The 123812-nt window shown below is 39.2% G+C and overlaps 2 protein-coding genes across 3 annotated transcripts in view; one reads left to right on the top strand and one right to left on the bottom strand.

Moving 5' to 3' along the window:
- The first annotated feature begins 2473 nt into the window (after positions 1 to 2473).
- LOC111546581 (dnaJ homolog subfamily C member 3) lies at positions 2474 to 110321 on the top strand. 2 transcript variants are annotated; one of them, XM_023218049.2, is made up of 12 exons: positions 2474 to 2690; positions 33080 to 33190; positions 46806 to 46930; positions 48710 to 48784; positions 75043 to 75195; positions 77425 to 77606; positions 78078 to 78197; positions 81060 to 81165; positions 81249 to 81369; positions 101545 to 101677; positions 102554 to 102702; positions 106258 to 110321. In XM_023218049.2, exons 1-12 carry the CDS (start codon positions 2609 to 2611, stop codon positions 106413 to 106415), a joined length of 1515 nt encoding a protein of 504 aa, XP_023073817.1. In that variant the 5' UTR covers positions 2474 to 2608; the 3' UTR covers positions 106416 to 110321. The 2 variants fall into 2 exon arrangements, with proteins under 2 accessions (XP_023073817.1, XP_023073819.1); XM_023218051.2 differs by lacking the exon at positions 2474 to 2690 and adding an exon at positions 32126 to 32422.
- A 6270-nt stretch (positions 110322 to 116591) lies between these two features.
- Positions 116592 to 123812, bottom strand: part of UGGT2 (UDP-glucose glycoprotein glucosyltransferase 2) — a 586709-nt gene continuing 579488 nt past the window's right edge. Inside the window, exon 39 of the mRNA XM_031934986.1 lies at positions 116592 to 116824. Coding sequence (XP_031790846.1) covers positions 116802 to 116824 — 23 coding nt within the window. The 3' untranslated portion in view covers positions 116592 to 116801. The remainder of the gene's footprint in view (positions 116825 to 123812) is intronic.

Here is a 123812-nt window from a genome sequence, read left to right as displayed (position 1 = left end):
AAAAAAAAAAAAAAAAAAAAAGAAATAAAAGCACAAGTTTGTAAAAATAAATGTGGAAGGATGTATATGGTGGCATTAACTTAATGTTTTCTTTTTTTTAATTTGGCACAAAAAGGTGCTTATAAGTGCTCTACTTGTTTCTGAACATTTATTTCTCTTCATATTTAATTCCTAAGCAAATCTTATCTCCTTTACCTCCAAAACATGTTCTAGATCTGTTCAGTCCTCTCTACCAACATTGTTTTTCCTAGTCAATAAACATAGATCAACCTAAGAAAAATTGTGTAATACTCTTAATTTTGGATATATCATAAATATGCTACAATTTTAAAAAATATTTTACTATAATTAACAAATAGTATGAATTACAGTAGAGATTTAATGTTTAATTTCAAAAAGATTCCACATATTCTGACAAATGTAAACATATTTACAGTAACTTTTCTTACAATCACTGGATTACTTTGGTTTTTGGTTTTATTGGCAAGAGTGATTTGTGAAAACTATGACTAGATGAACATTGGAGGAAGCATTCCCAAGCATTATACAGATAATTTTAGTTTTGCACATTTTTTTCTGTCTAATGTTACCTTCTTTGTTATAAAATTATCTTTTTTTCAAGGAATGCTTCGTAAAGCTTAGTTCTAATATTACAGAATTCATAGTTATGTAATTAATCTCAAAATCACTAACCATTGAAGACCCTTGCTACTTTTGCTTCCTATAACACGAAGTCTATCATCTCCTTGATAATTTCTAATTTCCATCCTTAGAACTTCTTCAGCTCTGCTACTTTTTCCTTAAGACCAGGGTCATAGGCAGCACACTGGTGATAACTCACAGTCTAGACATATTGCATTTTGTTTACAATTTTGTGTAAATAGTTGTTATTTTCTATGTTCAGCATCTTGCTGGCTGTCTTGGGTACAGCACCTCAATTGAATGTCTTCACCTGCATATTTGTGGACATTGAAATCATCTACCATTTTTCAGAGACACTACCTTGTGATATAAAAAAACACAAGTCAAAAAAAAATCGAAAGGAATTTCTGAAGGAGCCTCTCTTCACTATTCCGCTGTTGTTAGAATAATGAGTAACACTGGTATGACATTCTACAATTTACAAGAACATTTATCTGCTTCACGAAAACTCAAAACAAAGCTTTGAGACTACCTGGATCCTAACCACTTTACAGATGAAGATAACTTACATAAAAGTTATGGGGTTTCCTGGATCTGAATCCTTTACTCTTCACATTATTTTGCCTTCCCCAAAACTAATCAAGGACTCCGTTTTTTTTTTTTCTTTCTCGAAATTATTTCCTCCATATTAGTTTTCTTTGGAATAGACGACTTTTAAAAAGTCCTCCTTAGTATATCTTCAGGGAATCACAAATTCACTCTGCTATTTATAATTCATGAGTTTCTCTAATGGTAGCAAGGCAGCATATACAGGTGAAGTATTAAGTATGTACTTGATATTACTTAACACACATACCCCGTGTAAAAATACTGCTGGTGTACAGTGTGTGTGTTGGTGACTCCGGAGGAAGTGGCCGTGAACAGGCTTAATGCCGCATTGAGTAACTTCAACCTCATCTTGCTCAGGTTCGTATCTCTCTTGAATTTCCCATGGTAAGCGCAAGATGCAGGATCCGTCCTCACAGTTTTTTGCTTACCAGTTGACGTTGGCTGCATTCAGGAAAGCCTCCCTCTCTTAAGCCACCGTGCCTTCCTGGTCTTTTCTTCACAGAGTTTTCCACAATCGCTCTTTTTCTGGACACGCTGGTTTGCTGAAAGTCGGGGTGGCGAGGCCCAAGTTTCCAGGCCAATTACCTACCTGCCTTAGAGCAATTACGCACTTCTCTCTGGTTGTCCCTGAAATGGTCTAATCATCAGACCGCCCTAATGAACGCCCAGCTTCTCCTGATCTTTTCTTGCTTATGGCTCAGTTCAGACAGTATTTGTTCCGGGACTCTCAGCGGGAGGCGGTGTTTACCGGCTCACTTGAGACCTCAATTCCAGGCGCTCTGCAGTTGCCCTCAGACGCCCTGGGACCGTGTTTGGCCTTCCCATTCGGACGCTGCGGCTGCGCTTTCCTCTCCTAACATCACGCTGGCGAACCTCGGAAGGATCAAATTGTCCCACTCGCCAACCTAGCGCGCCGGTCCCGGCCCAAAAGGGCCTTTGCAGCCTGCGCATGCGGACTCGGCGACCGCCACAGACTCCCCGTCTGCTTCCCTCCGAGCGGCCGCGGCGGTTTGGAGCTTGCTGACAGCTCTGCGACCGGCAGACGCAGCCTCGTCTCGTGCTTCCACGTTATCCTATCAGAGACGGGGCGGGGCGGCGGCCTCCGCAGCCTATCAGCGCGAACCACGACCCCGGCGAGCCCGGGAGGAAAGCCGCCAGAAAGAAGGCGATTGGACAGCGGCGGCGCTCCGGGGCGTAGCGTCGCCCGGGCCCCGCCCACCGCTGCCTTCCTCTGCTGGGCTCCAGAGCCACTGAGGCCTGAACGAGAGCCGACCGGGGCGGGCGCAACTGCTGCCAGAGCGCCGGCGCGTGCTGGTGGGCCACACTCTTCCTTCTCTTCACTTGCGAGCCCTTGGACATGGTGGCCCCCGGCTCCGTGACCAGCCGGCTGGGCTCGGTGTTCCCCTTCCTGCTAGTCCTGGTGGATCTGCAGTATGAAGGTGAGTCCTGCCCTGCCCCGGCCGGGAAGTGGGCTCCCGGACCAGGCCCCCCGCGCTTTCCCGTTTGCGCCCGGGCGCGTGTCCCGGGGCGGCTCGGGAGGTGGGGTGAGCCCTGGGGGAGCCCGCGGCCTGGCTTGGGCCTGAGCCCACGCCCGGTTCCGGGTTTGCCTGGGGTAGAGTCGAGGGGACCGGAGGCCGCGGGGCCGGGACAGCGGGTTTGGACTAAGGAAAGGGGCCGCAGCAGTCGGAGGAGGCGGGGTGCGCCCCGTGGCGGGGAGCGGGGGCACGGGGCTGCGACTTCAGGACGTCCTGGGACGCGAAGACTTGGGCAGCCTTCGGGTCCCGGCCTCGCTTGGGACCCTTGCTGGGCGCCTGGGGACACTGTCAGTCATTGGTGCTAGGAGGAGGCACCAAGGTGGCCAAAAGACTTCCTTCGCCCTGGAGTTCTTGGGTGGGGTAGGAGTGTCATGTCCGGCTGGGAGTTGGAGGGGACAGTGTTGACTATTTAAGAAGTGAGTAACCATCCCCATTAAGATGCACTGTCGTGTGGAGAAATTGTTAGTTTGGTGCAGTGAGGAGCGCTGTTGGAATTCCACCTCCCGGACGGCCAGGCACTGAGTTTGTGGTTTTACAACTCCCAGCATGGTGTCATTCAACGTATAGCTGGCATTACTTTTCCAAGTTCGCTGTAAAAGGTTCCCTTAAAAAGATATGGGCGATTAAATTCCTCTTCAGTCCTGCAGACTGGAATGTTGGCTACTCCAGAATAGCGAAAATAGAGGACTGTCCTGTCTTAGATGGCAGCGGGGAGGAGTAAGAATTAAAGCTGATAGTGCCGATTTAACGAATGCTTCTGACGCGGTTACTGTGCGAAATATTCGAGTGTAATGACACATCACGTGCACTGATGTATTTTCATCCCCGTAAAAAGGGCTAGTTGTCAAGGAGGTCAAATTAAACCTTTGAGTATTCCGTTCAAAGGGAGCGAGGAACTAAAAGTTGGGAATTGTTTATAGTGAATTCTTCTGAAGGTTCTCAACCTTTTTCTTTTCTTTTTTTTTTAAAGTAGTACTCCCCAGTTTTTAGGTCTCACCCACAGCAATGGGCTTTTGCTTTTGCTTCCCCCGGTAACCATATTTTTTGAACCCCAAATCAGGACACGTAGTGTGGCAACATTGGGACAAAGAATTTGACAGTGAGGCTGCCCCCAGAAAATCTAGGGGATTGGATTGTACCACTTTAATATGGGTCACATAATATATGTTCTTTTGCATTTTCAAAAGCTTCATTCGTCCTGCCCCCGCACCTCCCACCCGTCATCTCTATTATTTATCTCCAGTTATCATTTATGATTTATTTTGGACACTTAAGAGAAAGTTGCCTATGTGCTGTTTAATGGTGATTTTTTTTTTTTTTAAGTTACAGAGGTGCACAATTTTGAATGATTGCTTTTCCCACTACTTTGTGAACCATCTTTTTAGAATTGCTGTTCTGTATATGAGTCTGTAAGGACTCTTAACTCTTCATTTCCCTCCTGTGGTATTTTCCATAAGAAAACCTCATTAGAGAGCTTTTCTGTGTAGGAGGCACTGGTGACATTTTTCAGAGGAGTGCCAGAGTGTCTTCTTTAGAACTATTGTCTTTGTAAAGTAGCAGGGACTTGGTACAGGTAACAGAAAAGGAAGGAAAGAAAGGAGCCTTTCTGTAAGCTATCTCTTATTTATGAAAGCGTGTGGTATTATTCCTGCTTTACAGACCAGGGAACTGAGGCTCCAAAGGTTTTACTAACGTTCACTTTGTGTGCATGCTGGAGACAAAAGTTAAGTAGTTGACAACATCATGTGTGTCCGAGCATTTTTAAGTGATGGCAGCTGAGAAAAAAACCCCAGCACTTTTTTGTAATTAACAAGAAGGTTATTTCCTGGGAGGTTTAATACAATGGTTCTCAAACTTGAGTGTGCATCAGAATCGCACATGGAGGGGTTTTAAAACAGAGCGCTGTACCCCACTTACAGAGCTTGATTCATTAGATCTTGATGGTACCTGAAATTTTGCTTTTCTGTAAAGACCCCGGATGACCACACCTGAGTTACTGGTGTAATAAATTATATAGAGGAGTTAAATTAGGTGTCTGCTATGTATTTGACACTGGATTTGGTGATGGGGATATAAAGGTAAGAACTCTGTCTTGAATTAGCAAACTGTTAGCCCCTGTTTTCCCAAAGAAATTCTGTCTGGATTCACTAATCTCATAGTTCTCTGGGAGGCAAATGGTGCTACTGCTAGGCCTGAGGCTTAATAAAATTGTGTTGCATTAAGGATTTTTGTTAAATAGGTAGATTTTAGCTGCTCTTGTCACACAAAAAGTAATTACGTGAGACGATAGATATATTAATCTGCTTCACTCTTGTTAATCTGCTTCACTATTGTAACCATTTTATCTGTGTATATCTCATAATACGATGTTGTAAACATCGAATGTATACAATACAATTCACTTTTAAAAAAAGAAATGAAGGAGAATGGTTATGAGAGAAGTGAATGTGGAACTAAGAGTGGCACAGGATGGAGAAGAGATGACCTAGTTTTTTTCTGATTTTGAAATATTTGTCTGTTTTCTTCTAGATTTTTCTGTTAGTTGTCATCCAGAGACAGAAAGTATATATCATGAATTGAAAATTTGAGTCTTTTAGCACCCGCCCTTCTCAAAGGCCTTTGAAAGAGTGAAGTCAGAAGCACTAGATGAAATCGAATTTTTGGAATAGAAAGAAAACTTTAGTAGTATCTGCTTTAGTATTCTCATATTACAGATAAGGAAGTTATTTCATTTCTTTGCTAATGGTTTGTCCTGTTGGTGACTTGAGTAGCAACACAGCCTGGGAACCAAACCTTTTTTCTGTTATCATAGTTTTATCTCTTTTTCGTCCTTAACATGCTATCTGGACTCAATTTTTCTTTTTTTTTTTTTTTGAGGCGGAGTCTCGCTCTGTTGCTCGGACTGGAGTGCAGTGGCCGGATCTCAGCTCACTGCAAGCTCCGCCTCCCGGGTTTACGCCATTCTCCTGCCTCAGCCTCCGGAGTAGCTGGGACTACAGGTGCTCGCCACCTCGCCCGGCTAGTTTTTGTATTTTTAGTAGAGATGGGGTTTCACCGTGTTAGCCAGGATGGTCTCGATCTCCTGACCTGGTGATCCGCCCGTCTCGGCCTCCCAAAGTTCAATTTTTCTTTATTTCACTGAGCTGTTTAAACCATATATTTTGGCCATAGGGAAAAGAATAGTTAAAAATATACAGTTGAAAATCTATATGTATAAAATATTGTGATAATTTTTATTTGAACCTAAGCTATTAGAGGTATGTTTTGTCTTTTCTAGGATTTTCTTGACATTATCTAAATAGGGAAAGAATAAAGTAGCAAAAATGAGAGACTTTAAGTAATTTATATAAATTAAGTATCATAAAAGGTGGTCACATGTTTTCTAGAATTATTTTAAATTCTTCAATAAGATAGGCTATAGGTAGCAGTGGTATCAAAGTTCCAGGTCTCTTGACTAGTTAGTATTTGCTGAGAGACTGCCTGGAAATGCAGTGGTTTTCATTCTGTGGAGCAGGGGCCATTGTTCTGGGAGGGAATGCACTGTATTAATTAGGTTTTATTTTTCCGTATGAAGTTAATTAATTGTTGTTAAGTTTAATTTCTACTGCTGTGGTCTGTTTTGATTAATGTCCTACAGTTAATCTTTGTTTATATGGAAATATCATGGGAACCCATTCACCTGCTCTTCAGAACTCAACCATAGATTTATTTTTCTTTCCATATCTTTAGAAAGCTACTTAAAAAAATTAAATCTGATGAGTTTGTATCATTTGGAGTTCTGGAATATGGAGAAGATTCATTTAATCAGTCAGCAAAGGCTTTTACTAACTACATTACTCTTTGGTGAGATATATATACATAGCATAAAACTCATGGTTTTTGCTCTTGAGTTTACAGACCACTTGGGGTTTAAGACATGCATTTGTGAAGCATTCATGTCCTCTTTTTCTCCTTTCTCACTTTAGAGTGAGTGGTCCATTATTGTAGTTAGTGCACTGCAAATGCCCATTTATTTTCTGGCCCCTGTAATCTTCTGTTTTACTCACCTGCCAAAACCCAACACTGGTTAAATTCAACTTGGCCAACTCTTTTTATACCTTATAGGTAAACACGGATGGAGGAAAATGAAGACAACTTGGCTGATTAGTCTCATTTATCTTTATTTTTATTTTCAACTTTTTTTTTTGAGACAAGATCTTGCCCTGTCACCCAGGCTGAAATGCAGTGACATGATCCTAGGTCAATATAGGCTTGACCTCCTGGGCTCAAGCAGTCCTCCCACCTCAGCCTCCTGAATAGCTGGGACCACAGGTGTGCACCACCACATCCCCTACTAAGTTTTTAAAATTTTTTGTAGGGACAGGGTCTTCTATGTTTGCCCACGCTGGTCTTGAACTCCTCGGCTCAAGCAATCCTCATGCCTTGGCCTCCCAAAGTGTTGAGATTACAGGCGCGAACCTATGCGCCTGGCCCTGATTAGTCTCATTTTAAAGAAATAATCTCAGTTGGAAATGCACATTAAATACTGCTAACACTCTTACAATTCTTCACTATGTCTATTCTTGAAAATCAGTATTTCAAACATTTTCCTCCCTCCTTAAGCCTCTAATTTAAACTCTCCTTTCCTCTCTCCCCTAACTCATTCTTTTAGACCTTATCTTTATTGAGAAAATGAAAGCCATCACAAGGCAAGTTCTTCTTTCTACCTCAAAATTCAGTAGCTTATCTACATTTGTACCTATTCTGCTACTTTTTCTCGTATTAAATAACATACATTAGATGTCTCTATCCCCAGATAAATCTAATCTGTGTAATTACACCCTCGATTCCATTTCTTGTCGCCTTCTGAAAATGTTGCTCCTACAATTGTATCTTTGCGCTGCTATAAGAAAATACCACAGACTGAGTAATTTATAAAAAGATTTCTATCTGAATTTTGGAGGGAACGTTCAAACAGTAGTAGATGCTGAACTTCCTGCTCTATCTTTCTTTGGCTAGATTCCAGTGTCTTCTGTGTTTCTGCTACAAGACTTCTTTTAGACTCTCCCCCACCTTGCTAGAGTCTTGGCTTAGCCTTCTGTTTTTTTTAAAAAAAGAATCTTAGGGCTTTCCTCATTCCTCACATTCTAAGTGTTCCAACCTGAATAACCGTCTCTATCTCTGGGATTGCTATCTGGTCTGGGTCTGCCACCGCCTTTGCTTGAACTTTAGTATCTTTGACTATGAGTTCTTGCCTCCTTTAGTCTGGTTTTTCCAGTCTTGATTGTAACTCACATCATACCTTTAACCCCCCACCTTTAAGTTTAAAAAAATCCTTATTTTCTGCTCTCCAAAATATAAGGTATTCTAATACTAATTTCAGTGAAAGACATAGTTGACTACCTTTTTCCCTGCCCTTGCTGCTTATTTTGCTGACTTAGGATCACTGCTTGTCTAAGGAGAAACCTATTGTCTGATGCTGATTAGGAAATGGCATGATGTTTGGTTGTCTTACCTCTCTGAAAATAATTTTTACAGACCATGTGGCAAAGGAATAAAAATTACCTGTGGCTCAAAAGAGAGTTGATTGCAAAAACAGCCAATAATTTGCAAATAATTTGATTTTTCAGATATATGTCTTTATGAATCATTGATCATATGTTTGACTTGATAATTGTTATGTATTTTAGATTTTATTCTGATGAATTATAATACATTTAAATAAAAAGACAAATAGTTAAATTCACTCAACAAATATTGCATACACACTATGTGTGGGATACTGAATTAGGTGATACAAAGAAGAATAGATAGCTCCTCCTCTCAAACTTCTTTTGATGAGTTTTGTGGGGTTGGGACTTTGAGAAGCAGGCAAATTGTGAAAAGCAATGTATAGAGACAGTGACATTGCAAAGTGAAGTCATGTACCTGTGAGTGTGGAAATGCAAAATAAATAGGAAGATTGAAGGAGCTTTTTTTACCTCTCTCAAAACAATACAGTGTGAGGGATGGTTTCACAAAGGAGCCAGCATTTGAGGGCAGAATCTTTTTTTTTTTGTTTATTTTATTTTAGATTCAAGATACACATGTGCAGATTACATGGGTAAATTGTGTAATGGTGGAGTGATGTGGTTTAGATCTGTGCCCCACCCAAATCTCATGTTCAGTTGTAATCCCCAGTGTTGGATCTGGGGCCTGATGGGAAGTGATTGGATCATGGGCTTGGTTTCTAATGGTTTAGCACCATCCCCTGGAGCTGTTATTGTGATAGAATTCTCACAGGATCTGGTTGTTTAAAAGTGTGTAGTATCTCCCCGCGCCTCTTCCTCTGGCTCTGGCCATGTGAAGATGTGCCTACTTCTCCTTTACCTTCTGCCATGATCATAAGTTTCCTAAGGCTTCCTCAGCCATGCTTCATGTAAAACCTATAGAAACGTCAGCCAATTAAACCTCTTTTCTTTATAAATTACCCAGTTCTGGCCACGCCTGTAATCCCAGCACTTTCGGAGGCCGAGGCGGGTAGATCATGAGGTCAGGAGTTCAAGATCAACCTGGCCAAGATGGTGAAACCCCATCTCTACCAAAACTACAAAAAAAAAAAAAAAAAAAATTAGCCAGGTGTGATGGTGGGCACCTGTAATCCCAGCTACTAGGGAGGCTGAGGCAGATAATTGCTTAAACCCAGGAGGCGGAGGATGCAGTGAGCTGAGATTGCGCCACTACACTTGAGCCTGGATGACAGAACGAAACTCCATCTCAAAAAAAAAAAAAAAAAATTACCCAGTTCCAGGTATTTCTTCATAGCAATGTGAGAATGGACTAATACAGAGAATTGGTGGTACTGGGAGTGGGGCATTGCTATAGAGATACCTGAAAATGTAGAAGGAAGCAACTTTGGAATGGGCTAATGGGCAGAGATTGGGACAGTTTGGAGGACTCAGAAGAAGACAGGAAGAGGAGGGAAAGTTTGAAACTATCTAGAGACTTGCTGAATGGTTGTGACCAAAATGCTGATAGTGATATAGACAGTGAAGTCCAGGCTGAGCAGGGCTCAGAATGACTGCAGATGAGTAACTTATTGGGAACTGGAGTAAAGGCCACTCTTGCTATGCTTTAGCAAAGAGACTGGTGGCATTGTACCCCTGGTCTATGGATCTGTGGAACTTTGAACTTGAGAGAGATGATTTAGGGTATCTGGTGGAAGAAATTTCTAAGCAGCAAAGTGTTCAAGATGTGACTTGACTGCCTCTTGCAGCCAGTGCTCATATTCATGAGCAAAGAAATGATGTAAAATTTGAATTTATATTTAAAAGGGAAACAGAGCATAAGAGTTGGAAAATTTTCAGCCTGTCCATGTGGTAGAAAAGAAAAACCCATTTTCAGGGGAGTAATTCAAGCAGACTGCATAAATTTGTTTAAGTAAAGAGGAGCCAAGTGCTGATAGCCAAGACAATGGGAAAAGGGCTCCAAGGCATCTCAGCGACCTTTAAGTCAGCTCCTTTCGTCATAGGCCCAGAAACCTAGGTTTCCTGGGTGATTCTCAGGACCCTGCCACCCTGCACAGCCTTAGGACACTGCTGCCTGCATCCTAGCTACTCCAGCTCCAGCCATGGCTGAAAGGGGCCCAGATATAGCTCAGGCCTTCAGAGGGTGCCAGCCCAAACCCTTGGCAGATTCCACATGGTGTTAAGCCTGCCGGTGCTGAATGCAAGAGTTGAAGCTTGGGAGCCTCAGCCTAGATTTCAGATGTATGGAAAAGCCTGGATGTTCAGGCAGAAGGCTGCTGCAGGGGCAGAGCCCTCATGGAAAAATCTCTACTAGGGCATTGCAGAGGGGCAATGTGGGGTTTGAGCCCCCACACAGAGTCTCCACTGGGGCATTGCCTAGTGGAGCTGTGAGAATGACCACCATCTTTCAGACCCCAGAATGGTAGATCCACCAACAGCTTGCACCATGCAACTGGAAAAGCTGCAGCCACTCAACACCAGCCCTTGACAGCAGCTGCGCAGGCTGAGCCCTGCAAAGTCACAGGAGTGGCACTGCCCAAGGCCTTGGGAGATCACCCCTTGTTGCAGTATGCCCTGGATGTGAGACATGGAGTCAAAGGAGATTATTTTTGAGCTTTAAGATTTAATAACTGCCCTGCTGGGTTTTAGCACGTACATGGGGCCCGTAGCCTTTTTTTTTTAGCTGGTTTTACCCGTTTGGAAAGGGACTATTTACCCAATGCCTATAGTCCCATTGTATCTGGGATGTAATTAACTTGTTTTTGATTTTGTAGGCTCACAGGTGGAAGGGACTTGGCTTGTCCCAGCTGAGACTTTGGACTTTTGAGTTAACGCTGGAATGAGTTAAGACTTTGAGGGCTGTTGAGAAGGGATCATTATATTCTGCAATGTGAGAACATGAGATTTTGGAGGGGCTGGGGCAGAGTGGTATGGTCTGGATCTGTGCCCCATCCTCATCTCATGTTGAATTGTAATCCCTAATGTTGGAGGTGGGGCCTGGTGGTAGGTATTTGGATCATGGGGGTAGTTTCTAATGGTTTAGCTCTATCTCCCTATTGCTCTTCTCATAATAGAGTTCTCATGATATCTAGTTATTTAAAAGTATGTAGCACTTTCCCTCTGTCTCTTTTCCTCCTGCTCTGGCATGTGAAGAGGTGCCTGCTTCTCCTTCCTCTGTGATTGTGAGTGTCCTGAGGCCTCCCCAGCCATGGTTCCCATACAGCCTGCAGAACAGTGAGCCAATTAACCTTCTTTCCTTTATACATTATCCAGTTTCAGGTATTTCTTTATAGCAATGTGAGAATGGACTACATGGGGTGTGGGCTTCTAGTGTACGTATTACCCTAGTAATGAACATTGTATGCAGTGGGTAATTTTTTAACCCTCTTCCCTCTTCTCTTCCATCTTCTCTTTTGGAATCCCTAGTAACTTATTTACATCTTTATGTCCATGTGTACCCATTGTTTAGATCCCACTTGTAATTGTGAACACATGGTATTTCATTTTCTGTTTCTGAGTTATTTCACTTAGACTGATGGCCTCCAATTCCATCCATGTTGCTGCAAAGGACATCATTTTCTTTTTTATGGTTACGTAGTATTCCATGTTGTCCATATGCCACATTTTCTTTATTCAGTCAACCGTCAATGGACACTTAGGTTGATTCCATTGACTTTGCCATTGTGAATAGTGCTGCGATAAACATATGGGTGCAGGTGCCTTTTCTTTAATATAAGGATTTGGTTTCCTTTGGGGAGATACCCAGTAGTGGGATTGTTGGGTCAAATGGTAGTTCTGTTTTTTTTTGTTTTTGTTTTTGTTTTTAGAAATCTCCACATTGTTTTCCATAGTGGTTGAACTAATTTACATTGCTGCCAGCCGTATATAAGTGTTACAGTTTCTTCACCTCCGTACCAACATCTATTATTTTTTTTAAACTTTTTAGTAATAACCACTCAGACTGGTATAAGATGATTGATATTTCATTGTGGTTTTAATTTGCAGTTCTCTCATAATTAGTGATGTTGAACATTTTTTCATGTTTGTTGGCTGCTTGTATGTCTTCTTTTGAGAAATGTCTCTTAATGTCCTTTGCCCACTTTTTTTGAGACAGAGTCTTGCTCTGTCACCCAGGCTGGAGTGCAGTGGCGTGATCTCGGCTCACTGCAAGCTCTGCCTCCCAGGTTCACACCATTCTCCTGCCTCAGCCTCCCGAGCAGCTGGGACTACAGGCGCCCGCTACCATGCCTGGCTAATTTTTTGTATTTTTAGTTGAGACAGGGTTTCACTGTGCTAGCCAGGATGGTCTTGATCTCCCGACCTCGTGAACGGCTGCCTTGGCCTCCCAAAGTGCTGGGATTACAGGCATCAGCCACCGCGCCTGGCCCTTTGCCCACTTTTTAATGGGGTTGTTTGTTTTCTTCTTGTTGAGTTGTTTGAGTGTCTTGTAGATTCTGGATGTTAGTCCTTTGTCAGAGACATAATTTGCAAATGTTTTCTCTCATTCTGTAGTTTGTCTCTTTGCCCTGTTGATAATCTTTTGATGTGCAGAAGCTTTTTAGTTAAGTCCCATTTGTTTATTTTTGGTTTTGTTGCATTTGTGTTTGGGGTCTTCATCATAAATTGTTTGCCTAGGCCAATGTCCAGAATGTTTAATCTATCTTGAGGTACTTTTTGTATATGCTGGGAGATAGAGATCCAGTTTCTTCTGCATATGGCTAGCCAATTTTCCCAGCACCATTTATTGAATTAGGGTGTCATTTCCCTGTTGTTTATTTTTGTCAGCTTTGTCAAAGATCAATCAGTTGGATGTAGGTATGTGGTTTTATTTCTGGGTTCTCTATTGTAGTCCATTGTTCTGTATGCCTATTTTTGTACCAGTACCATGCTATTTTAGTTACTACAGCTTTGCAGTATAATTTGAAGTCAAGTAATATGATGCTTCTGGATTTGTTCTTTTTGGTTAGGATTACTTTGGCTATTCATGCTGTTTTTTGGTGCTGTATGAACTTTAGAATTGTTTTTCCTAATTCTCTGAAAAGTGACGTTGGTAATTTGATAGAAATTGTGTTGAATCTACAGATTACTATGGGCAGTGTAGTTATTTTAATGATAGTCTCTAAATTCATGAGCATGGGATGTTTTTCTGTTTATGCCATATATGATTTGTTTCATAAGTGCTTTGTAGTTCTCATGGAGATCTTTCACCTCCTTGGTCAATGTATTCCTAGGTATTTTATTTTTTTTGCATATGGCTATCGTTAATGGGATTGAATTCTTGATGTGGTTTTCGGCTCAATGTTGTTGGTGTATAGAAATGCTACAGATTTTTATACGATGGTTTTGTATACTGAGACTTTACTGAAGTTGTTTATCAGGTCTTGGAGTCGTTTAGTAGAATCTTTAGGGTTTTCTAGGTAAAAAAAATAATATTTGTGAAGAGACATAATTTGACCTTCTCTTCTCCCATTTGAGTGTCTTTTATTTCTTTTTCTTGCCTGATAACTTTAGCCAGGACTTCCAGTACTATGTTGAATTGGAATAGTAACAGTGAACATCATTGTCCTGTTCCAGTTCTTAGGGTGAATGCTTTCAGCTTTTCCCCATTCAGTATATTGGCTGTGGGTTTGTCATATGTGGCCTTTATTATGCTGAGGTATGTTTCCTCTATGCCTAGTTAATCTAGTTAGCAGTCTATCAATTTTGCTCATGGATTTGAAGAATATAATATTGTTAAAATGACAACACTACCTAAAGCAATCCACATACCACCCACAGCATACTGTCTTGGTTATTGTGGCCTTATAGTGTGAAGTTGGGTAATATAATGCCTCCAGCTTAGTTCTTTTTGCTAAGAATTGCTTTGGCTATTTAGGTTGCTTTTGGTTTTATACGAATTTTAGAATATTTTTAATTCTGTGAAAAATGACATTGGCAGTTTGGTAGGAATAGTGTTGAATCTGTAGATTGCTTTGGGCAGTATGGCCATTTTAATGATATTGATTCTTCCAGCCCATGAGCATGGAATGTTTTCCCATTTGTTTGTGTCATGTATGACTACTTTGAGCAGTGTTTAATAGTTCTCCCTTTAGCAATGTTTCACCTCCTTGGTTAGCTGTATTCCTAGGTATGTTACTTTTTGTGTGTGGCTATTAAAAATGGGATTGTGTCATTGATTTGGTCCTCAGCTTGACTGTTGTCAGTATATATAAATGTTACTGCCACTTGTACGTTAATTTTGTATGCTGAAACTTTACTGAAGTTGCTTATCAGTTCCAGAAGCCTTTTGGTGGAGTCTTTAGAGTTTTTTAAGTGTAGAATCATATAATCACTGAAGAGAGGTATTTGACTCCTTTTCCTATTTAGATGCCTCTTATTTCTTTCTCTTGCCTGATTGCTCTGGTTAAGACTTCCAGTACCGTGGCAAATAGGAGTGGTGAGAATGGGCATCCTTGTCTTGTTCCAGTTTTCAAGGGAAATGCTTTCAGCTGCTGCCTGTTTAGTATGGTGTTGGCTGTGGGTTTGTTATAGATGACTTTTATTATTTTCAGGTATGCTTCTTCGATGTCTAGTTTCTTGAGGAATTTTTATACAAGGGTGTTGGATTTCATAGATTGCTTTTTCTACAGTTTTTTTTTTTGAGGCAGAGCCTTACACTGTCCCCCAGGCTAGAGTGTAGTGGCTCTATCTTGGCTCACTGCAACCTATGCCTCCCACTTCAGGTGATTCTTGTACCTCAGCCTCCTGAGTAGCTGGGGTTACAGGCATGCACCACCATGCCTGGCTAATTTTTTGTAGAGATGGGGTTTTGCCATGTTGGCCGGGCTGGTCTTGAACTCCTGGCCTCAAGTGATCCTCCCGCCTCAGCCTCCCAAAGTGCTGGGATTACAGGTGTGAGCCACTGTGCTCACCCTTTCTGTATCTATTAAGATGATCATTTGGGTTTTGTTTTTAATTGTGTTTATGTGGTGGACCACATATGTTTGCGTATTTTGAACCATGCTTGCATCCCAGAGACAAAGCTCACTTGATTATGATGGGTTTGTGTGTGCGTGCGTGCGTGTGTGTGTGTGTGCTATTGGATTTAGTTTGCTAGTATTTTGTTGCATATATTTACTTCTATTTTCATGAGGGATATTGGTCTGTGGTTTCCTTTTTTCGGTTGTCTTGCCTCATTTCGGTATCAGGTTGATACTGGTTTCATAGAATGAGTTAGGGAGGAATCCTTCCTCCTGGATTTTTTTTTTTTTTTTTGGAATACTTTCAGTAAGATTGGTAACCAGCTCTTCTTCGTATGACTGGTAAAATTTGGCTGTAAATATGTCCTGGGCTTTTTGTTTGTTTGTTTGTTTTCCTGGAAGATTTTGTTAGGACTAATTTGATTTTATTGCTCATTATTGGTCTATTCAGGATTTCTATTTCTTCTTAGTTAAATCTTGGGAGGTTGTATGTTTCTGGGAATTTATCCATTTCCTGTAAGTTTTCTAGTTTGCTTAAAGATGTTCATAGTAGTCTCTGATGATCTTTTGTATTTCCGTGGTATCAGTTGTCACCTTTCTTATTTCTGGTTGTGCTTATTTGAATCTTCTCTCTTTTTTTCTTGGTGAGTCTAGCTAGTGGTCTATCAATTTTGTTTATCCTTTCAAAGAAGTTTTTGTTTTGTTGATGTTTTTACTTTTTTTATGTTTATTTTTTGGTCACCATCTCATTTAGTTCATTTCTGATCTTTTTATTTCTTTTCTCCCAGCTAGTTTTGGGTTTGTGTTGTTCTTATTTTTCTGGTTCCTTGAGGTGTGGTGTGTGGTTGTTCATTTGAGATCTTTCTGTCTTTTTGATGTAGGCATTTAATGCTGTAAACTTGCTTCTCAGCACAGCTTTTGTTGTATCCCAGAGGTTTTGGTATGCTATGTTTCTGTTTTCATTTGTTTCAAAAATTATTTTGATTTCTGCTTTAATTTCATTGCTCGCCCAAAAGTAATTCAGGTGGTTTAGTTTTCATGTACTTGTGTTGTTTTCAGAGTTCCTTTTGATATCGACTTCTAATTTTATTCCATTGTGGTTGAAGAAAATACTTGATATGACTTTGACTTTTTTTTGAGTTTATTGAAACTTTTCATGGCCAAGCATATGGTTGATTTTAAGAGTGTTCCACACGCAGATGAGAAAAATGTAGATTTTGCAGTTGTTGGATAGAGTGTTCTGTAAATGTCTACTAGGTCCGTTTGGTTTAGAGTTTAGTCTAAGTCTGGAGTTCCGTTGTTCACTTTCTGCCTTGATGGTCTGTCTTGTGTTATCAGTGGGGGGTTGAAGTCTCATTATTATTGTGTGGCTGTTGATCTGTTTTCTTAGGTCTAGTAGGAGTAGTTTTATGAATCTTGGTGTTCCAGGGTTGAGTGTGTATATATTTAGCATAATTAAATCTCCTTGTTATATTGAACCTTTTATTATTATATAAATAATAATAACCCCAGGGCCCAACCCCAGTCTCAGCCCTACTCTGCTCTAGCACTATAGTTGTAGCAGGAGTTTTTCTGCTCATCTGCTTCTACCCCCTAATAGAAAATAGTGTATTAATCCAAACCTTTACACTATGTTTAGGGGCTATTACCACCTTATTTACAGCAATCTGTGTTCTAACACAACATGATATCAAAAAAATAACACTCTTCACCTCAACTAGACCGTATAATATTCACAATTGGCATTAATCAACCACACCTAGCATTCCTACACATCTGCACCCATGCCTTTTTTAAAGCTATATTATTTATGTTTCAGGATCCATCATCCACAACCTCAACGATGAACAAGATATTTAAAAAATAGGAGGACATTTAAGACCTTACCCCTTACCTGTTCTTCCGTTATTATTGGCAGCCTAGCACTTACAGGTATGCCTTTCCTAATAGGCTTTTACTCTAAATACCTTGTTATCAAAACTGCAAACATGTCATATATTAACACCTGAGCCTTTTCTATTACTCTTATTGCCACCTCCTTAGCAGCTGTCTGTAGTATCAGAATTATTTTCTTCGCTCTAATAGGACAACCCCACTTCATGACTCTAATTATTATTAACGAAAGTATTCCCTTCCTAACTAATTCAATTAAATACCTAATAATAGGCAGTATCTTCACTGTATTTCTCATCACCATTAGTGTTATCCCTACCTCTTCCCCCCAAACAACAGTACCACCTCTGTGTGTGTGTGTGTGTGCATGCTGTTGGATTTAGTTTGCTAGGATTTTGTTGCATATGTTTACTTCTATTTTCATCAGGGGTATTGACCTGTGGTTTCCTTTTTTTGGTTGTCTTGCCTCAAGTTTTTTGGTTGTCTTGCCTGTAAGTTACACTTAGAGCCCTAATTGTAACTACCCTAGGGATTTTGCTAGCAGTGGAGCTCAGTCTTATAACTAATAATCTTAAGCTAAAATATCCATTACAGACATTCAAATTCTCCGATATGCTAGGATTTTACTCAACCACAGTCCATTGTACAACCCCTTGCTCAAGCCTACTTACAAGCCAAAATCTGGCTTCACTTCTACTAGACTTAGTTTGATTAGAAAAGTCCCTACCAAAGATAATTTCACAGACCCACATTACAGCCTCAATTACCATATCCACTCAAAAGGCCTAATTAAATTTTATTTCCGTTCCTTGTTTATCCCCTCCTTTCTAACTCTACTCTTAATTATCTAATCTATTACCCTAAGTAATTTCAATTACAACATAATCGCCAACAAACAATGCTCAACCAGCAACCACCACCAATCAACACCCATAATTATATAAAGCACCTGCACCCACAGAATCCTCATGAATCAACCCCGGCCCCTCACCCTCAAAAATTATTCAACTTCCTACACTACTAAAATTAATTGTAATCACCGCCCCATCATATTCAACCATTCATCAAATCAACACCAATTCTATTAGTAACTCTAATAATAAAGTTCGTCAAATATCAATACTTGATCCTTGTGTCTCAGGGTATTCCTCAATAGCTATTGCTGCAGTATAACCAAAACAACCATCATCCCACCTAAATGAATTAAAAAGACTGTTAACCCTATAAAAGCCCCACCATAATTCAACACAATACCACAACCCACAGCACCACTAGTAATTAACCCTAAACCTCCATAAATAGGAGAAAGTTTTGAAGACAAACCTACAAATCCTATAACCAAAATAATACCCAATAAGAATAAAGCATATGTCATTCCCACGTGGCTTGTAACTATGACTAATGATATGAAAAATCACCATTGTACTTCAACTGTAAGAACACTAATGATCAATGTGTGTAAAATACACCCACTAATTAAAATTATAAGTTATTCGTTTATTGATCTCCCACACCATCCAACATCTCTATGTGATGAAATTTTGGCTCACTTCTTGGCACTTGCTTTATTCTCCAGACCATCACAGGATTATTTCTGGCCATACACTACACACTGGACACTTAACTGCTTTCTCTTCGGTTACCCATATCAACCGAGATGTAAACCATGGCAGAATAGTCCACTATTTTCACGCTAATGGCGCTTTAGTATTCATCTACCTCTTCCTGCACGTTGGCCGAGGTTTATATTACAGGTCATTCATGCTCCTAGAAACCTAAACTATTGGTATTATCCTCCTACTCACAACTGTAGCAACAGCATTTATAGGCTATGTACTCCCATGAGGCCAAATATAATTCTGAGGCGCTACAGTAATTACAAATCTATTATCAGCCATTCCGTATATTGGAATGGACCTTGTTCAATGAATCTGAGGTGGGTTCTCAGTTGATAAAGCCACCCTTACATGACTTTTCACCTTCCATTTTATCCTATCCTTCATCATTATAGCCATAGCAATTCTCCACCTTTTATTCTTGCATGAAACAGGATCCAATAACCCTTCAGGAATTTCATTAGATTCCAACAAAATCACCTTCTACCCTTACTATACAACCAAAGATATCCTAGGTCTAATTTTTCTCCTCTTCCTTCTAATAACTCTAGTATTATTTTCACCTGACCTCCCGAGAGATCCAGACAATTACACTTTAGCCAACCCCCTCAGTATCCTACCCCACATTAAGCCACAGTGATACTTTTTGTTCGCATACACAATCTAACGATCCATCCCTAATAAATTAGGAGGTGTACTGGCCCTTCTATTCTCTATTCTCATTCTAGCAGTTATTCTTATACTACATACGTTCAAACAACCAAGCATAATATTCTGCCCACTAAGTCAATGCCTGTTCTGAATTTTAGTGGCCGACCTGCTTATACTCACATGAATCAGAGGATAGCCAGTCGAACATCCTTTTGTTACCATTGGACAGACAGCGTCTATCATGTAATTCCCCATTATCCTTGCCCTTATACCACTCACTGCCCTAATTTAAAATAAGCTACTTAAATGAAACTGCCTTTGTAGTATATAACTCAATACTCTGGTCTTGTAAAATAGAAATGGAGAGTCTCTCTCCAGGACAACTCGGAGAAAAAGCATTCCCACTTCACCATCAACACCCAAAGCTGAAGTTGTAATTAAACTATTCTCTGTATTCCTTTCGGCACACATTTTAACTAATATGTCAGTATTGACTGCCAACACTAATATATTAGTACTCCTATATACTTTGTGCATTACTGTTAATCCCCATGAATAATATATAATGTTATAAATGCTTGATCGCACATAGTACATACACACATAACCTTATATTAAAGATCCATTCCACATGTATATAAGTATGTACTAACAATCTGCTAATCAACTATCACACATTCAGACATTATACTCACATGATAAAACTTGATCCACATGAATATCGACCACTATTGGAAACCCTTGATATTACATAGTGCATACATTCATTCACTGACATAGTGCATTTCAGTCAAGATTAACCTCACCAACATGGATATCCCCTACCAAGCTTTGGTCTCTTAATCTACCCACCTCCGAGAAATCATCATCCCTCTTGGGCGTGTTACTGTCCTCGCTCTGGGCGCTTAACACTTGGGGGTGACTATACTGAAACTATACCTGGCATGTAGTTCTTACCTTAGGGCCATGAAACTAAGATCGCCCACACATTTCCCTTAAATAAGACATCTCGATGGACTAGTGAACTACCACCCTATTAACCAGTCACGGGAGTACTGTCATGCATTTGGTATTTTTAACTTTTGGAGATGCTATCACTCACCATTGTGGAAGGCTTCTTTGCCTTTTTAAAATTTTATTTTAAATTATTGTTGGTTTAAAGTCTGTTTTATCTGATATAAGAATGTTTGCTTCAGCTTGCTTTCTTTCCCATTTGCGTGATACATCTTTTGTCACCCCTTTGAGTCTATAGGTGTCTTTAGTCATTAGGCAAGGCTCATGTAGGCTACAGATGGTTGTGTCTTTTTTTATCCAGTTTGCCGCCGTATCTGTTAGGTGGAGCATTTAGGCCATTTACTTGCAAGGTTAATATTGATATGTGAAAGTTTGTTCCTGTGTTGTTAGCTAGTTGCCTTGGAGTCACAATTGTATAATAGCTTTATAGGATCTGTGAGCTTTGTATTTACATGTGCTTTTATCATGGCAAATATCCTTTTGTTTCCACATTTAGAACTCTTTGCACTTTTCTTATACGTCTAGTCTAGTAGTGATGAATTCCTTTAGTGTTTGCTTGTCTGTAAAAGACTTTGTTTCTCTTTCATTTATGAAGCTTAGTTTGGCAGGATATAAAGTTCTTGGTTAGAGTTTTTGTTTGTTTGTTTTTGGAGTCTAAAACGTGGCCCCAGACTCTTCTGTCATGTAAGGTAAAGCTGAGAATTTCACTCTTAATCTGATGGGATTCCCTTTGTAAATGATTTGACACTTCTGTCTAACTGCTTTTAAGATTTGCTGATAGTCTGATGACTATATTCCTTGGTTATGTTCGTCTTGTATGGTATCTTCCAGGTGCCCTGTGAATTCCTGATATCTGGATGTCTACATCTCTAGCAATATCAGGGGATTTTTCCTGTTTTATTTCCTCAAATATGTTTTTTTAAATTTCTTTTTCTTCTTCTTCAGAATGCCTGTAAGTTGTAGGTTTGGTTGTTTTACATAATCCCGTATTTCTCAAAGGCTTTGTCTGATTTTAAAAATTCTTTTGAAATTTTAAAACAAATTCTTTTTTTTGTCTGACTGGGTAATTTAAAAAACCATCCTTCAAGCTCTGAAATTTTTCCTCTTCTTGGTCCAGTTTATTGTTAAGCTTTGGACTGTTCTGACTTTTTTTTTTGAAATTCCTTAAATGAATTTTTCACTTCTAGAAGTTTTTTTTTTTTTTTTTTAAGACATCTGTCTCTTCCTTCATTTCCTAGATTGCTTTTTTGGCTATTTTTGTGTTGGTTTTCAACCTTCTGTTGGATCTCATTGAGCTTCTTTACAATTCCCACTTTGAATTCTTTTCTCTCATTTCTGAATTTTCATTTTGGTTATAGTCCATTGCCAGAAAGCCAGTGCAGTCTTTTTGGTGGTGTCACAACATTCAGATTTTTCTTGGTACCCAAATTCTTAATGCTGATTCTTTCTCATCTAGAGAAGCTGATACTTGTTGTTGTTTGAATTTACTTCATTTAGATGGATTTTTTTTTCTCTCTCCCCCAACCTGCCTTGTGCCTATAGAGTATGCTCTACGGTAGTCTTTTGCTTTGCTTTTATACCCTTATGTATTTTTGTTGGCAGGTTTTATATTTGTTGTGCAATTCAACCTACAGGCCTGTAGGTGATACTTACTGGTATGAGCCAGCAGCAGCAAAAGCAGACAGATGTGTACCTGATCTTTGTTTACACTTGAGATTCACTGTGTTGTTTCAGGTGATCAGCTAGACAGTGGAATTCCCTCATTCCCTGAGCTTCTGTTTAGCAGTGGGTCAGGGCGAGATAGCTGGGTAGAGCTGGACCACCTAGCTTGCCCACGAATACTCCAGTGATGAGCATAGGCACTAGTCCTGGTAGGTGTGGTTGAGGTCTCTGCTGCATGTTAGGGGGCTGCACTGGCTTCATGTCCTGGACAGACAGGAATGTGATGTGTCCCTGTCACACCCTTGTTCTGGGGCTTGTGACTCTCAGTGCAGATGCACAGTGTTGTCTGTCTCCGGGCCACAGTGTAGCTGAGAGTCAGAGTAAATGCCTTTTGTGCACTTTTCCATGGGAGTGGTTTCAAGACATGAGGGCAGAGTCTTGATGGATGAGTAGGAATTTCTTTGGTGGGCAAGTGTGGAAGACCATTTTATGTAATAGCAAATGCAAAGGGATGAAGCATGAGAATGTGGTATATTCAGAGAAGTATAATAGGTTTAGTTTTTTATAGGAGTATGAAGTAAGAGCTGGAGGATTAATGGATGATAAGGCTGGACCCACGTCATGAGACCTGACTCTGAAAGGTGTTGTTTGCCTTTATATCTGAAGGGATTTAGTTTTAATCTAGCCAATGATGTGAAAATTCTGCAGAATTTTTAGTATAAGTGCATTTTGAAGGATTGCCCGGGCAGCAGCATAGGGGCTGGATTTGGAAGAAGGTAAGATGAGAACTGGGAACATCTCAGGGAGGAGGCACAATGCCTCTTATGGGGAAAGAAGGGTCTATACCACCAGCTCTTACACTGTGGCAAGTTCTGTTATGGAAATGTGACCAAAGCGCACCAACAGAATAATAATTCATTCTCTCTGAATGATTAGAGTGTGCTGTGGAAATTTTTGTAGAGGAAGTTATATTATCATATAATTAGATGGAAATGATGTTGGGTAAAATTGTAATGTAATAAATATCTCAGTTTTATTCTGAAAAGAAGAAATGCTGGATACTCTTTTTATCCTAGAAGGCAAGAGAAATTTAGTTTGCAGAGTAACTCACCCTCTAGGGTGAGAGCATGTCATGGCTTGACATAGCAGTTCAAAGAGTTTTTTACATGTGTTCTTAGCTCCCTTTAGATTTCCGGTTCATCCTGTGAGGTTGGAAACGATTGTAGCTAAAATGTTAAGTAAAATGATGGGTTGAGTGAATGAAGCGTGAAAAGCCTAGTAACTGTGGAAAGGTTAGGCTGGTTTACATGGGGAAAAGGATTGTTCACTGTGCTGAAAAGAAAACTGGTCTTTGGAAGTGGATCTTGTTTTGACAGTTGTTGTGAGTCCTTGGGCGGAATGGTTAACTTCCTTGAGCCTAAGTTTTAAAACTATGAAAGACGTTTACTTCCTGGGGTTGTTTTGATGATTTAGTGAAATGAAGATACAGAAGTTTCCAGCACGTCGTAGCTTCTTAATTCTGTTTGTAATACATTTCTCCTCATAAAGTTTCTTTTTTCTTTTTCTTTAAAAAAAAAATTTTTTTTTTTTTTTGAGACAGGATCATGCTCTGTTGCCCAGGCTGGAGTGCAGTGGCATAATTGTAGCACCTGGCCTCAAGTGATTCTCCTGCTTCAGCCTCCTGAGTAGTTGGGACTACAGGTGTGTGCCACCACACCTGGCTCATTTTTAAAACTTTTGGAGAGATGGTGTTTTTCTTGTCCAGACTGGTCTTGAACTCCTGGCCTCAAGTGATCTTCCTGTGTTGGCCTCCCAAAGTGCTGGGATAATAGATGTGAGCCATTGCAACTGGCCTCCTTTTATTGTTTATGTAAGATATGGGGTCTCACTGTATTGTCCGGGCCAGTCTCAAACTCCTGGGCTCAAGCAATCCTCCCACTTCAGCCACCTGAATAGCTGGGATTACAGGTCTGTATCACTGAGCTCACCTACCAGACACTTCTACTTATGAAAATTTTCTTTATATACACATTATTTTCACAAAATAAGTGTTCAGAACTGTTTTTATGTCTGTAGTTTCTCAGAATAACCAGCTTCAAATAATATGCCAAGAAAGTATGTTTTGGGATGGCAAATTCTGGTCTCCTGCAGTCTTATTTTGGGAGGGTATGTTCTGAGCCCTAAAATCTCTCTTCCTTTCTTTCCATTCCTTATACCAAGGGGTCCAACAGGCAACCAAGGGATTCAGTTACTTTTGTGCCAACCTACTAAGACACTATGAAGAAACTACAGAGCAGGAATATAAAAGGCTGAGAAAGCTACTATGTTTAGAAGGAGAAAGAGCAAGGTAAAGTGAATTCCAATCAGCTTTTTGCTGTATTAGATGAAATAGGGAGTTCAGTGCTTTTGGTGACTAAAATGTTAGGTAGTTGCTCAGTACATTGCTTTGGGTATCCCGGACCCTGCTTTTTCTGTACTTGACCTCCATATCTAGCCTGTTAATATAAGTCATGTGTGTCTTCTTTCTTATTTTTTCTGTGTTCACTGCTACTACTCCATGGTCGTGTCATCATCATGTCACCTGGATTATCATGTAGATAATGAATTGGTTTCCCTCTTCCTCTGTGGATGTTTATTAGAGTCACCTAGCACTTAAAGTGTTCCACTCCAGAATAATTACGTCATGATGGCAAGGAGAGCTAGCCGAAATACTAGACTTTTTTTTTTTTTGAAAGCCTTATTAATCATGTGACATCTAGGCATTTAAATGTCATGTCCTTTGTTTTTGGATGGTTGGTTTCCCTATTCCAGCCTTTTCGACAAAGGTAGCATCCTTCCTACTTTTCCTTCAGGTTTCAGGTGAGCCTTCAGGGGAATCCCCCAGGGCTGTCCAGTGGAACTTTCCGCATTGATGGGAGATATTTGGTATCATTTGCATTGTCCCAGGCAGTGGTATTGGAGCTCAGGTCACACTACCCCAAAATATGACTTTAGGAACCCACAATATGCTACTCCAAAATATGTCTCTTTGTCATATTAGTTATTTAGAGTTGGTTATTTTGAGAAACTGTAGACCCAAGAATAGCTCTGAAAAGTTGCCCTTTTGTCAGAGAAATTTACATCTATAAGGGAAATATTTTTCCCTGCTCTGCACTAGCAGGAGAGGTGCCACTAAATGGAAAAGGCATTGACTTAAAACTGTACAACAAATCTTACTTTTGTTTTCAGTGTTTTTCCTGGCCATCCCCCTGTAACAGATTTCCCCATCACCCTCCACTTCCTTTATTATAGCAAATGATGGTATTCTGCTGAAGTTTAAACTCTTTATTTGAAATCTACTCTGGAGATTTACCCGATTCTCTTGAGTTTTCTTCCATGTATGTTTGAGGTATACATAAGAAACAACTCTTGTTAATCTGTCTTTTGTTATAGGGAGTCCCAGTTTATGAAGACAGAAAATTATTTTTTCTCTCCTATACTAGCCACTAGTTATTGAGCACTTAAACTCTTACTAATATGACTGTGAAACAAGTTTAAATTTTATTTAATTTTAACTGTGTTAGGTGCCTGAACTTGTGCCCTCACAGTACTCTGTGTACATTCTCCCATTATAACACCATAGTGTATATATTCCCAACATTTTATTATTAAACATATCGCAAAGTTGAAAGAATTTTACAGTGTTCGTCCCTATACCCATCATCTAGATTCTACCACTAATATTTTAATATGTTTGTTTTAACACATACGCATCTGGGCATTTCTGTATCCAACCATTCATCCTTGAAAAAAATGCATTTCAAAATAACACCAGTATACATGGCCCTAAATACTTTAACAGGCATATAACCAACTTTTGTTTGCATGTAAAATTAATGTACAATGAAATGTCCATATTTTTAAGTGTATATTTGCTCAGTTTTGATAATTGCATATAACTGTGTAACCCACACCTCTAAGCAAGATGAGAACATTACCAACAGTTCCCTCCTGCCTCTTCCCAGTCTGTCTTTTCTCTTACCCTCCCAAGCAACCATTGTTTTGATTTTCTTTCTGTAATGTCCTTCAGCACCCCAAAAAGCTTAACATCATGCTCACCATAAATGAGAAATGCTTTGGCTACTTAGTTTCTGTACATGCCTTTTTGCACATATTGGAATACTAGTACAACAAAGCAACTTTATTTTTGCTATGGTCTGAATATTTGTGTTCCCCCCATACCCCCAGTTCATATGTTGAAACCTAATCCGATGTGACAGTATTAAGAGGCAGGGCCTTAAGGAGAAGGTGATTAGATTATGCCCTCATGATTGGGATTATTGGCCCTATAAAAGAGGCCTGACGGAGCTTGTTTTCCCCTTTCACCACATAGGGACTCAACAAGAAAATGCAGTCTAGGAGGAATGGGCCCTCATCAGACACTGAATCTGCTGGCACCTTGATCTTGGACTTGCTAGCCTCTAGAACTGTGAGAAGTAAATGTTGTTCATAAGCCATCCAGTTTATGGTATTTTTGTTATAGCAGCCTGAATAGAAGACCTGAGACAATTTTCTAACTAAAAAGATAAGCTGTCCTTGCAGTGAGGAAGTTCTTACCCATACCCTAATGGAGAAGACTCCTGGTTCTATCAGTCACGTATCCATCACTGGCTACATAAATTACCACTCTTAACTCCATCACCGTCCCACTCAATATTCAGTTATATAAAGACTAAATTGTAAAGTTAACTTCAACAATTTGTGTATAAAATAAAATTGGGAATTAGGGAGAAAAATATGGTTAGTACGGTAATTCTTGTTATTCATGGTGGTTATGTTATGTAGAGTCATCGTGAACACTGCTTTAGCAAATATTGAACCATTTCTCTTAGGGGAAATACAGGTTAAGTTTCTGTAAGCCTCAAATCACAACTTATGTCAACAGATCAAGACATAGCCTTGTTTTCTGTGTGTTTCTATTTGAAGACACCTTACTATAGATTGTTGATCTATTAACATTGAACTTACAGCTAATGGCACTATCTTTCATGCTTGAAGAAAGCTTAACTAACACACGACTTTTTTCAGTAAGGCACAGCCCAGCTTTCCTGAGCGTAGGAACACCTGACAGTACTTCAGTACTATGCTTGGGAGTCACTTGAAATGGTGAAATCAGTGACAGGAAGCATACACAAAAAAGTGGCACCAAATGTACAGTGGAAAGGACACTTGTTTATAATATGAAAGCTGACACAGGAAGATGGAGTGTTACCTTGTTCAGCCTCAACTGGAACATATGCTTGGAGTGATTTCAGTATTTTGCTGCTCTGAACATGCATGTGTTCTTGAATGACTGTGAAAATTCTGTGAATATGAGTTTGGGGATTACAAATGAATATTAGTGCATAGGCAAATTCACAAATACAGAATCTGAATTATGAAAGTTGACTGTATATACAAATAAACATGTATATAATCAAAGAGAAAATATGCAAAGCTACAACATAGCTTGTGTCTGTAACTGGTCTGAGATGGTAGCTGATATATGTGGCTTCCTTCGTCTACTCCCTGTCCTATACCTCTCTTGCCTTCTGCCAGAATTTCAGCTACTCTGGCTTTTTTTTTTTTTTTTTTTAACCTGATTGAGTGACTCATAAACTTTGCTTCTTGAAGGGACTGTGTCTTATTTGCTCTGTTTTTTGGTTGCTGTAACGTTTCATTAACTTTGTATTGGGCATAGAAGTAGTATGACACGCCCTAGAGAATCTTCTGGGTTCCACTTACCTACTTTGCCTCCATTGCAAAATAGCACACTTGTTTGCCCTTGGTGATTCGGATTCATTTTTCCAACTAGTAGATTAACCAATGTTTTGGCTTGTTGGTTTCAGTAACATAAGAAGTACAAAATGACCATGTGGCAGTCTCATCTTCCAATTAATCGGAAACATTGTTGTGTCCCCTTTGGAAGCATTTCTCCTTTAAGGACTAAGATCTCCAAACCATCCGAGCTCAAAGTTGCCAGGACTAGAAGCAGAAATTTTGCAAGTGGGTTATGTGGGTATAATAACGAGAGGAGCCATGCCTGCTTCTACTTCTTGATTCCTGGATTGACATCTTCTGACTGTGGGCAAGATAGCATCATATAATGGTCTGTGATTGAAATAATAAACTAACTGCAGCTTGTAAAACAGAGCCCCATCCATTCAGGTTTTTGTCTCCTAACTAGTACTGCTACTTAACTCTTTAGTAAGCCATTCTAGGTGATGGAGCAATGCTAAAACCAATTAATCTTAGTGTCGTGAGCACACTATCCACCTCTTTCGCTATGAAGTGAATTCCTTAATGAGAGACAGTGCTGTGTAGAATGCTGTGACGGTAGGTAATACATTCTGTGAGTTTATGAATGGTGGAGTGACTCACAGAATGGCAGAAGCATTGCAGGCAAATTCATATGTGGAATATGAGAAATGGATGTGTTATGGAAGAGAACCAAATTAAATCAATCTGCCACTAGGTGGCCAGCTGTCTCTTTCCCACCCATGGTGCCATACTGGGAATTCAGTGTTGGTCTCCAGCGCTGGCATATCAGATGCTCTGCAATAGCTTTAGCCAGATCACTTTTTTCAGTTTTAGAAAGGACTCATCTGTGTGGCTTTTTTTTTGTTTGTTTGTTTTTGTTTTTGTTTTTTGAGACAGAGTCTTGCATTGTTGCCCAGGCTGGAGTGCAGTGGCATGATCTCGGCTCACCACAGCCTCCACCTCGTAGGTTCAAGCGATTCTCCTGCCTCAGCCTCCCCAGTAGCTGGGATTACAGGCATGCACCGCCACACCCGGCTAATCTCTTTATTTTTAGTAGAGATGGGGTTTTGCCATGTTGGCCAGGCTGGTCTCGAATTCCTGACCTTAGGTGATCTGCCTGCCTTGGCCTCCTGAAGTGCTGGGATTACAGGCCTGAGCCACCGCACCTGGCCTAATCTTTGTTTTTGAACCCATTCATAATCTCCATCCCTGTCACCATGGCCACTTTGTTCATGGGTCCATTGCACAAGCTTAGATATGATGGAGAAGGAAGTTGAGTGACATCCATAGAGTATGTCATTTTATCTACCTGATTATTAAGAGCCTCTGCGTTGATGTGCCCACCTTGTCTCTGATGGTTCAGTGCTGCTGCTTAAGTTTCTGTGCAACTCTAAAATCCCATCATCCCCACTGAATTCAACTTATCTCAATATTGACTTGCTCCTGTAGTCATACCTGTCCTACAAAGGGGAGTGACAAGAATTTTGAAAACCTTGTAGGTGGTCCCTCACTAATACATTTCTCCCTCTCTTTAAAAAAAAATTTTTTTGTTTTAGAGACAAGGTTTGCTCTGTCTCCTAGACTGGAATACAGTGGCACGATCATAGCTCACTGCAAACGTGAACTCCTGGGCTCAAAGGATCCATCCTCCTGCCTCAGCCCCCCAAGTATTAAATACGTGGGACTACAGGTGTGTGCCACCATACCTGGTTAATTATTTTATATTTTTGTAGAGATGAGGTCTCATTATGTTGCTCAGGCTGCTCTTGAACTCTGGCCTGAAGCGGTTTTCCTGCCTTGGCCTCACAAAGTGTTGGGATTACAGGCGTGAGCTACTGCGCCTGGCCACTAATAGGTTTCTCAATGCCTTAGTAAAAGGAGTGTTTTCTAGGCCCTCTCATGGACATAAGTGGCAGTTTAGTGTGTAGGTAACACATGATAAATCCAGTCCAACCTTCTTGTCTCTCGGAGCCTTTGGATTCCTCTCTCTTATTATGCTAGGGAAACTTTGGAACCTCAGCCTTATTAAATGTTAAATTAATATAATTAATGTTTAACTAATTAAATTAAACTTCACGTTTCAGTCAGCCAATCAAGTAAGCTGTTAAAGCTGCTTCCAGTTTTGTGAGTTAACACATTAAATGTGGCATCTCTAGTATAGAAGTAGTCAAACCTTTTCTGTAAAGGGTCAGATTGTAAATATTTTAGGTTTTAGAGGCCATCTGGGTTTTGTCACAACAACTCTGTTCTGCTGCTACAGTGTGAAAGCAGCGATAGACAGTATGGCCCATCCATTAATGGGCATGGCCCCGTTCTCGTAAAACTTTATTTACAAAAACGGTTTGTTGACCTCTGCTTTATAAGTGTGCACATATAAATGAATTAGAGCCAATGTAGTGTTATATTTCACCCTCCTGGTCTAGCACCTTTAGAATCTATTGCCGTGTATGTTCTGTGGGATTCTGCTCGTTTATCAGCAGATCTTTTGGTATGTTCACCTACTTCCTTTGGGTCATAGTATATACCTGTTCCTCTGGAGCCTGCCAAGATTAGACATGGGTTAGTGACAATGGCAGTGGTTAGGGTGTGTCTTGAGGATGAGCATCCTCTTTTAAGGCCTCCACCGTAGGTAAAGCTGTCCTCAGGTTTTTAAGCAGTGGAAGACTCATCTCCTCAGACAAGGGGGGGAAACTACTTCTGGTAAGGGAGACTCAGAAGGACTTCGGGGTTCAAGTTGGTCAGTTTCATTTGGGTCCAAATAAATATTCCCATTCCAAATTTAAGGATTCTGTTCTTTACTAATCTGTGCCCTAACTTTCACAGGAGGAACTTGGTGAGACCATGAATTCAGCTATTGTTTTAATTCAGCAACCCTCATAATCAAATTAAATTTTATATTTGATTTTCAGCTGAATCTGACCATGACTTGAGCTGAAAGTTGGATCTGAGCTGGTTATTTTCTCCCTGTAGGTGCCCCAGGGCAGCAATTCCCAAACCTTTTGGGCACCAGAGATTGGTTTTGTGGAAGACACTTTTTCCACGGACTGGGTTGGGTGGGGGGAGGATGGTTTCAGGATGAATCTGTTTCACCTTAGATCATCAGGCATTAGTTAGAGTCTCATAAGGAATGCACAACCTAGACCCCTTGCATGCGCAATTGGTGATAGGGTTTGTGCTCCTGTGAGAATCTAATGTCTCCACTGATCTGACAGGAGGCAGAGCCCAGGTGGTAATGTCGCTGGCTTGCTGATCACTTCCTGCTGTGTGGCCTAGTTCCTAACAGGCCATGGACTGGTACTGGTCCATGGCTGGGGGCTTGGGGACCCTGCTCTAGTGCTCTCAAAAGAACCCACCCCACATCACAGTACTTATTTTCATAATTTCTGCCATGGTGGTCAGTTGCAGCAGCCACTTGGGCTTCTAAGACAGGTGCCTCAGTTAGTACTTCATTACAGTCAACCAAAGTGATAGCTTAGTTAATTGTGACTCCAATACCTACTGTGGATTACTAGCATTTCATCTCCCATTGGCGATGAACTTAGCACTGCATTGAAGCCCAAGATCATGACCAAACCAGTCCTCAAATTGCATCTCTGTGGGTCTGTCACCTAGGACTGCTCCCAATACCAGTCGTGTGTCACTCATGGTCCATTGAGGAGAGACAGAAATCATGTAGTTACTTAGAAAGGGGAAGTTTAATCTCAGAACCATTAAGTTATGATAGAAGAGTAACTAGTAAAGAGAACTCTGACGGATATTCTAGGACTAAGAGACAGCCTCAAGGAAGGACCAACCTGCAAGAGGGGTCCCCTCTACCAGGCTGGGGTTTAGATCTTACTGGAGAAGGTACAGCTGTAGCCCAGGTTTGCTGATGAAGAAGATTACTGGGTGGCTGGTCCATAGTAACTGGGTAAGCAGAAAACAATCCTTTCACATATAGGTGAGCCAAGGCTGGTCAGCCTGTCTATGAAGGGAGTCCAGGTGCTTCTGTGGGTGTGAAATCTGGAGTGTGTGGGCTGATGTTGCCAGATCACTGAGGAACTGGACCCCTGGGCATACAGCTATGGCTAAGTACCCCGGATGTCCTCCTCATCCATACCAAGCACCAGGAAGTCCACTCCATGACAGACCATGCAGCAGGAGCCAGAAGACAGTAACATACAGCAAGCAGAACTAGGAAGTGTGCTTTCTGCGGTGTTGCTTCAGTGCCCTATACTGACAAAGCGTAACATTATACTCACTGTAAAGAGGAAATGCTTGCAAACTCCAGGCCTTTATTGCAGTGCAAGTACCGAAGGATGAATTCAGAGCCAGAGGCAATACATTGATAATTGGCCTAGTCCATCAGATCATGTTATTGATTCTGCAGTAGTTCCCTGTTTTAAGACAAGTAAATATTCAAAGCCATAGTCAGGTCCTCTAGTTCTTTGACCTCATACCACTATCTTCCTCTTGGCTCTGCTGCAGCCATCCAGGCCTCTCTGCTGTTTCTGGAACATATCTGCATGCTCCCGACTTAGGACCCTTGCACTAGCTGGTCCCTCTTCCTGGAAGCTCTTTTCCTAGCTGTCTGCATGGTGAGTTCCTCACTTTTTTCAAGTCTTGCTCAGATGTCAGCTTCTCAAGAAGTCCTGCCCTTTACCCCCTTGTCTACTACTCTAAGTACCCTGAACTCCTTACCTCTTTACATGGTTTGACTTTTTCCACAGTACTTTTCACGTAACATACTATGTAATTTACTTATTTATCATGTCTGTCTCCTCCCACGATAACATCAGGTGCCAGGAGGGTATGAGGGGCAGGAGTTTTTGAATGTTGCTCACTTATGCCAGATACCTAGAATAGTGCCTAGTGCATTGTAGGTGCTTAATAAATACTTAAATGTTATAACAGTCTATATGATATTCATTAAAGGTGAGATTCTAACTTCAAACAATTTTCATTTTATTGTTCAAAATATTTTTACTACTTCTGCATTACACAACTTTATTTTCTAGACTGGTTACATTCTTTTGACTAATTAGGTCAAGATGGGTATATTTTTTGTCATGTACTCCATAAAATGAAATAGGGTTTGTATTTTATGTTATGTTCTTTACATCATTTTTCAGCTTCTGTGAGTTTTCTCATCTGAGTAGATGACTGAGACAGATAACTATTTTTAATATTATATTTTTTAGAATTAAATCTTGGTTCGTGGAAAGTTAACTGATTGTTTTTAATTTTATTTTTAGGTGCCGAATGTGGAGTAAATGCAGATGTTGAGAAACATCTTGAATTGGGCAAGAAATTACTTGCAGCTGGACAGCTAGCTGATGCTTTATCTCAGTTTCATGCTGCCGTAGGTTTGTATCATGGGACCAAATCACTCACTGTCTTAGTGAATTCTAGTAATAGCTCTTCTTTTTAAATAACATTTAAAATAAACATTATTTCATGTTTAAATAAAACATTTAAATATATTTGTGGGATTCTGAGCAAAATGGATTGATAAAATAAATGTTTAACATTTAAATGTATGTGCATCTAACATGAGAAAATTTTGAAGGTTAGTGAGGCCTGCTACTACCAAGGATAATTCAAGATAATTGTGACAAGCAGCTTTTCTCAGTGTATTATTTGGCTTCTGACTTTTTTTTTTTTTTTGAGACGGAGTCTTGCTCTGCCACTGTTGCCCAGGCTGGAGTGCAGTGGTGCGATCTTGCCTCACTGCAAGCTCCACCTCCCGGGTTCATGTCATTCTCCTGCCTCAGCCTCCCGAGTAGCTGGGACTACAGGCGCCCGCCACCATGCCGGCTAATTTTTTGTATTTTTAATAGAGATGGGGTTTCACCATGTTAGCCAGGATGATCTTGATCTGACCTCATGATCCACCCGCCTAGGCCTCCCAAAGTGCTGGGATTACAGGCATGAGCCACCGCGCCTGGCTGGCTTTTTACTTTTTGAACAGATTTTACTGAATGCAGTTTAATTTTCTTGATGACTTGGGTTTTCAATATGTTTACTTGATACCCTTGGGAGATACTGCAGTTCATTGCCTCTTCAGTGTTGGTCAGACCCCAGCTGCTCTTTATTTACACTGTTGCTTATTTCTTATTCGTGTCTGTCTGTAGAATCAACTGTTGTTGAAGCTGTTCATCTGTTAGGACTGTAAGAAGTGAGATGACCAGAATAAATAGGTTCTTAATGAAGGCTTAATGGATTTTCTCTCTTTTGTTTTTTTCTTTCCTTTTCTTTTTTTTTTTTTTTTTTTTTTGAGACAGGGTCTTGCTCTGTCACCCAGGCTGTAGTGCATTGGTGTGATTATGGCTTACTGCAACCTCAGTCTCCTGAATAATTGGGATTATAGGTGTGTGCTGCTATATCCAGCTACTTTTTACAACTTTCATTTTTTATATATTGTTGTCCAGGCTGGTCTCAAACTTGTGGGCTCAAGCAGTCCTCCTGCCTTGGCCTCCCAGAGTGTTGAGATTGTATGCATGAGCCACCATACCTGGCCTGGATTTCCTTATGAGTCACTGCTAAACTTTTGTGCTGGGACTTTTTGACATTAACTTTCCTCAGAGTCTTTTTTATTTACTTATGTATTTTTACCTTGATTTGAATGGTTGAGTGTGTCTAGTTAACAACCTGACAGGTAGGGAGGGTGGTTTTTTTTTTTTTTTTTTTTTTTTGAGACAGGATCTTGCTCTGTCATCCAGGCTGGAGTGCAGTGGTGTGATGTTGGCTCACTGCAACCTCTGCCTCCTGGGCTCAGGTGATCCTCCCACCTCAGCCTCCCGAGTAGCTGGGACTACAGGTGCATGCCACCATGCCCAGCTAATTTTTGTATTTTTTAATAGAAACTGAGTTTTGCCATGTTGCCTAGCCAAACTCTTGTTTTCAAGCCATCTGCATCAGCCTCCCAAAGTGCTTGGATTATAGATGTGAGCTACCATGCCCAGCTGGTATGTTTTTTCATAAGATACAGCTGTGCTCTCAGAAAAACTATCATCCTATTGTTGTAATTTATTATATAAACTCAATGTAGTTAGGTTTTGGTTTGTCATACTTTTCTTTATGCATTTTTCTTAAACTCAGATTTTTATTACAGATGTTATTAGCTCTCTGAACTCATAGGAAACAGATTTTTTTGATTAGAAACCTCTATTCACGGCTGGGCATGGTGGCCCACACCTGTAATCCCAGAACTTTGGTAGGCTGAGGTGGGCGGATCACTTGAGATCAGGAGTTTGGGACCAGCCTGGACAACATGGTGAAACCCGTCTCTACTAAAAATATAAAAATTAGCCAGGCATGGTGGTGGCCACCTATAATCTTAGCTACATGGGAAGCTGAGACTGGAGAATCGCTTAGACCTGGGAGCGGAGGTTGCAGTGAGCCAAGATCGCTCCATTGCACTCTAGCCTGGGCGACAGAGTGAGACTCCATCTCCAAATTAAAAAAACAAAAAACCAAAACTCTACTCAAGAGACATGGCATAATTATAAGAACATAGAAAAGTTGAAAAATGAGGGGAAAAGTGAAAAAAAGATACCTTTGTGAGTAGTAGAGAAAGCCATTCCACACAATTAAAGGGTTCACTCTACCAGAAAATATCAATTTTAAATGGATGTGAGTCTAATAATATAACCTCTAAATACATAAAGCAAGAATTGACAGAACTAAAAGGAGAAATGAATAAATTCATGATTATAGTGGAAGGCTTTAGCCTCTTTCAGTAGTATATAGGAAAACAAACAGTAAAGATGTTAACTTGACCCAATTGAAATACACATAACACCTGCACACAGCTACAGAATACACGTTCTTCCAAGTGTAAGAACATTACAATAAAAATATTATAGGAAAGTCTCATGAACATAACTACACAAATTCTGAAAAACCTAATGGCAAATGAATCTAAATTTTAAAGAAGTCCAAATATTATGTTTGTACACACAAACACATACACACACCACTGGTTTCTATTACAAGGATGTAAATTCGGTTTGGCATTCAAAAGTCTGTTTAAGTCATCACATTAAAAGACTACAGGAGAAAAATATTATTTCAAAGGTGCAGAAGAAGTATTTGATAAATATTTAACACCATTTGTGAAAGAAAAAATACCTTTTAAACAGTTTGGGAATCTATATTGATGAGTACACCAAAAATCCTATGGCTACCATCATACTTTATGGTGAATATTCATAGCTCTCCCCATACCCCACCACTGCTGAGTGGAGAATGAGACAAGGATACCCACTGTTACTACTTGTAATCAACATTCTGCTAGAGGTCCTAGCTAATGCAGTTTTTTTGTTTTTTGTTTTTTTGTTTTTTTCTTTCTTGAGGCAGAGTCTCACTCTGTCATCCAGGAGGCTGGAGTGTAGTAGTGCAGTCTTGGCTCACTGCAACTTCTGTCTCCCAGGTTTAAGCGATTCTCCTGCCTCAGCCTCCCAAGTAGCGGGGATTACAGTCATGCACCACCACATCCAGCTAATTTTTGTATTTTTAGTAGAGATGGTTTCACCATGTTGGCCAGGCTGGTCTTGAGCTTCCTGACCTCAAGTCATCCACCCGCCTCCCAAAGAGCTGAGATTACAGGCATAAGCCACTGTGCCTGGCCTAGCCAGTGCAATTTTTATACCAATTTTCTGTCTTGCAACCTTGCTGAACTTGTTTATTAGCTCTAATAATTTCTGTGTTTGTGTTGTTTCTTTAGGATTTTCCATATACAACATTATGTTATGGGAAAATATAGTTTTACTTATTTTTGTCATGGGAGGGACCCGGTGGGAGTTAATTTAATCGTGGCAGTGGTTATCCTCATGCTGTTCTCATGATAGTGAGTTCTCACGAGGTCTGATGGTTTTGTAAGGGACTTTTCCCCCCTTTTGCTTGGCACTTCTCCTTCCTGCCATCATGTGAAGAAGATGTGTTTGCTTCCCCTTCTGCCATGATTGTAAATTTCCTGAGTCCTCCCCAGTCATGCTGAACTGTGAGTCAGTTAAGCCTCTTTCCTTTACAAATTGCCCAGTCTTGGGTGTGTCTTTATTAGCAGTGTGAGAACAAACTAATACAATTGCCCAGCCACTATAATTTGGCAAGAAATAGGGCATAAAGGGCATAAAGAGTTTGAGAAAGGAAGAAATAAAACTGTCATAGAGAACTTGATGATACACAAATAATCTGCAAACTATCATAATTGAAATGAATTTAGCAAGGCCACTCACTAGATAACAAATTCAACATACTTTTGTAGCAACAGAGTCTATATATTAGCAATAAGCAAATACAAAAAGAACCCTGAGAATAAACCTAATGAAAGATGTACAAGAACACTTTGCTGAAAACCCCAAAAATAGTTATAAGAAACTTACAAAACACTTAAAATTAAGAGATATACCATGTTTGTGAATAGGAAGATTCAATATTGTAAAGATGTCAAGTGGCCCGCAGATTGGTCTACAGATTCAATTAAATCTAATCAAATTCTAGCACTTTATTTCATTGAAATTGACTAGCTGATTCTAAAACGTCTTATGGAAATGCAAAGGACTTCTCGAGTCGCCTTGTGGATGAGATTCAAGACAACCCAAGCCAGCTCTCTTTGGTCTGTGAGAAGCATACATGTATTCTTTGCCTTGACCATGTCTGTAGACAGAGGACGGTCCAAATAGCAACCCCTTCTTCCTTCTTATGAGAGCAGAGAGCCTGCTAGTCTCTTGCCATTTAGATTTTTCGGGGATGAGTCAGATACGCCGGTCAGTCTACTCTGCCCTGCAAAGAGGACACTTATAAACTTTTCACGTGGCCCTAGAAATCTCACCTTGGAATGTAGGGGTAGCTCACACCTGTTGGGATGTCAGGTGAAACATAAATAGTTCCACTGCAGTAGCCTGCTCTATAAATATACAGAGAACTTCTATCGTGTACTTTATGAAGCTATTAGAAAGTATAGCTTTGTGGATTACCTTGAAAAGGGAAACAGATTTTAATCTTGGCCTTGCCACTGGATAATCCTGTGACATTGGTCCAGTTATGTAAGAAAATGCACACTTTAAAAAGTTACCTGCAAGTTCCCAGCAGTTTTCACTGTGTCACCCATGAGAATTTTTGTGAAAATCAGATGGTAATAATGAATATAAATATTTCTTTGAAAATAGTATACACTCAGGAGGCTGAGGCAGGAGGGCTGCTTGAGCTCAGGAGTTGGAGATTGCAGTGAGCTGTGATTGTGCCACCACACTCCAGCCTGGGCGATGGAGTGAGACTCTGTCTCTCTCCTTCTCCGTCTTGTTTTTTTTCTTTAAAAAAAAAAAAAAAAATGTGCAATAGGATATATAAAGAATGTAGAAATACAATTTTTGTGTCTCCGAAAATTAAGACTTTTCTAAAAACAGGTTTGCTATAATAAAGGGTTTCTTAACTATGTGACATTTCTGTTAGGAAGTTTGCATTTCAATGACTAACTCATCTTAAGAAATAGTGGTTACTTTGCACAATAATTTGCACAAGTTTTTTCACTAAGGGCTATTTACTGTGTGACCACATCGTTACTAAGTCCACACTTTTTCTGGTGATTCAAACTGTCTTCAGTGCTGCAGCATGGCAATTTAAAATTTTTTCACTTACTGTCTTAGAAAAAGTGTGTCTTAAAGTATTTATTCTTACCTACTACCATTAGAATATTTGCAGAAATGTATATACCTTCTACCTATTTTATACTTTATTGTTTTCTTAGTCTCACGTGTATTAGAAACATCAAGGGCTATGGCATATAATTAAAGTAGTTTTAAATGACTGCTCCTTTTTTTGTAGCTTTATCACTGCAATACAAGGCTTTTTGAGACAACTCTTTCCCAAAATTCCCAGTAAAATGTTACCATGTTCACCAAGAGGTATAAATCTGTGATGCTGAAACATGGCAATTTATTGGTGTGATTTAGTAAAGGGAGAATGTAAGTCATTGCTAGTGCATTCTGAATCTGAATAACAGGCCAGTGTGGTGGCTTACAACTGTAATTCTAGCACTTTGAGCACTTTGGAAGGCTGAGACAGGAGGATTGTTTGAAGCCAGGAGTTTGAGACCAACCTGGGCAACATTGCAAGAGCTCGTCTCCACAAAAGTAAAATAAAAAAAAAAAAGTCAACCAGGCATGGCAGTGCCCACCTGTAGTCCTAGCTACTTGGGAGGCTGAGGTGGAAGGATTGCCTGAGTCCAGGAGTTTGAGGAGGCATTGAGCTGATGGTGCCAGTGTGCTCTGGCTTGGACGACAGAGTGAAACTGTCTCCCAAATAAAGTGTCATTTTGTTCAACATTATCTGGCAAGTAGCAGTGACTCTCAAATGGGATACACATCATAATTCTTTTTTTTTTTTGTTTTTTTGAGACGGAGTCTTGCTGTCGCCAGGCTGGAGTGCAGTGGCACGATCTCAGCTCACTGCAACCTCTGCCTCCCAGGTTGAAGCGATTCTGCCTTGGCCTCCCGAGCAGCCTGAGCAGCTAGGAGTACAGGCATGTGCCACCACGCCCAGCTAATTTTCATATTTTTAGTAGAGACAGGGTTTCACCATGTTGGCCTGGATGGTCTCGATTTCTTGACCTGGTGATCCGCCCCGCGTTGGCCTCCCAAAGCGTTGGGATTACAGGCATGAGTCACTGTGCCTGGCCACACATCTTGATTTCTAGGAAGACCATTTATCATTTTAGTTCATGTAGGACACATTGTTCATAACAAACTATAGAAAATAAAGTTTAAGGCTGGGCGTGGTGGCTCACGCCTGTAATCCCAGCACTTTGGGAGGCTGATGTGGGTGGATCACCTGAGGTCAGGAGTTCGAGACCAGCCTGGCCAACATGGTGAAACCGTGTCTCTACTAAAAATACAAACAGTTAACCGGGCATGGTGACAGTAGCCTATAATCCCAGCTACTCGGGAGGCTGAGGCACGAGAACTGCTTGAACCCGGGAGGCGGAGGTTGCAGTGAGCCGAGATCATGCCATTGTACTCCAGCCTGGGCGACAGAGTGACACTCTGCCTCAAAAACAAAAAAACAAAAACAAAAACAAAAAACCCAGAAAATATATTTTAAATTTTCTATTATAGTGAAATGGGAGAGTTCTCATATCTGCCTTGCAGGGCGTGCGACAGAGTTGTGGCTTCCGTCTTCGGGGCCCTGCTGCTCAAACCCTTACCGGGAACACACAGATGGGCAGGTGAAGAGGCCGTGGGGAGCGCTTTTGGGCTCCGGCCCCATGGCAATGTCTAGGATTCCTGAAGCCCAAGTGGGCGTGTGTTACAGTGTGCTCTTTCAGCTATGCCATCTGCAGATGGCTTGTGTTAGTCAGCTCAGTAGACCCTCTGCCTTATTGCAAGGATGGGGCCAGTGTCACAGCCTGAGTTCTTACTCAGTGTACTGGAAGAATCAGATCATATGTGGGCTGGAAGGTTGAATGCAAGGTTTACTGAGTGATGGAGGTGGCTCTCAGCAAGATGGATAGGGAGCCGAAAGTGGGGGATCCCCCCAGAGTGGGAAGGTGGTCTTCCTCTGGAGTCAGGCTGCCCAGCGGCCAGACTCTTCTATGGCCGCTCCTGGCTGAACTCCCCTTGGCATCCATGTCGCTGTGCCATCTCTGCTCTGCCAGTGTCTTATGGTATGTTCTTCTCCTGTAGACATCCAGTCGTTTGTGTCTGTGTCTGCTTAAGGTCTTGGATTTATATGGATACAGTATGGGGTACGTGGCTGGCCAGTGTGATCTTGGAAAATGCAACATTTGGGCATGGAAACAGGAGTGCCCGTTCTCACTTAGGTCCGTGGGCACAGGCCCAAGGGTCCAGCCCTCACCAGGGACCCCACCCTTCTCTACCCAGCACTTCCCTGCTCCCCTCCCATATCAATAGGATTATGCAGTAGATGATGATGGGGTGTTGTGGCCTTTTTAAACTCTTATGAGATGTGTGTTTATCAAAAAAGAACTGTGGGGATAATGAATCCTGGGATCTGAAACCCTAAATTTAATAGACTTTACAGAGGGTCTTAGGTATATCTGGCATGAACGAATGTCTTAAGTGGAAGATTAAATGGTGGGCAGTGTGAAATGATCGATTTCTTCATTTACTTCGTAAGAACGCTTACGTAGTTTTGCTGAATCAAAAAACAAAATCCATTTCTACATTTTTATATCACTTAAACTTGTTATGGTGCTCTCTCATCACATTTCAGCCTCACTTCTGAAATGAGGACAAATATTACTGTTTACATGTACACAAAAGGAAACAAAAAGTGCTCTAGCAACTTTCTGAAGGTCATATTCCAGTTCAAAAGGTTCTGAGCTATGCTACTATTTTAATGTCTGGTAAGTTTAGTAAATTGTTGAATGAAGGAGTTTAGTTGGGTGAGCTGGGCGCAAAAATAAAACCTTTTCCGTATCCAGATGATATGGTTTGGCTGTGTCCCCACCCAAATCTCATCTTGAATTATAGCTCCCATAATTCCCACATGTCGGAGGGACCTGGTGGGAGATAATTGAATCATGGGGGTGGTTCCCCCCATACTGTTCTCACAGTAGTGAATAAGTCTCACGAGTTCTGAAGATTTTATAAATTCGCTTGGCTCTCATTCTCTCTTGTCTGCTGCCATGTAAGATGTGCCTTTTGCTGTCTGCCATGATTGTGAGACTTCCCCAGCCACATGGAACTGTGAGTCCATTAAACTTCTTCTTTTTTTTTTTTTTTTTAAGTACTCAGTCTTGGGTGTGTCTTTATCAGCAGCATGAAAACGGACTAATACACCAGGCTAGTGTGTTTTTCCTGTGCCTCTCACTACCACCAATTACAGCATCACTTGTAATTCGCTTTCTGATGTGTTTTCTCCAGATAGTAGTTGTATTGTTTTATTCTGGATAATTTTCTCATAATTGAATTGTTTGATAGTTTTAGGATTCTGGGTAGAGGTTAAATCCATCTCCCATAATAATAAGCTAGTATAAGGATTTGAATTATGTGGTTTAAAATGAAATATAGTATTTCCATATGTAGGCTTGCAAATAACTTACATAATGAACAATATTATATATTGGATGGATAATAGGAAAAGTAGTTATTTCCAAGGTTATCAAATCTTGTGTTGGTAAAAACTAAGCATGCATTTCTAAACCGAGTCTTGTTTCAGTTGCTACTTCATGCACAGTGATGTAGGAATGGACTCTACTTCCAGGAACTGTTGGTATTTTAAGATGAAGAACCAGGGAAGGCTATTTTGATTTACCATGCAAGTGACCCGATGCCTCTAAGAAAACCGAGATGGAGTCTCGCAGTGTCACCCAGGCTGGAGTGCAGTGGTGTGATCTCAGCTCACTGCAACCTCCACCTTTTGGGTTCAAGCGTTTCTCCTCCCTCAGCCTCTGGAGTAGCTGGGATTATAGGTGTGCACCACCATGCCTGGCTAATTTTAATATTTTTAGTAGAGACGCCGTTTCACCATATTGGCCAGGCTGGTCTTGAACTACTGGCCTCAAGTGATACACCCGCCTTGGTCTCCCAAAGTGCTGGTATTACAGGCATGAACCACTGTGCCTCGCCAGAAAATTGATTCTTGATTCATGTATGAAACTATTGTCATTTGATTCTCGGAGTACAAAGAAATTCAGTTTCTCCTGTTATATTCTCACAGTGCAGAATACGTCTGTGACCTCTGTTCATCAAAATGTGTGGGAATTTCTCTCCACCAAGTAATCCTACAGAGTCTTCAGCAGACAGCAGCTGGATATCATCTAATTCTGTTCAGTTCTGACCCTGTCTACCTGGAGGTAGCCTAAGATCCCACAGATTGAGAGCTCAGCGCCACAAGACCGCTCCTGACTTCAGAAGCCATTCCTAAGGCCCTGGTTGTTTTACCTATGCTTCTGACTGACTGGCTGTAAATGAGGATTCCCATGATCCCTTCCTTGGGTTCAGTTAATTGCTAGAGCAGCTCACAGAACTCAGAGAAACACTTACGTTTACTGGTTTATTATGGGATATTACAAAGGATACAGATGAACAACCAAATAGATGGAAGAGATGCATAGGGCCAGGCATATGGGAAGGGATATGGTGTTTCTTTGCCCTCTCTGGGTGTACCATCCTCCAGGAGCCTCCATGTTTTTGGCTGCATGGAAGTTCTTCCAGACTCTGTCATTTTAGATTTTTGTGGAAGTTTTATCACTTAGTTATGATTTATTATATCATTGGCTATTGGTAACCAACTCAACCTTCAACAACCCTAGGAGGGTAGAGGGTACTCAAAGTTCCGACGTTTTCACCTGGTAGGTTCCCCTGGCAACTAGCTCCCATCCTGAAACTATCTAGGGGTGCCCAGCTACCAACCATTTCATTAGTATACAAAAAAGTAATCACTCCAGAGATCCCATGGGTTGTAGGAGCTGTATGTCAGGAAACTGGAAGAAGACCAAATATATATCTTACAGTACAACAGATTCTTTATTTTTGTAGGTTTGGTGTTATAATTGCAGTTCTAATTCCATTTCCTATCTTAAAATGCCTAAAAACTGAACAGTAAAATCAGTGAAAGTGAACACTCCAGAAATACTATATGTAGACAATTTTTGTATATGATGGGATCCTTAATACAAAAGTCATACGCAGTCCTCTCTGGAGATTTTTTCTTCTTGGATTGGAATGGTCAGGTTTTTCCAAATACAAATCTAATGCAGTTTACTGTATGCCACGTAAATGCTGTGTAAATAATAGTTTACTGTGCTTTTTAGGGAATAATGAAAAAAGTCTGTACATGTTCAATACAGACACAGTTTTTTTTCCCCTAAATATTTTCAGTCTGAGGGTGGTTGAATCCACAGATGCGGAACCCATGAATAAAGAGGGCCAAATGTGTATAAATAATGAATAATCATTGCTTAGTGTTAGGTGCAGTAACGGAATTATAGAATGTTATGGAATTTGAGAGAAGGAAAGGTTTATTTTTCCATGTATAGTCAAATAAGTCATTTGAGCTGTGCCTCAAAGATTGAGTAGGATTTGGACATATGAAATTGATGGGGTTGTGTTCTTCAGGCCTTAAATCATGGTATTTACGGTATTATTCTTTGCTTACTGTGAATAACCCTGGATAACTTAAGTTTTTTAAAAAAATTAATGAATATAAAATTAATCCATATGCATTGTGAAACATTTTGGAATACATGGACTGCAGAAAGAAGAAACCCCATCTCTCTGCATGGATAGCCACTGTTGACATGCAGTGAACTGCCTTCTGCTCTCTGGTGCGTCACTTAAATGTTAGTAATTCTTAGGTATGAAATCATTCTATGGCCAGTTCACAAACCAAACCCATAAAATTTTAATTTATTGTACCATACAAATAAAATATAAACGGAACTGAAAAATACTGTATATCAAGCATGTTCTAAATGTAGTTACTCTGTTTCCTACTCTTTGCTCAAGTTAATTACAGTATTTTTAAGAAATATCCTGTATTCAGGCTACTGATTTTGCTCTCCTGTCCTTGCCTTCTAAGGGAAGTTGTTTAGTAAAGAAATTTTAGTGATGATTAGCTGGGATCATATATTTTCATTTTTAGACTTAAGAAAAAGAAGGTTTTTTTATTGTTAAAATACCCAATTCCTTTTTAAAAAAATACATTTTTTTTTCTGACTGGTTCATACTTTTACTTTTTTATTGTGGTAAAGTGCATGAAAATTTACCATTTTAACCATTTGTAAGTGTACAATTCAGTGGCATTAAGTGTATTCAAATTGTTGGGGAGTCATCACTATCCATCTCCAGAACTTTTTCATTATCCCAAACTGAAACTCTGTATCCATTAAACAATAGGGCCCTGTTCCTAACCCTCTACACCAGCCACTGGCAACCACTATTCTACCTTCTGTCTCTATTATTTGAGTATGTTAGGTACCTCATATGCAATATTTTCCTTTTGTGTCTTGGCTTATTTCACTTAGCATAATGTTTTTAAGGTTCATCCATGTTGTAGCATGCCTGGGAGTTTCATTTCTCTCTAAGGCTGAATGAATAACCTGTTGTATGTATAGTATATCCCACCTGTTTATCCAGTCATCCACTGACGGACTTTGGGCTTGTTTCTGTCTTTGTCCTATTGTGAATAATACTGCTATGAACATGTGTGTTTGAATACATATTTGACCCTTGCTTTTATTTCTTTGGTGTATATACACAGTAGCAGAATTACTGGACCACATGGTAATTTTACATTTAATTTTTTGAGAAATCATCTTACTGTTTTCCACAGTGGCCATACCATTTTACATCCCACCAACAGTGCACAGGTGCTCCAATTTCTCCACACCTTGCGAACACTTGTTATTTTATCTTTTTATTTTTCATAATGGCCATCCTAATGGATGTGAACTGGTATCTCAGTGTGGTTTTTTTTTTTTTGGTTTTTGCTTTTTTAGTTTTTATTAGTTTAGTTTTTATTGCTTTTTGTTCCCCCATGCAGATCAGTATGGTTTTGATTTGCATTTTCCTAATGATTTGTGATTTGTGATGGAGAGCATCTTTTCATGTGCTCATTGGCCATTTGTATGTCTACTTTCATGTTTGTTTGTATAGCCTATTCTCTTTTTCTGACCCACCTTCCCCTGGCATTTTCAATGCCGTTAACAACTGTTTACAACCATAATTTTGAATGATTATGGACTGTCCTGCCATATAGATTCTCCTATTGTAATTTTTCCAAATGACAAAAGCTTTAGGAGTATAACTTTTGGGGAGTTTAATTGTGTATCTTATGATGATGAACACCTGAGTAGGTAAATCTTTTATTTTTAAAAGATTGATGGCCGGCTTTTGTCAAGGTTAGTTTTAGAATTCTTTATATACTTATATTTCCAAATTGCGTTTTAGAAGGATTGTTCTGCAAAAGATTTGCTTCTGATTGAATCCACTCTTTTCTCTACTTTGTAGGTGCTAATAAGCAGAGTAAAATTAGCTCAGAAACCTAATTCATCTTTCTGCTTTCCTTACAAATCTTAACTTTTCTAGTCCCTTTCTCTAGTCTCTCTCATTTCTGTTCTCCTCCTTTGTCCTTGTACCTTGATTTCTTCACCTCCATTCTAGTTGGAGTTTGTGAGGGAGCAGAGATTATACATTCAATATATCAATTTAGTTAGAGGTTTATACATTTCTAAAACCCTGTACACTAATGTGCGTAGTCCACATTCTTAGTATTTCACTTAGGAAAATCTCCACAGAGACAAACTGAATTGCATACTTATAAAAGTTATGAGTTGAGGCTGGGTGCAGTGGCTCATGCCTGTAATCCCAGCACTTTGAGTAGCTGAGGTAGGAGGGTTGCTGGAGCCAGGAGTTCAAGACCAGCTTGGGCAACATGGTGAGACTCTCTACAAAAAATAAAAAAAAAAAAAAAATTAGCTGGCTGTGGTGGAATACACCTGTTGTCCCAGTCTCTCAGAAGGCTGAGGTGGCAGGATTGCTTGAGCGTGGGAGGTCAAGGCTGCAGAGGGCCATGATCATGCCACTGCACTCCAGCCTGGGTGACAGAGACCTTGTCCCCCACACCCCCAATAAAAAGGTTATAAGTTGAATATAGTTAATATTCTAGACCAGGGGTTTGTGAACTGTTTTTCTAAAGGGCTAGACAAGTTATTTTCAGCTTTGCAGCCACAGTCTTATATTTTTCTTTTGTTCTTTCTTTTTTTGGGCAACTTTTAAGAACTGTAAAAAACATTCTTAACTGAGGTCTGCGGGTTGGATGTGACTCGGGCTATAGTTGGCTGACCCCTATTCTAGGTCTATTTGTACTGATCTTGCTCGGCAACATGACTCCTTTTTGATGATGAGATTCTTAATGTCCGTATTAGTAGAGTTGTGAGTGCTGATACTGTCCAGGTGATTTTTTTTTTTTTTAATTTTTGAATAAATGACTAAGAGGTAATATTTTAATTTTCAGATGGTGACCCTGATAACTATATTGCTTATTATCGGAGGGCTACTGTCTTTTTAGCTATGGGTAAATCAAAAGCTGCACTTCCTGATTTAACTAAAGTGATTCAATTGAAGATGGACTTCACTGCAGTAAGTATATCTAAACTTTCTTTAAAGGGGAACTTAACAGAACTTGGGGAGAGTTAATTTGTTTCATAAGGTGAGGACTGGCATGCTAGACATAGCTGGAAGAGATCAAAGCTACAGTGATATAGCAGACTGAGAAACGAGAAATTCAAAGTCCCTAGAATCAAACATCAGTGTGAAAGAGAACAGCGGGTACATTAGATGTTTTTTTTCGGAAGTCTGGCAGTGATGTCAGCTTTGTGGTTTAGAAAGACAAATCTGTATGGAGGATGGAGTGTGAGGCAAGATGTGAGGCTGAGACATGAGATTATGAAGAGGCTGAATTAAGAGGCTATCAGGTGACTGATGGCAGTTCTACTTAAGGCTGTACCAGGAAGAGTAAAGTGGGGATTACTTAATTGGGCTATGATTTGTGGTGACAATAAAATGCTAAATTAGCAGAGACATCCCCTGGAACCAATCCGCAAGCTTCAGGCATGGAGAAACTTGTAGCCTAGTAGGAAATTCTGATGATTGGCAGGTCACCATAAAGGTTGTGATAGACATGTGAACAGGGAGGGACTCATGAGGTAGAACTCAGGTGGGGCTTTCAGAGGCAGAATTGACAACCACTGACCAATTAGATGATTTCAGAATTAATTTGATAACCATTTATTATTTATTTCCTACTGTATTTCGAGAAGGATTTGAGATAACTGATTAGATATGGGGTGAATGTTTGATTTGAGATATTACTAATATTTAAGATGGAATTCCAAATATTTTTCAGATTTATCTTACACAGCTAAGCAAGCACAACCTTTCACAAAGGTTAAATGGCTCATTTTCTTAGTATTATGATAGCTGAAATGGCTTTTTATGATAGTTTAATCTTGCTTTTTATTGTATTGATAAATTTAACAGGGTTAGGAAAATTTTATGTACTGTAAAAGTAATGTATATAGGGTTAAGTGGAATATTGATGTGGCTTCATTGGTCATACAGAGTTGGTATTCTTGAAAGAAATGGGATTATACAGATTAGAAGAAGAGGAATATCAGATGAAGGGGGAGAAACTGATGCATGTTAAAAGGGAAGAGGCTTTGGTAAAGTCCCAACATACACAACTTTTATTGTAGGGCAAAAAGTATTTTTACAAATTGAGATATAATTTATATGCCATCAGACTTACCTTTAAAAGTATTCAGTGGTTTTTAGTATATTCACAAGTTGTGCAGTGGTCACCACTAGCTACTTGTAAGATCTTTTATCAACCCCCAAAGAAACCCTGTACCTATTAGCGGTCACTCCCCATTGCTCCCCTAGCTCCTGGCAACCACTTAAACGTTTGTTTCATATAATATAACATCGTATACTGTTTGGCCTTTTGTGTCTGACTTCTTTCACTTAGCGTAATGTTTTCAAGGTTCGTTCATTTAGCACATGTCAGTATGTCATTCCTTTTTATGGCTGAATACTATTGTATGGATATATTTGTATATTGATTTAGTTGATGGGAATTTGGTTATTTCCACTTTTTGGCTATCATTGTGATCATACATGTACAACGTTTTGTGTGGACATGTTTTCGGTTTTCTTGGCTAGAAAGTATTTTTAAGGAAGCATACTTTAAGAAAAATTATACAAATTCATTGGTTCCAGGAATTATTCTTGGTGTCAAGTCAGATGTGCAGTTGGAAAAATAAATATTAATAATTTGTTTATTTAGCTTTATTCTTAGTGTTTAAAAAGATTTAGAAATCTATAATATTCAAGATAATTCCCCGCCCCCTTTTTTTCTAGGCAAGATTACAGAGAGGTCACTTATTACTCAAACAAGGAAAACTTGATGAAGCAGAAGATGATTTTAAAAAAGTGGTAAGTTCAATTTGTATTTGACTGTAGGAAGATGTTATTTTGAGAGAACATATTGGACCTTTTTTATATTATGACAGTTAATAGTAATTTTATAGCTAAGAGTCAATAGTCTTAGACAGTAAGTAAATAGAGAATATAGAGAATAGCCTGATTTATGTATTTAAGAATCGCAAATCCTGAATTACTATTTGATGGCAGACATCAAAGAATCCTGTTAACAGTTGGAAGGTAAAGCGTACCCAGTAGATACATAATCTTTGGTTTTTTTTTTTTTTTTTTGAGACGGAGTCTCACTGTGTCACCCAGGCTGGGGTGTAGTGGCGCGATCTTGGCTTACTGCAACCTCCGCCTCCTGGGTTCAAGCAATTCTCCTGCCTCAGCCTCCCGATTAGCTGGGATTACAGGCATGCGCCACCAAGCCTGGCTAACTTTTATTGTATTTTTAGTAGACACGGGGGTTTCACCATATTGGCCAGGCTGGTCTCGAACTCCTGACCTTGTGCTCCACCCACCTCAACCTCCCAAAGTGCTGGGATTACAGGCGTGAGCCACCGCGCCCGGCCCTAGATGCATAATCTTAACTCAGTTTACACAGCTTGCTTGTTCTCTGCTTTGTCCACTATGAGAATCTAAAGATGTCAGCTGAGCTGCTTTTAAAGCCCTTGTTAATCCTTACTGGGCTTTGGATCTATCCTTTTGGAGACCTTCATTTGATTTGAGAGGAGTAATGAAACAGATTCTTAAGGAATTTTGCAGTCATCCATTATGGCTGCTTTACAAAGTGTAAAGTGCTTTGGATTTGTTAGGAATGTTACAGATGTTGTGTCATTGAAGGGGGTATATACTAAAAAATGATTTGGTTAGAGACAGCTGGTCTTTTTATGCCCTCATTTGGCTTGTTCTAAAGACTAGCATTTTTGTTTTACATGGGTTTGTTCCTGGAGTGGTCTAGAAAGGGTATAAAGCCACTGTTTATTACTTGCATTTTTTATAGTTTATATTGCATTTTTATAGTTACTGTGATGATAACCGCTATGAAAAGAAAACTAAAATTTCTAACATTATCATAACCCTTGTTACCACACTCTGTCATCTGTGGATAAATCAAAAAACATTTAATTGTATTGGATCAGAAACTGCCTTGTGGTCGCAATAAAATTAGCTATCATTTTCTTTTTATCTGATCTCTCCTCCTATTTGGGAAGACGCTTGAGAGCAGGCTCAAGGCCGGGTGGTGGGAGGTGATAGTGCCGGAGTAACCTTTCCCTAGCCCAGGACTTTGTTCAAAGAAGGTGTTGCATAAACATTTGTCAAGTGGATGAATGAATTATAAAACATGAGAATGTGTTTCGGCTTCTAGCAGATGCTTAAATCTGTTACTTTGATTTTTTTTTCCCAATTAAACTGTAGAGTAGTCTTAGCAATAATTTAGGATATAGTTTTAGCACAAATTAATCCTTATTAAGCATTGGATGTATGCTTCTGGATAACTGAGATCTTGGTACCTTGGATAGGCCTTGGGTTAATGTCTTTTCGGTGATCAATATTAAAACTTCTAAGAAATAAGAAGGTGGACTCTCACAAACTTTCTGCTTTTTGGATTGCTCTTTGGCAGTCATACTTCTGCTAGTGTGTTCTTAAAACTGCTCTTACTATTGTTACAGGGATTCTTCCATGAGAATGTATATCTGTATTGAATAATCTTTTAGTTTTAATTGGAATTTTTATTGAGATAATTGTAGATTTTCATGCAGTGGTAAGAAATAATACAAAGAGATTACAGGTACCATTTACCCAGTTTCCTCCAATAACAAAGTTGTTTTTATATCTATGAATTTATCTATAGTGTAAAACTATAGCACTGTATCACAACCAGGATATTGACACTGATACAATTTATCAATCTATTCAGATTTCTTCAGTTTTAGTAGTATTCATTTCTTCGTTGCATGTATTCCATATACTTTATCATATGTGTTGGTTCATGTACCTACCACCATAGTCAAGACACTGACTTGGTGTTCTCTTACCCTGGGATCCTTCCTGTTACCCTTTATAACCATGCCAGTTTCCATCCCACGCTGCTCTGGCCCCCTAGTCATACTTTCTGGCATCCACTAATTTGATATTCATTTCTTAAATTTTGACATTTCTAAAATCTTACATAACTGGAATCAAATGTTATACAGCCTTTTAGAATTGACTCTTTTTACTCAGCATAGTTTTCTGGAGATTTATCTAGGTTTTTACATATCCCACTTAGTTTGTTCCTTTTAGCTGCTGATGGACATTTGGGTTGTTTCCATTTCTTGACTATTGCAAATAAAGCTGCCATGAACATTCTTGTACAGATGTTTGTGTGAACATGAATTTTTGTTATCCCTGGGATAAATGTCCAGGAGTGCAGTTACTGGGTTGTATGGTTATTGCATGTTTATTTTGTAAGAAAGCACCAAATTGCTTTCCAGAGTGACTGTACCATTTTACATTCCTCTGCGTTCTTGCTGGCATTTGGTATTGTCATTATTTTTTATTTGGGCCATTCTGGTAGGTGTGTTGCTATATTGTGGTTTTAATTTGGATTTCCCTGATTACTAATGATGTTGAACATTGTTTCCTGTGCTTATTTGCCATCTGTAAGTCCTTTTCAGTGAAATGTCTGTTCATGTTTTCTGCCCATGTTCTAATTGGCTTGTTTGCTTTTTTATTGTTGTGTTTTAAATGTCCTTTATATATTTTAGATACTTTGTTGGATATGTGGTTTGCAAATATTTTCCCTCAGTTTGAAGCTTTTCCTTTCATCCTTTTCACAGGGTGTTTTGTAGAAGAAAATGTCTAATTTTTAAATTAATACATAATATTTGTGTATATTTATGTATTTATGAGGAATATGTGATGCTTTATTATATGCATAGACTGTGTGATGATCAGGTCAGGGTGTTCAGAATATCCATCACTGAATATTTTTCATTTCTGTGTGTTGGGAACATTTCATGTCCTCTCTTCCAGCTATTTTGAAATAGTATATTGTTAACTACCCTACTTTGCTATTAAGCATTACCTCTTATTCCTCTTCGCTGTGTTTGTACCCATTAACCTGTCTTCATCCCCGCATCCCACTGACACACCCTTTCCAGTCTCTAATGTCTATCGTGTCTATCATCCTACTCTCTAACTCTATGAAATTAACTTTTTTTTTTCTCCCACATATATATGAGGACATGCAATGTTTGTCTTTCTGTGCCTGGCTTATATTTCACTAATAACCTCCAGTTTCATCCATGTGGCTGCATATGAACATGATTTTAGTTCTTTTTTATGGCCAGGTAGTATCCCATTCTCGTTCATTCATTCTCTCACTCTCTCTCTCTTTCTCTCTCTCCCCTTCTCCCCCTCTCCCTCCCCTCCCCTCCCCGTCGTCCTCCCCCTCCCTCTCTCTCTCGCTCTCTCCCCATCCTTCTCCCTCCCCCTCCCCCTCTCTCCACACACACCCCCCATACTTACTTTATTAATTCATCTGTAGATGGGCACATGTGGTATGATTCCATATCTTTACGATTGTGAACAGCGCTGCAATAAACATGAGGGTACAGGTATCCCGTTGATGTACTGATTTTGACTGTGTGGTAGCTCTGTTTTTAGTTTTCTGATAAATCTCCATGCTGTTTCACACAGTGGCTGTACTGATTTACATTCCTGCCAACAGTGTATGAGAGTTCCTTTTCTCTGCATTCTTGCCAGCATCCCTTATGTTTTGTCTTTTTATGGTAGCCGTTCTCACTGGGTGAGGTGTTCTCATTATTGCTTTGATTTGCATTTCCCTGATGATTAGTGATGTTGAACATTTTTTTCATATAGCTGTTGGCTATTTGTATGCCTTTTGAGAAATGTCTGTTTATGTCCTTTGCCCATTTTTAAATGGGATTTTTTGTTTTCTTACTGTTGACTTCTTTCAGTTCCTTGTATATTCTGTATATTAGCCGCTTGTTGGATGAATAGTTTGTATGTATTTTCTCTAGTCAACAACTTGTCTGTCCACTCTGTTGATTATGTCTTTTGCTATGCAGAGGCTTATTATTTTTACATTTTGAGTTGGGGTCTCTGTCACCTATGCTGGAATACAGTGGCATGATCATGGCTTACTGCAGCCTCAGATTCCTGGGCTCAAGTGATCCCTCTGCCTCAGCCCCCCGAGTAACTGAGACTACAGGTGTGCATCACTAGGCCTGGCTAATTTTAAAACATTTTTTGTAGAGACGGGATCGTGCTATGTTACCCAGGCTAGTCTTAAACTCCTGGCCTCAAGTGATCCTCCCACTTTGGCCTCCCACAGTGGTAGGTTTACAGGTGTGAGCCACCATTCCCAGCCCAGAAGCTTTTTAGTTTAATATAATACCATTTGTTTATTTTTTTCTCGCTTGTGCATTTGAGATCTTGGCCATAAAAACTTTGCCTAGACCAATGTCTTAAAGCGTTTTCCCCATGTGTTCTTCTAGTAGCTTTATCATTTTAGGTCTTACGTTTTAAGTCTTTAAGGCATTTGTGTTGATTTTTGTACTTAGAGACAGGGATCCAGTTTCAATCTGCCGCATATAGATATCCAGTTTTCACAGCACCATTTATTGAAGAGGGTGTCTGTCCTCTCCCCAATATATGTTCTCAGCCCCTTTGTTAAAAATCAGTTGCTGTAAGTACATGGATTTATTTCTGGGTTCTCTAATCTGTTCCATTGATGTATGTGTCTGGTTTTATACCAGTACCATGCTGTTTTGGTCACTATAGCCTTGTAATATACTTTGAAGTCAGGTAGCCTGATGCCTCCTTGTTCTTTTTGCTCAGGATTGCTTTGGCTATTCAGGCTCTGTTTTGGTTTCATATGAATTGTATGATTTTTTTTTCTATTTCTGTGAAAAAATCCTTCACAGAAGGATATCACAGATATCCTTGAATCTGTAGATTGCTTTGGGTAGTATGGTCATTTTAACAATGTTAATTCTGATTTGTGAGCATAGGATGTCTTACCATTTGTTTTTGTCTTTTTACATTTCTTTCATTAGTATTTTGTAGTTTTCTTTGTAGAAGTCTTCAAATTCCTTGGTTAAATTTTCTCCTGGGAATTGTATTTTTATTATTGCTATTGTGAATGGGATTGCCTTCTTAATTTCTTTTTAACTGATTTCATTATTGGTGTATAGAGATGCTATTGATTTTTGTATGTTGATTTTGTATCCTGAAACTTTACTGAATGAAAAAAAAAATAATTCTGAGAGTTTATTTTGGAGTCTTGTTTTTTCTAAATATAAGATCATGCCATCTGCAAAGAGGGACAATTTGGCTTCATGTTTTTGAATTTGGATGCCTTTTATTTCTCCCTCTTGCGTGACTGGTCTGCCTAGGAATCCTAGTACTACACTGAGTAGGAGTGGTGAAGGTGTGCATCTTTGTCTTGTTTCAGTTCTTAGAGGAAAGGCTTTCAATTTTTCCCCATTTGCTATGATGTTAACTTTGGATTTGTCATAATGGTCTTTATTTTGCTGAGATATGTTCCTTCTATGCCTAGTTTGTTTAGAGTTTTTGTCCTGAGGGGGGCTTTGAATTTTATCAGATGCTTTTACTGTATCTTTTGAGATAATTGTATGGTTTTTACCCTTTGTTTTGTCCGTATATTGTATCACATATTGATTTCTAAATGTTGAACCATTCTTATGTCTCTGGGATAGATCCCACTTGATCATGGTGTCTTATGTTTTCTGGTTTCGTTTTTGTTTGAGACAGGGTCTTCCTGTGTTGCCCAGGCTGGAGTGCAGTGGTACAGACATGACTCACTGCAGCCTCAACCTACTGGGCTCAAGTGATCCTCTGGCCTGAGCCTCCTGATTAGCTGGGACCACAGGTGTGCACCGCCATGCCTGGCTAATTTTTTTTTTGAGACTGGGTCGCACTTTGTTGCACAGGCTGGTCTCAAACTCCTGGGCTTAAGAGATCCTTCCACCTTGGCCTCCCAAAGTGCCAAGATTATAGGCATCAGCCACTGCACCCAGCCGGTGTCTTACCTTTTTGTCATGCTATTGGATTCAGTTTGCTAGTATTTCATTGAGGATGTTTCCATCTGTGTTCATCAAAGACATTGGCCTGTAGTTTTCTTTCTTTCTTTCTTGTGTCCTTGTCTGGTTTTGGTTTCAAGGTAATTCTGGCCTCATAGAATGAGTTCGGGAGAATTGCCACCACTTCAGTTTTTGTAATAATTTGAGGAGAGTTGGTATTATTTCTCCTTTATACGTTTGGAAGAATTTGGCAATAATCCATCCAGTCCTGGGCTTCTCTTTGTTGGGAGACTTTTTAATTACTGATTTAATCTTGTTACTGGTCTGTTCAGGTTTTCTGTTTCTTCCTGGTTCAGCCTTGGTAGGTTGTAGGTTTCCAGGAATTTATCATTTCCTCTAGATTTTCCAGTTTGTTATTAGATAGCTGCTAATAATAGTCTTTGGGGGATTTTTTATATTTCTTGGGTATGAGTTACAATATTTCCTTTTTGTTTCTGATTTTGATTATTTGGGCCTTTTCTCGTTTTTTCTTGGTTAATCTAGCCTGTGGTTTATCAATTTGTTTATCTTCTCATAAAACCAACTCTTTGTTTCTTTGATCCCTTGCATTGTTTTTTTAGTCTCAATTTCATTTAGTTCTGCTGTGATCTTTATTATTTTTTTCTTCTACTAATTTTGGGTTTGTTCTTCCTTTTCTGGTTCCTTGTGATGCATGTTAGATTGTTTATTTGAAATCTTTTTTTTTTTTTTTGATACATGTGTTTATTGCTACAAAGTTTTCTCTTAGCACTGCTTTGGCTGTATTCCATAGGTTTTGGTATGTTGTATTTCCATTTTCGTTTGTTTCAAAAAATTTTTTTTATTTCCGTCTTGATTTCTTGACCCAGTTTTCATGTATTTGTATAGTTTCCAAAGTTCCTCTTGGTATTAATTTCTAGTTTTATTCCAATGTGGTCTGAGAAAGTACTTACATGATTTTGATATTTAAAAATTTGTTGATACTTGTTTTATGGCCTAATATACATCTGTCCTTGAGAATGTTGCATATGCTAATGAGCAGAATGTATATTCTACTGTTTTAGGGTAAAATGTTCTGTGAATGTCTGTTAAGTCTGTTTACTCTAAAGTTCAGTTATAGCCAACTTTTTTTGTTGATTTTCTGTCTATATGATCTATGTAATGCTGAGAGTGGGGTATTAAAGTCCCCCACTATCATTATCTTGGAAACTGTCTTTCCTTTTATATCTAGTAATATTTGCCTTAACATATGTGGGTGCTCCAGTGTTGGGTACATATATATTTAGAATTGTTATATCCTCTTGCTGAACTGATCTGTTTATTATTATGTAATGACTTTTGTCTTTTTGTTTTTTGTGAGACAGTCTTGCTCTGTCACCTAGGCTGGAGTGCAGTGGTGCAATCTCAGCTCACTGCAACCTCCACCTCCTGGGTTCAAGCAATTCTCCTGCTTCAGCCTGCCGGGTAGCTGGGACTGCAGGCACATACCACCACACCCAGCTAATTTTTGTGTTTTTAGTAGAAATGGGGTCTTGCCATTTTGGCCAGGCTGATCTCGAACTTATTACCTCAGGTGATCCGCAAAGTGCTGGGATTACATGTGTGAGCCACCATGCCTGGCCTGTCTTTTTTTTTTTTTTTTTTTAACGGTTCTTTCTTAAACCATTAAATACGTTTTATCTAAATATAGCTATTCCTGTTTGCTTCAGGTTTCCATTTGCATGGAAGGTCTTCTGTCCCTTTACTTTCAGTCTTCATGTGTCTTTACAGGTGAAGTGAGTTTCTTGTAAGCACCATATAGTTAGATCCATTTTCAAAAAATCCATTCAATCAATCTTTTAAGAAGAAAATTTAATCTGTTTAACCTTGAAAAGTTATTACTGATAGGTGAGATTTCATTCTGGTCATATTGTTTAGTGTTTTCTGGATGTTTTGTATATCCTTTGTTCATTTGTTTTTCTCTTACTGTTTTTATCTTTTTGGTTTGGTGGTTTTCTGTAGTGGTAACATTGGAGTCCTTTCTCATTTGTGTGTTTGCTCTACCAGTGAGTTTTATACAGAGTGTTTTCATGATGGTAGATATTGTCCTTTTGCATCTAGGTTTAGGACTCCCTTAAGCATTTCTTTTTTTTTTTTTTTTGAGAGGGAGTCTCGCTCTGTCGCCCAGGCTGGAGTGCAGTGGCCGGATCTCAGCTCACTGCAAGCTCCGCCTCCCGGGTTCTCGCCATTCTCCTGCCTCAGCCTCCCGAGTAGCTGGGACTACAGGCGCCCGCCACCTCGCCCAGCTAGTTTTTTGTATTTTTTAGTAGAGACGGGGTTTCACCGTGTTAGCCAGGATGGTCTCGATCTCCTGACCTCGTGATCCGCCCGTCTCGGCCTCCCAAAGTGCTGGGATTACAGGCTTGAGCCACCGCACCCGGCCAAGCATTTCTTATAGAATTGAAATGCTATAAGGTAATGAATCTGTCTGGGAAAGACTTTATTTTTCTCCTTCATTTATGAAGTATAACTTTGCTGGGTGTAATATTCTTGGTTGACAGTTTTCTCTTAGCACTTTGAGTATATCATTCCATTCCCTGCAGGCCAGTAAGGTTTCTACTGAGAAATAATCCCCTGTTAGTCCAATGCAGTTTCCCTTATAAGTGACTAGATGTTTTTATCTTCTGTTTTCAGAACTTTCTCCTTGTTTTTGACTTTTGACAGTTTGACTATTATGTGCCATGGAGAAGTCCTTTTTGAACTGAGTCTATTTTGGGTTATCTGAGCTTTCTGTCTATCGATACCTAAATCTTTTGCTAGACTTGGGATGTTTTCAGCTATCGTTTTGTTACGTAAGTTTTTTATTACTGTGGTTTTCTCTTCACCTTCTGTGACAACAAAAATTCAAATATTTGGTTACTTTATGGTGTTCTGTATGTCATATAAGCTTGTTTATTCTTTTTCATTCTTTTTTGTTTTTTTTTCTGTTTGGCTTATTTCAAAGGACCTGTCTTCAAGTTCTGAAATTGTTTGTTCTGCTTGCTGTAGTCTATTGTTGAAGCTCTTAAATGTATTTTAAAATTTCATTAAGTGAATTCTTTAGTTCCAGTATTTCTGTTTGATTCTTTTTAAAAATGATATGTATCTCTTTTATACATTTTTCATTCATATGCTGGATTGTTTTTCTAATTTCTTTGTATTGTCTATCTCTGTTCTCATATATCTCACTGAACTTTTTTACTGTCATATTGAATCCCTTTTCTGGCATTTCACGCATTTCTTTTTCGTTGGAATCTGTTGCTGGAGAGTTATTGTTTTCTTTTGGAGGTGTCGTATTTCATTGCTTTTTCATATTTAAGTTCTCATGTTGATATTTGTGCATCTCTTAATAATGTAACTGTCATTTCTTCAAATTTTTTGGATTTGCTCTTGTAGGAGAGGACTTTCTCCTTAAGATGTATTTATGGTTTTGGTTGGGTAGGGCACTTCGGCTTTGATTCTTGGTGTGTGTAGTAGTATAGTATCCATATAATTTGCCTGACTGTAATCAGTGTCAGTGGTGTCTGTGATTTCTTAAGTGGCTTAAGATACAATTGTTACTGGAAGCTGTTTTGTAGTTTTGCAGGGGATGGGGATGCCAGATAGGCCAGTTCTTGGGCCCCAGTGAGGGCAGTGGCAGGCCAAACATGCGTAACTTAGTACTCTAAGGTGGCATATACTGGCATTTATGTTAGTGGGTCCAACCAAGAATTAGTGGACCAATTCTTGGGCCTCCAGGTGGCCTACTTTGGTACAGGGAATGGCAGCAGTGGACTGGACAGGTGGGCGGGTCCTTGGGTCCCTGGGCAGCAGTTGTGGTCTGGGCAATGACAGTAGCAGTGGTGGGACAACCCTTTGGATCGTAGCTGGTCTGAGGTGGTCTTGGCGATGGCTACACTGTGCTGAGTGGGCAGTCCCAGGCCACAGGTGGTGTGTCCTGGTGTGTGCCACTGTGGTGGTATGGCAGGCTGGGTGGGCTCACCCTCAAGCTCCAGGAAGGAGTGCATCAGGCACCAATGGGGATAGACTGGGCAGATAAATTCCCAGGCCCCAGGATAGGGTGCTTGGGCACTTGGGCAGAGGCAGAGGTAGTGAACCATGCCAGGCAGAACTATCCTCAGCCCCCCACCCGGTGATGTGTACAGGTTCTGGCTGTGGTGGGTAAGGGAGGGGTGACCCCCAGACTTTCAGTGAAGTGCTTGGGTGGGGGCAGCAGTGGCTGTGCTGCAGTCCTGCTACTGGGTAAGGCGGGGATTTTTTCAGTGCCAGCAGCTGTAGGCAGGTGGCTGGGGAGCACACACTTTGTCCCTAGGTGGCAGCTGCTGGCAAGAGAGCCTGTGCTCAGTACATTTTAAAATGTGTAGCAATCTTGCTCCTGGGGTGGGGGGCTTGCTGCTAATGGCTTGTGCTTGGCTGTGCTGGGAGCAGCCAGCTGCAGTGACATCTGCAGGTGGGGGGATGTCAGTGGGGCACAATGGATGTGGAGATGCAGAAACTGTTGGGTGGGCCCCAGGGCCGGATGCGGCCTGGTAAGGGCTGTATTCTCACAGGGGCACCATGTTGTAGGTGCATAGGACTTGGAAGGTGTGTAGGATCCAGTGTGATCTCCTTTGCAGCAATGCCATCATGCAGTCTTCACGCAACAGGTTACTTTCAGGGCCCACAAGGGTTGACAGGCGCTCCAGCTAGGATTGGAGGAGTCCACAGTGGGAATGTGGACTGCTGGAGATCACTTACTTACTCTTTACCCGCATTTGGAGCCTCTTTGGGCTCTTATCCCAGCCAAGCAGGCTGCCTTACTTCTCCCTTCTTCCTCTTCTTAGGTGTTTCCTGTCACTTCTCTGTTGGGACTCCAGTGTTCTCTCCTAGATGATCTATACTTGCTATTTTGTTTCTTCCTGGTGAAGAAGGTGGCTTTCAGATACCTCTTATCAGCCATCTTTGAATGCATTCCTCAGTCTTTAAATTTGATGAAGTTCAATTTGTTGATTTTTGTTTTTACTTCTGTAGACTGTGCTTTTGGTGTCATGTCTAAGAAGTATTCACTAAGCCCTAGGATCTAAAACTTTTCTCATATCTTCTAAAAGTTGTATGGTTTTATGTTTTACTTTTAAGCCCATAGTCTATTTGAGTTAATTGTTGTATGACGGTATGAGGTTTAGGTCGAAATACATTTGTTTTGCCTTTAGGTATCAGATTCCTTCAGCACCATATTTTGAAAAGGCTTTCTTTCTTTCATTGAATTGCTTTTGCACCTTATTCAAAAATCAGTTGACTGTACTTTTATGGGACTATTTCTAGGATATTTATTCCAATCCTTTAATGTATGTGTCTGTCCCTTTGTCATTCCTGCACTCTGTTATTACTATAGCTAGATAGTATTAAAATAAAAATTTTTGAGAATTTAAACTTAGCAGAGTTTATTTGAGCAAAGAATAATCAATGAAGTCATCACTCCTCACAACCAGAAAAGAGTCAGAGAGCTGGGCTCTGCAATGTGGGCAGTGAGTACTTATAGACAGAAAACGGAAGTGAGGTACAGAAATCGTTTGATTGGTTACAGCTAGGCCTTTGCCTTATTTGGATATGGTCTGGTCAGTTACCTGCCTGTGATTCGTAGCAGCTTGGCTGCTTATGATTGGCCGAGACACCACTGTTATTACCTTCTTAAGTTAGATTTTCAGTTTAAGTTAGGTTGTAGTTCATTAAGTGGAAACTGAAAGTATGGAGACGGCCTCAGGCCAGTGGCCTCCTGCTTATTGATTAATTGACTGATTGAGATAGAATCTTGCCTTCTCACCCAGGCTGGAGTGCAGTGGCGTGATCTCAGCTCACTGCAGCCTCTGCCTCCTGGGTTCAAGCTATTCTCCTGTCTCAGTCTCCCTAGTGACTGGGATCATAGGCACCCGCTACCACGCCTGGCTAATTTTTTGTGTTTTTAGTGGAAATGGGGTTTTGTCATGTTGGCCAGGCTAGTGTTGAACTCCTGACCTCAAACAATCCACCCACCTTGGCCTCCCAAAGTGCTGGGATTACAGACATGAGCCACTGCGCCCAGCCGCCTCCTGCTTATTTAATAGTAGTTATCCTTAATATTGGGTAAAGTGGTTCTTCTCTCCTTTGTTCTTTGTCAAAATTGTTTTAGATATTTTAAGGTTGGTGTCTTTCCATATACATTTTAGAATAAACTTGTCTGTGTTTATAAAAAGTCTTGAGATATCTGAATAGGAGTTGTAATAAATTTATAGATTAATTTGGGGAGAATTGACACCTTTATTTTGTTGAGTCCTCCAATGCATGAACATAGTAGGGATGTCTCCATTTATTGAGGTCTCCTTTGATATCTTATATCAGCAATTTTTAATTTAATGTACAGATACTGTATGTATTTTTTACATTTTTTAAAAAAGTGTATACCTAAGTATTTTGTATTTTTAGTGTGATTGTAAATGGTATGTTTTAAATTCCAACTTTTGCATGGAATCATATTTTTGTGATTATTTCATAGGAAAGTACTCAACTTGTACTTAATTCTATGAGAGAAATCTTAATGGGCATTAAGATGGGAGAACAAGTTAAATTTCAAAACTACAAGTCATTTTTAAAAGTTATATTAAAACAATTTTGTATGTATGTAAGAATAATTATAATTAGATTGGATTTGGTTTAGAGAAAAATACAAGCACAGGATTCATATATTTCAGAATCATTTTATGTTAAGCTTTGTTTGAAGTAAATTTAGGTTACTTGGAATAGTTTGTCCAAACTCATTGTAGGACTTAAAATTCAGATTAATAATTGGCAAATTCATATGTGTGTACTTTGATCAATATGTATATTCCTGCTGAAGAATGGTAGAGAGGGAGACACAGAGTCTTGGAGTTGGAATGCTGAGAAAAATTTATTTAACATACTAAAAAATTGATTAAATTTTAAGCATTTGGAACTCCGATTCCACATGACAGATGATAAAGATTATTAACAGGTGGTAACACAAGAAGTCAGTGCATACAGTGCCCAGTCTTCCACATGAAGAGATGAATATTAAAACTATTCAGAGGCCACTGGCCATTAAGTGGAGGAAAAATCAATACAGATTTTACAGCCTAATATTGATAGGTCTTAAAGGAAATGTTTCCAGTCATATAATATGTTGACATTGCAAACATAAGCAGAGCTTTTGCGGTACAGTCTGGCATTAAGTATTACGAAAGAAAAACATTTGCCCAGAGACAGTTATTGGGGCTCTGTTTGCTCTGGAAACTATTAGAGAATGTTGTATCTATATAATAGAATAATATTCATTAATAAGAATTATTTAAGGTTTGGTTTATAAACTTGAGCATACATAATAACATCAATTAAATGGCAATATAAGAATTGTAAATGTTGATAACTACATAAAACCTTTATGTGTTAAATTGATATGACATGAATGACAATTATTTAAAGTTTCTAGCTCTTTTCCCTTGTGAGAGCTGTCAGAATCAAAATGAAGTCACTTGTATTAAACACTAACAAAAAATAAATAAAGCCAGGAGGTTAAGAAGGGAGCTGTCACACACGTCTATCATAAGAACTGCTATAAAGCAGTTCTGAAGGGCTCTTCTGCACATATGCCTGTAATAAGAAATTTTGCCAGCAGTCTCTGCATCTCTACATCCATGGAGCCTCATTGACATTCCCCACCTGCAGCGGCCACTGCAGCTCAGACTGCAGCTTGCTACATGCGTCACAAGGATAGCTAGCTGGATGCACAGGAACATTTGATTGACACAGTCTCCCCTGTATCCAATGTTCTCTTTGTTTCCAAACAAATTCCCTATGCTTTTCCCTTTTGCCTTTAAAAGCTTCTCCTGGCTTCAACCTGTTTGGATATGCCTGTGGTCCCTATAGCCCTGGATTTGCAAATCCCCTGCACACCCCAGAATAAACTCAGTTCAATAAACTCTTTGGAGAATGGTTGACACTCTTGTAAAGTTGTATTCAATACACTTTGAAGAAAAAAGAAAAGCTTTGGAACAAGAGGTAGAAACCTTGAGTTTTAGATTTGACTTTGTACTTCAGTCATGGTTTGTGCAGCACTCACAATATACTGGGTGTGTTGCTGAGTGGTTTCCATGGATTATTCTACCTCTAGGGGCAGAGGACTGCTATATTCATAGTCTCAGTTTATAGCAGAGGAAATTGAGGCTTAGAGCAGTTTAGTAACTTGTTCAAGGCTACACTAATAGTTGGCAAGTAGGTTTTAGATTCCAGGACCTGCACTCTGAAGCACTGTGCTGTTCCGCCCTCTGTTATAATTAGTACTTGTCCGTATGCATCCTTTGAAGACTACTTCTGTGTAATATGGGCACAGGTCTCAACTGTATGGACAGTTTTACAAAGTGCAGAATAGAATAGTTGCTACCATCTGCATAAAAGTAAGAACTTACATATTTGCTTGAACGTGGATAAAATACCCCTGGAAAGATATGCAAGAAACTGATAATATGGATTATCTTCTGGAGGAAAATTATACTGTGTGACCATGTTGCCTTCTCAAAAAAAGTGTAAAATGTATACTTTATACATTTTGTGTAGGTGGCCTTGAAAGTTCTTGCCTTCTGAGGACCTCATTTTCCTCATTGTGAAGTGTAGAAGTTGAATAGATGACAAATTCGTATCTTTATTGTTGATACCATATAATGGATGATTTCTGAGTCTAGTTTGAAAAGATGAAATTTATGTTATGACTATTTTATATTTACCAATTACAGAATTTTTATACTTTAATTTTTAAAGATTTGTGAGTATAAATGATATATAATAGTTTGATTATTTTATACGTTCTTGGTTAAATGAGCTTTTTGTGTAATGATCACTTACCAGCCTGTAAAATGTACTAAGCATTTCATCTTACTAACGTAGTGCTGGATACAACCAGGTGGATATGTTTAGCTACATTTTATATAATAGAACAAAAGTTTGAATAGGCGTTCTTTCTTTCTGGGCTCCAGTGAGAAGCTCATTCTTTATTATTATGTACTGTATACCGATTACTCAGCTGGGGTAAGGGTTGCCTGCATAAAAGTATCTCCTCAGGTTCATAATTGCTGTCTTAGTGTTAAATTGGATCTTAGATCATTTGATTTGTCTTTGAGCTGTCAGTGACTCTTAATCAGTGCATACAATCATTTGTTAGTTCAGTGAGCATTGGAGTGTATGTTCTTTGCAAGGAAGCTAGTCTCTGCCTTCCAAGAAATGATACTAGAGTAAGAATTAATCAGGCAAATATGATATATGACAAGTACATGATTGAGTCCTCTGGAAACATGTGGAAGGATCACCTAACTGAACTGTGATTGGGGGAGGAGGGGTCTGGATTCAAGAAGGGCATTCCTAAAGGAGGTTACTTGCTTGAAATCTGAAAGGATGCATCAGTGTAAGCAAGGTGGGTAGGAGGACCCAGGGCAATGGTGAGAGCCTATGTAAGAATCGGAGGCAAGCACGTACCTATCATTTAGGAAGTGGCCAGTAAGCTGGAGTATGAGAATATTGACAGGCAAGTGGAGGGTCTTGATTGTAAGGAGGACAATATAAAGTGCCAGGAATTGGCTCTTTATGGCCATTGAAGGTTTATGTTGGGAAGTATTATGAACAGTTTTTTTGCTTAGCATGATCGACTGCTCTGAAGAATAGATTGGAAGACGACAAGGGGAGAAGCAGAGAGTCTGCTAAATGAGACTGTTGCAGTAAATAAGTAATCCAAGTGTAACCTTACAGTGGTCAAAGAGTAGGCTAATGTAGGTGGGGTAGAAATTTAGGAGGTTGGCTCCAGGGAGATGCATTGACTGGGGTGACAGAAAAAAAGGAATTACGATATCCAGGTTTCCGGATCGTTCAAATTGTCCGTGCTATTCCTTGAGATAGTCCCAGAGAGAAATCATGTAGGGAAGAGGGACAGGTAGAGAAAATATGACTGTCTTATTTCTATAAAAACTTCCTGATTCTCACTAACTTGTTTTATTTATTAATTTGTAATCTGTGAATTCTTCTCTTTTATCTCAAATCCAACATACTTTCCTAAATGCAGTTTAAACTCATTTATTCTTGGTCTTCATTGTTTACTGTATCTTTGCTATTCATGCTTTGGGCTTATGTGGATAATATTTCAATTTAGGCAGTGTTCCATGAGATCCAAATACAAAAAAGCAATGATCAATTTAAATAGTCATTTCATATAACTGTATTTTTTATTTTGACAAAGCTAGAAACTTGCATTTTGATATTGAGAAAGCATGTATTAGGTAAATAATGGTGCCAGTTGCAATTTAATTTTTAAATCAAGTATAAACCTTTGGTAAGACATTTGATAAACTCCCCATTGTTGGTCTGTGGATCTGTGTCAGTTGTAAACAATTCAAACTAACATAAATCTATTATATATCAAAATAACTATCATCATTGTTTTTTTCCATCTTTAATTCTTTAATGCATAAAGGACCATTATATTGTTTCAGGATAACTAAGAATAACCAAAGTTTTGGCTGGGCAAGGCGGCTTATGCCTGTAATCCCAGCACTTTGGGATGCCAAGGTGGGCAGATCACCTGAGATCAGGAGTTTGAGACCAGCCTGGCCAACATGGCGAAACCCTGTCTCCACTAAAAACAAAAAAATTAGCTGGGCGTAGTGGCATATGCCTGTAATCCTAGCTACTCAGGAGGCTGAGGCAGGAGAGTTGCTTGAACCCAGGAGGCAGGGGTTGCAGTGAGCCGAGACTGCATTACTGCACTCCAGCCTGGGTGACAGAGTCAGACTCCATCTCCAAAAAAAAAAAAAAAGAACCAAAGTTTTAAAAGAATACTCAAAGTATTGTGAACCAAGAATAAAGGAGAATAATACTTTAAAGTCATAAAGTCAGTTTGGTTATAATTTAAAGATAGCGCTTTATGCTGTGACTCAGTTCTGGTTTTTATTGATTCAGATTTACTACTGGATCACATACTGTAATTCACCAACTGTAAGGAGCTATCAATTATAAGAAATTATTTTATGTACTACTAGAAGAATAAATGCTGCCAATTAAATAATGCCATCTTATAACTTAATATGTTAAATTTATGCTTATGGAAAGAACTATTTGAGACTTAGATATGCATTTTTGTTACATCATACTGCTCTATTCACTGCCTTCCTGCATACATTAATTTCTTGAAGATTTTAAGTGGAATTTAAACTCAGTATGTGTAGTAAGTACCAAAAATGCCCCATAACACAAATGAAGTGTGCTGGACCATTCTTGTGTATGTGTGATCATGCTGACTGGCTGATGGGTAAGACTCCATCCATTTTCAGATTCATCCCTCTTTAAGAGAGATTCAAATGTGTTTTCTTACCAGCTTGCTGAGATGTGGGCCAAAGGGAAAGAGGAAGGGGTGAGGATTAAAAGATGCCAACAGTAAAATGGAGTAAGACTCTATCACATCAGGAAAAGAGGGATCTACTATGACTGTTAGGATATATGGCTTAAATAATAAAGTAGAGCCATTTATTGAAGAGATTGATGGGGGAGGGGTAGCAATGGGTTGAAGATGGGAAATGGAATTCCACTTTGTCCCTGTTACAGAGATGCCATTTAGGTGTTCGATTGGAGACATGTAAGTGTCAAGTAGGCAGCTGCCTGCCTGATATTGGATGTGTACATGAGAGGGCTCTGGAAACAGCTATCTGAGTCACAGCATAAAGTGTTATCTTTAAAACCCACAGTTTCGGCTGGGCGCGGTGGCTCACGCCTGTAATCCCCGTGAGGCCGGTGAGGCCGAGGTGGGCGGATGATGAGGTCAGGAGATCGAGACCATCCTGGCCAACAAGGTGAAACCCTGGCTCTACTAAAAATACAAAAAAAAAAAAAAAAAAAAAATAGCTGTGTGTGGTGGTGCACGCCTGTAGTCCTAGCTACTCGGGAGGCTGAGGCACAAGAATCCCTTGAGCCCGGGAGGCAGAGGTTGCAGTGAACCTTTAGTGTTTTAAAGATGGCACTTTATGCTGCAACTCAGATAGCTGTTTCCAGAGCTCTCTTATGTACACATCCAGTATCAGGCAGTCAGCTGCCTACTTGACATTTAGATGTCTCCAATCAAACACCTAAATGGCAGCTCAGTAACAGGCACGATGTGGAATTCTGTTTCCCATCTTCAACCCGTTTTTCCCCCTCTCCCATCAATCTCTTCAATAAATGGCTGCACTCCAGCCTGATGACAGTGGGAGACCCTGTCTCAAAACAAAATAAAACAAAACAGAACAAAAAAACCAAAAAAGCCCACAGTTTCCTCCTGTATAAAATGGAGATAATCCGATCTGCCCTTTAAGGTTTTAGGTTTAGCTTAGAGTAGTGCCTGGAGCATAGAAAGCTCTCAATAAGTGTTTTCTGCTATCATGATTGATCTCCATCATCTATAGCATGGGCTTTAGAGATAGAGACCTTAGTTTGAGTTTAAGCAAGACTTACAGCAAGTTATATAATAATTCAATTTTTTTTTTTTTTTTTTTTGAGATGGAGTTTTGGTCTGTTGCCCAGGCTGCAATGCAGTGGTGTGATCTCTGCTTACTGCAACCTCTGCCTCCTGGGTTCAAGCAGTTCTCCTGCCTCAGCCTCCTGAGTAGCTGGGATTAGAGGCCTGCGCCACCACTCCCAGCTCATGTTTGTATTTTTTAGTAGAAATGGTGTTTCTCCATGTTGGCCAGGCTAGTCTCAAACTCTTGGCCTCCAGTGGTCCACCCACCTCAGCCTCCCAAAGTGCTGGGATTATAGGCGTGAGCCCCTACACCTGGCCCAATTATTCAATTTGTCTGTAAACTGGAAATAGTGAAACCGAGTTCATGGGTAGTATTCTTAGTACTAACTGAAAAAGAAAAGCAAGGAAGCATCTCTAGGTATGCAAAATAGACTTAGGACATATATCCTAGGGCTAGGCGAGGAGGCTCACACCTGTAATCCCAGCACTTTGGGAGGCCAAGGCAGGAGGATTGCAGCTTGAGACTAACCTAGGCAACATAGTGAGGCCATGTCTCTACAGAAAATAAAATAATTAACTGGGTATGGTGACACATACCAGTAGTCCTAGCTACTTGGGAGGTGGAGGCAGGAGGATCACTTGAACCCAGGGCTCTGAGGTTACAGTGAGCTCTGATCATGCTACTGCACTCCAGCCAGAGTGACAGAGGGAGACCCTGTCTCTAATTTAAAAGAAAGAAAAAGACATATATTCTGCTTTTTAGCAGTTTACACTTTAGTTTCTGGAAATAAGTCCTAAACATATATGTGCAAGATTAACAATACAGAGAAACTTGTGAGAAGTTGACATATGAGCTCTCTAGGTAACAAGACAAGATTGAGAACCACATAGTCAGGAGACCCACTTCAGTTTTTCTCTTGATTAACTGTGTGATGTTTACTGTCTGAGACTCAGGATTTTCACTTATAATGTGAGAGTTAATTGGGCAAGATGATTTCTTAGGATACCTCTGTTTTGAAGGGTTTCTTAAAGCGATTTAAATATTTAGAGGAAGGGCGATTACTCCAGAAAGCTTGGAGGAGATGGGACTTGAGAAAACAGAGTGGTTTGATTAAAAACTACAAATGGCACAAGAGTCTTTTGGAATTTTTGAAGGTCTCTGTTTTGTGTGTTACAATTAGGAGACATTAGCTGTATTAATCTGTTCTCATGCTGCTAATAAAGACATACCCAAGACTGGGTGATTTATAAAGGAAAGAGGTTTAATGGACTCACAGTTTTACATGGCTGGGGAGGCCTTACAATCATGGTGGAAGGTGAAGGAAGAGCAAAGGGACTTCTTAAATGGCAGCAGGCAAGAGAGTGTGTGCAGGTGAACTGCCCATTATAAAACTGTCAGATCTCATGAAACTCACTATCATGAGAACAGCATGGGAGGGACCCACCCCCGTGATTCAGTTGCCTCCCACTGGGTCCCTCCCATGACACATGGGAATCATGAGAGCTACAATTCAAGATGAGATTTGGGTGGGGACACAGCCAACCACATCAATTAGCTATATTCTTACATTTTCCTGCTTCATTAGTTATATATTAAACAACTATTCGAACTCATCCTCTGTGTCCGTTTTCCTTGTGCAGGGTGTGTCTAGGACGGTGGTTCTTGGGTTTGGCCTCAGGATCTCATTATAGTGTTCAATATTGAGGTCGCCAAAGAGCTTTATTTTTCAGTATTTACTATATTAGAAATAAATTTGAGAAATTAAAATAACTTAATGAAAAGTTACTACATGTTAATATTTTTTGTGTAAAAATAACTGTTTACAAAAGCCAAATTTTAGTATTAAGAGTAGTATTTGTTTCACATATTTGCAAATTTTATTAATATCTGCCTTAATTGAAGATAACAATTCTCATATCTGCTTCTGTATTCAATCTGTTGTGATTTATGCTTTTGTTGAAGTATATTGAAGATACTATGGCCTCACAGATAGGCAGTTAGAAAAAGAATATTTTTGTATTATTTTCAGATAATTACGAGAATTCTTTGATGTTCCACAAAACTCCACTCGCGATTATATAGGTTAGTTGCACATGGACTCTGAATCCTTATTAATGAACTTATAGCACTCTCTGTTATAATAAAATGCGTTGGTTTATCTTGTCCTTTGAATGGGTTCTTTATCTTTTATCCATAGATGCTTTTGTTCTCACAGTCCCCTGAAAGGGCATTAAGGAATCCCAGGGATTCCTAGGTCACACTTTGAGAATCACTGCTACAGTGTTATCTGCCTCAGAGAGTGGTTGCTACTTTAAGGTTATGGATATTTTTAGCCTGGCAGATAAATTTGTCCTGTCCTGTTAAGTGGTTATGTGGATTTATATTCCTACTAGCAGTATAGGGGAGTTCTAGGTATGCAACCTCTTCAACACTTCATGTGAACAGATAGTGTGAATTTTGCTAACCTGTTAGTGTGAGAAAGGCCCTTTGAGGTTTTTTGTGTATATTTCTATTGGGTTCTAGTTATCCAACTATTTCCTTTTTTCTTTTTCTTCTTCTTATTTTTTGAGACGGGGTCTCTCTCTGTCGCCCAGGCTGGAGTGCAGTGGCACGATCTCCACTCACAGCAAGCTCTGCCTCCCAGGTTCACGCCATTCTCCTGCCTCAGCCTCCCGAGTTAGCTGGGACTACAGGCTCCTGCCACCACGCCCGGCTAATTTTTTGGTATTTTTAGTAGAGACAGGGTTTCACTGTGTGAGCCAGGATGGTCTCGATCTCCTGACCTTCTGATCCACCCGCCTCGGCCTCCCAAAGTGCTATCCAACTATTTCTTTTCCATCCGTCCACCCTCCTTCTTCTTCCCTCCTGCTTTCTCCCCACCCTCAATGGATTTAGCTGATTCTTCCTTAGTCTGTTCTTTCCATATAGTTATACACGCTGTGTCTTTTTCTCATAGTCATTACCTCAGGAATTTTAATATGCATGCTTAACAAGGTAATCAAAACACAAGGATTTTAGAACACTTTAATTCAGTCACTCACCGCCTGACTTGTATACTGTTGTTTCCAAAAACATTAGTTCTTTATGTTTTTTCTTTTTCTTTTTTTTTTTGGACATTCAAATTAGTGTTATTTTTGTATAGTTCTTTTAACAAGAAACATATGTGCAGAAAGAATATGTGAGGGCAAATTCTAGAAGTCACTGCAGAATGTAATGTTGCATATACCTCAAGTGTTACATATTTTTCTATATGCTATAAAATAATATCAAATGAAAATTTAAATTTTTGCTGCTTACCCCAAAACATTAAATAGAATTAGAAATATTAATTTCTTGAGGCATAAGCAATTCATTGAATATATTTTATGCCAAAGTCTGATTTTATTTCAACTTAAGAGAAGTCAAAGGTTCTATTATTCTAGGACCTTAATCACTGTAGCTTTAATACAGGGGACCCAGTTTAAGTGGGCTAATATCTAATACCAGGGGAAATAAATTGAGCATCTTTCTAAAGTGTGTGTTAGCACTTTTCAGAGTACTTGCTATGTGTTACATAGAGATCTTCTTAATCTCTCAGTCACTGCCCTACAGGGTGTTGGTACATTATCCCTCTGTTATTGGTAAAGAAAATGCAGAAAAGACATAGCTAATTACTGGTTGCCAGGATTGGGGTTTAATTAATTCATTCATCTAGACTTTATTTTAAAGCAATATCTGTTTGGAAATATTCACAGCCCAGTCACTGAGAAATGATAAAATTTCCATACAGTGTTCCTACTGTATTGGTTATCTGCTGCTAGATAACAAATTATCCAATGTTAGCAGCTTGAAGTAACACACATATATATGATTTCACAGTTTATGGGGTTAGGAATCTGGGCATGGTGTAGCAGGGTCTGCTACTAACTTCAGGGTCATGGGCTACAGTGAAGGTGTGAGATAGGGCTGCAGTAGTATTTGAAGGCTTGGCCAGTAAACGATCTGCCCCTAAACTTACTCAGTTGGCAGTGTTTAGTTCCTCTTGAGGTGTTAGATTCTTGGCCAAAGTCTTCCCTTGGTTGTTTCTCACATGGCCCTCTCATATCTCACAACATGGCAGCTTGCTTTCTCAGAGCCAGCAAGTGAGAAGGTGAGAGGGAGTGCTAGCACAATGCAAGTCAGTTTTTTGTGACCTAATCAAGGATGTGACAGCTTATCACTTTGGTCATACTCTGTTTTTTAACAGACTTTTATACTGAAAAACAATAGGCCTAGGTTCATACCTCTCTTACCTTATACTAGGATAAATTCAAAATGCATCAAAGATTTAAGTGTTAAAAAAAAGGCCGGGCATGGGCTGGGTGTGGTGGCTCACGCCTGTAATTCCAGCACTTTGGGAGGCCGAGGTGGGTGGATCACTTCAGGTCAGGAGTTCAAGGCCAGCCTGGCCAACATAGTGAAACCCCATCTCTAAAAAAGTACAAAAATTAGCCGGGCATGGTGGCACGCACCTGTAATCCCAGCTACTTGGGAGGCCGAGGCAGGAGAATCACTTGAACCCGGGAGGCGGAGGTTGCAGTGAACTGAGATTGCGCCACTGTGCTCCAGCCTGGGCGACAGAGTGAGCCTCCATCTCAAAAAAAAGGCTGTGGCTGTGGCTGAGTGCAATGGCTCATGCCTGTAATATCAGCACATTGGGAGGTAACACGGGAGGATCACATGAGTCCAGGAGGGCAACATAGTGAGAACCTGTCTCTACTGAAAACAGACAAACTTAGCTGGGTTATTCTGTTTGTTAAAAGGAGTTATCAGCTCCACCTCATGCTCCAGAAAAGCATGAATACCAGGAGGCAAGGATCACTGGGGGCCATCTTAGAAGGCTGCTTACCACAACTGCCAACCCAGTGTTTTTATTTGAGGTGCCAGAAGTAGAGGTGCAGTCATACAGAAGGCTGCTCATCTCTTTGAACAAGCCCCCAGCCCATAGCTATTCTGGATTATTTTTCCAGAAGCTCAGTGACCAGGATACATAGTGAGAAGTAAAAAATACAAAATATTGTCATAGGAAGGGATTTGGCTGAAAGAGTCAGAAATGTGAAAGCCCTAATGAAGAGAAAGGATGTCAAGAAACGTGAAAAAGGGAGGAATGAGGGAATTGTCAGCAAGGACCATTCTCTACATGCAGGTGTAGAGAAAACGAGGAGGTGATTGAGAGGAGTCAACAGCCTCGTGGTAATAATAAAAATCTTCATCTCAGACGGGCACAGTGGCTCACATGTGTAATCCCAGTGCTTTGGAAGGCTGAGACAGGAGGATCATCTGAGGCCAGGAGTTGGAGAACAACCTGGGCAACATAGTGAGATGACCCTGTCTCTACAAATAAAAAATAAAAAAATTAGCTGGCTGTAGTGGTGTGCACCTGTAGTTGCAGCTACTTGGGAGCTGGGGCTTGAGGATTGCTTGAACTGAGGAGCTGGAGATTGCAGTGAGCTAAGAACATGCCACTACACTCCAGCCTGAGAGACAGAGCAAGACCCTGTCCCCTGTCTCTTTAAAGAATAAAAAAATTGGCTGGGCTTAGTGGCTCACGCCTGTAATCCCAGCACTTTGGGAGGCTGAGGCAGGTGGATAACAAGGTCAGGAGTTCAAGACCAGCCTGGCCAATATGGTGAAACCCCATCTCTACTAAAAATACAAAAACTAGCCGGGCGAGGTGGCGGGTGCCTGTAGTCCCAGCTACTCAGGAGGCTGAGGCAGGAGAATTGCTTGAACCCGGGAGACGGAGGTTGCAGTGACCCAAGATCGTACCACTGCACTCCAGCCTGGGTGACAGAGCGAGACTCCGTCTCAAAAAAAATAAAAAAAAAAGAATTAAAAAATCCCCCCCAAACCCAAACTTCATCTCACTTGACTCTTTTTGAAACTCTCAGGTTTCTAAGGAAGCCCTTTGTTTCTCTAACTCCTTTCTTACCTCCTTGGAAGAATCCTCTCTCCGTCTTCCCCACCTCTCTTCTGGCCTCACAGAGGCCTCGATGACCTGAGCTCACTCCCTCTTTCCTGTTCCCGTTACCTGAGCCCTCCAGCTTCTGTCCTGAGATTTAGGGCTTCTCCTCTCGCCTTCCAACAAGAAAAATTGTGTGGAGGAAATTAGACTCCAATGTTTCAGAGGAAAAAAGGTACAAATTTGATCCTGAAGAGGCCGTCAGTGTTTGATACATTCTATCAAAAAGGGTCGGAGTGTACTCATAGGAAACCAGTTAATAAACTTTTACCCAGAGCAAAGTGACAGTGCACACACATTCAGACTCTCTCTGATGGCTTTTATCCGAAGTATTCAAGACCACCCAAAGGATAAGAAAATAGAGACAAGCATGTCCGGCTCCAAACAACACCCTTAAACTGGATGATGCAATCATTCGGGGAAACCCTCCCCCAGAGTGAGTGGAGGTTACCAATTCCTAGTTACCTGAAGTCAAGGGTTAAAACAGACAAAATGGCATAGCTAATATATCCTAACACACAAAATGGACAAGTATAAAACCCTTACCAATAAACAATATTGATAAAGTTTCTCATTTGGAGTGTTCTCTCCCACCAGGTTGGTAGTGAGATATACTTTAAAAATTAATCCACTGAAAGGAGGAGGAGTGTGATTGACTCATTGAGGAGGCAGATTTCTAGAATTAGCTTTCCTTTGTCCGTACCTCATCCAGAATTGGAGCCCTTCAGTTATAGTTTCCATCTTAATAAGAATACTAAGATTTCAAAAACTGGTACATGTAAACTACGATCTTAACCTCCCCTCAGGTTAAAAAATGTAGCTATCTGGTTTTCTGAGACATTATTTTTTTGTCTGGAGGAAGAAATTGTTAAGAGTCCATGTGCACAGAGCTGGGGTTGGGAGTGGGGTGAACTGTAAGTAAAAACAAGGGATCTTACTGGGGTGATGGAAATGGTCTAACACTGTGCTGATGGTTGTACAGCTTGGTAAATTTATTTAAAAAAATCAAAGAATTGTACATTCAAAATGAGCAATTTTATGTTATATAAATGATGTCATTATAAAGTTATTTTAAAAAGAGGCAGTGGGCAGATCTCTTAAAACCACATCATGCACCTTTTAGTAAGGTGTTACTCTTACTTCCTTCTAAATTCTTTCTTGTACTTTAACCCTTTTGGTATCAGATCTTTTTTAAAGTCTTATAGCCTCTAAAAAAGCTGGTCCCTTCTTTCAGTTTCCCTACGTGTTTCATTATTTTGGTTATTTTATACTTAAAAAAATACTTAGGAACTATAACTAGAAGGCAAAATAAATAAAACTCAGGTTAATTTATTCTTCAGAATAAATTGTAAGGCACATTTATATACACTCTGCAGCTCCATGTAACAAGGTGAGAAACGTGCTCTCCTTCCTCCGTTCTTCTCTGTCCTTTCACATGCCTACGTGTATTTGCTTCCCGGTAAGTTTGTGGGACCCAGGTCTTCTGAGTCTAGATCTGTTCATGCTCGTGGACCGTATTGGTAGAAATCAGGGGCCCTCCCTGCTGCATCCAGTCATCAGACAAGCCAGTTTTTCCAGCATCTCTTTACCTTTTTACCCCATGAACTTAAGTATTTGGAATGGTTGACCCTTGTGTATATTATAGGTATCAGACTTAAGAGATTAAAAACTCTGCTTAATTTTTCATTTTCTGTATAGCTGAAATCTAATCCAAGTGAAAATGAAGAAAATGAAGCACAGTCTCAACTTATAAAATCTGATGAAATGCAGCGTTTGCGTTCACAAGCACTTGATGCTTTTGAAAGTGGAGATTATGCTGCTGCTATAGCCTTCCTTGATAAGATTTTAGAGGTAAGTTTCTTAGATACTGCAGTTGACCAGCCTAACACTTATTGTAAGGCACATTTATATACTTTGACATGTCACATATCACAAAAACCTAGACAGGAGAAAATCAGGTTGGTCCTTGGGCTTTTAGCTCTTAAGTATAAAATAATGTTTATATAAAAAAAAATTTGGACTGAAGTTTTCAGTAAATGTACTGAATGTGCTATGGCATGAGAGTTAAATATGTTTATATATTGCTTGCTTTGCTATTTTAGTTGATTTTGTATTTTTTTGGGAAGAAAACTAGCAGTTAGATAATGGGATAAAAGATGAAAGAGATGGTTGGAATAAAAGAAAAAATGATGTTCGGGAGGAAAGAGGAATGTTTAGAGAAAAATTTTTAGAAAATAAGGCAGATAAAGAGTTGATAGTATGTGCCTGTAGTCCTAGCTACTTGGGAACTGAGGGAGGATCACTTGAGCCCAGGAATTCGTGGCTGCAGTGAGCTGTGATCGCTCCACTGTCCCCCAGCCTGGGCAACAGAATGGGACCCTGCCTTTAAAAATATTAATAATTGACTGAGTACGGTGGCTTATGCCTGTAATCCCAGCACTTTGGGAGGTCGAGGTGGGTGGATCACTTGAGGCCAGGAGTTTGAGACCAGCTTGGCCAACATGGCAAAACCCTGTGTCTTAAAAAGAAAAAAAAAAAAAAATGGTGTGGTGGTGCATGCATGCTTGTGATCCCAGCTGAGGCTCTGAGAAGCAGAGGTTGCAGTGAGCCGAGATCATGCCAAAAAAAAAAAAAAAAAAAAAAAAAAAAAAAAATAATAATAATGGTTGATAGAATCTAGAGAGTTCTAGCTAGGGAAACCTAAGTCTAGGTTTCCTTGCCTCTGAAGGATTTAATGACAACTGATTTCCGAAGGAAGTCTACTGAAATATTCAAATGGAAGCAGTCGTAATTCACATTTATTTAAGATTTCTACAGTATTTTGATATACAGTTTCATTTAATTTTGGCTCTAAACTTATAATATATGTAGAATGGACATTTTGTTGATAATTTTACGGAAGATATTGTGATATGGTCCAGTAGAATTCATGTTTTACTGGGTTATTTTGTTTATGCTTTTTAAAGGAAATATAGTTTACATTTTTACTTTCCCATAGACCATTTTGACTTAGCTCATTGTTCATGATATTTATGTATAATGTTGATTTTGATATTTTCATATATGTGAAAAGTCAATACGAGTTTAGAACAGCTCTAAGAAATATGCAAAGATACTTCCACCAGCCTTATTGATGAGCTCTTGGGTTTATGATTTGAAGAATACTATTGTGTTTACTAAACCCTTATGAACTTTTTGATAAAATAGGGATGGTGAAGCCTCAACCTCCTGCTTTCTCACGGTATTTTTTTCTTTTCTTTTCTCTTCTCTTCTTTCTTTCTTTTTTTAAATTTTTTTCTTGATATGAGGATTTACTTTTAAGGAGGTGACAGTTTACAGAAGATAATTTCTTAAAACATTTTTTTGTTTAGAGACTTGGTCTGTCTCTCTCTGTTACCTAGACTGGAGTGCAGTGGTACGATTATAGCTCACTGTAACCTCAACCTCCTGGGCTCAAGTGATCCTCCCACCTCAGCCTCCTGAGTAGCTGGGACCACCGGTGTGTTCCACTGCACCCAGTTAATAATTTTAAATTTTTTGTGGAGATGAGATCTTGCTATGCTGCCTAAGCTGGTCTGGAATTATAGGCATGAGCCACTGTGCCCAGCTAAGAATTTAATGTGGTTATTAGCAGAAAAAAGTAGTTTGTCAATTTAGAACCTAGATTTTATTTTTTGACTACAAATTAGAATTGTTGATTAAGTATAAAAATCTGATAACAGAATATTCTCTTCAAATATGCTTCACTAGGAACAACCCTCCAATAGTAAATGCTATGTTTTCTTATTTTCAGTGTCTTAGAATTATATAATCAAAGAAGGTAAGAAAAGGGCCTTGTTATTATATATATCCCTTCCCCCATTAGAATTCATTTACAACATTTTTGGAGAAACTATTTTGTCACATCAGTTTTGTCACATTTAAATTGTATCAGATTTTAAAATAATATTTGCAGTCTGTAAGTCATCACATTAATTGAGAATGTTTTATGTTGATAAATACGTAGATAAAAACATGGAATGCAACAATGAATGTGCATAGTTTTTTCTTCCTTAAAGTCTAGTTCTTTTGTTCCTCAAGGTTTGTGTTTGGGATGCAGAACTACGGGAACTTCGAGCTGAATGTTTTATAAAAGAAGGAGAACCTAGGAAAGCTATAAGTGACTTAAAAGCTGCATCAAAGTTGAAGAATGATAATACTGAGGCGTTTTATAAAATAAGCACACTGTACTACCAGCTAGGAGACCATGAACTATCCCTCAGGTCAGTCCTAGTGACACACATGTCTGATCTTCTTTAATTGTTGGCAGTAAGATAACCTCATCTTGTTTTAACATTTTAATATTAAATTAATAAGATGATGGTGGTTAAGGCTGTTTTTATATTGTATATCCATTTATATATTTTGTGTTATTCCCATGTTACTTTAATTCCACATAGTTTGTTTTCATGAAGCTGCTTATTAAAATAAACAGGAAGGCTCTTATATTTCTAGAAACAAAATTGAGTGTTTACTATGTAATGGTAGTGAGTCATTTTAATTTGAATTAACAAATGTATGCATGGTACAATGCCATATATAAATGTGTACAGTAAATTATAAGTCTCAGTATGTTTTTGTTTAATTGTTGCAAACAAAAAATATTTTTATTGTGATTTCTGTATTTAGCGTGGAAAACTACTCATTGATTGTTTTGACATGGAGTATTTTCCTTTTTTTAAATACATGAACAGTGAAGTTCGGGAATGTCTTAAACTTGACCAGGATCATAAAAGGTGTTTTGCACACTATAAACAAGTAAAGAAACTTAATAAGCTGATTGAGTCAGCTGAAGAGCTCATCAGAGACGGCAGGTGAGAATACGGGTTGTTCCAGCTGTCCAGCTATTCCTTATATGTGGGCACAAGTGAATTACAGAACTGCTTTTACTTCTCAGCCATTGAGGGTGGGGTATTCTAGTCAGCCCTGGGCCTTAGCAAAACTACCAGAACTGGACGTTTTTGGAATAGGGAAGAATATAAATAATAGTAACTGTGTAGTATTCTTACCAGCAGACTTACTTGTATTATACCAAATATTTATTATCTCCTATATCAGGCATTGAGCTATGTCCTGAGGGTGCAGAAATGAACCTGATGGTAGTTTGTGTTCTTAAGAAGTTTATAGCATTGCGTGGGAGACACATACATGAACAGATTATTAAAAGACAATATGATACCAAAGTGATAGAATGTGCATAGGATAATTAGAGTACCAAAGAGGAGTATTTACTCTAAATCAGGATGGTGAAGGCAAGGAGTAAAAGAGAAGCTTTTTTTTAGAGAAGACGATAGATTTTTAAATCCTAATCCTAAAGAGTAAGTAAGAGTGGGCAGAAGTAAGAGGCTGTGTCTGTGTGAGTGTTATTTGTAGAGGGTTTGTAGGCTGGGCAGGAGGACTGAAAAGAGTACAGGGCACTGCAGACAAAACTTCCTAATAGAAAATAGGCTCTAATTCCTCTACTTTTAGTAGCTTTGTAAGTTACCATCATGAGAATGCTTTACTCAGTTTTCCCCCAACATTATGCAAACTATAACGCCTTGAAAAACCATAGTACCTTGTCACAATGGGGATATTGATGTGGGTGCAGTCAAGATACAGAATAATTCCATCCCAACAAGGACCCCTTGTGTCGCCCTTATAGCCACACCTACTTCCCTGTTGTTCCTATCCCTTCCTTAGCTAATCTAGTCACTTCTAGAATTTTGTCATTTTAAGAATGTTACATAAATAGAATCATACAATGTATAAACTTTTGGGATTGGCTTTTTTTTTTTTCTTTTGAGACAATCTCACTGTGTTGCCCACCTGTTCACAGGTGCAGTCATAGTACATTGCAGCCTTGAACTCTTGGCCTCCAGTGATCCTTCTGCTTCAGCCTCCTGAGTAGCTGGGACTTCAGACGCATGCTACCACAGCTGGCAGCATGGGCTTTTTTCCCCCTCATTCGAATTCTCTGGAGATTTATCCATATTGTATCAATAATTCCTCGTTTACTGTTGAGTGGTTTCCATGGTGTGGATTTACTGCACTTTGTTTAACCATTTATCCATTGAAGGACCTGAGGTTGGGAGTTCGAGACCAGCCTGACCAACACAGAGAAACCCTGTCTCTACTAAAAATACAAAATTAGCTGGGCATGGTGGCACATGCCTGTAATCCCAGCTACTGCAGAGACTGAGGTGGGAGAATCACTTGAACCCAGGAAGCGGAGGTTGCGGTGAGCCGAGATTGCACCATTGCGCTCCAGCCTGGGCAACAAGAGCGAAACTCCGTCTCAAAAAAAAAAAAAAAAAAAAGTTTTCTGTTTGCAAGTCTGCCCTTTTCAGGTCCTCTGGCTAGAGAGAGCAGACTTCTGCAGGTTTTTGTTATTGTCGTTCTGTACCTGTTGGCCTGTTGGCATTTCTGCATTGCTGGAATCTTCAGCTCCAAGTCTGGGATATATGAAATGAAAAAAGGAACCCAGGGAACTTCTTACCATATTTTTCCTCAGGTCCTGAGTCACTAGGTAGTCTGTCTTCTCTCCTCCTTTGAAAGTTTTGTATTTTAAAAAATATACATTTAATTTCTAGGGTTTTTAGTTGTGCTTAGCTGGAGGAATTGGGAAAAATACATCTATTCCACTTTCCCAGAAGCTGGCTTTTTTGCTTTTTTCTTTTACTTTAAGTTCCAGGATGTATGTGCAGAACATGGAGGTTTGTTACATAGGTAAACGTGTGCCAAGGTGGTTTGCTGCACCTACCAACCCATTACCTAGGTATTAAGCCCCGCATTCATTAGCTATTTGTCCTGATGCTCTCTCTCCCCTTGCTGCCTGCCCCGCACAGGCCCCCTGTGTGATGTTCCCCTCCCTGTGTCCATGTGTTCTCATTGTTCACCTCCCACTTATGAGTGAGAATATGCAGTGTTTGGTTTTCTGTTCCTGTGTTAGTTTGTTGAGGATGATAGAGAAGCTGGCTTTTATTTTAAATGTTTTAGTTAAGCCTGTGTTTTAATACATCAGCATATTTACATATGAAGATTGTAGCACTTTGGGAATAATGTGCCACCATGGCATAGAAACATATTTTTTAGTTTACTATTGTTGAGGAAAATAACTGAGTATATATAACAGGATTAGTACTTTTTACTGGTTTAAAGAAAATGCGGAAATAGCTTTTAATCTTAGAAAGCTTATACAGTTGGGAATTTAATCAGGTACCTTCTGTATGAACTACATTGTACTTTGTTGTGAATACTGACATTAATTATATAAAATGGCATGTAATGGGTTCCGTTATTTTCATGGAAGTGTTTACTGACCAAGAAATAAAACTTGACCTCTGTATTGTTCAGTGTGCTCAGTGTAAGTCAGACTTCAACAGGGTGTTTTACTCAGGTTCGGAATTCTGAGCTTGTTTCTGTAAGGAAATTCTTCTGGTTTGATTGGTACTTACAGGTATGCTTTGTTCTGTCCATCTGCATCTCCTATGGTCATATGTTTTTATTTCCTAACTCTTGATTATGGAGTGTACCTTCTATGGGACTCTAGATTAATAAGGGAAAAGCCAAATCTGAAGCTGGGGCCTCATCCGATTGGATTGATTAAGCAACACATGGTGAAGAGGGGAGGAGCCTTTCTACAGCTCTGGAAATCGAATGTCATCGTTTCTTATCATGATTTGCTCATTTCTTAGATACACAGATGCTACCAGCAAATATGAATCTGTCATGAAAACAGAGCCAAGCATTGCTGAATATACAATTCGTTCAAAGGAGAGGATTTGCCATTGCTTTTCTAAGGTAACAGTTGACTTGTTCCCAGAAATGTGAGAACTCATCATGTGGAATACCAACCATAATCCCTTTCTCACATTTCCTTTTAGGACGAGAAGCCTGTTGAAGCTATTAGGGTTTGTTCTGAAGTTTTACAGATGGAACCTGACAATGTGAATGCCCTGAAAGATCGAGCAGAGGCCTATTTGATAGAGGAAATGTATGATGAAGGTAAATCTTTAAGGAATTTGATTTGCAGTACCGAAGTGTTGATTATGAAATTATCACATTTTAAGCTTCCTTTTCCTTAAAACAAGTTTACCAGAGTACCTGGAAATGTTGACGATTTAGAAAAATGGCAGAGAACTTGAAAATTACTCTTCCATAGTGGAACCTGAAAGGTATACCATGTGAGGAAAGAGTTCTGCCATTGAAACCAGTTCAGTACAATAGAAAAATAAATATTTTAGCTTTTTGTTGTAGAAAGTTAGGAAAAAAAATAAAATAGAAAATTTAAATTGTAGTTCTCATGTCATCCAGAGGTAATCACTGTTCATTTTGCATTTGTCTTTTCCAACTTTCGTCTATGCACATATATTACTCTATATTTTATGCACATATACATATTCTTTCTCTGTCTCTATATATACACACACATATATATACACACATACTCGGTGTGTATGAAATATCTATACAGAAAGCATACATATATGTCAGATATCCCTAATATAAAATGATCCTCTGTGACCCCAAGCTGTTTAGTAAAATAGGACAGCTGCTGCCCTATTTTGTTCAAGCCGAATGAAGTAACAAGAGATTCCTGCTAGATGTTGTGAGGACCTTGGATAAAAGCAGTGTCCTGTTTTTGGAAGATAACTATGGCGTTTACAGTAATACATAGTTTTTGAAAAATAGAATCCATATATATATGGATATATATATATAGTTTTATACCTTTTTTCATGTGACACTAAGTTATGAACATTTAAATGAGAGTTAAAAAAAAAAAAAAGCCTTATAAGCCCTTAATGCAAATATTTTGTTTCAAATTCAGGTAAAGCATTTTAAATCAAAAGCAGTAATTTTCTCTTATAGTTAAATGAAGGGTTTGAATAGTAAAATTTGGTTTGTGATACTCTTTTTAAGGCAAAACTGGTCAATCTCTTTTTCCCTGCTTTCCTCAATTAGAAAAGAATCTTGCTCCTAAGCAAGTTTCTGATTTCCAGGGAATGATGACAACCTGGTCACTACTATTCATGTGACATCTTGTGGGGGATTCAGACCTTGAGGTCTCTGAATGAGGCTTGAAATGAATGCAGTCAAAATGATGTTTTAATATTCATAAGCATGCTTCAATAAGGCATGTAGTCCACATAGAAAATCCCTTTAGCATACTCGTTCTCTTTCCTTTTGAGCTACCATGTCTACTGGGTGAGATGGCTTTACTCTAGGATTTTGCATTCCAGTTAGTTTTTGGAACTCTTTATCAAGGATACTTTTGTCATTTGTATGTAAACCCTTAGCTCTCACTGTGAAATTAGAGAAGCTACAGAAGAATATAAAGAGCTTAGCTGTTAAAAAAAAAAAAAAAAAGGCTAAATCTTGTAGAATGCTAAATATAATTTGAAAGATGCTTTTGGAAGTTGAATGTTAAACTGACTTGCTTTTTGGGGAAACCTGATGGCCTAATTCTGGAAGAAAAAGATGCTTAGTGCTAATTTGATATAATTGATCTGGTTTCTTTTCTTTTTTTTGGAAATGGAGTTTTGTTCTCTTACCCAGGCTGGAGTGCAATGGTGCGATCTTGGCTCACTGCAACCTCCACCTCCTAATTGCAACCAGTTCTTCTGCCTTAGCCTCCCGAGTAGCTGGGATTACAGGTGTGCACCACCACGTCTGGCTAATTTTTGTACTTTTAGTAGTGATGGCGTTTCACCATATTGGCCAGGCTGTTCCCGAACTCCTGACCTCAAGTGATCTGCCTGCCTTGGCCTCCCAAAGTGCTGGGATCAATTGGCCCAGCCCAGTTGATCTGTCTTTGAAGCCTGTTGTTTCCTTGAAAAACTTCTTTTGTATAGGAATTTATTAAAGAGAGAGAGAGAATGGTTGCCAGCTCTCTAAATTTGCAAAAGAAAGAAAGGAAAAGAGCCTGTATAACTGAAACTGACAAGTATTACCTGACTTGTTTGGATTGGAATCAGGGGTTTAGTAAATGATGTAAATAAATAATAATCTTACTTAACTAAGCTAAATAACAGTATGTCTTCAGTTTACTTGAGTTAGAAATATGCTTTCCATATTCTTCTTCCTGGTTTTACCTTTTTAAAATAAGCAATTAAAAATGATGGCAGGTACATAATAAAGAATGAATAGGTGTAGGTTAGTGAATAATGGAACATGGACATTTATTAATTTGGGGCTTAGAATTATCAGGAAACATATTGGGATATCACTCAATAGAAAGCAAGTAAAGTAAGACTGTTATTTGAGGATGCCTCTGAGATCTTGAAAAATCAAGGGAAATTCTTCAGATCTCTGCATGTCTCTGTTTTAATAGCTTTTGAGAGGAAGAAACTGACATTGAAGCAATACTAAAATATTGGCAAATTCCTTTGAATATAGGGGTAACACAAGTGTCCTTAGGAAATGATCAGTTATATTTTGCTAGAACTTTAGCGATGTGAGGGCAGAGACTTGTGGCTGTTGTATTAACTGATGCATTCCTGGTGCTTGTGCTGGCACTCATGTTTGCTGAATGAATGAAGGTAATTTATTTATTATGCAATGAAGTCATAGTGGAGAGTAGGGAATTTAGAATTAGTCCTGCCTTTGAGGCTGGCTTTGTGCAGTTATTCTATTTTTTTTTTTTTTTTTTTGAGATGGACTCTCACTTTGTAGCCCAGGTTGGGGTGCAGTGGCATGATCTCGGCTTACTGCAACTTCTGCTTTCCGGGTCCCAGTTCAAGCAATTCTCCTGCCTCAGCCTTCCGAGTAGCTGGGATTACAGGAACTGTGCCACCATGCCCAGCTAATTTTTGTATTTTTAGTAGAAACAGGGTTTCACCATGTTGGCCAGGCTGGTCTTGAACTCCTGACCTCGTGATCCACCTGCCTCGGCCTCCCAAAGTGCTGGTATTACAGGTGTGAGCCACCGCGCCTGGCCAGTTATTCTATTTTTTGTTTTTAATTCTGGTAAAAGATACAATATAAAATTTACCATCTTAACCATTTTTACATATATAATTTAGTAGAGTTAAATATGCTCACATTGCTGTGAAAAAGATCTTCAGAACTTTTTCATCTTTCTAATCTGATCTCTGTACCCATTAAACAGCTGCTCCTTTTTACCTCTCCCTTAACCCTTGGGAACTACCATTCTGCTTTCTGTCACTGTGAATTTGACTATTCTAGATCCTCATATAATTGGAATCATATACTATTTGTCTTATTGTGCCTGGTATGTTTCACTGAGCAGCATAGTATCCTCCAGGTTCATCCATGTTGTGACATGTGACAGGATTTCTTTTTCTTTTAAGGCTGAATAGTATTCCATTGTATGGACATCCCACATTTTGTTTATTAATTCATCCACTGATGAACATTTGTGTTGTTTCTGCCTTCTGGCTATTGGAATGGTGTTGCTATGGATATGGGTGTGCAGATATCTCTTTGAGACCTTGGTTTCAATTCTTTTGGATGTCTACCTAGAAGTGGGATTGCAAAATCATATGCTAGTTCTTTTTTAATTTTTTGAGGAACCTCCATACTGGTTTCTGTTATGGTTACACCATTTTAAAATTTTACTAGCAGTGTATAAAGATTCTGATTCTTTCACATCCTCATCAACACTTTTTTTTTTTTTTTTTTTTTGAGACAGAGTCTTGCTCTGTCGGCCATGCTGGAGTGCAGTGGTGCAATATGAGCTCACTGCAATCTCCACCTCCTGGGTTCAGGTGATCCTCCTGCCTCAGCCTCTTGAGTAGCTGGGATTACAGGTGTGTGCCACCACACCTGGCTTTTTATTTTTATTTTTATTTTTTTTTAGTGGAGACAGGGTTTTCACCATGTTGACCAAGCTGGTCTCAAACTCCTGACCTCAAGTGATCCACCCGCCTCAGACCTCAAGTGATCCACCCGCCTCAGACCTCAAGTGATCCACCCGCCTCAGCCTCCCAAAGTGGTGGGATTATAGGTGTGAGCTACCGTGCTCAGCTGGTCAACATTTTATATTTTCTCTTTTTTTTTTTTTGATAGTAGCCATCTTAATGGGCTTGAAGGTGGTACCTGGTTTTGGTTTTGATTTGTATTTCTGTAATGATTAGTGATGTTGAGCATCTTTTCATATGCTTGGTGGCCATTTGTATATTTTCTTTGGAGTATGCCATTTTTTTTTGCTATATGGTTTCAATCAAGTCATTTAATTTGTTACTTTTTACTCTACTTGTCTGTAAAATAGGAATAAGAACAGTACTTATCTGTTAGAATTGTGGTGGCTATTAAACAAGATGATGCTCAGAAAATGTTCAGCCGCATCTAAATCAGTGGTTTCCACTGTACTCATTTTCAGGTTGTTTGGAACTTGCATTGACTTTTCTGTACAAACAGTATTGTGTGGGATGCCTAGCTAGCTAGGACTAACCTGTGACTGCTGCCTGAACTCTCTTTGACACAGCAGTTATTATAGTGTTACTAGTAATATCAATAATTCTGTGAATAGGGCCAAGTAGAGTGCATTCTCTGGATGAAGGCTGGCCTGGGCAAAATTGTGGAAGAGGTAAAGTTTATCTTTTGATTCCCTAGGGTGTTGTCCTATTCGCAGATTCTTGTGCCCTCTTGCTTATCCTGGGACTCCACCCTGTCATACTACCTAGGCCCGCCCTATCCCACAGAAGTATTCTGTGTTCAAAATTTATACTGGCTGGGCATGGTGGCTCACACCTGTAATCCCAGAATTTGGGAGGCTGAGGCAGGTGGATCACCTGAGATCAGGAGTTCGAGACCATCTTGGTCAACATGGTGAAACCCTGTCTCTACTAAAAATACAAAAATTAGCTGGGCATGGTGGTGTGCACCTGTAATCCCAGCTACTCGGGAGGCTGAGGCAGGAGAATTACTTAAACCCGGGAGTTGGAAGTTGCAGTGAGCCGAGATCAGGCCATTGCATTCCAGCCTGGGCAACATGAGCAAAACTCAGTCTCAAAAAAAAAAAAAAATACATATATATATACACATGCACCACCTCTGTGCATCAGCAGTTTCAGCCTCCAGCACAGCTGCGTTTTAGTAAGAGTGGTCAAATTTAAGATATTTGTTAAAAACGCTGCTTGGTTTCTATTCCTTATGAGATAAACATTTTTAACCCAAAGGAGTCTGAATAGTGGAACTTCAGGCAAGTGCTTGTGCCATCAGGTCAGGCAGCCTACGAGAGAGGTACTGGGGCCACAGGCCTGCCTCCTGGGCATGAAGGAGACCATTCCCTCTAGCAGATCGGATTTCTCTTGGCTGATGCTTTTTTGCAAGGTTGTTAACCAGGGGTTCCTGGCTTCTGTTTATGTGGAGGAGAAGGGGAAGAGATTGGTCTTTGTTGGAAGATGCTGATTGTATTTAAGATCATAACTAAATGTGACTTTGTAAGTTGGAGGCTGCTTATATTATTGCCATTCTTTATACAACATTATAATAACTATGGACACATGTAATCAGAATCTAGAAAGCAGATGCTCCTGAAACTTCCACCTCTTGAAATAAGTTCATCTACTGTAGCTCAGCTAATTAGTTGGAAGCAGGTGGTTAGAATAAATGGCTAGTCCTTTGCAAAAACAGTTAGTGGGGTATGGCATGTAGGTTGATGAAGTCCTTTGGCTGTACATTTCCTGAACTGTTAAGTCGTGCTTGCAGTTTTTATTCACACTCAGGCCTCTTAGCCACAGCTGCAGACTTCTCATTTCTTTTGAAAAGTGTGTGGTTACAAGGAACACTACATAGCTACCTGCTAGTTTGGGATTAGCACATTTGCTGACCATATCAGTTGGGTAAAACATTGTACTCCCTCTGGTGCCAACTCTGTGAACCCATGAGCGTAATATGGAGGTGAGGAAGTAGGAAACTATTACAATAGTCAAACAATATTATTCAGAAAAAGACATAAGATGAATTTCCAAATTATGAAAAGCTTAAAGTGTTGGAAGTAAAAAGTGCTAAGGAAAAAACGATCAAAAAGGTCACTGCAGGTGCAGAGCTGGGACAGATGCTTAGAAAGATGTGGAGGGGTCCTTTGCCCTCTCCCAACAGTGACAAGACACATTTGATTTAGGGCAGAGGGTAGGTTTGAATAGAGAAACCTATATGAAACAGTCATAGATATGTTATCATTTTGGCTTTTTGTTAATTGACAAGACTGTAATTTCCTATGACTAATGAGTGTGATCTCAAGTATGCTTCTTTAAGAAAGGAAAAAAAAAAAAAAAACCCAAGATTTTTCATCATCTTAAATAGAAACAGACTAAGTATATGAACGAAGGCCTATATTTGTATCTGCCTACTCCAGTGCTTTGAATAGAGTTGGTGATATTTCTTAACTGTTAATAAAGTACAGCATAAGATTTAAAATCTCATAATTCAACAGAACTGCAATTATTTTATTTGTGTTTTACTGTTAGCACTTTTATCTCTTTTCCCCTATAAAAATGTTAACAGTCCCTCATGTATAATAGATGCTAAAAATAAAGTCAACAAAACAGATGTATAGAGCATGTTAGTGTATCGGATTCAGTTAGTGTGCAGAACAAATTTTGGCCCCTGTGTATAGAATTAAACATAGTATCTCTCTTCATTGTTTAAATTGGCCTAAAATATAATGGCTAGACTTGCCCTCAGATTTGATGTTAGAATGTGATCCACTGTAGGAAGTAGTTACCTCAGTGGGAGAAGCTGACTTTAAATTGTTCAGCCCTCTTCACTGAGCTCACAGCTCTCATACACTTCTGGGCTCATCATGAGGCTGTACCCTAAGGTTCTTAGGTATAAGATCTTTCCCTTTGATGTCTTAAGGATGAATATGCATAAAACATAGTGGTGGGAAACTTTTTATTTTCATTGTTTATATTATGAGAGTCTCACAGCAGGTAAACACTCCACCCAACATTTTATTATGAGAAATTTCAAATAAAGAGAAAAGTTGAAAGAATTTCACAATGAACACCCATGTCCTCACCATACAGATACTGACATTAACAGTTTACAATGCCTTATCACATGTATCTGTCTCTCTAGCCCTCCATTTATCCATCAGTTCATCTTTTTATGATGCATTTAAAAAAAGGTATTTGGTTTACTTTTCCCCCAAATACTTCAACTTGTGTATCATTAACTTGAATTTGTTTACTGTCCTCCATTTTTTTCTTTCTTTAGCGATAATTTTAGATACAGTAAAATGCACAAGTCTTAGGGATACCATTCCTAAGGTCTGATACCCATGCGACATGTTAAAGCAAGAAATCATTCATGATACTTGTTAAAGACAGTAAGTCAGACTTTATTCAAGGGGACTATGGTGCAGGTAGAGGGGCCACTGCAATGGGGTCTTGCACTGGAGAGACAGATTGGGTTTGACTCTGACTCCAGCTAGGACAAATGGGGATTTATAGCCAAGGAGCAGAGTTGGGGGTCAGTGGGTGGGATTCTTGCTAGTTAAGGTCAACAGACTATGTGTTGAAGGCAGGCCAGGGTCATATGGAGAGTGGAGGGTGAGAAGTGTGACAGATACTGGTGGGGAGGGGTTTCCCTACACTGATGTAGCAGGATTTTAGCTCAAGCTGGATACCACAGGAACAGAGAGGGAAGTCTAGGGTCTGGATCTGGTCAGAAAGAGGACTCAGAGGAGCTGACCAAATTTCTGGTCAGAGGAGACAATCTTTGTTTAACCCAACTCCTGTCAAGATATAGGACATTATATTACCCTCTTGTCTCTTACCAATCAGTCCCCATCCCATCCCCCACAGGCAACTCTGTTCTGATTTTCTCCATCATGGATTAGCTTGGCCAATTCTAGATCTTTATATAAATACAGCCATGTATAGTATATCCTCTTTTGTATAAAGCTTCATTCCTTCAGCATATTTTTGAGATTTATTTATGTTATTACATGCTTTGGTAGTTTATTCTTTTTTATTGATCAAGAGCAGAAGTTGGCAAACTTTTCCTATAAAGAGCCAAATAGTAGAGACCCTGCGCACCATGTGGTGTCTGTTGCAACTACTCAGCTCTGCCATTGCAGTGCAAATGTGACCATAGATAATATGCAAATGTGACCATAGATAATATGCAAATGAATAGGCATGGTTGTGTTCCAGTAAAACTTCATTTTGAAAAACAGGTGGTGGGCTGGTAGCACTCTTATCACTTTTCCACTATAAAAAAGCAAAAAAGTATTCAGTATTTCACCAATAATCCTATCCTTGATGAAGGATATTTCATTTCATGCATATATAACACTTTACGTACTGTCATATTACCAGACACTTCAGCTGACTGTTTTAGTTATTAAAAAAAAGCTGCTACGAACATTATTCTTCGGGCTTTTTTTAGACGTATGTTTTTGTTTATCTGCAAGCGGAGTTGCTGTCATAGTGTAAGGTGCTTGCTCAGTTTTAAAAGAAATTGCCAGACTCTTTCTAAGGTAATGTATAATTTATACTCCTACAATAAAGTACAAGAGTTCCAGTTGCTCCACATCCTTGCAAAGATTTTGTGTTGTCACTCTTTTTAGTTTTATCCATTTCGGTGTGTGTATCGATTGTGGTTTTAATGTGTGTTTCCTGGTTGACTAGGGTTGTTGAATAATTTCATGTGTTGTTTCTGTGTTTAAATATCTTACTTTGTGAAGCAAGCATTCTCTACATGCTTACCCACTTAAAAATATTTGCTGTTTCGTTTTGTTACAGAATTGAACTTATTTATATATTTATGTTTTCCCCTTTATTCCATTAATGTGGTAAATTAAACTGACATTTCTAAAGTTAAGTCAACCTTTAATTATTGGGACAAACTCTTCTTGGACAGGGATTTAGATATTGCTGGATTTGATTTGCTGACATTTTAAGAAGTGTGCATCTGTGTTCATGAGGGATAATTGTTCTGTAAGGTTTTTTGGTAATGTCTTTGTCAGAGTTTAGTGTTAAGGGTATACTGGACTCAACCAGTTCAAAATTGTTCCTTCCTCCTCTGTTTTCTGAAAGTCATATAAGATTGGTATCATCTTTTCTTTAAGGTTTGAGAGAATTCACCAGTAAAACCATCTTGGTCTTGGAAGTCGTTTTTGATTTTTTTTTTTTTTTGGTAGGATGGTTTTTGATGACAAATTTAGCTTTCTTAAATTTTGTTTTTGCTTTTTTTGAGACAAGGTCTTGCTGTGTCACCCAGGCTGGAATGTAGTGGCACAGTTATGACTCACTGCAGCCTTGACCTCCCAGGCTCAAGTGATCCTCCCACCTCAGCCTCCCGAGTAGCTGGGACTATAGGTGCATCCCACCACACCTGGCTAGTTTTTGTATTTTTTGTAGAGATGGTGTTTTGCCATGCTGCTCAGGCTAGTCTCAAACTCCTGGGATCAAGTGATCTGCCCACCTTGGCCTCCCAAAGTGCTGGGACTACAGGCGTTAGTCACTGCAACTGGCCTTACTTAGTATTATTCAGTATAAGGTTATTAATATTTTCTGTTTCATCTGTGTTAGTTTTTATAAGTTACATCTTCTAAGGAATGTTTCCATTTCTTGACACTGCTGAATTTGTTGGCATGAAGTTCATAATATCTTATTATTTAATGTCTATAAGATCTGTAAGATGATTCCTGCTTTGTTTGTAATATTAATAATTTGTATTTTCTTTTTTCCTGTTGATCATTGTAGACACAGTTTGGTCAATTTTGTTGATCTTTTTAGGGAACCAACTTCGGGATTTCTTAATGGTTTCTATGGTTTTTCTTTATTACTTTATTGATTTCTGCTCTTTAGTTCCTTAGACTGACTTTGGTTGTACTTTGTGCTTTTGCTAGAACGTTCATTGATATTAGGCCTTTCTTTCTTTTTACATACAAGCATTTAAAGTTGCACCTTTCACATTTTGTTTTACTTTCATTATAACTTGGCTTGAAGTGTATTGTAATTTCCCTTCTGACTTCTGTGATGCATGGATTATGTATAGGTGTTCTAATTTTCAAATGCTTGATGGTTTCTTAGGTACTTTATTATTTATTTTGAATTTAATTCCATTGTGGTCAGAGAACATGCTAGGTGTGATTTCCTTCCTTTTAAATTCATTTAGGCTTGTTTTGTGGTCCAGCATGGTATCTACCTTGATATATTCTATGTACACTTGAAAATAAGGTGTCTTCTGCAATTGCTGGGTGTAATATTTGTTAGTTTTTCCATCAGGTATGAGGTGAGAGTTGTTAAGATCTTTATCTGTTGTGGAAACTGTGAACTTTCCTGTTTCTCTTTAATATTGTCAATATTTCCTTCATGCATTTTGAAGCTCTGCTATTAGCCTACATATTTATGACTGTTGAGTGTTCTCCTGATGAATTTTTACTTTTATTCTTACCCAGTGTTCCTGTCTATCACTGGCAATACTCTTTTTCTTGAATGATTTTATATGATATTAATAGAATCACCTCTGTCTTGATCTTATTGCTTGCATGGTGTATCTGTCTTCATCCATTTACTTTCAATGTCTTTATGCCTTTATAAGTGTGTCTCTTATAGACATCATGTAGTTGGAACTTGCTTTGTTTCTATCAGTTTTGATAATTATAATCTCCTTTGTTTGAAGTGTTTACTTGATCAGTATTAATGTAATTATTGATATGGTTGTATGTAGGTCCACAATTTTACTATTGTTTTCTTTTTGTCCTTTTGTTTTTGAGTTTTTGTTCCTCTGTTTCTGTTGTCATTTAGATGATTTGAATATTTCTAGTATCCCCTCTGGAGCGCAGCAGTTTTTCACAGGCGTGATTATATTGCATTGTAGCCTTAAACTCCTGACCTCACGCCGTCCTCCTGCCTCAGCCTCCCAAGTAGCTGGGACTATAGGTGCATGTCCTGCACCTGACTGTAACCACTTTTTAAATAAATTTCTAATATTAGTTTAATAGTTTCTAATTATTAGCTACCACTATAACTGAAATTAAAATGTCTTCCTCTAGCTCTTGATTTATCAATTTTAGGCAGTATCCCTTGTCTGCCTGTTACAGAAGAGGAAGAACTGAGTAGACCTCACTAGTTCCTTCTGTTCTTTCTCAACTTCAATTTTAGTTGAGTATTTGATCTTTTGGTTATATTTACAGCTTTAATGTAATATAAATAAATTTTAATATACCCAAGTTTCTTTCTTGCTCTGTCACCTTTAGATAGCATTTCAGTTGTATACTTCTGATAATAAGGAAATTAGTATATTTCCATCTTATCTTTCAACTACATTTTAAGTATGTGTTAGTCTATTTTTATAATGTTTGTAGTATTTAGATTATTTCCTCTAATTGTGGATAGTAAGGAAATGAAAGCCATTTAGTAGACTAATGTATTGTATAACTGCAGTCTCAAGTCATGCGTTTGAATCCTTAGAGAAGGAGATGTAATCGTTTCACCAACCAGTGTCAGATACATGGAGTCACCTGATCACACACGGCCACACTTTTAGTATGCTTCTCATTTGGCGCGGGAGTTTTTGGTAAGCTTCACCCCGAGTTAGAGTTACTGTTTCTCTGCCAGAAGAAACCTATGTCTCTGTCTTACTAAGAACATCTTGAGATTTTTAATGACACAGTTTGTATGAATGAGATCTGCTCTCTGTGAAGATACTTTTTTTTTTACATTTTTTTTCTTTTCACTCTGAAGATATTCTTTAGCCCTATAACTCCTGGCTGTGCCTGGCCTGCCGCATATCTGTTGCCCCAGAACTCCTTTCACTGCCTTTCTGGGTTTTTCTGTCTTCTTTTTAAAAATTTAATCATGTCTTCATCTTTCTTGGATTCTTTTTATATTTTGCTTAAAGTGCATCCTCAGAAAGTGATATGAATGTGTCTGATGCCAGAAGGGAATATTGCAGCTTCTCAGAAATTCAGAGGAAAAATGATTTTTAACACAGACTTCTATGTATAGTAAACTATTAATTAGGGTAAGAATTCAGTGCAATTGTTTAGAAGTTTTCTTTTTTCAGTGTTCTGGAGACACTGGAATCACCTGTGGTGTAAAAGTTTGGAACAATCTCTGTCTGGAAAGACTGCTGCTTTACTGGGAGGTGACTTAGTGACAGCTTTCTCTGTGAAAATGTTTTGTTTGGGCTTTGCTTTTTGAGTCAATGAAATTCTTTTAAATAGGTTAAGCAAATATGCATTTATCGATATGACAGATTTACTTAATTCAAAATTCACAAGAGACAAAGTAGGACATTAAATTATAATAAAAGGGTTCATTCATTGAGAATCTATGAATGTATCTGACATCAGTTTTCCCAAAAACAAAAAGCAAATATTGACAGAATTGAAGCAAAAAATAGACAGCAGCATAATAGTGGCAGGATACTTCAGTATCCCACTTTGAGTAATGAATAATAAAACAAGATAGAATATTAATAAGGGAACAAAAAACTAGAACACACCATAAAACAATTACACCTAACAAATGTAACAAATGTATACAGGCAGCAGAGTACACATGCTTTTCAGTAGCTCATGAAACATTTTCCTACATAGACCATGTGTGACACCACAAGTCTTAACACATTTTTTAAAAGTGAAATTTTACAGACTATGATTGATGGCCCAAATGGAATAAAACTAGAAATCAGTAACAGAAGAAAAACTGAAAAATTCACAAAATATGAAAATCAGACACCACACTCTCGAGCATGCTCTTGTTGAAGGGTCGGAAGACATAATATTGTGAAGATGGCCGTGCTGCCCACAGTGACCCACACCTGCAGCGTGCCTTTCAATTCCCAATTTAACTTTTCTGAAAATAGAAAAAAACCCACAAAATTACATGAAATCTCAAGGGACCACGAAAAGTCTGACAATCTTAAAAGAAGAAAAATATTGGAGGCATTACACTTAATAATGTCTGAACACCAAACAAAGCTACAGTAACCAAAGCACTTTGGCATGGGTATAAAGGCAGGACATCAAAGCAATGAAGCAGAATGCAGCACAGATCTCGTCTCTTGCATACATGCTCAAGTGAGTTATTTGCACACCATTTATTGAAGCATTATCCACAAAAGCCAATAGGTGAAAGCAATTTAAACTTCCTTTACCAAATGAGTGGATACATATACCTTGGAATACAAAAAAATGGAATATTACTCAGCTTTTAAAAAGCAGGAAGTTTTCTAATATCTACCATAAAGACAAATTTTGAGGACATTATGCTAAATTTAATAACCCAGCCACACACAGAAAAATACTGTATGAATCTACTTACATGGAATATCTAAAGTAGTTAACACCCTTAAAAAGAGAAAACAGAATGTTTGTACAGTAAAAACGTTGAATTGAAAAACACCAAAATGTGTGCCCTTTATGAATGTGTAGTCATAGTTGAGAATTGTAGCTATCTAGAATTATTTTTTAGTAATACACTGCGTGTGTTCAGTATTTTTTTGTGAAATTTTTTCTGCCAGTGTATATTCCTGTGTCTCATGTTTTACGATAGGCTATGTCACATTGTGTTGTTTTTATTTATGTATTATAATTTTGTATGCCAATATTCGACTCTGTAAACATCAAGACAGTGTTTGGACAGAAGTCAGATATGGATCAGTCGTACATCTGTTGCCAATATAATTATTTCCGTTTTTGTTTTCCTGTATAACTATTACCCCTATTTTATGACTTGTATATTTGTTTTTTTTTTTGGTTGGTGGTCAATGGTTTTATTTTTAATTGTAAAAAATACATAATGAAATTTATAATCTTTAATATTTTCAATTATATAGTTAAGTATATTGAAACTGTTAGCAACATAGCTCTAGAACATTTTTATTTTTATAAAAGTAATATGCAATATACATGAATCTCAGGCTTTTAAAACTCTCTATTTCATTTTGTTAGATCCTTCATTTTTCTCTTCCCCCTTGTCCTCCTCCTCGTTTTGTCTTCATGTCTACGATAGTTTTGATTTGTTCTTATTTTTCTTGAGTCCTGATTGCTCACATTTTTACCTCCTCGTCATCTTCTGGTCTCTTTCCTGAGTTCTGATTCTGCTTTGTGATTGCCCTTAATGGAAGTAATGAGATTAAGTTACATAATTCGTCTATGATGCTTGCCCAGAATTTTCTTTGGTTTTGTTTTTCTGAGGCTATTCAGAAACTAGTATTCTTTGGCTATGTTTTTTCTGATGCGTGTTCATTAGATAAGTTTTACATGTTCTTTTCCTGATTTGATTTTTAAATATCTTTTAAGTGATACTATGCCAGTTAAAAAAAAAATTATTACTCATCATAAAATGAGTTGGAGTTCACTGTCCTAGCTGTCTGTGGTGCTAGTCCTCTGGATGTCAGTTTTGTTTCTTTGTTTTCTGCATGTAAGGCGTGCTGGGGCCAGGGCAGCCTTCTTAGTTAACAATCGCAGTACTCTCTGCTTTCCTGTTTCCACAGACATTCTGCTTCCTGCTAAAATGATTTTGCTGTCTAGCCCTGCCCTCTCTACTTGTTTGCACCAAACCATGGCCAGGAGGTCATCTGCCGCCAGCCCCACTCGCCCCTCTACCCTCTTCCTTTGCTGCACCAAAGGGTGTTTGTTTTGCATTTCAGGATGAGCCCGTCACCTTCAGGGAGCATAGAGTTGCTGTTTTCTGGGATGCGCCGCACAGGCTGTTTCGCTGTTCCCTCTCATTTTATTCTCTTCTTTACCTCTGTCTTGCCCAGTAAGGCCTCTGCTTTATCTCCCCTATGTGCACTCTAGATTTCCTGGTTCTTGTAATATGCAAGGGATACAGTTTGTCACTTCAGGGTAAGCCCATACTCCTAGAAGGTATATTTTGTCAGCATTTCTGGGATCTTTTACCATTTGGCTTTCTCACTATTTGCTTCCCCCCTCGTCTTAGGTTCACGGCTGATATTAGCACCTTTTAGCAGCCCTTGTCCAGTTTCTTTGTATTGTTTTGCTGAAAATGGAGTTTGGAGCTGCCCTGTTTCTTTTGTGTACGATGCAGCAGGAGAATGTTGGTGTTCCATGGGGCTTGTTTATATTGGAGGTCGGATGTACTATATTCTTTCAAAGGATCTCTTTGCATTGAGAGTAGACTTTTAGGGGAATCGGGTGGAAGCTGGGAACACCTGTTGGGAAACTGTTTTAATGATTCAGGTGAATGGTGGCCCGTGTCACAGTGCTAACTAAGGAAATGCTGAGAAGTGGTTAAACTATGGCTATATTGTGAAGGAAAGCTGATTTGGAACTTGCTAATGGATTGGCAGTGTGAGAGAGGGAATCACTTGTAGCCGTGTGCACCTGTCTTTCAAACGCTGGTCTGTGCTGGGGAGCTCAGGGCAGGCCGTAAGTGAATAGGACCTGTTCACTGGAGAACGTCCCTGGTGGCACTTGCCCAGCTGCCCTGGTGAGCCCTGCTTCACTCATTTAACTGATCAGAGAGGGTCAGTAAAATGATCTATTTAACTTTGGTTTCCTGGGTGGGACCACTGTTTGTTCCAGGTTTGTTGTAGAGGTGTGTGTGCCCTACAGGGGCCCTCCACAGGCACACCTTTCACTCTGCTTATAGTAGGGGTTAATGCTGCAGCTCCATATACAGGGGCCGGAGCCGGCCCAGCCATCCCATAGTCATCTCACGGACTATCCTGACAGTTGCCTTATAGCTACTTCTGCTTGCCAAACTGAGGGTCCTTGGCCAAAGATAATGGCTTCCAGATCTGCCAGGGCCTGTTACAGTGTGCGCTTACATTATGGTTCTCTCTACTTAGGTTTATTACTAATGTGCTCCCACTTCCTATCTTCCAGAAATTTATCAAAGTTGCTGGTCTGCTGTTGTATTCAGTGCTGCTATGGTTATATCACTTTTCGTCATTTCGGTGGCAAGGAGGGTAGGCAAACGTGTGTGCTTACGTCTCCCATCCTAAGCTAGTGATTTGCATTGCTCCTTAGGAATGTGAAGGGAATATAGAAGAAAAGTAATTTGGGATAGATAAGATTTTTTAGATTCAGAGGTTAGAGAATGAATTGGCTAATATGTAACATGGTATTCTTTATCTAGGGCTGACATATGTCTGGCTTATTCTACTTTTCATAGCTGTTCAGTTATGGTGATGGAATAAACATTGGATGGGGGTGTGTGTGTGTGTTTTTATACTTTAAGTGCTGGGATACATGTGCAGAATGTACAGGTTTCTTACATAGGTATACACATGGCATGCTGATTTGCTGTACCCATCAACCCGTCATCTACATTAGGTATTTCTCCTAATGTTATCCCTCCCCCAGGCCCCCACGTCCCCACAGGCCCCAGTGTGTGATGTTCCCGTCCCTGTGTCCACATGTTCTCATTGTTCAACTCCCACTTATGAGTGAGAACATGCGGTGTTTGGTTTTCTGTTCTTGTGTTAGGTTCCAGCTTCATCCATGTCCCAGCGAAGAACATGAACTCATCCTTTTTTATGGCTGCATAGTATTCCATGGTAGATATGTGCCACGTTTTCTTTATCCAGTCTATCATTGATGGACATTTGGGTTGGTTCCAAGTCTTTGCTATTGTGAACAGCGCTGCAATAAACATACGTGTGCATGTGTCTTTATACCAGAATGATTTATAATCCTTTGGGTAGGTACCCAGTCATGAGATTGCAGGGTCAAATGGTAATTCTAGTTCTAGATCCTTGATGAATCACCACACTGTCTTCCACAATGGTTGAACTAATTGACTCTCCCACCAACAGTGTAAAAGTGTTCCTATTTCTCCACATCCTCTCCAGCATCTGTTGTTTCCTGACTTTTTAATGATCACCATTCTAACTGGTGTGAGATAGGATCCCATTGTGGTTTTGATTTGCATTTCTCTAATGACCAGTGATGATGAGTTTTCTTTCATATGTCTGTTGGCTGCATAAATGTCTTCTTTTGAGAAATGTCTGTTCATATTCTTTGCCCACTTCTTGATAGGGTTGTTTTCTTATAAATTCGTTTAAGTTCCTTATAGATTCTGGATGTTAGCCCTTTGTCAGATGGTTGCCTTTTCACTCTGATGATAGTTTATTTTGCTGTGCAGAAGCTCTTTAGTTTAATTAGATCCCATTTGTCAATTCTGGCTTTTGTTGCCATTGTTTTTGGTGTTTTAGTCATGAAGTCTTTGCCCATGCCTATGTCCTGAATGGTATTGCCTAGGTTTTCTTCTAGGGTTTTTATGGTTTTATGTCTTACATTTAAGTCTTTAATCCACCTTGAGTTAATTTTTGTATAATGTGTAGGGGTCCAGTTTCAGTTTTCCGCATATGACTAGCCAGTTTTCCCAACACCATTTATTAAATAGGGAGTCCTTTCCCCATTGCTTGTTTTTGTCTGTTGGTTTTTTTTTCTTTCTTAGATTGTCTCTTAGATTGTGGAGTCTGAGAAAGTGTAATTTAAAATGGTGTATCTAGTTATATCTGTGGGAAGTCTTACATCATCCATACTTAGGTTTCTAATTAGTTATCTGCAATTATGTGAATATAGGAAACAACCTAAATTTTACATTTTTGTCTTATATTGGGAAGATGTGTTCACCTTATATTCTAACACAAATACGTACAAAAGACTGCTTTAGGGAGATACCCTGAACATGTAAGAATGAAAACATGTTTTAAATGTAGAGTCTGCACAAGTAGGAAAATTGTGTGTATACTGAAACATTTTCCTGTTGTATTCCTTCAAGGTCTGTTTCCTTACTAAGCTGTGTGTTGTGCTATGGGTGTTAATTGTAAAGTTAAACCTTACTACGATTTATGATGGTTTTGTTTTTATACTAAATTGGGAGAAGTTTTTTACGTCCCGTGGGTTGGGCCGTAGTAACATTTAGTTGAATGATGCACTGATGCGAGAATTCACTTTAGGATAAAAGATGGAAGGGTCCCCTTCCCCAGTGCCACAGGGCCAAAGGTGGTGGCGGTTCGTTTTTCTATGCAGTGTGTAGCCTGTCAAAATTTGTTAGTCGTGTTGTAGGACTCTTTCCTTAGTTCAGCTAAAGACAAGGGGGTCCCTTGTCACACAGCCACGAAAAATTCGGCTCACAGACAATTTGAAGAGGGCAAGATTTATTGGGTGAAAAGGAAACAGGGACTGTCTACAAGGCCAGAGTCCTAGCTAGTGTGCTTCCCACCTTACAGATTGAATCCCAGGTTCCACCCAGGAAGAGGAGGGAGGGGCCAGGCTCCTCCCCGCTGCAAAAGGTGCAAACTTCCCGAGGCTCCACCCCAGTGCAAGTGGGCACTTCTCCCTGCGTGCAGGCCAGATGGAGTTTTTCCGGGAACCCCTTTGCATTTGGCTGTCTCAGTCTTACCCCAATATCTTTCTCACTTTAATCTGTCCAAGGTGCCTTACATTCCCTCTGTGTTCAGCTATTGCCAAGATGAGTGTTCAGATGTCTTTTCTCCTAGTGAAATGCATTTTCATAAAAACAAGAATTTGAACCCAGCAATCTATTATCGGAATTATCTATCCAGGGAGAATATTGAGAAAAATTTGAGTGGGGGCTTCCCTAGACCATCTCGATTTGGTGATCTGGTAAGAAGATACACAGGACTCAGCATATAGTTGTACTCAGGGCTTTCATTCCAGTGAAAAAGCAAAGTCAGCAAAGGGAAAAGGTGTAAGGGGGAAAATCTGGAGGAAACCAGACAGAAGATTCCAGGACTTCTCTCCCTGTGATGTCACAAAGGACAAGCTTAATTTTTCCAGCAATGAGAAATTCTACAATGTGTGAAATGTTGTCTACCAGGGAAGCTCGTTAGAGACACTGCACCCAGAGTTTTTGTTGGGGACTAGTCACTAGACACCTTCTGCCTGGCCTGCACCAAAATCCCAGACTCCCAGAAGGAAAGATGTTTGGCATAAACTATATTTTTCATACAAACAGTTCAGCCATGAGTCATTCCTACCATGGAATGTTGGGAACACTCCTGAAATCTGGCTTCCCACACATCAGCAGTAAGCCAACCTTGTCAGCAGACTTTTCTAAGGATAGTAGTCTCAGGACTGCTGTGTTGACTCTCTTCTGCATGATACTAGATACCCAGGTGCCTTGTATTTTCTAAGCATTTAAAATACTGTGTGTTAGCTGGGCGTGGTGGTGCATGCCTGTAGTCCCAGCTACTTCATGGGCCTGAGGCAGGAGGATGGCTTGTGCCTGGGAGGTCGAAGTTGCAGTGAGCCAAAGTGAGAGAGACCCCGTCTCTTAAATTTTTTTTTTTTTTAAATACTGTGTAATAAAACAAAAGATGTAATGTGGATAGTCACCAGACTCCCTGTACTGGGACTGTATGTGTTTTGTATTTTGATTGACACTTAGGTTTGTAATAGTGTTAGAGCCTGTGGGTTACTGAGTCATTCAGATTGTGGACAGCTCCTTCTGCTCCCTTTCTTTCTGTAATTTTTTTTTTCTAGCTTCCTATTGACCAAACACACCTCCTGATCCCTTTCTAAACATCTAATTCTTCTGTACTGTTGTCAATCCATAACTGACCAGGCAGATTTGCTTTATCACTGTCTTTGTTACACAGGAAAGAATCACTTCAGTCTTAATGGTGGTAAGATTGCTCTGGATAAAGTGCTGACATTAACGTATTTACCCAGAGGGTATGGAGAGATCTTGCGGGAGGGTGGACAAGTAAACAGCAGTACATTTTGTTGAATGAGAATAATAAACTACCTAAACTCAGTTTTAATTATGATGCCTTTTAAACCTTTTTTTTTTGAGATGGAATCTCGCTTTGTCACCCAGGCTGGAGTGCAGTGGCGCGATGTCATCCACTGCAACCTCCACCTCCCAGGTTCAAGCGATTCTCCTGCCTCAGCCTCCCGAGTAGCTGGGACTACAGGCGTGTGCCACCATGCCTGGCTAATTTTTTTTTTTTTTAAGTAAAGACGGGGTTTCACTATGTTGGCCAGGCTGGTTTTGAACTCTTGACTTAGTGATCCACCCCCTTCGGCCTCCCAAAGCGAGGAGATTACAGGCATGAGCCCCGTGCCCGGCCTCTTTTAAATATTCTTGATCAGAGTTACTAATGGGGTATCACGTAAGGTTTTTGGCAATAATGACCAAAGAGTGAAGGGGTTGGGGGATGATGACTTCAGCATCAATTTTACAGGATAAGAAAAGGCAACAAATTATAATTTGCCTTAACAATATTATCTTAAACATATTTTGACAGCGATTCAGGATTATGAAACTGCTCAGGAACACAATGAAAATGATCAGCAGATTCGAGAAGGTCTAGAGAAAGCACAAAGATTATTGAAACAGTCGCAGAAACGAGATTATTATAAAATCTTGGGAGTAAAAAGGTGAATTATTAATTTAAAATTTACTTTGCTATTTTTAATCAACTCTGTTTCAAAGCTAATCATTGCTCTTTTTCCTCTCTGATTCATTTTCTTTACTTATGTAATTTCAGTCATATGGATTAAACCCTAACAATCTTTAACATTAGAAAGCTACTTTGAGTATTTTATAGGCAAGTTTCTTTGATAGAGACCAATAATGCAGCCACAGAGAATTAGTAGTTGGCAACAAAGATGACACTGTAGCATGAATGGGTCCTAGGCCTAGATTTTTTAAGAAGGGTAAAGGGGTAGGAGTGAGCTTTCTTTTGGTGGGGATGGAGGAGGAGATGGAAAAGGAAGAAAAAGCCTTCTCTAGGCCTAAAAATAAAGTAGTGCTTTCAGAATTAAGTCTGAAATTAAGATCTACCTTTATATAAAAGTACATACTAAGTAAATGATACACCCCCCAGTGGTTCGCTAAGTAAACCATCATCTTTCAAAATTTGGAATCTTTGTGCTTACTATTAAGTAAGCTAATGCAGAAGCATAATTGAAAGTGGCGGTCAGAGTCATATCTTTTTAATGCCAAGAATTGAATTTTGGTAACTCGGAAATTCAGAAAGTTCAAAAATTCGTTGATGTACCTTTTTTAAAAAAGGGAAAATTCTAAAGATCAGGAGTGCTTTATTCTCAGTAATCTTAGTGAGTATCCAGGGAAGCCTGATGTCAGCTTTAATGATCATCCAGAACTGTATGCAGATCTATGGTCTGTGATACCATTGGAACTATTTATAGCACCAGTTTGTTAATTGCCAGTGGGATCTTAATCAGCTCTTCTGATTTTTATGATAGTATGTTAGACATTTCTCCACTAATTATTATTTTACCACACCTCAGAAATGCCAAAAAGCAAGAAATCATTAAAGCATACCGAAAATTAGCACTGCAGTGGCACCCAGATAACTTCCAGAACGAAGAAGAAAAGAAAAAAGCTGAGAAAAAGTTCATTGACATAGCAGCTGCTAAAGAAGTCCTCTCTGATCCAGGTATTATTCACTTTTATTCCTTTGACTCATCCTAGAGGTGGTGTTAGAAGCGAGGGTGGAACGCGTGGTGGGTTCTGCATGTGGGGCTGTATAGGCAGTGACGGGTCCTGAGCCCGGTTCCAGAGGTCCAGTTGTATGCCTGCCCTCCTCACTCAGCCCTCTTATGCTCCTGTTGCAGGGTACAGTGGAAAGACCATCACATGTGGAATCAGAGGGCCTGAGTTTGAATCTTTTTCCTACTCAAACAAGTTATCAGAACTTTTTGGTCTCAGTTTTTTTCAATACTGAGCATAAGAGGATCTCTCAGGTTCCCTCTAACCTCAAAGGTCAATGATGAATTTTCTCCACCAAGCTCACAGGAGCTTGATGAGGAAACCAGCTTGCCAGGCTGGATTGCACTGAGTGGGAGAACAGCAGATGTCTGGCCTAGGGCCTGCTTTGCCCCATATCTGTTCACCAGGAATCTTGCCCTGAATCATATGATCATTAGATCAACAGGCTTATATGGGTGTTCTTTTTTAAAATTTTTATTTTTTGTAGAAATGGGGTGATACTGTGTTGCCCAGGCTGGTCGTTAACTCCTGGGCTAAAGTGATCTTTCCAACTCAGCTTCCCAAAGTTCTGAGATTACAGGTGTGAGCCTCTGCACCTGGCCACGTGTGTGCTTTTGCCGTACACTAATATGGCCTGGAAATTTAATAAGAGGGAGACAGGCTAAGCATTGAGGTAATATTGGACAATGCTTTGCTGTTGCCAGAGAATTTCATGTTAAGCTGACACTGCTTTTTTGTGGCCTTCCATGTCAGTGGGAGCCAAAGCTATGATCTGAGCTAGACAAACAAAGGGAGGAAAGTTTTGTCAAATCTTTTTGGAGCACCTACTTATGCAGTGGAATTGAAGGTAAATGATGCTTTGTTTTCAAGTAATTTATAATCCAGTAAAGGAGAAAGGAGAAATGCACTTCCCTTATCAAGGAGTATTGGATACATACTGTCCTGTTACTCAGCAAATATTGAGTGGCTGCAACCTGCCTTGAGCAGTTCAATCCTCTTAGTTTGTGCAGTGCACAGCAGTGATAGTGTATCAGACTGGGAGTCAGGATCTTCTTATGGGAGGAGGACTGAGGGGGACTTTGTGCTAAGTTTTAAGGTAGCAGGGAGCCAACCAAGGGGATGAGTGTCCTTGCAGAGAGGCATGCACTGAGGAAAGAGCTGCAGGTCCTTTTTCTTACCTCTTGTTCTTATGTTCAGGATGAACTATCTTTTCTTTTAAAGACTTTAAAGTTTTTTACTATGCACATATCAAAATACATGTATCATATATGTATGAATATGTTTAGTAGAATCACATGATTATGCCAATCTGAAACTTAATTTTCACTTGAAATAAATCTTGGCTATAGTTTTGTCATTGAAAAAGTTACCTCATTCTTTGAAATGTGTACAGACCACTCCATTGAATTTTTAAGTAATTACATGATGTGGATATAGCTGAATTCACTTCTCTTTCCATTCACAGCATCCTTTCTCTGGGGCTATTATCACCCACTATGCAGAGTTCTCTACTGTTCTAAGTGCTAACACCCTAGATTAATTTTGCCTGTGAGGTATCAAAGATATGGGGCCTGAGTCTAACTGCATTAGCTTTTGCAAAACAAAGCTGAGTTTCAGATCAACTACAATACCCACTTAGTTATTAATACTTAGCATAAGAGCCCTCCATTTTACTGGTGGGTTTCCTACTCCTAAATGTGTGGTTTCAGATTAACCTCCCAGAATGAACTGGCTTTTCTCTAAGTATCTGAACCGCTAAAGGACAAGTTACTGAGAGAGAGCAAAGTGGGACTTGGGATTATTTTTGTATCTGCATTTTTTCTGCATTCTTTATTTTCCATTTATTAAAAACCCTAGCTATATGCTAAGTCTTTATTTTTATAAGTTCAGGGGTACATGTACAGGTTACGTAGGTAAATGTGTGTTATGGGGGTTTGTTGTACAGATTATTTCATCACCCAGGTATTAAGTCTAGAACCCATTAGTTATTATTCCTGATCCTCTCCTGCCTCCCATCCTTCACCCTCTAATAGGCCCCAGTGTCTGTTGTTCCCCTTTATGCGTCCATGAGTTCTCATCATTTAGCTCCCACTTGTGAGAGTATGTGGTATTTGGTTTTCTGTTCCTGCATTAGTTTGCTAAGGATAGTGGCCTCCAGCTCCATCCATGCCCCTGCAATGACATGATCTCATTTTTTATGGCTGCATAGTATTCCATGGTATACATGTACCACATTTTCTTTATCCAGTCTATCATTGATGGGCATTTGTGCATGTGTCTTTATAATGGAACAATTTATATTCTTTTAGGTGCATACCCAGTAATGAGATTGCTGGGGTGAATGGTATTTCTGTCTTTAAGGAATTGCCACTGTCTGTCTTCCATAATGGCTGAATGAATTTACACTCCCACCAGTAGCGTATAAGTGTTCCTTTTTCACCACAACCTTGGCAGCATCTTTTTTTAAACTTTTTAATAGCCATTTTTTATTTGCAATAATGATCTAATTATTTGCTCTAATGATCAGTGATGTTGAGCTTGTTTTCATATGATGGATGGCCACATATATGTCTTCTTTTGAGAAGTGTCTGTTCATGTCCTTTGCCCACTTTTTAATGGAGTTATTTTCTTGTACATCGTAGACCTTTGTCAGTTGCATAGTTTGCAAAAATTTTCTTCCATTCTGTAGGTTGTCTGTTTATTCTGTTGATAGTTTCTTTTGCTGTGCAGAAGCTCTTTAGATCTCATTTGTCAATTTTTGCTTTTGTTGCAATTTCACAATGGAAACGCCAAAAGCAATCTTTCCCCATGCCCGTGTCCTGAATAGTATTTGTCCAGGTTGTCTTCCAGGGTTTTTCTAATGGCTCTGAGGACAAGAGCTGTTTTTTCCTATCCTTGCAATATTCCTCTCTATTGCCTTCTCCCATGGCTCTGCATTGGTCTCTTTCTGCTCAGGGCTCAGAGGCCCCGCTGTGGGGGCACCAATCGCATGGGAGGGAAAGGTGAGTCTCCTGGAGTCGTATATTATGGAGGCCCCTCTCCCCTCATGTCTTGTCTGAGGAGCCTTAGTGCTGTTTGGATTAAACTGAGTCTCTAGAATGCTCAATTAGATGCTTGATGAGGTCATTGCCTTACAGACTTCATTTTGGGGATTAGGGTAGTGAGCTGGCTGTTTCATTGCAAGTGTAGACCTTTGGAAGTTTCTTTTTCTGGAATTATTTTTTTCCAAATAATTTCACTGGGTAGTTACCAAGCTTGGGTAGCTTCTTCTGGAGTGAGATTTAGGGGCCTGAACCTCATCCTCTCTGTGGTTAATTTCTCTAGTCTGTTTCTTCTGGGTGGGAATGGGAGAGCCTGGATTTGAACGTCAGGCACAACTCTCGATAACTGAAAAGTAAGTAGCTCCTCAAGCCCATCCACCCTCCTTTGCCCAAAGAAAACATTCCCCCTGCCCCTATACCTTAGATATTATCTGGTTCTTAATTTTCTGATTTCTTTCTAGAAATGAGAAAGAAGTTTGATGACGGAGAAGATCCCTTGGATGCAGAGAGCCAGCAAGGAGGTGGCGGCAACCCCTTCCACAGAAGCTGGAACTCATGGCAAGGGTTCAATCCCTTCAGCTCAGGCGGACCATTTCGATTTAAATTCCACTTCAATTAAACCAACTGTTTTTCTGCTCTTCTTCCTTAATTTTTTTAAAGATTAAAAACAAAGAAATCTTCCTCCGGGACCCTAATGAAAAAAAAATTCAAATCTTTCAGTTTGTCCATAACCAAAGAGTTGCTTTAATAAGAAAAAAATCTGTTCTTATCCCTGTTAGATTTATGGTTAATGGGTTTGCAACAGCAGGGAGTCAAGCAATGGTTCTATTTCAGACAGAGTAGCCTGTATCTGTTCTATGCTGTCTGGAGGAAGTGGTCTGAGGCAGCCTCACCTGTGGACGTGCTCACGTATTCTGTATTTTTCTACACTGGAGCTGAGATTCTTCTCTTCACAGCCTTGCAGAGTAAGTCAGTGCCTACAAATGTAAGAAGGAGCTGTAATCTTCATGAGAATGGTTGGTATTCTTAAAGAGAACATGAACATTTTTGAGCTGTGCTTCGATGTGATCTAGTCACTTGTGAGTAGCTGTGAAATCTTTAGTGTGCATGTGTTTACACCTCTGTGGTCTGTCAACATGGCTGTTACTGAAAAAGGAGCAAGAGACCATCTTTTAGAAACCCTGCCACCAAATGATGATATATCCAGGCTTATACTTTGGATTAATGTTAAATGCACATTTTTTTTGGGGGGGGGTTCAGTACCTGAAGAATACTGAAACTTGAATCTATAAATTCCTATGGACCCTTTTAATATTAAACACAAAAAATTAAAAGTTATAGGTAAAATAGGTTCAGATAAAATAGTGGTGGTATTTAAAATAATACTGCTGAAGTGCAGATTGAAATACTTTTAAACAACTGAAGTTCTGAGTTTTTATAGAGAATTTCATGTAACAAGACTGGCTTAGAAACGTAAAGTTACACAGTCAACATAAATAAATACAGAATGCCATGGTTCCCACTTTTAAGTAAAGACTGTGGGCAGCTTCTCCTTCTCTTATACCAAGGCTTGACCTTATCTTAAAGGTCTGTGGTGCCTCCCACATGGGACTTGTCTGCTGGTATGTATTAAACAGTAGGCCTGCCCTGCTACCAGATCCTGATGCCTCTGAAGTTCTCCTGCCCACAAGAAAATACAGGCTTGCAAGTTTAGTCAGGTCTGGCTGTATTTCCACTGTTGTTTCATTTAATAAGATGGCATCTCCTCTTGAGATATGTTCTTCTTACCTTTTAAGAAGATACTATTTAAGAAGTGAACTATTCAGTCTTTGTATACTGAATGCTTTTTCCCTAAAAAATGTTACTTTACTTTAATCAAGAATATTGAAAATTTATGGAACTCTTGATGCTGCATTTGAAAGCTGAGGGAATTACTTCAGATAGGAATTGCTACCTTTATTCTGGAAAGGTTTTGTTTCTGCCTCAAAGCATTTTGAAGTGTTTTAACCATTAAAGGGTCTAATTTTTTTAATGAAATCAAGCATTTTAATTCACTATGGGAGATATCCTGACCACAGACATCCATAACAGCAAAGCACAAACCGTTTTCATCTGTAGTCATATCCTGAAACATACGTGGACAAACTTTTAACTGGGAGACAAAAACCACATAGTTGAATTGAGCAAAACATTTAAGTGCTTTCTGCATCTATTTAGGAGTCTATTTCTTACCAATAAACTTCACAATGCATTTGGAAAACTAGTGAACACCTTGCAGCTTTCATTTTGCTTCAGTGTTTGAATTCAAGCCAGTGTAAAAATAATTTCCAAGGCACTTCTATTATTTAGTAATCTCACTACTGGCTATGTCAGCAATATCTTTTTCAGTCTCGTTCCTTTTGTATATGTCACTGACCTCTTTGAAATACAGTGATGGCTTTTACCTACTTTGAAAAGAATTTTCATATAGAATCAGAAAAAAAGGAAATATCAAATTACTTGCCCTTCCACTTGGAGAGCACGACAGTTGCCAACAACAAGGGGTCAAGGGCCGCACAGGAGACGTGTCCGGGGCCTGGCCACCTCCCACCCACTGCCCAGAGGCTTGTTTGCATTTTCATTTTTTCTCCGCTTGTAACAACCATAGTTTCAGTTCCTAAATTCTGATCATGGATTTAGCTTAGTCATCTTAACTGATGTGCAGAGTTACTTGCCTGTTGTCAGTGAAGAGAGAGAAGCAGCTCTGGTGCCACATGCCAGTGCCATGGAGGGAAATGAATTCTCTGCAATCTGTTGTTTTGCTGATTCATGACGAAAGTAACAGCTGTTGAGTTTCAGCCTTGATGGCCATTGGCAATTTTCTGGTGTCCACCCAAATGGAAAGACAGTCACCCCCTGCTTCCCCTCAACTGTGACTGAGCAGCAGCCTGGATGTGTAAAGAGCTAGTCATTCGCCTTGCCTGACTGTAGGGTATCATTAGCCATTGTAAAACCGTACTACTTTCACTTTCCCTTGGGGACTGCCGGTGCCAGGTAAACTTTTTTCTATTTTTTTTTTTGAGACAAGAGTCTTGCTTTGTTGCCCAGGCTGGAGTGCAGGGACGCCTCCCGGGTTCAAGTGATTCTCCTGCCTTAGCCTCCAAGTAGCTGGGACTACAGGCGTGCACCACCATGCCTAATTTTTGTATTTTTAGTAGAAACGGGGTTTCACCGTGTTAGCCAGGATGGTCTTGATCTCCTGACCTCGTGATCTGCCCACCTTGGCCTCCCAAAGTGCTGGGATTACAGGCATGAGCCACCGCACCCGGCCATCAGGTAACCTTTATGGCTCTCTCAGGAAAAGTGAAATCAGAGAGGGGTACCCTAGCCATAGCTCTGTTATATTCTGCTCTTCTTTCCTTTTTGGTGAGCTCCATGGGTGGAGTTATCAGTGGTCTGTAGTTTGTGGATATTTGGCCCAGCAGGAAATATTAGACACATCAGTCTAGAAGCACTGTGAAAAGTTCCAAAACGGGAGACGAAATTTAATCCATTCCTCAGTTCTGAAAGTTTGTGCTTTCTTACCATGAATAGATGAAAACTTGAAAAAATTCTTGACAGCTTATTAATGTGAATCGGATGTAACATACTACTAATTCTACAATGTCTTTAGTCAGTATTAAAAATCTTTTTTAAAGTATTGGTATGAAAACAAATTTTTGTTGCCCTGATGGAATTTTAAAACTACCCATAGTTTAGGAGAAAACATAACTGTAAAAAAGGTAGCCAATAAAACCACAATTTGAAATTGATACCATTTTCTACTCACCGTGGATGATGAAAAATTTCACCTTTAAATGGATCAGAAGGTGTCTTTGACATTTACCATGAAAAAACTACATAAAATGGCTCCCTGGTGAGGTTACAGACACAGGGCCCTGGTGATGGGCATTGCAAAGTTTTCATTGAGCACACGGCAATGGTATAACCTAGAGAAGTTCATGCAACTTTGTTGAATGTAGTTGACTTTTCCAAATTTATAATGGAAGAAGGCAAATGTTAATTTGCCAACAACTAATATCTTTTCCTAAATCAGATCATTCCTTTTTTTGTTAGTGGCAATTTATCCTGTAATTTCAAATGACGTTAAGAAGTGGGATTATTTGGGGTTTTTTCTTTTTGTTTACAGAAGATCTCATTTGCTGAATGATTTAAGAGTAAAATTAGCCACTGCGTGGCTTTGTGTATAGTAACTGGTTTTGTTGCACTTGTCTGTGGCTGAAACACTTACCTGCAGTGGAAAGCCGAGCAAGGAGGAGGTAAACATTGGAGATGTTTGTGAAAATATTACTCTTACCATGAGGTTTTAGTTTGTTTTGAATGAGAAAAAGACTAAGTAACTTAATCCATCTCAATGTAGTGTTTTAATAAATAAAAAAGGAACCTAATATTTGAAATGGGTCTCAGACATGTCTACAAATATGGGTACTATTTTTATGCCCTTGTATTTTCACATTTAATAAAAATATTTATGGTCATATCAGTATTTCCATGCTTTTGATTCATTTTTGTCCTTGAATATAAAATTCTAAGAAAGTCCACCTTAAGAAAAGTCTATTTCCAACTTTGCTTCATGCAAAATCAGTGACTGGGGTGACAAAAGGGCTCTTCCTTTACACAAGCTGACAGGGAAGGTCAGAACACACAAAGCAGAAAGGGCTAAAACCTCTTAACCCTAAAAAGTCCTAGGACAACTGAGGACTTAAAAAGTGGACAATTCTTCCATTTCAGTACTATTAAAATGTAACACTTAAATTGGCTTTGTCTGAAGATTTTCTCTTTCATACCCCATTTGTACGTTTCTGTTAAGGTCCTAAGTTGGGAGGGAGGACACTATAGCCTATCTCAAATTTCCAGCTACAAACAGAAGGAACTGTCTTCTCAGTTAATGTATTCTGCATAGCTTAAGATCCAAGGAGAGCTACAATATGTAAATGTATACAGAACTTTTCCAGAAAGCTCAAAGCTTTTTTTTTTTTTGTTTTTTGAGACGGAGTCTCGCTCTGTTGCCCAGGCTAGAGTGCAGTGGCATGATCTCGGCTCGCTGCAAGCTCCGCCTCCCGGGTTCAAACAATTCTCTGCCACAGCCTCCCGAGTAGCTGGGATTATAGGCGCCCACTACCATGCCTGGCTAATTTTTTTGTATTTTTAGTAGAGACAGGGTATCACCATCTTGGCCAGGCTGGTCTTGGATTCCTGACCTCGTGATCCACCTGCCTCGACCTCCCAAAGTGCTGGGATTACAGGCGTGAGCCACTGTGCCTGGCCAAAGCTTCCGAATTCTTAATCCTCATGACATTGTGGCAATATATGAACAGCCAGTCGGAGTCTGAAGATAAACAGCATGAACAGGTGCAGCAGGCATGAGAGCTGCAGGGAAACTGCAAGAAGAAGGGAGATCCAGAGCCTCAGGAGCTCTCACTGAGCAGGCACCAAGCCCACTCCTTCCCTACCCCCAGGCCCAAATCAGTGCTTCATGATCTTTAAGAAAAAAAAAAAAATCATTTTAATCTTAATGCCAGCTTACAGTTCACACCTCAGAGACCCTGAACTCTGCAAATCCTTTTATGCTGAGCAAATCCTTTGGGAATGCTTCTATGATAAACAAGAGCTTAATATGCACATTAATTTATTGCTTTATACTAGGATTCTGTTTCTAACGAAGCATACAGGAGACAACTCAGCTTGCATGTCTATTTTGAACACATTTCCAACCTTCACTCAGGTCTATTTTTCCTGATCAACTGAGTCTACTGGGATAAGTATCACTCTGACAGATAACTCCCAGGGACTGGGCCGCCATGGCTTGGAAGGGCCACTGGGAACATTAGTGCCAAGGTCTGAGGAAACCAGAATTGAACATATTTAAAAAGCATAAGGGAGTAACCACTGCTTGCAGCATTTGTGAGTGGATTTCAACTGCTCTAAGTCTTCTTGGTATTTATATACTTCCTTGTTGTTACAGGAGATTTGTATATCTTTGAGTACAGTGTGCCATTTGTAGGTACAGTTAAAAAGGATTTTTCCTTCTCATAGGTTTCCCTAACTACATGTAGTTTTGCTCCTAAGTATGAAGATACTTTATCTCTCAAGTATCTTTTAAAAGGGTAATTCTTTAGAGATAAAGCATCTTCATACTTAGGAGCAAAATTACATCTAGTTAGGGAAACCAGTATTAAGAAGGAAAAATCCTCTCTAAAATATCTGTTAAAAGGATAAATCTTGGGCTGGGCATGTGATCCCAGAACTTTGGGAGGTCAAGGTGGGCGGATCACCTGAGGTCAGGAGTTCAAGACCAGCCTGGCCAACATGATGAAACCTCATCTCTACTAAAAATACAAAAAATTAGTTGGACGTGGTGGCGGGCGCCTGTAATCTCAGCTACTTGGGAGGCTGAGGCAGGAGAACTGCTTGAACCTGGGAGGTGGAGGTTGCAGTGAGCCAAGATTGTGCCACTGCACTCCAGCCTGGGCGACAGTGAGATTCCATCTAAAAAAAAAAGGGATAATTCTTTTAACAAATTATGTACATTTCACTGTGTCAAATTTTCTTAGGATTTTAAATACCCTGTCACTTCATATATACCACCCGTTGCACTATTTTGTTTCCTGCAATGTTTGTGGCTTTGTTATCTCAAGTTAAAGTGGAAACAGTTCATTCTGTAGTTGTTTGTGCAAACAAAATAGCATCTCCTCCTCCTACTGAATGCATAAACATTAAGCATTTGCGGAGTGAAGGGAGGGCTCTCCCTGTAGGACAGGGCCTCAGATCAGAGGAAATTCGTTATGGACATTGTACAATGAAAAAAAGCAGCATTAGCAGGTCTAGAGCTTCTGTCCAAAAAGTTGCTACTGCTGTTAAGTATTAGGAAACAATGAAGGCATAAAAATATTCACTGAGCAGTTTACGATTTATATGAATGGATGTTAGCCCTTCACTGCGCTTGAGGATCCAATCACAAAAGCTCTCCACATGGTTCATAAACTCACTTGCCTTGTCATCCAGGCTCCAACCTCATGGGCCTTCTTTCAGTCCTCAAATGAACAAAACTCCTTCCATACTATTCTTTCTTGCCTGGCTAGCACTAACTCTTACTTCAGGTTTCATCCTAAAATGTTACTTGTTAGGTCTGTCTTGACACTTGCCCTTCACATTTTCATTTGGATATTAATGTCTGTCATTTATACTGTCTAATAACCTAAAGAGGATAGCTTGGCACACAGTAGGTACTTAAATTATTTGTTAAATTGTTGAAATATTTGTTCAATCTGTTCAGGGCAGAGAGACCTACTATATTACTGGCCTTATTTAGATGAAACTTTTTAGAAATCGTTTTCTGGTGGAAGCAGACGTGGGGAAACAGAGGAAAAGCTACCAGCAATGTAAGGAAGACAAACACAGCAGAGGTCTGTGACCGGACATTTGTATGGAAAGCAGTTTCAATCTGATGCTCTAGACTAGATACTCTACTACAGGATTAGTTCTATTTATTTCAACATTCATCTTACCCACCAAAGGTAGTACCATAATTATTCCTCCTCTCCTTTTCCTGAAAATTTTAAATTAAACATAAGATTGATCTGGAACCCTTGTCATTCAAATAATGTCTTGGTTTGAAGCCCATCTTTAAAATCTGAGTAATTTTTCTTCAATTCTAATAAAAACCTTTCATTTTTAAAGTAAAATCACATCAGGTAGGATACAAACTTTACATAGTTGAGCAGATCTACATAACTGAAGTAAACTTCTTCACTTCAAGTAATTATGAACTGTAAAGGACAAGATTATTTTCCAAATCAGAGATCTTTACAACAGAGGTGTTACTAGTTCTAAGTCTAGAGGCTTTCCCTTAGAATTTCTCAGAAAATAGAAGTTTGTATTTGGTAAATGGGGTTAACAAACAGAAAATGGGAAACAGCTGTCACATTTCTGTAATACTTGAAGACTTCTGAAAAAGAGTGGTTCTTAGGATGGGCTTACACACCTGACCAAGCTCCTCTAACTTACAAACTTACTTGTAATTTTGGCCATCAAAGCCCTGGACCATCATGTTTCCTCTTTCTCACTTTGCCACCAAAGGTGAGATTTTAACCAATCAACTCGTTCTTTGGAAGTGAGTGGAGCCCCTTCAGTCTATGAAGTCAAGTAACCGAAGTGGGCAAGACAATGGCTGGGTCATAACTTCTGCTTGTTGGTTTAAGCGTGGGCCCATCAGCACCTTTTACTTCTTCTCTGAAACTGTGGATCTGAGACACACGATCCACGTGTTCATCTGACTTGCCCTGTACCTCCTGCCCTGAAAGTATTCTGTTGGGTCATGAGGGTAACTGGAGCCAAATGATAGGCACTTCCAAAATAAAACCTTTTGGACCTAAGCGTTGGAGGTGGTATGCCGACTTTGGGTTGTCTTCATGCTCAGATTCTGGGTCTACTTTCTACGTAAAGCTCACACGTCACTGTGGGTCAAGCACAAATGCTTCTCGTTCTGAGCTTAGATACACTGTTCTGACACTTTTTTCTAAGAAGGCAGAAAGAGAAGACATTTATCACTTCTCATAGTTAGAAACTAGTTCCCCTCCATCCCGCTGACCTCCACTACTTCCATGATTTGATTTTTGTTAAAACTTGACATAGGGCCTGCAGCCGAGAACCAGAATTTAGGATCCTGAATATACCATGAAAGCCGTTGGACTGTATTTGTTCAGCATTTCCAGGACAAGGGAACTGAATGGCTTTCTCTCCAAGTGTTACCAAATACTCAAGGCAAGACCTATGGTTCAGTTATGTAATGTCCCTGAGGAGGGTGCATTTTTTTATGGCACAGCAGTTCGTATGCGTGAGAGCTCTTGACATAACAGCATTTTTAAAACAAGCTATTTAATTAAAACATTTCACTGTAAAGAAATACCTTATTTATAAATCTGGATTTTCTGGTATAACATATTACTCACCTGGAAATGAAACATGTAAACTGGTGTAAATTGGCCACTCAGATCATAAGATACAAACAACGAGGGGGGGCATCAAGACTCTTTACACTGTTCTGTAATTTCAGCTTCATACACCATGAAAATATTGGATCTAGAATACTGGAGAAGGCCATCGTAGGTAACAAAAGTAGGAATCCGGTGTCTCTGCCCAGCTGATCATCCTTTCTATAAGATTCTCACAGAAGTGAAGACAGGCTGGTAAACAAAGGAAAACAAAGTACCATCTTATAATCGGGGTTTGCGCCCCGGCCACCACAGCAGACTTCTGGGTAGCTGGATGGAGCATCTGGCCTAGAACCTTACAGAGTCTCACCTCTCACCAATCCCCAGCTATAGCTGACTCCCAAGAGTGAGCTAGAGAGCACCATTACGTTGGCCGCCCCCGGACCACTTACTACTCCAGCCTCTGAGTGTACCCTATAGGATACTCTGAACTCACAGGAATAACCTAGTTCCACCAGAGCAGGCCATAAATGGTGCACTCCATTTTAACACAGACAAACACGAACAAGTAAGAAAGGGAGATGACTGCGAGAGGGAGAGGCACTAGGAATGAATGGAGCTGATGTTTAACTCTGTGGGCTGTTCTGTAATACAGAAGGATTAGCCTTGTTCTGAAGAGCTCACAGGAGTGAGCTTCTGGCTCATGATGGAACTGTGTACAGAGCTGTCCAAAGACGGACCAGCCTGTCTCTAGAGGTAGAGAGTTCCCTGTTGTCCCGGAACTTCCAAGATGGCCTGAGGCTCAGCTTTACAGGCAGGGCCTTAGAACAGGGGCTGGCACACTAGCTGGGGACCCAATTCTATTAAATGCTTCTCAAACTTGTCTAATTACGGAACCATCTGGAGAGCTTTTTAAACAATCATGATTTACCAAGCTGACTTCAGACCTAATGAATCAGACTCTCCACAGGATGAGGTCCAAATGGTACTGAGTTCTCTTCCAGTCCCATGATCCTATGATTTTAGAATAGTTGGATAGTTTTTAAACATTTACTATTATTCATCTATTATTAATACACATCAGAAAAACAAACTGTTTACATCCTCAACTAGTTCTCATAAAAGTACCTAGTCCTTTTAAAAAGAGAATACACATATATCCCACATGCCCATAAATAATTTTTATGACATAAAATTAGAAACATTAGAACATCCAAATACCGCATTAAGATTAAAACATTGTTTAAGATAAATGATTACCATGCAACAATATTACTTCCATTTTAAAACACCAGTTAAGGTACAAATGGGCTTTATTATTATTATTGTCTCAGAAGGAAAGAAATACAAAAAAATAGGTTTCTGTAATTTTAAATGCATTTCTGTAATTTTATGATTTCTATTATTTTTTGAGACAGTCTTACTCTGTCGCCTAGGCTTGAGTGCAATGGCGCGATATTGGCTCACTGAAACCCCCGCCTCCCAGATTCAAACAATTCTCCTGCCTCATCCTCCCAAGTAGCTGGGATTACAGGTGCCCACCACCACACCCAGCTCATTTTTTATATTTTTCATAGAGATGGGGTTCCGCCGTGTTGGCCAGGCTGGTCTTGAACTCCTGAACTCAGGTGATCCACCTGTCTTGGCCTCCTAAAGTGCTGGGATTACAGGTGTGAGCCACTGCACCAGCCTAAATGCATTTCTGTAATTTTAAATGCATTTTGTGAATAAGGAAATGTGGATGCACATAAAACTAGATATAAAAGGCTACAGTTTGATAAACACCAGCTAGTCCAGTACCTCAGGAAAAAGGAACAATCAGGTTTTAAATACTCAGTGGTCATTTATTATATAACTTAAACGTATTCAATATATTAAATACCTGTTTTAAATAATTACAAATTTTTAAAATTAAAGAATATGTCACTGATCTTCATGAGACTTCCAAATCGTCTCAGCAGGGGCTCCACACTTCCCCAGCAGGCGGCAGGTTTCCTGTCATGCTTTCGCCTTCCTTCTCATATAAACCAGTGCTAGAGTTCATCGTGTGTCAAAACTGTAGGGGAGAAAAGTTTATTTAGCTCCTGGCATCTTAAACATAAAATTATCTTAAATACTAACTTATGTATGATGAGGAAGCACCGGTATTGACTGAGGATCCTTTATTTGCTAGTTCAGTACCTATATGCTTCATTACGCCACATGAGAATAGCTCTTTGTACACTGTGATGTCTATTATATTGTCTCATAACTACTGGTCTTTCTACCCACCTAGAATGTGAGCTCCCATGAGTCTATGAGGACAAGGAACATACCTTACTTTTGTTATCTTTAGGATCTAGCATCCTGCCTGGCAGATAAGAGGTCTTGAAGAATACTAACAGATTATTCACTGTGAATATAGTATTCTACCCTTAATGTAATGGAACAACAGAAAGCAGAGGACATATTAATATATAGTCGTCATCTAAGATGGGAGACACAGCACTGTGACACAGATGTAAGTACTACATAAATGCAAGCACAATTCTGATGAACACTCTTAGAGAGCAAAATGGTCTTTTCTGCATCACTGAGCTGTCACACACCAACTGGCGTAAATCACTGAGAACTCAATATTTTCAGGCAGAAATTAATTAAAATATAATTTAAATGCATGCTGTTTCACAATTCAAGATGTCAGACTATGTTTCTTCACTAAATTCTACTGGAAAGATAATAAATAGGAAAAACAATAATGAGAATGAGGGAAGTGGTTACAAGACACTGTTGGGGCAAAGTTATCAATGAATTTCAAGAAATGGGAAACAGGGATAGATGGCATGAAACAACTTCATCCCAGAATACGCAGCTGAAACGATGACTTGGCTTTCCTGATGGAGGAGTCTGGGAGAGGTTACTAACAAACACCAGTGGATAGTGAGTCACACAGTGGAGCAATTCGGTGAAGGACTGTCTGTGGAAAATCTGTGCCTGTCAGCTCCCCACTCTTAGTCTTCTGAATCTAAGACAGAAACTAACACCCTGGCATCTATTCTAAGACAAAAAGTGGAAGTCTGTTCTTGAAAGAAAACTGAACAATTCTCAGAGACAAAGAGGGAGAAATAAAGTGTGGGAGAGACAGGGAAACAGGATTTTTTTTTTTTTTTGGAGATGGAGTTTCACTCTTGTTGCCCAGACTGGAGTGTAGTGGCTTGATCTCGGCTCACTGCAACCTCCGCCTCCTGGGTTCAAGCAGTTCTCCTGCCTCAGCCTCCTGAGTAGCTGGGATTATAGGCATGTGCCACCACGCCCAGCTAATTTTGTATGTTTAGTAGAGACGGGGTTTCTCCATGTTGGTCAGGCTGGTCTCGAACTCCTGACCTCAGATGATCCACCGCCTTGGCCCCCCAAAGTGCTGGGATTACAGACATGAGCCACCGTGTCCGGCCATAAAGAGGTATTTTTACATGGGTGTCTGCTGTTAAATAAAGCGCCCTCATTTGGGTTTTTGGGGTGGTGTATAGGATGGGCTTTGATCTGTTCCATGACCATACACCTAGAAGGAGGCCTGCCAGTTGTACACCATGGGTTGGTAATTAACCCTCCCACCTGGGGAAGCCTATCAGAGAAAGAAGCACATTTAAACCCTGGCAAAGGAAACCCACACCAGTTATTATATTGATCAATCTAATATTTCATTCTTAAATATACATGAACAGCCAAAGATCTCCAGGTTTCTGAGGAAGACCAATAACAAAAGAAAAAAGGGCCAAGATGAATATATAAAACAACATAAACAAAAAGGACCTGAAAAGAACTAAAGCAATATTCAAAACAGTTCTAATTGGTATTTCAGGGGTATTAGAAAAGGTGAAACCATAAGAACAGAACAAAATGAAATTAAAAAGAAGCAAGCAGGGAAAAGAAAGATCTGTTAGAAATTAAGAAGTGATTACCCCTCTAAAATAAATGAATAGAAAGATTGAAGATAATGCCAAAGAATTTTCTCAGAATACAAATGAAAGGAAAAAATATACAAGAGAAAATGTAAGTACAAAAGATCTATAGGACTAAGAAGACAGTTCTATTTACAGTAGCATCAAAAGGATCAAAATAATTAGGAATAAACCTAGGAGGTAAAACATGTTTGCTGAAAATAACAAAAAATTGCTGAGATAAATGCAAGATGACATAAATAAATGGAAAGACATTCCATGTTCATGAGCTGGAAGTTTAATATTAAGATGTATATACTACCCAAAGCAATCTACAGACTCAGATTCAACAAAATCCCTATAAAAACCCCAATGATGCTTTTTATAGAAACAGGAAAAGTCATCCTGAAATTCATACAGAATCACAAGGGATGCTGAAAATAATTCTGAAAAAGAAGAATGAAGTTGGCAGATTCACATTTCCTGATTTTATAACATATTACAAAGCTTCAGTAATGAAAACAGTATGGTGCTGGCATAAAGACAAACAGCCCAATGGAATAGAGAGTCCAGAAATAAACTCTTGTGTATGTGATCAATTCATCTTTGATAAGAATGCCAAGAATACTCAGTGGGAAAATAAGTCTCCTTCATAAATGGAGTTGGGCAAACTGGATATCCATACACAAAAGAATAAAGCTGGACTCCTATCTTATATGACATATGAAAATTAACTCAAAATCAATTAAAAACCTAAATATAAGACCTGAAATTATAAAACTCCTGAGAAAGACATAGGGAAAAATCTTCATGACACTGACATAGCAATGACTTCTTACATATGACACAAAAAATATAATAAAAGCAAAAATAGATAGATGGGATTATATTAAACCTAAAAACCTTTGTGCATCAAATGACACAATGAACAGAGTGGAAAGGCAACCTAGCAAATCAGAGAAAATATATTCAAATAATAGATATGATAAGCGATTAATATCCACAATATGTAAAGAAACTCTGCAACTTAAAAACAAAAAATCAAATAACCTGATTAAAAATGGGCAAAGAACTTGAATATACATTTCTTCAAAGATGATATACAAATAGCAAACATAAGAAAAGATGCTCAATATCACTAATCATCACAGAAATGCATAACAAAACTACAATGAAATTATTATGTCAGACCCATTAGTATGACTGCTATATAAAAAAAAAAAAAAAAAAACAGAAAATAAGAAGTGTTGGTGAGGATATGGAGAAATTGGAACTCTTTTGCACTGCTGATGGGATTGTAAAATAATGTAACTGCTATGAAAAAGAGGTTCTTTAAAAATTCATATGATTTGGCAATCCTATTTCTGGATATATATATCCAAAATAATGGAAAGCGGGGTCTCAAAGAGATATACACACACATGTCCACAGCTGCATTATTCACAGTAGCCAAAAGGTGAAAGCAAACCAAATGTCCATCGATGGATGAATGGGTAAACAAAATGTGGTAATATATATATACTATGGAATTTTATTCAGTCTCTTAAAAGGGAAGGAAATCCTGTCATATGTTACAACATGAATACATCTTGACAATATTATGCTGAGTGAAATCGGTCACAAAAAAATAAATACTATATTATCCCACTTACATAAAGTATCTAGAGTAATCAAATTCATAGAGAGTAGAATGATGTTTGCCAGGGGCTAGGGAGAGAGGGGGAAGGGGAACTGTTAATGACTATAAAGTTTCAGATTTGCAACAGGAAAAAGTTCTGGAGATCTATTCCAAAACAATGTGAATATACTTAACATTACTGAACTTAAAAATGGTTAAGATAGTAATTCTTGTTATGTGTTTTTTTTTTTTTTACCACAATTAAAAAATACATAAAAATTGTATAGGATTGAACCAAGAGATATAAAAATCCAACTAGTTAGAATCCTGGACAGAGAGAAGAGAGGTAAAGGGGAAAGAGGTACATTACTTAAAACAAAAACAAACAAAAACAAAAACACAGTGAAAAAAAAAAAGTCCAAATTTGAAGAAAGGCATGAATCATTAAACACACAAGCAAATTTACGGGATGCAATAAAAATGTGATCAGGGAAACTTATAGCTGTAAACGCTAACACTGAAAAAGAAAAAAGATCTCAATTCAGCAACTCGACTTTGTAGCTTAAGGAACTGTAGCTGGTCAGGCAGGAATATGGGTAGCCAGGGTATCATATTTACAGTTGGTATATGAAATGGGGCAGTCTTGCAGCCTGGGCCCTTAATCTGCGGGGTGTGAAGGTTAACTCCAGGAGTTAATGTCAGAGTTGAAATGAATTACTGGAGATCCAGGTGGTGTCCAGCGAATTGGAGAATTGGTGTTAGCAAAACATTATATATCTGTTGTCAGGAAGAAAGAACATCAGATGACAGCACTACTCAAAGTGATCTACATATTTGACACAATTCCTATCAAAACCCCAATGACACTTTTTGCAGAAATAGAAAAACCTAAAATTCATATAAAATCTTGAAGGACCTTAATAGCCAAAACAATTTTAAAAAGAAAAAAATTGGACTCACTGATTTAAAAACTTACTACAAAGCTACAGTAATTAAAACAGTATGGTACTGGAATAAAAAGAGACATATAGCGTAAAGGAATAGAGAACCCAGAAATAAATCCTTACATATATGATCAAATGATTCTGACAAGGGTGTTCAGACCATTCAATGGGGAAATGACAGTCTCTCTAACAAATTGTGCTGGGACAACTAGATAGCCACATGCCAAAGAATGAAGTCGGACTCCTACTTCATACCATATTTAAAAATTAACTAAAGATAGATTTAAAAATCTAAGTGTAAGATCTAAAGCTCTTAGAAGAAAACATATATGGAAATCTTCGTGAATTGGATTGGGTAATACAGTTGGCCCTTGAATAACACAGAAGTTAGGAACGGACACTAAACCCCTGCACAGCTGAAAATCCACATATAACTTTTGACTCTCTAAAAACTTTACTAATAGCCTACTGTTGACTGGAAGCCTTAGAGATAACATAAACAGCTAACACAGTTAACATATTTTGTATATGTATTTTATACTGTATTCTTACAACAAAGGAAGCTAGAGAAAATGTTAAGAAAATCATAAGAGAAAATATACCTTACTATTCATTAAGTGGAAGTGGGTCATCAGAAAGATCATCATCCACACTGTCTTCACATTTCATAGGCTACGGAAGAGGAGTTGTCAGTTTGGTCTTCTTGTCTCTGGTGGCAGAAGTGGCAGAGGTGGAGGAGGTAGAAGGGGAGGCAGGGGAGGCAGGAGAGGCAGGCACACTCAGTGTAACTTCACAGAAATACCTTGCAATTTCTGTCTTTTTTTTTTGTTATTTCTCTAAAAACGTTTCTATATGGTACCAATCCTTCTTCTGCTGTTTGTGTTAGTCTCAGTCTCCATATCATAGAGGGATCCATGTCATAAAAAGCAAAAGCAGTCTTTAATTGGAACTCTTCTGCCAATTGTCTAATGTCACTTTGTTTTCTGGCACTGCTTCTATGTCTTCTTCCTCATTGTGTGGCACTGGTTCAGAAGCACTCATCTCCATCAAGTCAACTGTTAATTCTTCTGGTGTGGTGTCTACTAGCTCTTTAATTTATTCAAACAATCCGTATCTTGAAACCCTCAGCCCCCACTTTTTTTTTTTTTTTTAAATTCACAATCTCTTTCACGATTTCCTTGGTTAGCTTTGTCATAAATCCTATGAAGTCATGCACAACATCTGGACAGTTTTCTCCAGCAGGAATTTATGGCTTGGGGCTTGATAACTTTCATGGTTTTTTCTATAACAATGATGGTATTTTCAATATTATCATCCTTCCAGACTTTCAGGTTCTATCAGGGTTCTCTTTCACAGCACTGACAATCTTTTCCAAAGAGTACTTTCTGTAACGAGGCTTAAAGGTCCTTATGACACCCTGATCTAGAGACTGAATTAGAGATGTTGAGTTTGGGGGCCGATAGACCCCTTTGGCACCTTCAGTGTTGAGCTCATGGAGTTCTGGGTGGCCAGAGAGCATTGCCCAATATCAAAAGAACTTTAAAAGGCAGTCCCTTACAGGCAACATACTTCCTGACCCCAGGGACAAAAGCATTGATGGAACCAATGCAGAGAAAGGATTCTTGTTGCCCAGACATTCTGTTGTGCAACCAAAAGACTGGCAGCTGGTATTTATCTTTATCTTCAAGGCTTGGGGGTTAGCAGCTTTATAGATAAGAACAATACTGATCTTAAAACCAACTGCATTTGTATAAAATAACAGAGGTAGCCTATCTCTTCCTGCTTCAAATCTTGGTTTTCATTTCTCTTCCTTACTAATAAATGTCCTTTGTGGCATTTTTTTTTTTCTACAAACAGGGAACTTTGATCTTCATTAAAAATCTATTGGGGCAGATATCTTTTCTCCTTAGTGATTTTTTTTCTTTCATAATTGAGAGTTTACTGGTTGGGTTGAGGATCACCACATAGACATTTCAATTTGTACACAATTCTTAACATATGTACCAAAAATCTAAAAAACCATGTATTGCAAATTCTTTGTAAAAGTTACTCTAGTGACTTTCCAGCTTAATATCTGGAGGCAAAATTTCCTTAAGAGGCTATCACGTACCAGTATCTTCACATGTTGTTAAGCTGTTGCATACGTCCTACCAATTCATAACTGAATAGTATGTACACTACATACTCAAATTTTCATTCACAGCACATTCACAAAGTTATTGGAAAAACAGGACTATCACAACTAGAGATGTTACAGAGCACATACAATTCAGACAGGGAAAGCCATCAATATGGAGTGGTTTTCTTTAGGAAACAATTCTACTAAAAAACAACATGGGAACAGAAGTAATTTAAAATGTTTAAGACATTCAGTACAGGACTGTGACTCCATATTGCTGGTTAGTATGCTTTGTATTATAGGATATAAAAACTAACCCCCCATCTATGGAATGTTAACCTGACACCTAAGATAGTCAAAGCCTCCTATAATTCAATATCTCACACTATTTTCTGGTTGTACCAAAAAATAAACAACCGGTGAATGATTTCACCTCTTTTTAAAAT

The sequence above is a fragment of the Piliocolobus tephrosceles genome, chromosome X (genome assembly GCF_002776525.5).
Source record: "Piliocolobus tephrosceles isolate RC106 chromosome X, ASM277652v3, whole genome shotgun sequence".
Classification (NCBI taxonomy): domain Eukaryota; kingdom Metazoa; phylum Chordata; class Mammalia; order Primates; family Cercopithecidae; genus Piliocolobus; species Piliocolobus tephrosceles.
Note: the sequence above shows the minus strand (reverse complement) of the source record. Positions and strands in the feature narration are given on the sequence as shown.

What these genes read in the sequence shown, in the direction of transcription:
- LOC111546581 (XM_023218049.2), top strand. Translation starts at nt 2,609, where the DNA reads ATGGTGGCCCCCGGCTCCGTGACCAGCCGGCTGGGCTCGGTGTTCCCC. An exon ending in AAGATGATTTTAAAAAAGTG is followed by an intron (nt 48,785 to 75,042) that starts GTAAGTTCAATT and finishes TTTTCTGTATAG; the next exon opens with CTGAAATCTAATCCAAGTGA. An exon ending in TTTGCCATTGCTTTTCTAAG is followed by an intron (nt 81,166 to 81,248) that starts GTAACAGTTGAC and finishes ATTTCCTTTTAG; the next exon opens with GACGAGAAGCCTGTTGAAGC.